Source organism: Danio aesculapii, chromosome 25, assembly GCF_903798145.1.
Source record: "Danio aesculapii chromosome 25, fDanAes4.1, whole genome shotgun sequence".
Lineage (NCBI taxonomy): Eukaryota > Metazoa > Chordata > Actinopteri > Cypriniformes > Danionidae > Danio > Danio aesculapii.
In genome coordinates, this window is record NC_079459.1 from 17,155,808 (window position 1) to 17,299,986 (window position 144,179).

At 35.8% G+C, this 144,179-nt stretch overlaps 5 protein-coding genes across 17 annotated transcripts in view; 2 read left to right on the top strand and 3 right to left on the bottom strand.

Moving 5' to 3' along the window:
* Positions 1-6,410, top strand: part of ppip5k1b (diphosphoinositol pentakisphosphate kinase 1b) — an 87,257-nt gene extending 80,847 nt beyond the window's left edge. For all 11 annotated transcript variants that reach the window (XM_056452205.1, XM_056452211.1, XM_056452214.1 and 8 more), the window contains 2 exons: positions 1,619-1,729; positions 5,640-6,410. In XM_056452205.1, the coding sequence (XP_056308180.1) occupies positions 1,619-1,729; positions 5,640-5,728 (200 nt within the window). In that variant the 3' untranslated portion in view covers positions 5,729-6,410. The remainder of the gene's footprint in view (positions 1-1,618; positions 1,730-5,639) is intronic.
* Positions 6,411-10,528: 4,118 nt separating this feature from the next.
* map1ab (microtubule-associated protein 1Ab) lies at positions 10,529-89,796 on the bottom strand. Of its 2 annotated transcripts, XM_056451347.1 has the most exons (7): positions 89,693-89,796; positions 79,864-79,965; positions 27,811-27,893; positions 27,500-27,637; positions 17,134-27,415; positions 16,570-16,799; positions 10,529-14,954 (listed from the first exon to the last, which is right to left on the bottom strand). In XM_056451347.1, the coding sequence occupies exons 1-7, from the start codon at positions 89,760-89,762 to the stop codon at positions 14,799-14,801; spliced, it is 11,061 nt and encodes a 3,686-aa protein (XP_056307322.1). In that variant the 5' UTR covers positions 89,763-89,796; the 3' UTR covers positions 10,529-14,798. The 2 variants fall into 2 exon arrangements, with proteins under 2 accessions (XP_056307322.1, XP_056307323.1); XM_056451348.1 differs by lacking the exons at positions 79,864-79,965; positions 89,693-89,796 and adding an exon at positions 52,697-52,845.
* Positions 89,797-98,989: 9,193 nt separating this feature from the next.
* On the bottom strand, positions 98,990-100,307 carry cart2 (cocaine- and amphetamine-regulated transcript 2). Its single transcript, XM_056452008.1, is given in 5 exon segments — positions 98,990-99,265; positions 99,267-99,329; positions 99,850-99,924; positions 100,054-100,166; positions 100,169-100,307. Coding segments are annotated over 5 exon segments (351 nt in total). The 5' UTR covers positions 100,224-100,307; the 3' UTR covers positions 98,990-99,220.
* Positions 100,308-126,151: 25,844 nt separating this feature from the next.
* Positions 126,152-129,153, bottom strand: c25h15orf40 (chromosome 25 C15orf40 homolog). Of its 2 annotated transcripts, XM_056451602.1 has the most exons (5): positions 128,940-129,153; positions 128,630-128,747; positions 128,406-128,533; positions 128,199-128,298; positions 126,152-128,031 (listed from the first exon to the last, which is right to left on the bottom strand). In XM_056451602.1, exons 1-4 carry the CDS (start codon positions 129,090-129,092, stop codon positions 128,206-128,208), a joined length of 492 nt encoding a protein of 163 aa, XP_056307577.1. In that variant the 5' UTR covers positions 129,093-129,153; the 3' UTR covers positions 126,152-128,031; positions 128,199-128,205. The 2 variants fall into 2 exon arrangements, with proteins under 2 accessions (XP_056307577.1, XP_056307576.1); XM_056451601.1 differs by having other exon boundaries at positions 126,152-128,298.
* A 2,287-nt stretch (positions 129,154-131,440) lies between these two features.
* glsl (glutaminase like) overlaps positions 131,441-144,179 on the top strand; it is a 32,198-nt gene continuing 19,459 nt past the window's right edge. Inside the window, 10 exon segments of the mRNA XM_056451603.1 lie at positions 131,441-131,695; positions 132,231-132,331; positions 139,188-139,222; positions 142,260-142,365; positions 143,738-143,835; positions 143,837-143,862; positions 143,935-144,001; positions 144,072-144,137; positions 144,139-144,159; positions 144,161-144,179. The exon segment at positions 144,161-144,179 is cut by the window's right edge and continues 7 nt beyond it. Coding sequence (XP_056307578.1) covers positions 131,649-131,695; positions 132,231-132,331; positions 139,188-139,222; positions 142,260-142,365; positions 143,738-143,835; positions 143,837-143,862; positions 143,935-144,001; positions 144,072-144,137; positions 144,139-144,159; positions 144,161-144,179 — 586 coding nt within the window. The 5' untranslated portion in view covers positions 131,441-131,648.

Genomic DNA, 144,179 nt, shown 5'->3' on the forward strand with positions numbered 1-144,179 from the left:
CGAGTTCATTATCTCCAAAGGAGATGCGCAGCATGAATAAAATAAATAAATAAAAATCTCCATAAATAAAAGTTGTATTAGAGTGACAGCAATAATTTGTCAGCTTGTTACTCTGAGAAAATGGTTGTCAAAACGCCCCAGTCAATTTACACTGTTTCTAAAGTTTTAAATGCAGATATTTTTTATTACTTTCACATTGCTACAGCGAGTGACACGGTGGCTCAGTGGTTAGCACTGTCACCCCACAGCAAGAAGGTCGCCGGTTCGAGTCCCAGCTGTGTCAGTTGGCATTTCTGTATGGAGTTTGCATGTTCTCCCCGTGTTGGCATGGGTTTCCTCAGGGTGCTCCGGTTTCCCCCACAATCCAATGACATGCGGTATCGGTGAATTGGATGAACTAAATTGGCCTTAGTGTATGTGTGTGAATGAGAGTGTATGGATGTTTCCCAGTACTGGGTTGCAGCCAAAAGGGCATCCGCTGTGTAAAAACATATGCTGGAATAGTTGGTGGTTCATTTCACTGTGGTGACCCCAGATGAATAAAGGGAAATGAATGAATGAATGAATGAATGAATGAATGAATGAATTTGCTGTAGTAGATGTTTATTTACCCAGAGTCAAGTGAGACGCTTTTTATTATGGATAGATGTGCGTTATCGCACTTGTTTTGACCTGTTGAAGAGAAATCCCCTACATCTTGCCATTATAGAGCTTGAAAGACCCCTGAGATTTTTTTTTAAATAAAGCCAATTAAATTTGATATATACACCTAGAATGTGTTGAGTGTAAGTAAACCATGGGTTAATTTTTAAACGTTTAGGTAAACGAACCCTTAAAAAATCAACTTTTGTATTTTGATTCTTCATTGCCAACTTTAGTTCGAAGAACCTAAAGAATTTTTAAAAAGATAGTATTAGTTTGACTATTGTGTTTGTTTCCATGTGTCCAAAGAGCTTAGAAGGACCAAGAGGCGACACTCAATAGAATGTTCCATTGCAACAGCAGCGCCCAGCAACAGTCCTGTATTCCGCCATTTTGGAGTGAAAGCGGTCGGCTGTCCATTAGATCTTATTGCTGTCGCGATGGCAAGCAGCTGCTTTGTTTTTTATATATTAATTTAAAAAGCGCATTAAAGTTGAGATACAACCTGAAATACGACAATACAACACTTACTATCTCAATCATCAGCACTTTTAATAGATTATTTTACAGACTTATAATATGCTGTTGTTCTATTGGAATTTTCCTTCCAAAATGGCCACCGCGCCATCTAGTGGCTGTTTCCCAAATCGCACTTGAGTGTCGCCTCTTGGTGATTCTATGCTCTTTGACGTGTCTGCAGAATATCTTGCTTGACATGTTTATCTAGACCATATGCTTCTTTTGCTCCACTGCCTTGTGTCTGGGGGTTTTAATTGCAAAAACTTATATTAGCAACTTGCATACACATTTTTACACCACTCCAAGTGGGATTCAAACCAGTCTCTAACATTATGGCGTTAAAACAAAGATGCAAAAGTTGCATGTTTAGTCATGCTATGTCTAAAAACCAAAATATACTTTAGGCTTACGAGTGTACAGTATATAATAACATGTAAACTTTTTCTTTTCTCTTTAGCTCTGTCTGCCATGTTTGAGTCGCACTCCCAGCCATCCATAGATGTTGATAGTATGGAGACCCCAGTGACCACCCCGGTCCAGAGCCAGCCAACTGCACAGTCTTTATGGTGTGAGTATACTTCACTTTACCATGGTATATATTAACATATCATGCTGTTGTCTTTTTAAAACCATCACAATACGGCCACAGTACTTTTTAGTAGGGTAAAATGAGACATTAAACCTCATATTGAGTGCAAAAAAGTAGTAAAGTTATTGGGTTCATTCTAGCTTTTAGCTCTGCCATTTAGATAATTTCTGTTGGCTTTTAATGTTGCATTATTTCCCCTGAGAGTTTGGTGATTTATGTTCAGTCTGGCCTTCAGCAGCAGCTTTCACTAAAAATCTAGGTTGCGTTTGTCTCTGCTTTGTCTGCCTCTTGTAACCCATTTACTATAATATCATTGTTTGTGAAAGCAGGGCCAGGAACATGCTGGAAGACAAAAGTATCTCTCAGATTAATAGTGTAATTGTTCGGTTTTTGTGTTATGTAACATTAGGCCCACAAGGCTCTGTATGTAGGACAATACAGAAGGATATTGGTTATATAAATAAAACTCTTTTCATCTGTAGTGAAAAATCATTCGAGAAATTGATTCTGAGATTTTCAAAATGCATTCCTTTTCTGTCATGAATCAATTCTGAGCTCAGTTTTGAACAGCAGATGGCGCTCCAGGCTAGTTTTTAACCATACACTCAAATGCTCATGAGGAAGAGCGCTCATGTGTTTATGTTAATCTGCGTTTATGTCATAAGATTAATGTAACAGCGCACTATAAACACTCTTGTTATTCATTTAAACTTTCCAAACTTTATTAATGATTATAAAGGCATTTTTACACAAGCAAAATACTGCTGTTTGCAAAGCATGTAGCACCATCTGCTGTTAAAAATGAAAGGATCAGAGAGAAGGCAAATTTATACTTCTGCATCGAGTGCACACAGTAAGTTGCATATCCTTCGTTGTACCCTGATGCAGACCCTGAAGTGCACATCTCTAAGGCCCTGTTTACACTTATGAGTTTTAGTTTTAAAACGGCATTTTAGAATGAAAACGATCCGCGTCCACACTGATGTTCCGTCACACACTACACCTCTGAAAACCCACATCATGTGACCACACACACTGGCATGCACTGCAGCAATGAGAGCTGTTCACGTCAGACTGTTCATCAAGGATCTACTGCTGGATCTAATCACATCACATTTGTTAAACGTGATATTTAATTCATCTGGTTGTCTATATGTAACGACATATTCCCCGAAGGTCTTTTGAATCTAGTACTTGTCTCAGTTTACGTGTTTTGGCTGAGCGTAAAGAAAAGTTAATATAGTCTATTAATTTATATAATCACGTACACTGATTCTGCACATTTGACTAATAGCTTGCATTTATTTCCTATACTGTATAAACTTATTGTACGTTATACTTTTATAATGGCCATTATTAATTATTAAAACTGATATTTAGCAAAGAGAGGGTATGTTTTGTATTTTCAATGGAAATGAAAGGAGGCAGTAATGTTATAGGCTCCGTTTTGTTATAAATTTGCATACAGTAAAGATGGCGGTCATATAAATATGTAGCTACACGACGCTTCAACATTTCTGGTGTCTGTTAAGTTGTTAATATCAAAATGTAAATATGCAGTTCCTTATGTCATGTTTTCATTTTCATTTGTTAAGAAAGTGAAACAACCTAGCCAGGGTGATGTGAATGAGGTTATAAAGTACACTGTTCCCTTTGAAGATTTACTCATTGTGTCCTCGGGAGTTTGTTTTCCATATTGAACTTGTAAAGTCTGAACTTACAAGGAGAGGATGCAAGACTGGACTGTGTGTAGGTTACTTAATATTGAGGAAAAAGCCCCAATCAGATAGGCGAATGTCTGCAGCCCTGCCTGTTTTCAGATGTCTCCGTTTTCCCCCATCCACACTGACACAGAGCAGCACCGTTTTCAAATGAAAACGGCCTCTTCAGCGTTTCCAAAAAGCTCAGTTTTCGGCGCTTGAAAACTCCGGCATAGTGTGGACGGAGGGCATAACCGTAGCAAAACTTACGCATTTTAAAACTAAAATGTCTTAGTGTAAACGGGGCAAAACCATGCTGGTGGTGTTTACTAAACAAATCTTTTTTCGAGTCATTTCGTTCAATTTGCCAAAATATTATTATATTTACAACCAACAAGCTGCTTCCAAACTCATTTACAACTCTCCCAAACATTGGTCACACTACAAACAAGTAATAACTTGAATGCTGTAAGAAAGAAAATAATCATTCCTCGTTTACCTGGATCTTTTGTCTGTGAATAACTCCTCTTCTGATATATCTTCAAACTTGAGTAATTCGTTCACATGACACAGTCAGTCCCATATAAGCTTAACTAATGCACACAGTCTGAGCCGAAAGGAGCCATGATTAGTTCATCTTTTGAGTCTTTGGGTTTTTGAGTCATTCGCTCATCACATAACAGCATGTAAATGACTCAAAACGGATGAACGGATCAATTTTTTTTTCTGGCTCTGACTACAAATGATTGGCTTCTGTCTTTCACGTAATGAACGAATGACTCAAACCCAATAGAAGACTCGAAAAAGGAACTAATCTTCTCCTTCAGCTGCACAAATGTGTGGATGCGTGAGTGAATAAATCGCTCCCTGGGTTCTCGAGTCAAATAAGACGGTGGTCCTCAACCACTGGGCCACAGACCGGTACCGGTCCGTGCATCAATTGGTACTGGGCCACACAAGAAATCATGAATTATTTCTGTTTTATTTATTGTCGAAGTCTATTTTGAAAAGTCTTTTATTTTTTCACGTTTTTTTTTTAGAGTTTGCACAAGTTAGTTGTTTCCCGTGGAGGTTTGTGGCGTGACGCACATGCTCCTTCCAGATGCTCCCAGTGAATGAATCCCGTGAGCGCACCATGAGCTACGTGACAAGAATTGACCGATCAGCTTCAGCATGTTTGAAATATACACATTTCGTTAGACCAATATCTCAGACAAGCACAGAACATCCAAAAACTTCAGTGTTTTGTAATTTTCTCCATAAATAAAAGCTTGTATCAGAGTGACAGCAATGTTTTGTCAGCTTGTCATCCTCTGAGAAAACGGTTGATGGTCGCCTTTAACAATGTCAAATTTACTTTCTCGTCAATAGACTAGCATTAGAAACACATTGCATAAACGGTAATTAATTTGTTTTTTGTAATTTGATGCAAAGATGATATAATTCAAAGCGTAACTTTATAAATGGACATAAATTTAAAAGAAAATCTAGATATTGAAGGTTCCATGAATTTAAAATAAAGATTTTTATATGTTAGTATCAGTATTGTTAGTTTTTAGGATATCTGTAAGCTAGTGCACACCAAAACAATGATAATATTCATGTTTATGCGATATAAAATGTAAAGCCTGTAGTTTGCACTTCCACATAAATGGATAAACGGACCAATCAAATGCTCTCTTGTATCTGACAAGCCCCGCCCTCTTCAAGACGCTTCACATTTGATGCTTGAGCTCACCACTTTGTGCACTGGTGGAACAAAATGCTATTGGCTGTTTTAAAAAAGGGGAGGTACTCCACCCTCTCTTTATGTTTCGGTTAAGATTACATCAAACATCGAATAAAAATGCACATTTCAAAGCACTTCACAGGACCTTTAAAAACTGTCAATTAATTAAGCTGATGATCGTTAAACACGTCATCACCGTTTTGTGAAAAGGGTCTATTCTTTTTACTAGGAAGTAGCTTTTGAAGTGCAATACATCCCATTTGGAATGCACTATTTGTGTACACATGAATTGTGTCTCTTTATGAAGTCGCCATCTACTGGCATGGATTGCATAATACAGCATTTTTATTTTCACAAATTGGTGTGAATCAGCGTTGTTTTTGAAACAAAAACCCTAAATAGTGTATGTGTGTGTGTGTGTGTGTGTGTGTGTGTGTGTGTGTGTGTGCTGTGTGTGCAGACACCGGTGGTCCTCCCAGTACCAGCTCCGGACCCTCGTCTCCTTCTGTAGCAGATCCCTCATCCAACTTCGCATTCAGCAGCGAATGAATGTCTTGCAAGTATTTTTTTGATCAGTATCTGTTTAAAGGTTGAGGTTAAGATCGATATGATCCTATTTGTAAGCTGCTAATATTGTGCTATCTACACTCGTGCCTGAACAAAACAGAACCGCTTAGGCAGAGATTCAGCTGATTGGATCTGTCAGCAAATACAGCTCTGAAACAAGTAATTAGCTCTTCCGGTGGAGTCAGGTAGTAATTATGATCTCCGAGTCAGTGGCAGAAAGATAGAGCCAATAGAGACAATAGTAGTTGTGTTCGTGTGTGTGTGTTTTTTTTGTCATCCCACACCAATGCAACTCGAATAAATAGCCAAAGGAGCACACAGACCAATTAAGAATAAGGATTTTGAATATTTAATCATTCAGATCTAGCTTTACAGAGTCAGTTTAATTTTACCACTGTTGTTTGGTTTATGTATATAAGATGTTTTTTTGTGATTTTTGTTTGTTTTAGATGTTTTTGATTATGATTTAGATGAGATTAAAATGAAAATTGCTGTATTTTTATTATAAAATGCGAATGTATTGTTTGGGAATTATTAAATGTGTGTAATATGAGCATTTCAAGAACTGTTTGCAATCTCCAGTTGTGTTTACTCTGTGAAGTTTTTAAAAAAAGTATATTTAATTTTAGAGAAATATATTACTTAATAAACAGCTGTAAAAGTGTTTTTGTGTGTGGTATTATTTGGGGGGTATTTTTATTACTATTTATTGCTTTTCCCAAATTACTTTTTTATTATATTAATATTATAAAAAAATATATTAAGAATGATTTTAAATTCACAATAAAATTTGAAGAAACAGTTTCTAAAATACAGTGGTCCCTCGTTAATTACGGGAGTTACGTTCTAAGAATAGCCCGCAATAGGTGAAATCCGGAAAGTAGTCTGCTTTGTTTTTAACAGTAACAATTCTTATGCAAAAATTTGGAAAATAAAAATTAGCAAAATAATGTGCTCTTTCCTTATAGGATAAGATCACAGTGAAATGCCATTTGGTTTCTAGTGAAAACTAGATAATGTCATGTTTTTTAGACAAAAATGAGTAGTGGAGCAGTATTGAGGTGTGTGAAATTAAATAGAAACTAAAATAGGCTATGCAAAAGTTTGGGCACCTTCTCTTTTGTGTGGATTTCACTTAATGCTGGTTGGTTACAACACAACATTGATTTGAGTGAGTCAGTGAACCTTCAAAGAGCTTCAGGAAAATCTTGCTACTGTTTGTCATTGTAGATCATTCCACAGTTAAGCGCACTCTTCACAAAGAACAGCTCAATGGAAGGTGATGCAGAAGAAACTTTTTTTGCATTCTGCCAACAGGAAGAGTTGTTTGAGGTATGTAAAGGCTCATCTGGACAAGCCTGAATCATTTTGGACAAATATACTGTGGACAGAAGCCACAACCATAGACACTTTGCATGGCGGAACACAACATTTCAGGAGAAGAACATGTTCCCTACTGTAAAATATGGTGGGAGCTCCATCATTGTGTGTGGTGCATGACTGGATCGTGTAGTCCATGAAATGGTGGTTCTATGCAATACTGTGTGATAACCAGCAATCTGCACAGGCTGAATCGCTGGTGCTCGTGACACTCCAGAATGTGTCTAAAGAAAAAGCCAGCCACGCCCACTGTTTGCTCGGTTAATGAGGACTTTAAACATGTAAAACTCATTCTTGAGGTGCAGCTGATCACACAGAGTTGTGATCATTTAATCTCAAAAGATCATTTAATCTCAGTTGGGTTTTTTCTGCAAGTCCTCTCTTGTGGATATGATTATATGCGTTACTATGGAGACATGTTAATACATGGCTGTCAATCAATTCGGTGGGTGGGGGAAAACTGCACTCCCATGTCATGTTGCGATGAGCCTCAAAATTGCAGGCATTTGATCCTAAACATCAGGAAAAAAAAAAGGGACTTGTTGCATCACTCCAGTAAGACAGTAGTAGACACACTATACCTACACAGAGTTCTGTCCAGCTTACAAAAGATGATTTTCATCATAGTTGCCCTTTAATATCTCAAAAACTCATCAGAATGTAAGATATGAGCCATAGTCCTAACTTATAGTCTTATATATACAGGGCAATAAAACTTAGTTTTATAATGGTTCCAAACAAACTAAATATGTCAAACATTCTGGAGAAAATTAAACTGAACTGGTCCATGTCATAGGCTTCACAGCGGGCTTCAGACACCTCATCTTGAATGGAATTTTTCAACTAAATAAAGCTTGCGTTAAAATTGCTCATTTAAAATTAACAAATGATGTCAGCCTGAAGACATAATTTTCTGACAAAATGTATCCTGTTCCTAAAATATTTGAATGAAAAAAAAAAAGATTTTACATTTACTAAAATAGCCACTTGTAAAATTACGCCTGAAACATTTATTTGATTTTATGATTTTCTTTTGTCATATAAGAGCTGTAATTTATTGAGCTTGAGACATTTTTGTCAAATATAACACGGCAGTTTTTAGAACAAGAGGTCTGTGGAAGAGAAAGAATTAGATATTAAATGATGACAATAGTTACATCATTTTGTCATGCGTAACAGTGAAAGTGCAACGTCACATCAATACCCCATATTAATGAACCGCACGTGTTTTAACGTTGCACCAACTGTGACTTCTAACTGGCCTGATTTGTTGATGTTCTCTGCAGCTTTAATTGTGGTTTTGATATTCAGTCTATGGTGTGAGTCTCAAAGAGTGTGTGACGCGAACAATAATGATGACTCACGCTTCGCCCTCAGTGGTGCTGCTGTGTTGCTGTAGTGACGGATCCTCATCCGCTTATTGACTTCAGCTATGTGTGTGTGTGCGTGGCCCACGAATCATCACAGCCGACCTGCGAGCTCCACATAAACTCATACTGTGCTTTGTTAGCTCATTTTCATTCTTGTGAAGGGAAAATGCTTGTCGTCCAGTTGATATTTTTCCCCGCAGGGACGCGGTGTATTGAAAAAAAAGCTTCCAGAATCGGGTGTTTGAAGTGAATGATATCATTCTTATTCGCTTTAGCCTCGTTTGAATTGCGTATTAATTTACTTCACAATTTATGTGCGATTTAAATCCAGACAGGTTACCGAGGCCATTAATCAAATTGGATAGACAATCTCATCGCCTGGTGATGGTAATATAAAATATATCGTCATGGCAACAGCTCGAGTCCGGGTTATGGCAAGCCGATTTAACATTTATTCCAGAAATTAAAACTTCACACAAAATTGTCGTCTTTTACTCGCCCTTTTCTTGTTTCAAACCTTCATGAGGTTTTTGCATCTCTGTTAAACACAAAGAAGATATTTTGAAAATGCTGAAAACCTTTCCCATAGTATTTGTTTTTCTTATGGAAGTCAATGTTTTTAGTTTTGTACATATATATGTATGTATGTATGTATGTATGTATGTATGTATGTATGTATGTATGTATGTATGTATGTATGTATGTATGTATATATGTATATATATATATATATATATATATATATATATATATATATATATATATATATATATATATATATATATATATATATATATATATATATATATATATATGTATGTATGTATATATATATATATATATATATATATATATATATATATATATATATATATATGTATGTATATATATATATATATATATATATATATATATATATGTATATATATATATATATATATATATATATATATATATATATATATGTATGTATATATATATATATATATATATATATATATATATATATATATATATATGTATGTATATATATATATATATATATATATATATATATATATATGTATATATATATATATATGTATATATATATATATGTATATATATATATATATGTATATATATATATATATGTATATATATATATATATATATATATGTATATATATATATATATGTATATATATATATATATATGTATATATATATATATATGTATATATATATATATGTATATATATATATATGTATATATATATATATATGTATATATATATATATATATATGTATATATATATATATATATATATATATATATATATATATATATATATATATATATATATAACTTTGGATGAAAACAGCTACAAATATAATTTCCCTACTGAAAAAAACAGCTTAAACCAGCCTAGGCTGGTTGGCTGGTTTTAGCTGGTTGACCAGCCTGGTTTTAGAGGGGTTTTGGCCATTTCCAGGCTGGTCTTAGCTGGTCAGGCTGGAAAATGACCAGCTAAAACCAGCTTGACCACCTAGCCAGGCTGGGAGCCCAGCCAAAACCAACTATGTCCAGCTTAAACCAGGCTGGTCAAGCTGGTTTTAGCTGGATATTTTCCAGCCTGACCAGCTAAGACCAGGCTGGAAATGGCTGGAAACCAGCCTGGAAATGGCCAAAACCCCTCTAAAACCAGGCTGGTCAACCAGCTAAAACCAGCCAACCAGCCTAGGCTGGTTTAAGCTGGATTTTTCAGCAGGGTTGTGGTACATTAAAGTCCTTCTGGGAAGTCTAAGTCCAAATCAAATGTTGCTCTCGTCAGTGGATAAAATATTAATTTGCTGAAAACCAAAGTCTTTCAGAAAGTCACAATGAATTCACTATTTCTAATCAAGCTAGTTTGTAGAGCTTTTAATCAGCCAAGTAATTGTAATATATTTTTATGTATTTTGGCAGACGGTATGAAATATCAATAACAATTTAAGAACAACCAACTAAAATAATAAAATACAGCAATATAAAGAAGCACACTGAAAGACTTTTCCAAATTTTGATGTTTTTATTGATGATCACCAGGATGGTTCCCTTTTACAGTAAATCAGCAGAAATCTACTTTTGCATTGAGCTTTTAAAGACAGAATGTTGAATATTGCACTAAAGAAGAAGAGAACTAAGATTCATACAGCGCCAAAAAACAAGGAAATATCACAGCATCTTCTCGACAACATCTTAGGGCAAACAGAAGCCAAGCCCAATAATATATGCATATTTTAGTACCATAAGACAATTAGCTTCAAAGATATCTTCTTAAAATAGCATTATTATTATTTTTTGTCTGTTTTAATTCTGATTATTAAACGATTACATTCAGGAGTATAACTAATAAGGTCACATGCAAAGATGGATGAGTATGCATGACGAATGGCCAAATGAATCCATCACATGATGATTATGAGGATGATGCAATCTGAACTAATAGAGGTTCATAGAGGTACTTTGCAGTCTTTTTTTTTACCTTTAAGAAATTAGAATAACAATGTCCATAGAGCTCCCTTAAAAGAAAGCGTTTCACAGAAATGACCACGTCATCTATTTTGATTTATATGTACAGGTTACGCCATTTGTTTCGATCCATTTTGGCATTTCAAGTCATCGTATAAGAGGAAAGTCTGTAGTATATTGAGTTTTCAGTGTGGTAGTTGTGAAACAGCCCTCTGCAAGCCAACATGTTATTTTCTTAAGAGAGTTATGTGTACTAAAATCAGCAATATTTCGTCATGAGTCACTCACGGTTCTAGCCACTGCTCTCTCGGTGACCCATTGTCTGAGGTTCACTGTTCCATGTGCATATTTTGCTAGTTCTTTGTTTTGTTCAAGCAGCATCCAGCAAAGCAACTTTTACATTCAAAAGTATTATTTAAAGTTAGTGCATTCATCTTTAACACAAACCTCGTTTTGTGTAAAGAAATCACAGCTAATTAACAAGACCATATAGTACTTGTTACTAAGGCCAGGTATTTGAAATTAAAAGTTTTCAAATATGAAAATATATCCAGACCATATAACGTACAGTACATATTCAGCCCATTAAACATAATCCTTCAAGCAAAAAAGAAAGAAAAAAGGTCTCAGTGTGGGTTTTATTTTCAATATTTGTATCTATAATTAACCAATAAATAGTTTAATTGTCAAGGCTACTGCCTTTTTGAGGCCCTATAAGTCATTTCTTTGATCTTGGTAACCTGTGCTTTCTAGTAAACGTACACAAAGACCCTGTCACGTTGAGAGAACTTAATAAGCTATTTTCAAACAACACAATATGAAGTATTCTGCAATAATAATACTGACTATTACAATAAAACACAAGTCAAGATTAGATTTAGGGATGGAGTGTTTCAAGACTCATTTTGGAATAGGACAGATGATAACACTGTTGTCTTGAAAGCAAGGACAAGACAATTGTGCATTCACCAATGAGGCCTGTTGAAGATGCTGCTTATAGTGTACTCAAAGATCTCAAATTGAGTCTACTCCAGTTCTAAATGCAGGGCCCTATGAAACCCTTTTCCCCCATTTTTAGTCAATAAATAAAGGTAAGGCCCCAGGCCTACATGGTCTACCCCCAGAGTTATATTTGGTGATATAGGACTTGCTAAGACCACTCTTTCTAAATTCCTTAAAATTTGCAATTGATAAAGATTGTTTTCACAGAGAACAGAATACTGCCCTTATCTCCCTGATTTTAAAAAAGGGAGAGACCCCCTTAAATGCTCTAGTTATGGACCAATTTCATTAATCTGTACAGACACTAAGGTTTACGCAAAAGTTCTAGCCTGCCGTTTAGATAAAATTGCTTGTTTTCTATGACCAGAGAGGATTTCTTAAGGGTCTTATTCATTAAATTCTTTTTTTCAGTAAAGCAGTAAGCAACAAAAAATTATTTCAAAAAAGATTACATTCAGAAGTAAATTCTACTGTACAACAGTCATAGATTTCTTTTTATTTTCTTTCGGTGTTGTCATGAAGACCCATGAGTTTCTGTCTCCATGATTTTCTGTAGTTCTTCACAGAACGTTATACTAACCAACTTTGTGTTTTGATTAGGTGGACAGAACTTTGATGAATTCTAATTGCGTCTTTATGTCAGCTTTCTGTGATTCTGACCATGTTTTCCACATTGAGGAACTCATAGGGCCCTGCAAATGCACATTTTTTCTTTGCCAATGGCAAACTGCCATTATTCTTCTTGCATCAATGCAAACAAAAACACTAACTGTTAGCTTTTAGTGAATGGAATAACTTCAGATTTTTAATATATTAGTATTTTTAAAAATATATCTCTAAAAACATAAAATGCCATTTAGTGAATTGATATTAGCAACCGAATTTAAAGTCGATTTTAAAATGTTCATTTTAACATACTTTAAGAGTATTTCTTCTCAATAACTGACCTCAACAAGCATTAACATATATAACTAACTAAAGTACTTGAAATGTGTCGTTAGACCAAAATACAAGTGCATCTGACAGTCACTTACATTTTTATATTTGCTTTGTCATATAAATTAAAATATTACGTAATTATTTACATGATACATCTACTGTACCAAGCCGACTCCATTTCAGAAAAGTGCAATCATACTCGTGCAACATAATGTTACAAACACCTGCTGTTATTATAATACTCAAACTTGTCAGTCGGTTACAACTGTATTATCGTAAACCTAAAGAAGTAAGGCTATAAAGAATTTCTAAGTCCAGATAACTCAAAATGAATATGTTAATAGATGTGTTGTTGTATATTTGTATACAACACAATACATCTATGTAATGACTCAGCATTTTCTTTGTCAAACAACACGCAAAAGGCACATGAGGGTAACCCTCACTGTCTGCTCTCACAACAACCATGAAGCCTGTTCATTTCTTTTGATTTTGTCTCTCTAGAACAAATCTCTCGACTGCTACATTTTAATACTGTATATAGTGTAGATTCACCACCAGTTTCCTTTCAAACAAGTTAAACCTAAAGTGCTTGTGGGTCAGGAAATCTCATATTGGGAAGAAAAGTATCAAGTATATCAGCAAAACACAAACAAAACATTCAGGACATCGCAAGTCTGAATCCTTTGCATTAACTATAAAACTTTTAAAGTGAATATAGTTGCCACATTTAAATTCAGCCACACTTTGATAACATTATGGAAAACTGTCAAAATAACATTACTTAAGCAACATAGTGTAATTGGCAATGAAATACAATAGGAATGGTGGTACACTTTTGGGGTGGCCCAAAAAAAGTCTGCTTTTGAAAAACGTTGATCTTCACGGCAGATCATTTAATTAAAGTACCAATAAAAATTCAAATATCAAATTCACAACCATATTCTTTCTAAAAAACCTTTTGCCTTCATCATAGTCAACCACGACAGGTCATTTCTGTAAGCTAGTAGTTTGTAATTAACGCATTCTACTTTGCCTTACTCTTAAAAGCATGTGTATGCATGTACAATCTTCATTACTATCACATTATTGAGATAAAACTACGACTGGATTGCATGTTTGAGAATGATCCATCTCCTGCTACCTAAAGGACACAAATCTTGGATTATGGTTCGTTTTGTAAATCACCGTTTGACAGAATTGAGATTTGGCACAAATCCTCTTTGGATTAGCTATTTCTTTCTTCGCTCTTTCTGCTGGTATGTGATCTCATGAGGAGGCTGTCTAGCCTCACTGTAATAGTAGCTCACAAGACAGTGAACTTTCTGTTCTCAGAAAAGTTATTTGCTTCAAGGCCTTGCGACCTTACTTTTAGAGTATGTTTTCTCAGGCAACTGTGTTTATATGTGGTGTGATTAATGATAAAGGATGCGGAACGTAAATCAGATGATGTTTGAACCAATTTACAAAGGGTACTTTTTTTGTGCTTCCAATTCAAATTACAGGCAGGATAAAGTCTTGGTCTCTTTAAGTTATGATAAGGAATACGAGTAAACTCAGTTTGCACTGCAACTTCAGCCTACGTTAAACATTATGTCATTATTTCATAGAAGCTAGCTAGTGAACATTCATTTGTATGCCAAAGCCTTGCAGATGCAATCAGAAATGTACAATAGATTCAGGACCGAAGCTTATAATAATGTCGTTTGACAGCACTAGGATTTTGTTGCATTTCTGAGGATTAGAATTTAGAATACAAACTATAAATGGCAGCGGATGGAAGGCTGTGGGTGGACGAACTCATCTAAACCTAAAAGATTAGAAATGAATGAAGAATGAATGGCAAGCTCTAAATAGAAAACCAATTCAAAATTCTATTTTGCAGGCTGGGAAAGATTCATCCTGCATGACCACTGTGCTGCTGCTGGCCAAGACCATTATATTCAGGTCCTGCTGCTTCTCGTGGGTTTGCTGATACCAGTCCCGAGTTACCTCAGTGTCGTGTGTAGGGATTAAAGTGACCTAAATGAGAAGAAGATTGGCAGATTAACAATAAATTAACTTTTGCATGCAAAACCTTTCAGACGGGCTTTCAAACAATTGGATTTCAAGGACCCTCAAATATGAGACAAATCAACTATTAAAATATAAATGCACCATGTTTTTTCATCAATTAATGGAAAAAAAACTACACTAGGTACGTCCCAAATTGCATACTTATGCACTATTTGTTCTCATTTGTAGAATAGTGTAAGTAGTGAATTTACACCAAAAACACACTTTAAATACCTGGATGGAGTACTTACACAACTGATGCACTTCATGCACTCAGCAGTCTCCACTCAGAAATGGAGGAGTTATCTGACACTAAGGGCCCTATCGTACTCCCAGCGCAATAAGGTGCAAGACGTGTTTGGCACAATTTGTTGCTATTTTCAGACCAGCACAACCATAATTTTCACGTTTTGCACCACATTGTTTAAATGGCAAATCCATTTGCGCCACTTTGTGAACTCATGGGTGTGCCGGTCTATTGACCTTATTCTTCAATGTGAAAGTGTGCTCGTATTTGCAATGGTTTTAAAACTTCCGATTCAGATGCCTATGGAAGAAAAGACTAGGAATAATAAACGTCAGAATACTGATTAATGATCAAACGACTTGCACTATAAACAAGTGTGTTCATAACACTACAGACAAAGCAGAATAATTTAATAGGAAAATATTAGTTTGTAACATCAAGCAGCATAACAAACTGTTTTTAACATCAAAAAATGAATGGAAGTGAATTAAACGAGTCTCGAGCCAAAAAGATTCAAATGGCTGCATCTGCTCATAAGTGAAGAATAAGGTCAATAAAGGAGGTGTGTAAAGCCAATTTGAGGGCTTTTTGCAATTTTGAGAAACCATACAGTACTGTGCCATTGAATAAGTAAAACCTGAAGTCTAAATTCCAGTGCAGAGCACGTTAGTTTTCCACCTATGCAGGTTCAAACACTTAATACACGCAGGATGTACATGAATATCTTTACATATAAAAAATAAAGGATTAAAGTGTTACAAAAAATTATTATTTCCTTCATAAATCTAAAAACCACTGCCTCCATGCCTTCTTCATCTGCATTGGGGGCTTTTTCAGTTCATTCATGAAAATTTGCATTTGTATGTTATTAGCAGTATTGTTTTTTTTGTCATTTTTTTGCATTTTACTTTGCATCATATTGTGTTCCCAAACCCAATTGCTTTATGGGATTATTCCCATTGACATGGGGTGTGTCTCAATCGGCTGATCAGGGTCATTTTTAAGGGGTGTCTTAATAGTAAAATTCTTCTAGTGCACAGAAATGCTTGCTGCCTGAAAAGTCCCACCATGCACTGTAAATGTCAGTGAGCATTTATGCACTCTATGTTTCCTTAACCGATATTCTAAATACTACTGATACTTTACAGCAATGACATTCTCATGTCACCATACATTTCCCAAAGTGTAGTCAGTCAGGGTCCTTTTTTTACTGCCCTGACCAGTGCGCAAACTCATGTACATGACATACTGATTCATGAACTTGGGAACTAGCTTGATAATTGAGATGCACTCATGAACTCTGATATTCGGTTTCAGTATGAAGTAAAGTGGTACCTGTAGATTAGTTCCCCATTGTGCTTTCCCTTCTAGGAGTGCATCTAGAACTGCACGGCTGGGTTCACCACTCCCTGGATCATTTCCACTGACAACGTAGTATGCTGCTCGCACTCGCTTGAAGAACTCTTGATCAACATTTTTAGCACTGCAGTGGTTGGGAATGTAAGCTAGGTCGACATAGATGGGTGGTCCTGGTGGAGTCCCAGCATTGGATTTCAGGTTGGAAGCTAAAATAATAACATTGGTTAATTAACATTGGTTAATATCAACAGTGTGATCTAGTGCAAGGCCAATGCTGTACAGTGAGATATTATTATTCTGATATGTATGTTTGTTATTGTTATTCACAGTTAAAAGAACAAAATTGCAGTGGTAAATAACTTAGTTAAAAAGAACCTAAAATCAGCACTACAAGTAAAATTAGGAATTATGAAAATGTACAGTATGAATTAAAATAAAACGGGTTCTTTGACAGGAAAGGCAAGTGACATGCACAATTAAATATGCATAATAAGTCTATAAACACTATATTATCTGATAACTTATCCCTAATATTTGTACCTGCATTACTCTTAACGCCATTGACCAGCCCTCTTCCTGAGTCTCCCCTGGATCCTTCTGTCTCTGACATTTTTGTCATACGAAATGTCTTCTCTGAATCTTTTCTTTTAAGAGTATGAGGTGAGGAGTCTTTGGATGTCTGTTTCACAGGGGTAGTAGATCTCCTAGTTTTTGCATCTCCTTTACGTGCTGGGGAAGCAGATTTTCCTAGTGTCTTCCTCAAACCTCTGTTTGTTTTAAGGTCTTTCTTGACTGGTCTTTCTGTGTGTATCTGACCATTAAGAAGTGCTTCTGGGTCAATCATGCACACATCAGGGTGTGGAGGATGTGGAAGAGGGTCTTTCATTGGGATGGGAGGGGGATCGTGACTCCTCGGGGATGAGGAATGATGGCTTCCTCCACTACCGCCAGCTGCAGACATTTTGTCCACTGGAAGATGTTCTGCATCTTCATCAGAGTCAAGGTTTCCTTCTGCTGTAATTGATGGACATTCCTCAGTCTCTGGAGGAACATCTGAATCAGATTGAGATGGAAGCGACTCGCTCAATGATGTAGGAGGAGTTTCCTCTCCTGCTAACATAATGCCGTGCCCAGTTGATGTAACACCCATTATGCTGTGCGATCCCTCTTTGCCTTCCTCGTGATGACTTTGCTGATGATGATGCTGTTGCTTGTGGGATCTCCTTTTGACAGAGTGCTGCTCACGCTCATCACCATCATCATCCCTTGAATGATCACTTCTGCCATCTTCGTCACCCTCCTCACTTGACAGGTCATGTGGGCTTGGATTAATAAAGGATGGAGAAATATCTCCTTTACGATGTTTGAAAAGTGAAGGTGAATGAGAGGACGTGGCCTCCATACTGAGGTCAGTAGGTCGAGTAAATCCCTCATCTGCTTTCTTGGAAACTTCAGCGTAACAAGCCTGCGCTCCTGATGGTGGACTTGATGGAAGTTCTTTAGAATCATACTTCACTTCCTTCTCTTCATCCGATTCTTCCCTGTCTATATGTTCATAAACATCTTCCCCATAGCCAGGTGGAGCCTTTAGACATACAATATCTTCATGTTCTATTGTGGAAGAAATTGCAATATGCTGGCTAGACTCAGGTACATCTGTTTTTTTGCTATATTTTTCCGTTATCATTTCTTCCATTTGCTTTTTACTCTCTTTGTCTTTTTCTTTGCTTTCCTTTTCTACAAAGATTTTGGTTTGTTTTACCTCCTCTTTTTCTTCTGACTCTTTGGGTTTCCCTTCACTTTCACTCTTGTTCTCTGATTTCTTGCCATCTAGGATCTCTCCCATCTTTTCTGACCTCACTTCACATTTCTTTTCAGGTTTTATCTGTTCTTCCTCTATTTCATTTTGTTTTACTACTATTTCACATTTAGCCTGGCTCAACTTTTCTTCTTTCATGTCAAATTTCTCTTCTACTTTCTCAGGAAAGTCTTTAATTTGTTCAGACTTTTCTTCCCATTCTTGCGTCATGATTTGTTCACTTAGTGTGCTTGTACTTACAGTCTCACATGCCATGACTGGCAACTTTTGAGAACTTGCCATTTCTGTTGGTACAGAGCTGCATTTCAGCTCAAATGAATACAATGTTTTGGTTGAGAGTACATTTACATCAGTGTGATGCTCAGATGAAGATGATCTGTCACACTCAATTCTACATGGCAGTGTTCCTTCCTCAAAATTGCTTTTGTTATTCTCAGCCTCATCATCAGAGGATTTTTCTTGTGAGTGTTTGTCCTTAGAGTCAGCTTTCTCCAAAGGTGCAATCTCAAACTTGATAGATGTTGTAGATGCCACCTCAGTTGTTTGAGCTGCATGCTTACAACTTTCCGATTCTGGCATTTTTGAAGACTGTGGTTCTACATGCTTAGGATCAGAGACATGATCTCTGTCGGATTTAATGCTTGACATATCTTCCTCTGACTTTTCCTCTGCTGATGATGTTTGATCTTGAAGAAATGATTTGGATTCCTCCAGAGGACTAAGAGGAGAAAACCTAGCAAGACTGGATATTGATTCAGCTGTTGTCGTAGCATGTGTCATTCGATCTGAGACTTCCATGTATTCGTCCTTTTTTAAACATGGTAAATCCATAGTGGGTGACTCTTCCTCTTTTAGGGAAGAGTACTCATATGATACAGTGTCCCCATCTGACCTTAGTTGAAAACTAGGAACATTAATATGTGGTTCTAGCCCATCTCCTATATGTTGGCCAGTTGAATATGATGCAGATGTTGAAGAAGAGTAACTAATAGATGAAGATGATGAGTAAGTTCCATCAGACATGGGCGCTTGAGTGGCAGTTAGGGATTCAGACACTTCAGGCTTTTTCTCAGTTTTCTGTGGTTCATGTTTGTCATCGCTGGGTTTGGATGTCTCAGATTGGACTGAACTAGTACCTCCTTTCTTGGACTTTTCAACCTCCTTGTCAATAACTTCATAGTGCTCTCCTTGTATTGAATACAGCTTTGTTGTGAGGGACTCTGTTTTTTCTGTGGATGAGCCAACAATTTCCCCTGTCTGTAGAACTTCTGCTGTTCCTCCATAGGCTAAGGAACCAACTGAGTCTTTTTTTCTTTCAGGTGATTTTGATGTACTTGTGGTATCAAATACTGCTTTAGACTCTTTCTCAGACAACTCCCTAGCACCCTTTTCAATATCCAAGTCACTTGCATCTTCCTCTTCTTCATCCTCAAAATCATCCTCTTCTTCTGCTAATATTTTTTGACTTCTGACCAAGCATTCCTCCCCCTCTGTGCTCACAACAGAAGGCTTGCTGGAAACTGAATCTGTTTTGACAGTACACTTAAATGCAAGAACATTGTCATCAACTTTTACAGATTGCCCTGAAGAACCCGGAGTGGCTGTGCAGGGATCTTCAGGTGATACCCTGGCAGGAAGCAAGTCCTTTTCAGGTGGTGAGTACCGACCAGAAGAAAATGGGTCATCTTTGCTATCATCAGAACCCAGATTGTTTTTATCTTTACCTTCACCTGAGATTGTACTTCCTGTTTGGTTTTCATCATAGGCAGATGCTGATGAAGTTGTGAGACTTTGAACACTTTGATCTTGGGATGATGTGAGAAGCCCTTGGGGAGGGGAAGCTTGCGTCAAAGGGGTTTTGGTTTTGTCCAAGTCTTCTAAATGAGGTGTTGCCAGTGTTTCTTCTACTTTATGATCTCTGTCTTGCATATCAGGTTTTGAAAGGCTGGAAGCAGATGTACATGGTTCTATATCTGACAGTTTAACATGACTTCCATCAAGTTTTGATAGAGGTGGAGAATGTGTGTCCTCTTTCTCCTTCTCTTTCTCTTCTCTTTCCAATTTCTCTGATTTGTCTTGAGTATCACTAGAGGCACATAAGCTTGAACCTGCTGCTAAAGTATCTTTGCTGTCATATGTAGAACTGCTGCTGTCAACAAAAGTATCTGGTCTCACTTCTCTAACTAACTCTTCCTCTTGGTATAGGTCCTTGTTGTCTTGTTCTGAGTAGGCACTTTGGCTGCTGTAAATACTTGGTGAAGTCTGGTAATCAACCTTGCTAAAAGACACAGGCTCATCGTCACTTTGTTCCTCTACTGAACAAGTAGCTCCAAGCTCCATTGCCTGACTTGTTTTTCGAATGTAATTTAAATCTCTATCCATACCTGGGTACTGGTCTTCTTCCTTTCTTTCTTTGTCACTGTCTTTTAAAATTGGTTTTTCATAAGGCTCATATTTAGAAGCCTCATAGCTTTCTTTTTCCACTTCATAAGTAACCTTGTCATCAGATTTCATTCTCTCACTATCAGCCTTCTCTGCACATTTCTCATCAGCACTGTCAGACTTTTGAAAATCAGAATGTGACTCTAACCCTGGAGAGGCAACCTCTCTTTCTCCCTCCCTTTCCCTCTCAGCCTCCTTCTCAGGTTTTGCAGCTCCTTTTGAACCTAACGTTTCATGTTGGCCATCCTCACCACTTGCCTGACTGTCAGAGCAGGGCAGTGTAATACTTGTTGGTTTAGTCTCAGTTAGAATCTCTGAGACAGCTTTACTACTTGTATCTTCAGTAGAAGGTGCATTTGATGTGGCATCAACCTTACACTTCTCTGGTTCAGTTGATTTTTCACTGCAATCTTTAGTCAACTCTTCTGAATGGGCAATAATTTCTTCCTTTTGTATACTGATGGTTGGTTCTGATGGTTGTGCAGAAATGTTTTCCTTTGGTTCTTCTAACTTCCAAGGTTCCACTGATAATGGTCTTGAACCAGCCCCTCCCATACAAACAGCATCTCCTTCATCCTCCTCAGTACTTTCATCTTCATCTGAAAATTTGGTGGGAAATGTAGTTTCAAAGGTTGACTTGCCGTCTTTAGTTTTGCCTACAGTTGAGGGGGTTTCTTCAATGAATTTTTCTTTATAATCTAAATTTAATTTGAATCCAATATCTGATGATTGGAAAGTATCTGTTTCTTGTGATGATGTGTCAATATTAATGTCTTCTTTATGTTCTTTTTCTTTACAGCCTAGATCTGAGGTCTCACTCATTTGTTCGGAATATTCTACAAGGGATTTCTCTTTAGCTCCCAAGTCCATTTTGGTGTCTGGTTCATCTAACATTAATTTTGATGCATCTTCTGTTAATATTTTTTCTTCGGTCTCTTTGCTAACTTTTGATTCAGTTGTTTTACCTTCTACAGTGGTAAGTTCACCTTTCATCTCTACCTCTAGAGTATCATGTTCTGCTTTTGAATCCACAGTTTTTGATTCTGATAAAATCAGTTCTGTCTTTTTGTCTTCCACAGATGTGGCCTCAAATTCTTGTTTCGTGTCAGGTGGTACATCTGTCTCCATACTTGACTGAGGTGCTTTTGTTACAGTCTCTTCAGTTTGTTTTTCTTCATACAGTTTGTCCTTCTTAGCAGCTGTAATTGAACTCTCAGGAACTGATTGATCTTTAGATACCTGAAGTTGAGTTTCTTCCACACATTTATATTTAGATTCATATGGTTTTGAGGATATTTCTTCAAACTCTGCTGATTGTTCAGATTTGACAAATGTGGCTTTGGGACTTACATCTTCTTTAGTATGCAAACCTTCTTTGTCTGATGTTAATGGCAAGAGTTCACTTTGTACTTCAGATTCAAAAACAGATTTTGAGATACTAAGCTCATCCTTCTTTTCATAAATCTGACATTCTATACATTCTTCATCCGGTTTGCTAGGTATTTTCACAGCCTCTTTGCATTCTTGATCTCCCTCAGCAGATAAATTAAATTTTTCAGATTCAAGCAGTGAGACTTGATCTTGGCTCAATTCTGCTTTTTCTGCTTTAGATTCTTGGTCTACTGTTGGTGGGAAGTCTAATTTTTCTGAAATGGATATTTCTGTTTTGCATTTAATGTCTTCTACACTTTTCTCTATATCTTGGCTAGCTTGGTGTCTATCGTCTGTGTCCTCTACGACTGCAGAATGTGACATTTGAGGCTCTGCTTTGGATGATATGTCTGCTTTTTGTAATTGTTGTGTATTTTGGGTTTCTTCCATTAGCTTCTGCTCCAAGACCTCATCCTTTTCACTAGTCATTTTAGTCTCAGCAATTTCCCCTAATATATGTGCTTCCATCTCTTGTGTTGACTTCAATTTAAATTCTTCATCATCCTTAGAGGAGATGTCTTTCTCTATAATGGACATATCTACATGCATCTCTGTAGATTGAACATCTGTTTTTAAAGGGGAAAATTGCTCTTGTGTCAAAGATTTTACTTCCTCCACATTTTTATTCCAAGATTCATCATGTTTTTTGGCAGCTGTAGTGATATTCTCATATGTGAGGCCAGTCACACTTTTACTTTCCGCCTTTTCTTCTTTCAAGGTAACATCTGTTTTTTCACTTAGTTGTTGTGTTTGAAATTTCAGGCCATCTGTGTCTTCTGTAAACTGGGCTATACTAACAGAAGAAGCGGTTTCCGTCAAAGCCACCTGTTCAGTCGTAGTATCAATTGACTTGGATTTCTGCTCTGAAGTTTTCTCAGGTTTAGTTTTTATGTCTGTCTCTATAGTGCCATGCGTCTCTGTATCTATTTTTGTTGATTCAGGAGATGTTGATGTTTCTGCTTTGATGTCTGGGCTTTCTAAGGACTGACAAGATGCAACAGTCACATCTTTTTCCTTGAATTCCTTGTCTAATTTAGAAGATATTTCAGGTTTCTCTGGCTGAATTTCTTCTACTTGTTTCACCTGTTTCTCTATCTCCAGTCCTTCCAATACTGCCGGATGACTTTTATCTTGAAATTCTTCATTTGCGTTTTTCTTATCAAAATCCTCTTTAGAGGGCTGTGTAGCTTTCTCCAGTTCTGATTTCCCATCACCTTTATCTGTAACCTCTGCATATTTTAAGAACTGGTCTTTGTCATTATACTTCTCTTCAGCATCACCCTCGCCCTCCTTTTCCCCCCCTTGCTCCTTTTTCTCTTTCTCTGTAGACAGTTTTAAATCACAAGTTTCTGTAACGTCATAATCATCTGATAACTTGCTATCTTTATCCTCTGCCTCTTTAAAGTCTTCTTCAACTTCAACCTTCTTTTCAACACTTGGATCAGGCATTACCTTTGTATCACTTACATCTTTTGGTGGTGGAACTGACTCACTTTCCTTTTTAGCCAAGAAGTCATCAACAAGTGGGGATGGTGCAGTGACTGCTTTCTGAATAATCTTTTTTTCTTCTTTCTCTGCTTGAAGTTTTTCCTTCTCATCTAAAATGTCAGATTTTTGTTTTTCACTTTCCTTTTCAAATTTAAATTCAGTAGGACTAAATGTCAATCCTTGTTCTTGATGAGAGTCTTTAAGGAGCACTTTATCCTTTCCTTCCACCGGTGACATTCTTAGGGGTGAGTGAGAAGCACTAGGTGGTCCAGAATGTGTAGGAGATGCCATTTTTACAGTGCTGTCATCAGGGCTAATGCACCGGTCTTCTACCTCTGGATAAACACTAGCTTCAGAAACAGGAAGCTTAGAAACACTGTGAGATGGGGAAGAGAGAATTGTTTGTTCTCTGAAAGACATATCCTCCTTAGGGGATGTTACCGATGCCTTCTCTGTCTCAGGAGTTGAGGATTTTTCAAAAGTTGACATATCAGGAACTAAAGGCACAGGACTTTTGGGTTTATCAATTTCTTTGTCCTTGTGTTCAAGTTTATCTGGTGAGGCATATCCTTCTTGTAACTTTTCAAGTGAAATGTCAACATTTGGCGTTTGATCATATTCGTCCTCCTCTTCATCATCGTAATGGGCAGCCATCTCAATTCCCTCAGTTTTGCCTTCTAAGGGAAGTGGAGGTGATTCATCAGAGGGAGAGGACTTGAAGCACTTGTCTTCCTCTAAGGAGGATGTTGGTGAGATGGTTCCAGCTGAATGTAAGTAGTCTTTTCCTTGGGTTGCCTCAGTCTGTGTAATTGGTTGAACAGTGTCCAAGACCAGGGAGCTTTTTCCTGTGTCTTCAGTCTGAGGTGCTGTAACTGATGCCACTGACTGATCTTCTGCAATGGAAGTGGGTAGAGAAGACAGTTTGTCATACTCTGTTATGGATGTCGCAGAAGAAACATGTTCTTCTTCAGCTAATGGAGCTGCAAGAATGCTGGTGTAGATAGAAATCGCTGGTTCCTGTGCACCCATCAATACTTTGCTGGATCCATTGCCCATTGCAGCAGCTTGCATTTCTCTCATTCCATGCATAGCATCAAATGAGCCTGGTTGGTCTGGGACAGAGACATCATAGCTTCCAACCTCATACTGAAGGTGTGGTATCCTGTCCTCTGCTTCTTCATGGATCTCCTCATCTGAGATGGTCTGCTCAGTCTCAGAGTAACCTGGGATGGTTTCATCCTGGATGTATGATAAGTTTTCTGCTGCAGCAGCTCCTTGCGCTGTAGAGGTAATGCCAGCTGTGACACCTCCAACATTTGACAAGTATGCATCCTCTTCGTCTTTGACTTTCTCAGGAGAGAGCTCTTTAATTTCTTCATCTGCAATGGCATCTAAATCTTCAGCCTCCTCTAGCTCAGCTTTTTCGATCACGTCCTCTTCTTCAAACTGCTCGTCTTCAGTTTCAGTCCTTCTTTCCTCTACTTTTTTTTGCTTCTCCATTTCCTCAACTTCATGTTTTCTGTCCACTCCCTCCAAGTCTTTCGTTTCTTTTGCTGGCCCTTCATCTTCTTCATCTCCAATTCCCATATCTTCCTCCTCCTCATCGTCAGTCTTTTTCTTAACAGGCTGTATATCAATCTCCTCCTCATCTTCATCTTCAATTGCAGCACCCTCATCCTCAAATTTCTCTATTTCTGAAGTTTGGGGTTCATCTTGTTCTTTCACATCAGCTGATGACACTTCTTGAATTTCTGCTGATGTAGCTACTTCTTCCGCTTTAGTTTTCTGTTCCTCTATATCGGTATCTACAACTATGTCCTCTGCAGAGTTTGAGGGTTCAACATCTTTTTCAGCTGGTAATTCAGAGACAGTAAGGTCACTTTTGGGGGATTCTGAGTGATATGTCACTTCAGTGGGTTTAATTTTATTAAAGTCTTTTGTTAAATCTTCCGGAGCAGATATGGCTTCTACAGTCCCATTCACCTGCTTCTCAAGTTCAGTCTTTTCTGCCACAGGTTCTGCTGTAATCTCTGCACTCTCTGCCTTGGCAGTTGTAGGTTTTTTCTTTATTGATTTGGGTTTCCCTTGGGTTTTGGCCTTATGGAGGGTCTTCCTGACCTCTGGAGTGAAAGGTTTCAGTTCAGGTTTAGTTATTTTCCTCAATTCAGGTTTAGAACTGTCCTTGGCTTTAATTTTTTTATCATCTTTTTTCACTGTATCATCTTTTTTAATTTCACGTTTTTCTTTCTTGATTTCCCTTTTTTCTTTGTCTTTCTTTTCATCCATTTTAGACAATCTTTCCTTCGGGTGTTTTTTTAATGGTTTTTCCTTCAATAACTTTTTCTTTTCTGTGACTTCTGATTTTGGTTTCAATGACTTGGTGTGTTTCTTTTCTTCTTTTTTCTCAACCTTGTTCTCTTTGACAGAGTCACTCTTTGTTTCGACTACAGATACATCCTCATGCTCGTCTGTTTCTTTCTTAGAAGGCTTGGCTGGTGTGTGAGTCTTGGGAGATGACTTTAGACTTTCTTTGCTGTCAGTCCTTTGCTTTAGTTTTGTTTGTTTTACTGCTGAAGGTGAAACACCAGAATTTATGTCTTTTTGTGTGGCTACTGGATACCGTAAGAAATCAAGGTGCTTTAACTTTTCAAGCCCTTCAAGTATTTTGTTTTGTGGTGCATTTCCAGGAAATAAAACCCTTACGATTTTCTCTGTGGGACTGGCAGGGAGCCATACAACGAGAGCAGTAATAGACGTCAAATATGGTACAGATATTTCTCCTTCTTTTCCATTGGGAAGAATTATTCCTGTCTTGGCCTTGCTGTTACCTGCCCACTTTTGCATGAGGAACTGCATTTCCTTACTGTCCTTCACAGGGTTCAGGACAAACATGTCTAACCTTCCCACACCCATCTTGTGGAAAAGAGTGATGGGCTCGATGGTATTACTAACCACTCGAAAAAGAGGCTCAGGTTTTATTCCCAACTTGTTGAGGTATTGCAAAGTTAGAGATGCTTCCTCAATACTTCGCTTGACTTTTAAATTTGATTCTGATGTCCGAAGCTTTTCAGGTACATTGAAGAACACTACTCCAAGCTCTGGTGATATCAGATTTTTCATCCAATCACTGTAGGTAGTTGAGCCTTGAGACTGCTCCTCCTCCTGCTCTGCAACCTTCCTTTGAAGAAGTCCATTGATCCCAGGAAGATTATCAGCACCAATATGGGTAAGAAGGACAGAATCAATACGATCTAAATGTCTGACAAGCTTCCAGAAGCATGACCTTCTGTCAGAGCCACCATCAATCAAAATGTTGAAACCATTGACAGCAAAAAGCGCAGAATCCCCCCGTCCACCGGGAAAGATGTAGCAGCAAGGCTTTGAGAGCTTCAGGAATCCTCCAGAGGTTGGAGGCTCAAGAAGGTCAAATGGGGATGGTACATCCACAGTCTCAGATATGTATTCAGTAAACTCAGTAACCCCCTCCATCTTAGGGAGTATGGGCTCTGGATTTAGCGTATAATTCAGCAACTCCCTAATGCGTTGCTGTTGCCCCAGAGAGCTCCAGCCTGCGTCACTACGGCAAGACACAGTCAGTGATGCCCGCTGTCCAGAGCTGGCTTTACCCAGCAAATGGCTGACCTATATGATGAAAACAAGTCTAAAATTAGTCAATATATATTGCTTTTTTTATCAGTTTGAATAGTTATATATATCCAAACTCACCCCAGGTTCAGCAAACACGCGTAAGAAGGTCTGATGACTGAACACTCCAGTTTGGAGAACCAGGTCACCTTGGTCAGAGCTCTGCCCACTCAGGACCAACAGCTTGTTCACAGCTGGGTCGGATACAAGACAATGGATCTAGGACACAACAAAAGACATAGAGGGTATTTAAAACACATTAGTCAAATAGATTAAGTTTGTTTGTTGGAAGGTTAGGCTTCAGCAAGGTTATTCAGTGTACCATTAAACCTATCATTAATCTTTATTACAAACATATGGCACCCAAAAGAGATTTGCTTTAAATAACTTACCTCAGAGATAACAGTATCTTCTGAGGGGTTCACTAATACAACCGTCTCAAGAACATCACTTTTGTGTTGTAGAGTTCTTTGTCCTGAAAGAAACACATGGTTTTTTTTTACTGATAATGAGTAACAAATATCTATTTTAACGAGACCCTGAAACCTATCTAAAACACATGCAGCATAGACAAGTACACTAGTTAAAAGTAATTCTGATGTTTAAGCATTGCAAATGTTGCACATGCTACAAATCCCTTATGATCAATAATCCTGATTCCTGTTGGCTTGAGTGTTTAAGTACTAGTTACTCATATTTGCTACTCTTTTTTTTCAAAGTATTTGGCTAAACTACAAATTAATAATACATTATAACACCAAATAGAGTGCAATCAGATTTATCTTTTGCATCAAAACAAATTTAATTATTAGAGTAAGATTATGTCCTTGGTATATAACTGAATGGAAAGCATAGTGAAAAAGTGAACACAACTTTCAAAAAAGTGTGACTCCTTTACATTAGTTACTCTCCAAACTGCGAAGACAATATTTTGAAGAAGGTTAAAGCTCATCTAAATTATATAGGAAAGATTTTTCATTAAAATGGCTAAACACTAAATTGAAACCCACCAAAATTACCAACACAGCAGCCAGAGGGTAATCCACCAACACTTGTCTCTTAACAACAGCACATTGATTTTGTTCACTTGAATGTCAATAGCAGGCATATGATTGATTAATGTTAATCAAAAAGAATGTCCCTGCAGGCATAGCTATCAATCAAATCAATCTTCATTCATTTAGAAAATGACTCAAAGATACAGTATACAGCTAAAAGACAACCTTAGTTCAATGCATTTCAAGGACAGTCCAGCAAGAGTCCTCTTAATGAGCCATCATGGATGTTTGGATTACAGTCAGAAGTAAGGGGTTTAGAGTTTTAAGTGTAAATTACGATAAGAGGATATCCATGTAAAGCTAATAGGAAGAAATCACATGACACAAATGCAACATAAGCCCTTACACAGTCTCAAAAGTCCAGTCCAAACACATTCATCCTGCGTTTTCAGTTGTAGAAAGAGTGTTATAAGACCGGGGTGTATGGAGGAATTAGTGAGATAATCAAAGAGCTGCTGATCGCAGCACGACTGGGGTTTGGACCAAGCTGGCCTAAGCCCAGTATTGCTTCTGTGAGCCAGATGGTGTGAGATGGAAGTACAGAAGTGAAAGTACAACATATGTGAAGACTGGTGAAGCGATTTCACCAGGATAGTGAATGCTAATAATGCAGACTGCTACAGAAACGACAGACTCATATCTCTGGCATGCTACCTTCTGCAGAGTGATACAATATAAAAAAAGGGAGGTACGAAAGTCTCAGGCACTGCAGTGCCTCGCCTTAGGCTCAATGCCCAGAGCAATATGTGCCCTCTTTGTTGTTTGATAAAAATCTTATGAAGAGGCAAAACATAAAAATGTAGGTAAAAAATAATGCTATTGACTGTCTAGACCAGGGGATCCCAAACTTTTCAGCCCACGACCCCCAAAATAACAATGTTAGTGACTCGCGACTGCCAAATTCCTCAGAGGTGGTTATAAATATACATACATTGCGCACACAACAAAAGGCCTATATAAAAACAAGCATATTGACAACACGAAAAACAGTCTAACAACCATATAATTTTATAGTCATTTATTCATTTGTTGTTCTCTTCGTGTTCGCATGGGTTTCCTCCAGGTGCTCTGGTTTCCCTCACAGTCCAAGACAAGTGCTATAGGTGAAATGAATAAGCTAAATTGGCTGTAGTATATGTGTGTGACTTAGTGTGTATGGGTGTTTCCCTGTGTTGCAGCTGGAAGGGCATCCGCTACGTAAAACATGCTGGATAAGTTTGTGGTTCATTCCCCTGTGGCGACCCCAGATGAATAAAGGGACATGAATGAATGAATGAATGCATATTAATTTGTTTAATTTAATATGAACCTCACCTAAAGAGACTGGTGAGCACAATAATTTCAGCACAAGTCTATTCTTGGTTTAATCTTGCAGACCGCCAATCAGAAAGCATTCTCAATGTTCAGTTGTGGCCTGTATATATTTGTAATGTATTTGATCACCATAAAGGCGTCAGAAAGTTTAACTTGGTGCTATAAATCCAATCTGCTGCAGCTGATGCTATTGAGGTGTTGTTGTTAACTTAAACACACAGATCTTATGAAAAAAATAATTGAAAGGATGATGGCCTTTTATTTGCATGTTGTTGTTTTTTTATGTAACTATTAACTACTATTTTATCTTCTCTGAGTTATGGATAAAATATGGCAATTCTAATAGTTTAATAAAATTTATTTGACTTTTGGAAATCACTAAGCGACCCCCTGTCATTGTCCAGGGCAATGAACAAACAAACAAACCAAAAACTATATTAGAAGTAAAAAGGGTATATTATATTATATACCATATGCTCAGCATATTGAGCACAGTTTCATTCCTGCATTGACAGTTTCTATTTAAAGGTGCAGTAGGTGATTGTCTTCAGAAACGTGTTGTTGTGCTGGTTGAAAGCCTCTTCACATTCCAATAGTAATGATTAAAGTAAATGATCTAAATGTATTTATATGTATTTTTATATTCTGGGCAGAAGGCAGAAGATGAAAAAATGTTCATCCAATTAAATATTGTCAGGCCGATAATTCTGATAAGTAGCCCAAACTGTCTGTCAGCCAATGCAGATTTGTACATCTGCAGCCGTTCACGCAGATCTGCCGTTAGAGCGTGCACGTGCGCTGAGACCGTCACAGCGGTAAAACAAATGCTAAATCAAAACTTTTTTAAAATCCTGAATTAATACTGGAGTCAATTTTGCATGCTGGAGGAAAGATGATACCATGGCTGAAGTATTTCTTTTAGACAGGTAATGTTATGTTTTAAAACTCTTTTAGTCACGCAAAGCTGGAAACGTGCTAGATATAATACAGTTATTCATTCAATATTGTAGTATTATAAAGTACTGTAAAAATTTTCTAACTGGCGAAGGACTTGATCTAGTGGGTTGTCTGCTGTCATCTTTAAGGTGCACACGTTTGTGTTTCAGGAGGCGTGGCTTCAGACGGCAGTGGCGGACTGTGCTTCAAAGATATTATGCTAGCCGGTCAGCATTTTTGGCAGATCACCTACTGCACCTTTAATAATAAAAAAAGAGACTGTAAATAGGTTTTCATTATGTCACAGCTGTGAATATTGATTTGCAGATCAGGAATGGCTTTGGGGAGGGACATTCTCATTCAAGTGATTGATTAGACAGCAAAAACTGCAGTGCAGGATGAGTCATCATTGCTTTTATTCCTAATTTTTGTTGTTTGTTTATCCATATATCTACTGAACTCAAACAAAACTGAACTCAAACAAAACCTTTTAGAAATGCATTAACGATCTCAAATGTTCTTAAAAGCCATGAAACTCCTTTCCATTTCAAATAACCAGATGGCTTTGCAGAGCTGTGTGTTCAGCCAGCTTCCCGTTTCCACTACTCCCTTTTGGCTTTTGTCCACAGTCACTAAAGAATAGGAGAGAATACAGCATTGTACCAAAAGTCCAAGACTAAGTTAAAGTATCCAGTGAATTTGAACAAGCATCTTCAAAGCTGCTGATTCTTAATTAATGCCTTAAATTTGATTGCATGAACATCTTAAGTCACATTAGGATCATAAAACAGTCAATCATTTTTTTAAGGAGGTCTCTGCAGTCCTACCTCACCTGACCCGCTTGATAAAAATATCTGCTCATGAACTCTAAAAATGAGAGCACTCCATTAAAATAAGCTCAAACAGTGCTGTGATAGAAGACAGACCAAGCATCCGCGCTGCTCCAGATATTTTGCTCTAGATATGATCACCCAAGAGATTGAGGCCTGTGGAAGTTTGGGAACAGAATCGCCTCATCCGAGCATCTAAAACAGTCGCTCATGTCACTGTCTTGCATGCATTTGGGAGCAAATAACCTTGTGAACAGAGCATCATACTGTGGTGTACTGTATTAGCAATGCTAAATCTGTTAGCCCCAATGGAACAAGCTATGTAATTCCCATTTCACGCACAGATGACGGAGATTGTGCAATCTTATCTCATTTATTTTCATTGAGAATGTGACATTAGTAAAGCACAAAGCGCCACAGGTGTTTGTTTTCATCTAACCAGCTAACTAGCTTTTCAGCATGGAGAGAATTAATGAGGGGCTTATGGTAATCTCATAAATGAGTCATCAATCCAGTCTTAGTCCGCACCACTGGTTGAAAGATGTACGATGGGAAAAAGACCAAGGTTTAGTTTAGCAAAATATTACAATTCTTTCAACATTACTCTAACAAAATGTTCATTATAAAGCAGATTTTTGCTCCCGTGTGAAAGTTATAGGAACCAGACAGTTAATTGTTCATGTAAATGACTCTTTTATTGTCGAAACATGACAAACACATCAACCGGATGAACACTTCGCAAATTTGAGGTACAAGATTTATAATGACTGTTATTAAAAATACAACATTTTAATAATAGTAACTTTTATTGGGTAAACTTAAGTCTTTCAGCCTTTTTCCTTAGCAAAACATCCTTTGAGGACACTGTGTAAATGTAAAATCTGTAAAAATAGTTTTGAAATATGTAATATTTTACATTTAATTCAAATTAAACATCATCCATAATATCATGGGTAAAACCACTTGGTTTCCATGATAGTTATATGAAAAACAAGGACTGAATATATGAAGTATACATCCATACTGTAATGCCTTCTTTGAAATTTTAATTATTTAAAAAATATGTTGTTGTTTAACAGAGAAAGGACTTTTTTCAACAGATTTCCAAACTATTTTTATTTTTTAATTCCTTAACTTCTAATAACCAATTTCCTTGCCATAATGACAGTGCATAATATTTTTCTACATATTTTACAACATACTAATATTCAGCTTAAAGTGCAATTTAAAGAATATGTTAACTAAGTTGTAAGATAATTAGGCAAGGTTTTGGATAACAGTGGTTTGTTCTGTAGCAAATAAAAAACTAAATATTTAATAAAGGAAACTAATAATATTAACCTTAAAATTATTTTTTAAAAATTGCTTTTTTTTTTACAGCCATAAGGCTTTTTCCAAAGGGAAAAAAGATTATATAGGAAATACTGTGAAAATGTCCTTGCTCTGATAGATAGAGTCCTTGCTCTGTTACAGTGCATCCGGAAAGTATTCATAGCGCTTCACTTTTTCCACATTTTTTTTTGTTACAGCCTTATTCCAAAATGGATTAAATTAATTTATTTCCTCAAAATTTTACACACAATAGCCCATAATGACAAATCGTTGCAAATTTATAAAAAAAAAAAAAACCCTGAAAAATCACATGCACATAAGTATTCACAGCCTTTGCTCAATACTTTGTTGATGCACCTTTGGCAGCAATTACAGCGTCAAGTCTTTTTTAATATGATGCTACAAGCTCGGCACACTTGGCACATTTTTGCCCATTCCTCTTTGCAGTACCTCTCAAGCTCTATCAGGTTGAATGGGAAGTGGTGGTGTACAGCCATTTTCAGATCTCTCCCGAGATGTTCAATAGGATTTAGTCGGGGCTCTGGCTGGTCTACTCAAGAACATTCACCAAATTGTTTTGAAGCCACTCCATTGATATTTTAGCTGTGTGCTTTGGGTCATTGTCCTGCTGGAAGATGAACTGTCGCCACAGTCTGAGGTCAAGAGCACTCTGAAGCAGGTTTTCATTCAGGATGTCTCTGTACATTGCTGCATTCATCTTTCCCTCTATCCTGACTAGTCTTCCAGTTCCTGCTGCTAAAAAAACCCCACAGCATGATGCTGCCACCACCATGCTTTACTGTAGGGATGGTTTTAGCCTGGTGATGAGCGGTGCCTGGTTTTCTCCAAACGTAACACCTGACATTCACTCCAAAGAATTCTATTTTAGTCTCATCAGACCAGAGAATTTTGTTTCTTATGGTCTGAGAGTCCTTCAGATGCCTTTTGGCAAATTCCAGGCAGGCAGTGGCTTCCGTCTGGCCACTCTACCATACAGGCCTGATTAGGGGATTGCTGCACAGATGGTTGTCCTTCTGTAAGGTTCTCCTCTCTCCACACAAGAACGCTGGAGCTCAGACAGAGTGACCATTGGGGTATTGATCACCTCCCTGACTAAGGCCCTTCTCCCCCGATCACTCAGCTTAGATGGCCGGCCAGCACTAGGAAGAGTCCTGGTGGTTACAAACATCTTCCACTTACAGATGATAGAGGCCACTGTGCTCATCGAACTTTCAGAGCATCAGACATTTTTCTGTAACCTTCCCCAGTCTCGTGCCTCGAGACAATCCTGTCTCTGAGGTCTACAGACAATTCCTTCATGCTTGGTTTGTGCTTTGACATGCACTGTCAATCCTAGGACCTTATATAAACAGGTGTATGCCTTTTCAAATCATGTCCAATCAACTGAATTTACTACAGGTGAACTCCAACTAAGCTGCTGAAACATCTCAAGAATGATCAGTGGAAACAGAATGTGCCTGAGCTCAATTTAGAGCTTCACGGCAAAGGCTGTAAATACTTATGTACATGTGATTTTTCAGGTTTTTTATTTTAAATAAATTTGCAACAATTAAAAAAATCTTTTTCCACATTGTCATTATGGGGTATTTTGTGTAGAATTTTGAGGAAATAAATTAATATAATCCATGTTGGAATAAGGCTGAAACATAAAGAAATGTGGAAAAAGTGAAGCGCTATGAATACCTTCCGGATGCACTGTATATTTGAAAATATTTGAAAAAGAATGCACACATTCTATATCTTAATAACAAAGATTGCCATAATTCTTTTACATTACTTCTTTAAGAAAGGTACACTAATAATACAACACAGTTCACATCCTGTTATATGATGCAGTTTCTGCTACAACAGTACTACAATGTTTGAAATTGCAAGGTTTTTGTTCATTCAAAAAACTGTCTTTAGGAGCTTTGGTTTGCATAGTAAGTTCCAGACTTATCTGCATTTAAACAAACAATTCATTTTTTTTCTCGATCTTTTCCCTAATACATTGTTACGTACTTGCATATTTTCCCATACATTTACACTTGTGCACCATTACTAAATAATGGTCCGTTCACACAAAAGCACAAAATATATTAACTGTATTTGTGTCCACACCAGCAAATGATAATGATCTGCTTATTTTTAGATTATGCATTGCCATTGTGATTTAACCATTTGTAACCAGCAGTGTGCTACATTTCTAGTGCACCAGTGAATCCAGCTCGAGTAATCTATCTGATCAAACAGGAAATTTAGCAGTCACAGTCAGTGTGGTGTAATAAAAACCACACAAATTATATTTTTCTCCATCATTCCCCAGCCCAAACTATACTGGATACCCCAGGTGCTTTTATTTATATACTTTAATTTTGTTAGCCTAGCTTCCATGTACATTTTTATAATTCCCTCCTTTGTTACAACCAATTGTTTTCAAGACAGATATTTTCTTTAAATAATCTTTGAAAAAATGGCAACTTCTCCACAATGCCATCTGTAGCTTTAAACTGTCCGAGCCCTATATATATCAGTGGATTCTGACTCGCTGTCAGTGTTTTATCCTTTATAAGCTGGGGGAAAAATCATTCTGAAAGTGATGATATCATTTCTATACATCTTTATCGTTATACTGTAGCTGAATTCTGCTGTTGTTTTACGTTCAGAACTATTTTTAGAACGATGCCTTTATTACTATCTTTATTTATCATGCTTGGCGTGAACAGCTCTTAATCCAAGTCTTAAATCATTCCTCGTTATATAATCAGTCCTGAAAGTGCTGCAATCTTCAGAGATAGGGAAGACGGAAATTGTGAGCCATTGCATTTGAAATTCACAAATAGATGTAAATTATATTGCTATCCACCATATCAATTATGCAGGTGAGCAGTTTCTGCAACTGTATGTCATGTAAGTGCTCTATACACACAAAAAGCACTAAAACAACATTAAAACAAGCTGGCCAATATTTCTCTGGACTTTGATGCTCCCTTTTGCGACTACACAAGAAGCCAATGGCCTAGTTTCTTCTGGTAATCCTAGTCCTGTGATTTGGCAATGCCCAATGATTCTGCTGTTAAGCATATTAAAGCCTCTTTTATCACGGATGTGTCACTGAATCTCAGACAGCCACCTGGGTATAAGGTGTGGCAATGGCACAGCGAGCCAGCATTTCTGCATTTCATTCATACTGCATTTCTGAAATTTTTATTATACTGGCAAAATACAAAGTTCTGTGCTTGACCAGAACATATTTACATTAGTAACTTATGAACATTAGGAATGCACAGTCGAAGTAGCACAATAATCTTTTTATGTATATATATATATATATATATATATATATATATATATATATATATATATATATATATATATATATATATATATATATAAATATCTAATAAATAATGCTCATCGGCAAATGGAAATACAGTGTGGAAAACCACATCCGAAATATGTATTTATTATAATATTACTTAACCTATTCAATTTCTCTTCATTATTTAAAGTATGTTTAAATACATCTGTCATGAACATTTGTACACGTTATTGTGTATTACAATTTAAATTCAGTCAGATTATACAGTTAGTTCTATTAGTAGCATTCGTGATACATTTTTTCAGGATTCTTCTAAATATAAAGTTCAGAATCACAGCATTTATTTAAAATACATTTACTGTTGCTTTTGTTTAATATCATGCATCTTTGCTGTGAAAAAATAGGAGGAAAGGGGTTAGCTCACCCAAAAATGAATATTGTAATCATTTACTGTCTTCACTTGTTCTGAACCTGTTTGACTTTCTTTCTTCCTTTGAATGATTGATAGCCATTGACTTCCACAGTTTTTGTTTCTTGTACTGTTGGTTGTCAATAGCTATTAATCATTCAAATGAAGAAAGTCAAACAGGTTTCCACAAAAAACCTTCACAAGGCAAACAAATTATTAAAACGTGCTGCATTGTCTCACAACACAAACGATTTACAAAAACGTGCTGCATTTTCTCACAACACTTCAAACGTGAAGTTGTAGGTGATCTTTGCATGGGTGAGTTTTTTTGGTTGTTTATTTTAACATCCTGATTCCCTTGTCTTTTGTATGGTATTAGCCTAAATAACCATAACCTAAATAGCTGGGTCTGTCACGTTTTAGGGTCCTCTTTTCAATTCAATTCAATTCACCTTTATTTGTATAGCGCTTATGCAATGTAGATTGTGTCAAAGCAGCTTCACATAAAAGGTCACAGTAAATAGGAACAGTGTAGTTCAGTTTGTAGTGTTTAAGTTCAGTTCAGTTTAGCTTGAAACATTTCCGTTGTGTTCCATGCTATTTGAAAGTGTGAGAAACGCAGCACGTTTTTTAAAAATGTGTTTGCGTTGTAAGGATTCGCAGCACGTGTGCTGTCAGACAGATGAAGATCTTTATTTAATTTGCTGGCATTTTTTCGTAATTGTGCGTTTTCTTAAATTGCAGCACGTTAAGCTCTCTCTCTTCCAGCCTTCTTCAAAATATCTTGTTTTGTGTTCAAAAGAGAAAAGAAACTCTGAAATATTTGGAACCACTTGAGTGTGAGTAAATGGTTAATAAGTTTTCCTTTTTGGGTGAACTATCCCTTTTGGCTAAATTATTATCCCTTTAATGTATTTTCTTTATTCACTGAACAACAGTGAAGGTTATAATTAATCTGATTTCCCAAAAATATTTTTTTGAGAAAGAAAATTCTAAATTAATAAAATAAATGACTAAATTGCTTAAACTAAATAACTAAATAAAACAGTTTTTACTTTTTTTCAGAATGTCCTCATGTTTCCACCTGAAAATGTTTTAATCTTCATTATTTTAAATCATCTTGAGACTTCTACAGTTAGACTAACTAAAGACACCTCTAGATAATTAAACCATAACCAACAAATGTACAAAAATAGTTTAAAAGCATGAAGAACCAACAAGAAACAACATTTAAAATTGTCATTAAATAAATTTTCTTTAAAAATCAAACTATTTAATGTTTACGTTTTTAAAAGTAATTCAGTGATGTCTCACGTGTACTTAGTCTACAGGCATGTGAGAGTACCTAAACTAAGCAACAATAGTGGACTACAGTTTTTACTTTTTTCAGAATGTCCTTATGTTTCCAGCTGAAAACGTGTTTAATCTTCATCATTTTGAACAGCACACAATACTTTAGACATTTAAGTATGCATAAAGCAGAAACATTTGTGAAAACAGCACAAAAGGCAAAAGATGCGGGCTACTGAGGAAGCAAGTTCAAAGAAAGAAAAGGGTACGGGGAGATTTTTGGTGCTCTCCCATTGTTTCCTGGGGGGCCAGAAAACTCCAGCCTAAACCTGAGCCAACGATGAGATCATGCCACCACACAGGCCTTTCATTAGCATCTGAACACACGCCTTTGTGCTTAAGAAAAAGGGCTAGATGTTTCTCCAACACTGACGAAACTCCACAACTCTCTAACCGCAACATCCGTATGCCACATTCTAGACTTTTTAGCAATAAATACATAATATGGGCACAGAAAATCGATATGATAGAACATTTTTCTGACTGTTGCAGACTAAAATAGCTGATTTTGCAGTAAGTTTTTCCAAAATGTGTGACAAAATTGTATTCGTTCTTGTATTCTTTCATAAGAAATTGTACACCAAGAACAAGCTTAAATTTTTTATTTATTTATTTAATTTTTTTAACATCAAGCATCAGTGGACTCTATTAAAACTGAGAGAAACTGAGACTTTTATTACCTCTTTACCATATATTTTATGAAGGACACAAAATGATGAAAATAAAAATAAAGATATTGCTTTTACAAGAGCAAAATCATTAACATTACAAAAAAAAAAAAACATGTAATATGGATTAAATATGATGTATTTGTTCAGTCCATCAGTATTGTAGGTCTACTCCATTAATTGCCCAACACAATAACAATTATCAATCATCAAAAAACAAAGCTTACCAATGACAGTTTATATTTACAACAATAATTTAATTTGATTTGCATTTTGTGCAAATAGTCTACTTTATTATTGTGAGTTTTATTCATTTACATTTGTGACCATATAAATAACAAGTGCACCAAATTGCTATTTTTAATAAATTTGTTTTTTTTTCTTGTATTTTCACTATCATTAAATCCACATCAAAGGGATAGTTTACCCAAAAAAGTATAAGAAAGTCACACTATACCATACCTGCCAACATTTGTGGGGGGCGGGGGGGTGTCTGAATAACACAGCTGAGAACCGGATAAGTAACATTACTATGCATCAGGCTTGGTATCGGATACTATACCAAAGTCAGCGACTCAGGGGTGTTACAGACTGTACCAAAAAGCTGGGGACCAGGGAAATAACAAAACGGGAGGGTGGCGGGAGATGGGTCTGAAATACAGGAAGCTCCCGAGAAAAACGGGAGTGTTGGCAGGTATGCACTATATTGATACTGAAGAGTAGAAACAGTTGAATGAAGTCGTTATTTTTGTTTGTTTTGTATTTTTTATTCTTCCATTTAAATACGGATTTCCATATTTTTCAAGCTCAATAGGGTGACCCCTGTAATTTAGCTTTTTTTTTTTTTTGAGGTGGGGGTGTGGTCTCAGTGTGGTTCATCGTCATCAAATCAGACGACCTGATGGTTTGCGCCTTCACTGTTCATCTTTGTGCTCAAGAAAGAGCAGTAACTGCTTTATTCCGGATGTCATTCAGGAATGTAATTGTAGTTAGGCTACTGTATATATAATATAATGATAATGTGTAGTCCTATTATGTGAGCTTATGACGAAGACGCTTACAGTATGCAAGATTATAAAATCGCTTTCAGTGCATGCGCGGCTGTGCACTAGTTCCACTTTTACATTTGCATGTCACGACCACGTGCACTCATGTACATTTTAAATAAAGCCAGGATGCATATTTGTTATTATCCTCTGTAAGTCATCTGTCCTTATGTCTTTATTTATACAACCTAGCACCTGAAATGTAAAACCTGAAAGTTTCATAGGTTTAGATGATATTACAAATGTATAAAAATATATTTTATAATTAATTAAAACTATTAAAAAGCAGGGACTAAGCCGGAGGAAAAGGAAAGTGACAGCAATAAACTCTTTTTAGCGATATATGATATTTTTTTCACGGTGGAATGTTAAAGTATATCAGGCTGCTCAATTCAACTGGATGCAATGTTTTTACAGTTCGAATTGTTGATTGACTAGTAGTTTATCTATCACATTGGAATAAAGAGTACTAAATTGCAGGAAAAATTATATTCTGTGGACACAAGAGCACTAAACAGAGTTAATAGCGTCGACTATTACTTAAATATTACTTAGGTGTCATATATACATATATATGTGTGTGTACAAAAAAGGACGAGGTCAAAAAAAATTAAATAATAAATAAATAAATAAATAAATATATATATATATATATATATATATATATATATATATATATATATGTATATATATATATATAATTATTATTATTATTATTATTATTATTATTTGTCCTCGGCTGATCACATGCCTTAACAGTATTCTTGTAGCTTCACTGATTGAACTACTGAAGACATATAGTCTGTTTTTATTTTTTATTTTTTATTATAGCCTATTGCTGTCTATGGAGGATGAGGTAGCTATCAAGTGCCATCTAATCCTAATTTGGTCTCAGGGGGTTGGAGCGACATGGGGGTGAGTAATTGAAATAATACTTTACATTTTTGGCTGAACTAACTCTTTAAAGGCTTGATGTATTTACTTTAATAATAAATAAATAATCAGAACACACTACTATGACTGGTTTTTGTCCAAATTAAGTAAAAGAAAGACTGCCAAAAATTGCAAGCTCCTCTGAATTTTCACATTAGCTTGATTTTGCATTCAATTCCATGATTGCAAAATCCTGATCAGACTGATTACTGTAAATCTGCAATTGTGTAAAGATAATTTATACCCTGCACAAAGGTGGGTAGGCAGTTCAAATAAAGAGAAATGTCGAGTATACAACGAGTGCTGGAAAAATACCCATGCTGAGATGTTAATAACAGGTTTTAAGTGCAGCTTAAGAAAGCAAGTAGAAAGTAGTATAAATAGCGAACACCTTCTGATCTCAGAGGACATTGGTCTGTTTTATTAGTCAGCGTTTCCTAAAATGTCAATGTCATGTCTTTATCCTCTGAACCAGATGATTTACAGACAGCAAATTAGCAACTGATTAACTGAAGTTTCAACCTTCTGATTATTTATGCTCAATTGAAATTGTTTTTTTTTAAATGCTACTGTATACATATAACTGTAACATTTGATAGCGAGTAAATAGATCTGGAGTGTCAGGTCATCTTTAAAAGGTCATTTTGAATGGAAATAATGCACCTTATACATAATTCATTTTAAATTAAAATATTTAACTGTCCATTAACACTGGTGAAAAGTCTTTAGACGTTACATGAGCAGAGCTAGATATGCTCCATTAAGCCCATCTTAAATCATTGTGTTTTAAATACTGTTCAGCCTTTCAAAGAGATACTATTACAAATAAGTAGATAAATGTTTCAATGGTAGATGTAATATTGTGTATGTACAGTAGCTGTACCATTGACTGCAAATCAAATGAACAATTCCCCATTGAAACTCAGCTAGATAAACTGGAAGCTGCTAAATGATCTTCTTATGTGATTCTCTGGAATAGTATCGCATCGAGGGCTAATGTATTTTTAAATAATGACCGCTAAACTATATATTTGTATTTTGCACACTGTCCATCTCTTGTATTTTTACATATTTTAAAACATCTTGAGACTTCTACAGATGACCTGACTAAATAAACCTGTAGATATTTACAGTAAACCATAACCAAGAACTGTACAAAAATAGCTTAAAAGAATAAAGAACCAACAAAAAAGAATATTTACAATCAAGAAAATGTTAGGTTGTCATTAAATGAAAAGTCTAAAAAAAACAGAATCCAGCTTTTTAAAGTTTATGTTTTTGAGAACAATTCCATTGTCATTTCATTGTAATTTACAAAAACACAAATTTGTGTAAACAGTGATGTCTTGTGCATGTGTATTTTGTGTTTAGTCTATAGTCATGTGAGAGTACCTAAACCAGGGGTGTCCAAACTCCGGGCCAGTGTCCTGCAGAACAATAGTGGACTACAGGACCTCATTCGCACACCACCATAGTGTTCATTACAAAGTAATATCGCCATCTACTGGCATGCATAGTACAGAGTTTTTAGTCATTTTCATGGATCTATGTAAACAGGAATCATATATCATATATTTGCTCTTTTAGACATCACCCAGGAAATATTTGAAAAAGATTTACAATTTCAATCATTTGAGAAGGGTATAAACGGAGGTCGGAGCCAGCTCCAAGTGGGCTGTGCAAACCTTATGAAATTTTTATTGATTTATTTTTTGTCTTGTACATGACATGGAGTCCAACCTATTGTGTTTTAATGTCCACACCTAACCTAAACCTTACCTCACAATAACCTGTTGTGTTTTATTAACATCTAGACCATCTAAACCATACCTGTCAGCCCTCACGTTTTTCCCGGGATTTTCCTGTATTTTACAAATTTTTTTCCCACTATTATCCCAGAAAGATATTTCCTGTATTTCTCCCATATTTTCAATCTTTCTACGAAGGGTGACAAAAAACATCAAAGAGCCAATCCTCCCTATATGTAAATCATACCACCGAACCACCAGGGGACGTCCCTTGCTCTTAAGTGTGAATCTGTTTGTGCTTTCATTTTATTTAGGCATGAAAACACTTTGAAATGAATATAAAAATGGCATGATTCCCTTCCGCGCTGCCCACCCAACCCCAGTATCAGGTATCGGGTCAATACTTGGTTAAAATACTCGTACTTGTATCGGACATGAAAGACCGTTACCACGCACCAATACCACTCAACACTAATTCACTGCATGGATGTGATTTGTTGTCCTACCTGTCTTCAATGCCTTAATGTATGAATTAGTCTAATGTATTATATATTAATAGCTTAGTCCTTATAAACAATCCGTTTATAAAATACATTATTAACGAATCTTTAGGCTACTGAAGAATAAACAGAATATGAAATATGATCCTTGTATAATGATCACAGCTAAACAAGCTAGCACTCATTTTATATATAAACTATAAATAAAAAAAATGAAAGAAATTTTAAGTAATGGAACATTATGTAAAAAATCTAAAGACTACAGACTAAATAAAAGCTCATCAGAGCTGAACATCACTGCGATCACCGCGCGCGTGTCAGTTTTCAGCTTCTGTAAAGATCAGACAGCCTATACAGTTCACACAATCTCAATAAACACCATGTAAATGTATAAATCTTCGATAAGTATTGTTAATGGAATATTTATAATGATATGATCTTGCTTTTGGTGCGCGCGCTTTCTCTCTCTCTCACCCAGGGGCAATTGACACGCGCTGATACACACTACACAGCACTCGCAAGATGACAAGTGCTGAAGTCCACGAGACAAGTTTTACTTGTTGCGATTTGCGTGTTGTTCCTTTTTTAAAATGCCTTTTATTTTTAAAATCTCAAGTTAATATTGGCTATCGGGTAACATAATCCCTCTCAGAGATATTGGAGTTCAATAACTGGTGCGCAATATGACTATTGACCCGTGTTTTAAATGACAGCGAGACATGCTACATTTTGTTTTCATTGTAAAATATACATTATAACCCAGTACACAGTAAAATATTATTTTTTGAATGGCTTGCCTATAACCGTTACGCGTAAATAGGCTGAACATATTTTTATTAATATTCAAACACATTAATACAAACTAGCTACCCTGTGATTTTTTTTTTTTACGTTTCCGTATATTTTTTTATCAAACAAAAAAATGCAATAAATAGTTTATTTTGGTTTTCATTTTATTAGATTTAATATATTTATTAGGTGACACAACTTCTGCATAACATTGGCTCTGCGTTTATACAGATATCCTACAGACAGACTGTCTTTTTGGCTCAAAGACATTTATGCCTGTTCATTTCAGTGCTGTATTTTGATAGATTTTGCAAAGGCTTCAGCTATTCTGCCAGCTGGTACCAGCCTCCGTTTTGTGACTTGACTTGTGTGGCGTCTGTATAAGTGTCTGGGTGACAGCGAGAGCGAGATGAGATCAGATCTAAATTACCTTTTCATTTGATTGAAATCCGAAATATTGCCAGACAGGCGAAGCAACTTTCGGTTTTGGAAGAGAGCGGCTTCAGTGATAAAAGACGCGCACACACACACACACACACAGGTTCTTGTATGGCTATTCATTATTACTTTTTTAACATTAAACGCATAATAATCAAGTGCAAAAAAGAACAGCTGAACTTGGCATAGAGTGATTACTGCGGTTGCCGCGGTGGTTGCTTTGTTTCTCTGCAGTTGGCTTGTCAATGGCGTGGCATTGCTAAATCACTTCTGTTTTAATAAAAATAAGCATTAATAAACATTGTGGGATGATGGTCGCGTGATTTTTAAAATGAGAGTAAGTAGCCTATGCGTTGCGTAGGCTATTTATGGCTATTGATCTTATCTACCCGCGACCCACCCACAGTTAAACATCAAGTATAGGTACTAATCAAGTATACGTACTAATGCTCAGCTTCTTAGACTTTACACACCTGAAACTTGTCTATAGCACTTGTTCACTGCTGCTCTTATAGTTGTGTAAATTGCTTCCTTGTCCTCATTTGTAAGTCGCTTTGGATAAAAGCGTCTGCTAAATGACTAAATGTAAATGTAAGGTATGGCTGGTATAGCCGACTTTTTGATTACCTAACCTGCGGATCAAAGGCAGGACTCGTGAATATGAAAGAATTGCACATAACAGGGTTTTATGCGTCCCTAATATGCAATGAGGGTGACTCCATAAGGTAACGTCCACTGCACACACTTTGTGTAATGTGTGAAGTCGTGGACGCATGTAAGCGCAAGGATAACTCATCATTTAAATGTCCATGCTTAATCGTTAACAGATAAGGTCTGCGGATTTGCAGGGTTATCAACAACATGTGTTTATTTTTTGCTTGGAAAAAATTACCCCCCCCCCCCCCCCCCCCCAAAAAATGAACAAATAAACCAAATCTATGAAGTATCGGTATCGGTACTCGGTATCGGCGAGTACACAAATTAAAATACTCATACTCGTATCGGTTTGGAAAAAAGTGGCATCGGTGCATCCCTACACATAATAATAATCATAATAACATCTAAACATGTCTATCTTGGTAGGTTTTCTTTTAAACACAACTAATTTTGTCTTATGGCCTGTTTCCACTGAGTGGTACGGTACGGTATGCTTTTATGGCCGTTTCCACTGTCAAAAGGCGTATCGAACCGTACCACTTTTTGCCACCCTTTCGAAAGGGTACCAAACACGAGAAACGATACCAAAAGGTGGAGCTACATGTGCAGCTGAACACTGATTGGTTACAGAGATACATCACGATCTCGTGTAGCTAGTCAGAATGAAAACAAAGGAATCGCCATGTTTTTAATACACAGGCGAGACATTACATCGAAATACTTTATGCATATAATAACGAGCCATGGACGACCCGAGCTCAAACAAACCTTGTCGTTGTCTTGATGTACAGCCACAAAGCCAAGAAGAACAAAATCTGGCATGTCCCGTTGTTGCTTTACGAGGCCGTCTAAAAGTGCGAGCGGATTTCGCTTTCTCCAAGGAGCTCGCGATCGCGTCTATATTTGATATGACAAACTTCTTGAGCTGATGATAATAACGTGTGTGTGATTATTGAAGTGTCTTCACCATCTGATCCTTTCAGAAAAGAAAAGGACAAACGCGAGAGTGAAGCGCGAAAAACAAACTGCCATGTTCATTGCCTTTTTGACTATTATGAACTCGGAATGACAGAATTACTCTCTAACAGAGGTTACATGTGCTGGTGTTAAATAAGCATAAAAATTAGGAAAGCAATTGAATGCTTTCATTATCGATCTGTGCTTTTTTAAAGTGACACCTCTGTTATTTAATGTAATCAAACGTATGCCCTAAATCCAACCTGCAATTTTGTCTTTAAATTTATAATTGAGTTCAAGCTTGATTTTAACTCACATATAACACACGTTCAATAGTTCAACATTCCTAATATCCTCTCCTGCAACATCACACAAAGAACTGTTCCATTCAACACAGAAAATCTCCTAAGGCAAACTGTACGATTAACAAATAAAGAGGTAAAGGATTTTAAACCAGAGCAAGCAACAATTATAGGCCAATTTAGAGCCCAGTGATTCAGTAGCGGTGGATGTATTCTCACTGCAGTAGTACAAAGGAAAGAGAGGGTGATCCTCCCACACTGAATCTGCAGAGATGATGGCGGACTGCGCACTCACTCACCCACACACCCACCAACACAAGCCACCTATAAAAGCCAGAAATATTTCACCCAAAGGTGCGTTTGGAAAGAGCCTTACATCATTCAGTGGGAAATGGGAAAAGCATTACATCATTTCACCTCGGGAACACTTGATGGTGTGGGTCTGTCACATCAAATCTCTTTTTTGCACATTTGAGCTTTCTTGCATGCTGTGTCAGATAGGTTTAGGTATTGTTTGGGTTTTTATGCTGGCAAATTGACACTTTTTAAAATGTAAAAATTCAATAACTAATCATTTTCATAACAAATGAACACGATAAAGCCTAAGCCTAACACTAATGACAGTTATGGTACCAACAACTGAAAAGTCATTATTCTAACAGGCCCCAAAAATTTATTTATTTGCCTAATTACATGTTATAAGCTTGCAAATATTTCCCTGTGCTGGGTTGGAGCTGGAAGGGCATCCGCTGTATAAAACATGTTGGATGAGTTGGCGGTTTACTCTGCTGTTGCAACATCTGATGAATAACGGAATAGGTTGAAGAAAAATGAATGAATGAAAATCTTGTAAATATTTTGATTATTGATGTTGGCAAAAATGTCGGTTTTCAGTCATTTTCATAGTGGTGTATCCCAGGTATTTGCCATTAAATCATTGTTTCAAGAGTTTAATTGAAATCACTGATTATTCAAGCAATTATGACAAATTAAAACAAAACAAAGTAAAATTACAATTTGCCAGAGTAGTTGGCAGTTCACTCCGCTGTGGTGACCCCTGATAAATCAGGGAATAAACTGAAGGAAAATGAATGAATGACCTACAAATTCAGTGAAGGTTGCAAAAACAACCTTGCACAAACTATTATGACTTTCACCATTAATGTGAAACAGGAAAATGAAAGAGTATTGTCTATCTGTGGCATTATATCTGTGCACACTAATTTTGTTTTCTTATTTGTTAAAGTAGTTGGTTAAATTTAAGTATTTGAATTTTAAATTGGCAGTTCATTCCAATGTGGCGACCTCTAAAATAGAGACTAAGCCGAAGGAAAATGAATGAATGAATGAATGAATGTTAAATTAAATTCCATAATTTACTTTGAAAAACAGTAGGTGAGCTGAGTAAAATACAGTTTATACCTATATGTATATTCAAAGTAGGGCTGGGCGATAAAATCGTTATCGGTATTTATTGACCGAACACCATTGTAAATATCGATAAAAAAAAAATGTTGGTATGAAGTTTCAGCATGAAGCGCTATAGTTTTATTAAAATGTGGCTGCTAGGCGCATGATTTGCATGACACCCATATGAGAGCATCATGTATATGTTGTGCAAGCAGCGCACATGTAACGTGGGTGCATTTTCCAGCTGCAACTAGTTAAAAATGTCTCAACTTTTACGAATGCCGCAAAAACACCGTGATTCATGTAAGTAGAACTAACCAATCTGCCTCACACTTTGTATGAAATAAAGGCATTTTGGTTACAACGGCAGACTAATTACCTCAGACAAACACAGCACATCCAAACACTGCAGTGCTTTTTACTTTTCTCCATAAACTTGTATCGGAGCTTCAACAATGGTTTGTCATCCTCTGAGAAATCGGCTAATGGTCACCTAGTTACAGAAAGACGGCAAGGGAGCACGAGCGCCAAAAAACAGGTCAAAATAACAAACGCGAGAAAATGAGTGCGGTGGCTAGCAGCAGTGAGGAGATAAAGAGGATGTCGCCAGAGTGGCTTTTTGGTTTCTTTTCTTGTGCATCCCACTTTGTAACATTTTATTTATCATGTTTAAAAGTCTCTTTAACACTTATGTTTATTTTATTCTAAAGAGATGAGATGTTTTGTTGAAATATTTTTGACTATTAAAACTATATATGTCTTAGTAATGTTGGTAAATTAAATTGGTTAAAAAAAATCCTAATATTGTCACGCCTGGGCTCTCTCAGAAAGGCAAAGGATGGCAGGGGTTATCAAACATGTAGATTTATTTACAAAACACTCACTTGGAAGACATAGGAAAGACAGGAGACTCAGGAACCACATGGGGTGTAGACAAGCATAACCAAGAGAATACCAGACAAGGGACTAAACCAAATTTAGGGGTATAAATACACAAGGACATGATGGCTCAGATGACAAACAGGGGTGAGACACAGGTGGAACTAATGAACATTACGGTTCATTAAGGTGGGAAACAGAACAAATGGGCACATGGGGAAGGTCACATGACATAAACACAGGGGTCTGACAAATATACCCAAATGTATTGTTAAAACATATTCAATAATTATCGATGCCGAATATTTTTTAGCAATATTGCCCAGCCCTAATTCAAAATATTTAAAAACAGTAGGCAAGGGGTACCTTTTACCCCTTTTGTTAACAATTTTCTGTAGAATCTACAGTAACTTACCGTAAATCAATTACAGCAAAAATACTGTTTACATTTACAGCACCATTTATTTGTGTATGCATTTACAGAGTTCTATGTATATCTTTACTGTAAAATATACAGTAACTTCCCAATGCAATTTTAATATACAGTATCATATTGCATAACTGTTTTACAGTAAAGTACAGTTTATATTACAGTTAAATACTGTGTAATTTATATGTAATTTATATACAGTTAAATACTAACAGTGCACTACTGGTGAGAATCTGAATGTATCTAATAGACACTTTACTACCCCATGAGGCCATGCGAGAGAATTTATGAATGGGTGTGAAGTGATCCAACTGATGTGGATGGGTCATGGTACAATGACGACATAGCGGATGTAGTACATTCGAATTCTGTCCGTGCATTCATACTGTATAGATTGTACTCACTACAGCCGTGAAGTCAATTTAAATGTAGTACCTACATTAGTAGTAGTTTAAATGCAGTCTTAGTATGGTAATTATAAAATTGTAATTATAATTTAGTTAGTATGGTAATTATAATTGTAATTATAAAAACTGGCCTTTTGAAAGTTAACAAAACCGCTTAAGACTTTCACATTTACCCTATTGAAAGCTGGTTTAATATAAACTTAATGACCCATTGCTTAATAATCCGCTGGTCCACATTTAAATCGGCTAATGAACTCAATATAAACTGAGTGTAAATTAGAATTTAACGGTTTATTTTGACCACAGCAGTGCAATCGTTATTGCTACATGTCCTCTGGAATAGCTATGGGAAAAAAACTGTACGCCTGTCTAAAAGAGATTGATTGTAATTAAAAGTGCTGCAGTTCACCTGCCACTTATGTCGTGTCTCTTTCCTCCGAGTAATCCACCAATGAGAGAGGCTGTTTGTCTCAACTGACCGTTCCTAAATCCGGAAAGATTATCCAGTAAGTCCAAAGTTGAGTTGCTGATATTTTCTAGGTTGGACCATTCATGTGGGTTGTCCATGGAAACTGTAATCAGTAGGTCTAAAATGGTCTTCCTTTCTCAGCATTTTCCAATGTCAAACAGAACAAAGAGCGAGTCACTTTGGTAACCACCCAATCGCCCTTGTCTTCAATAGTCCATTTTTACTCTATGGCAGATGGACGGTGCCCTTCAGTGTCCTAACATTGAGTCTAGCATCAATGATATCATAAAAGCTTAATGATGGATCTCTCTAAGGCTAATAACACACTGCCACAAAAACAAGATCCATTAAATATGATTATATGAAAGAAATTGCCAAAGCAGGTCCACTAAACATTGTACCTCCACTAATTTGGTACAGATTTAGGCTGCTGCTGGTACCAATGGGACAGTGACTCAGCAGCTAATGCTGCTTGACTCCCACTGATGTCAGTGGGTGTTTCTCTATGTAAAAATCCCACCAAGACAGTTGCACCAAAAAAAAAGAGAACAAGGAACGTCTGAATCATGTCAGTCCTGTGAGATGACAAACAAATGTGCTCAAAATAGTCTCCAGTGTCTCCTCAGAAGTCTAGGATATAGACTTTAGGTCAGATTTGATTCATTGATGTTTTTCATACTGTTATGATAAACTCAGAACAGTTGAATATATAACTACTGTAGATTCAAAATGTCAGCTGTGCCGACTGATGCAAGAAGTCATTTTGTGGGTTCAATTGGCCTCCACAATGATATTCAAAAACAGAGAGAGTCATCAGTTTAGTCATTATTATTTATGAATGGTCCTAAAGCATTTAGATTCATATGTAGTGCAAACAGAAAGAGGGAAACAGAGGAAAAAGAAAAACAGCAACGCTGAGTCACTGGGCGGCAAACAAATGAGTGGCTGTGTCTCAAAGCCTTCTGACAGCATGGACAGCATTTCTGAGCATCACAATGATGGATGTTTAATTGCGAATCAAGTAAAAACTGTTTATACAAAGATTGGTGCAAGGTAACCGGGTTTAAATTGCATCATAAATGTGGAAAATCCTACTGAGCTGCTTAACCTAGACAACAATTTTGGTCATTATACGAAGCAAGAAATACTTTCTAGGAAGGCAGCTTACTTGATTTTGAGAGAGAGCCAATGTGTTACTTATTTTTGGTTTAATTTTACTTGTTGAACAAATAAATCTTTTGAGTTTGCTGGGTTTTTTTGTGAATCAAAAACTAGCAGAACTGATTCCATATCAAAGTTGTTTCTTTTAGTGAATCAAAAATATACACAACTATAATATAGTTAGTCCTTTTAATCACTCGAAACACACACCAGCAATTCTTGAACATGATTCTTTCATGCAAGTTTGTTCTAGTAAATCAAAACAAATTTTGCAATTTAGTCTAAATTGAAAACACACCGCCTGTCTAATGTTATCCAGTTTCTGAGCAATTAACTTCTCAGTGAGTTCATTATCGTTAATCAAAATATACTATGTAAACAACTAGCTTGAGTTCAGACTGAACAGTGTAGTCCGATTCTCATCCACTGACTAACTTTTATGAGTCAAAAAATAGTTATAATATAATAGTTAAATATAGTTATTCAGAATTAGAAAATCTTGAGCTTTTTCAGTTAACTAAAACATACAACATGAACAATTATTATCATACAAAAGACTAAGGATTGTAATGAATCCACATATATGGTAGTTCGTTCTCATGAACTGGTTATTTAAAGTAAATCAAAAACCATGGAACTCATTGGTTTGTAAAAAGATGTGACTATTCTGACTCATTATTGTATGTTTGGTTAATATTTTGTCATCGAATTAATAACACTGTTACTGTGTGAAATAGGGTGAATGAGAGCGAGTTCGTGTTTTACTGCAATCTGAGATATTTTAGAATAAATTTAAATATCATTTGGATTTTTTATTTAATACATAGACTCCATTTAAAACGTCTAGACAATGTCAATAAAAGTTTCTCTAAATATATTTCGCATATATACTGTTAAAATTATATGATCAATTAGTCATGACAACATGTTTTAGTTCATTGTAACTTATTAAACTAAGTTAATTATGTTCTAACCTAATTGTATAAGTTGCCAAGCTGTTTTAAGTCAGTTTAACATATTATAAATTCAATAGACTCATAAGGTTAATTTGATTCAGCTTAAAAATTTAAGGCAACCAGTATTTTGTAAGTGTATGTTTCAAACGGTCTCATTTGGCAATCGCTGCATACATTCCTTGATGTTTCTTTAAAAGTATACTAAAAGAGTCTTTAATGAACCAGAATAATGCAAATAATTCCACCAACTCTAACATTAATAATTAAGAAGAGCCCTCACAACTTTTAAGCATAATACATTCTTCCAGACAAAGACACGTTAAGCATTTTAACACAGCCTACACTTAAAATATCTCAATGCAGAAGTGCGTCATGCTCCAAATCAGCATTTATGTTAGTCATTTTGCACAAACAAAACGTTAAAAAAAATCTAAACAAATTCGCAACAGCATCAATTAAACATACAAATATTTTCACAAACTGTCGACAGAGAAAAAATGTATTCAACGGTACATAAAGTTAGTCTATCCTCACGAGCTCTCCGTCCATCACCTCAAATTAATCCAGTTAGTTTGGATGAGGCACTGTAAGGTGTTGATCGTACACACTGTCCCCAGACGTGTGTCGCAATTACAGGTAGATTTAAACGACTGTCTGGACCTTTAATTACCCAATTCCTCCGTCGTCACGCATTGAGGCAAAAGACGGATCATAATTACGCGTTTGACGCGCGGGTTCTGTTCCCTGATCAAAGTCATAAATAATGTCAAGAAGAATACCAATATGTGGTCAAATAAGGATACTTGACGTCATGAAGCACAATTGTCAGACTGTTTTATAGCAGCGCGCATTGCCAGACTCTTTGTCCGGACCACTGCGACACTGCGTAAAAGTCACGCCAGCCTCCGCATCGCATGCCAAAAACCGCGCGCTCTCCGTGAAGTCTGCGTGACTGAAAGCGATACATATATACATACCGTGTGCCGATGCGGGACACCTGAACAGCGCGTCGTGTGTCTGGCGACTGACGGGTGTTCGGGAGCGCAGTGCCTCTGCTGTGGGTGTATGTGGGAGGGGCCCGGCCGGAGCGCGTGTGGGTTGGCAGATTTGGGTTCTCGGACAGAGCGGGATGGTTGCAGCAACTCGGGCTGCTGCCACCCGCCAATTAAACTACAGATGCGGCTACTGTCTGAAGAAGAGGGGCAGGCAGGAGGAGGAGGAGGGGGATTGATACTTTCAATGCACCACGAGTAACCCTTTCATGTCTAATGTTATATTACATCATAGGTCTGCCACGTATTATAACTGAGCATTATAAACTGCTGCTATTACATTATCCCTGCTGAAATAACATAATGAAAACGGTTTGAAAAAATCTAATGGCTTCTACTACATGCCAAATTAAAAGCATTATATTTTAGCCATTACAAACAGGACATTTTATGAATCTAGTGTGTTTTGGCACATATTGCATTAGGATTTATTTTGTTTTAACTTGCCACTAATAGAAAGAGCATTATAGTTTCTATTAAAATATAATAGTTTCCATTATAACCTTTAATACCATTACAAATTCTATGGTGGTTTCTATTGTAGTATTTTTTCAGCAAATATAATCAAAGGAAATCATACTAATAAGTAACTAATAAACATACACAGGTGATTTTAAGTTTGATTAGCCATCTATTTACCATGATGATACAGCAGTGGATGCTTTAATTATGCAGGTAATCAATCAGATTTATTTATTGATGCTTTGTGTTGCTGCTGCATCCCATCAACCTCATGTGAGCTCCACTGTATATAAAGCCTAAAATTGTTTTTTAGAATAAACTTTGTCAGTTGAACTAAACACCCAATCATGTGATGGCTATATATATTTTTTCCTTACTATTGTGAAATATACCCAAGCAAAACGGCTTCAGAAATAAGGTAACATTTACACAACACTGTGTTCAACGGGATAGTTCTACAATTATCATTTTTTACTCACTATCACACTTTCAAGTGGTTCCAAACCGTAATGAGTTTGTTTTTTTCTCTTGAACAAAATTTTTTGAAGAATGATGGAAACCTGTAACCATTGCCATCCATAGGAAAAACAAATACTACAGTAGTCAACGGCTATCAGTTTAAGTATCTTCCTTTATGCTCTACAGAAGAGAGAAACTCATACAGCTTTGTGACAAGTGAAGAGTAAAATAATAAGGAGACACCAATATGCAAATTTTGCTATATGCGATACTGATAAACCATAGCCAATAACTAATGTATAATGTGATAAGTAAATCTAGAGCCTTTTTTCTGAGTCTGCGCACAAATACAAAACACAAACAAATGTAATGTAAAAAAATGTCTGAGAAAGCCTGTATAGTAATTGTTATGTTAAGATGCTTTTCCACTGCATGGCACATCATCCTTTGGTATGGATCTCTTTTGGATTATCATTATGAAAATGTGATGTATACATGCTGCCAGAGAGCACCACTAGCCGGTATGGGCCCTACGACAACATTTCATGGGTGTCGCGAAAATGAAGAGCGTGGTGGTTCTGGTGGGCCCTTAATAGTATCTCTGGGGGCCCCAAAATGGCGTGGGCCCTTAGAATAGTCCTAAATTCCCCATTTTTGCATGGGAAATCCAAAGGATGCAACATTTGCACAAAATTAGGATTGGCTTTCATGACACATGAAAAGCATAAAGCTCATCTGCTAATTGTTAGGTCACAAAAATCACCAATTATTTTGCAGTAAATTATTTTCAGTCAACAACAAATCAAAAATGAGCTTCACTTCCCTCAAGTGCATTTCAGTGTAGAGAGACTGTTTTGACATTAATGTCAGTTCCCGATGGGTTGACTCAAGTTCCATAAAATCTGTCTCTATTTCACCCGGAAATGTCACAATACCATTTTTTAAAACAGTTTGCTATAGTACAGCTGTACTGAAGAGTTCTTGACCTGAATACATTTGCTGCAGACAGCTTTATGGCATGACAAACTGAATTTGCTGCAGCCTTTTTTGTTTTGTTTTGTTTTTTTTGCTGTGCCCATTCATCCAGACTGGCCGCATCTTCAATTTCCTCTCTGTGGAAACAATCGCTGATATACTTTGATTTTTCCAGGCTCAGTTCACCGCCAGATCACCACAGATAATCACAAAGGACTCAATTTATGAAGATTCGGTCTCTTAATTGAGATAGTGATTGCGAAATGAATGAAAAATAAATCTTCTCTACAATTTATTCATTGTTGAAAATAATTAACAAATCACATCCTTTCCCCCTTTGAAATTCCCTGGGAATCTTGCTGCCATAACCAGTGCATCAATCTAATGATTTATCCAAAACATCCTATAGACAAAGTAATACTTATAATCAGTGGCAGGTCATTTCTTCTGCTATGGTTTAGTGCTCTGAGTCAAACAGAATCTGCAGTGTTATCAATTTCCCAAATCATAAATTATTGAGCAGCCTCAATTATGCATGACTGACCTCCCTTTGCTGTTCAGGATGTCAGCACAAATTGAGTGAATGAATGGCTCTAAAACACGATAATATTACGTCTTTTTAAGAAAAAAAAAAGCATAGTTGGAAGTTTACAGATTCAATAATAATCAATATTTTATTGTATTTACAGTGCATCCAGAAAGTATCCAGAGCTTCACTTATCCCACATTTTTTTCACATGTTTCAGCGTTATTCCAAAATGGATTAAATTCATTTATTTCCTCAAAATTCAGAATGTACCAGAGCTCAATTTAGAGCTTCACGGCAAAGGCTGTGAATACTTATATATGTGTGATTTTTTCAGGTTTTTTATTTTTAATAAATTTGTAACAATTTCAAAAAATCTTTTTTCACATTGTTGTTATGGGCTATTGTGAATGAATTTAATCCATTTTGGAATAAGGCTGTAACTACTGTAACTACTGTAAATACTTTCCAGATGCACTGTATGTCTCTTCTGCTCACCAAGTCTGTATTTATTTGCTAATACAGTGAAAACAGTATTAATATTACATTTAACAATAAAAATTCAGCTTTTTTAAAGCAGGAATAAATAAAACTTTCATAGAAACAGGTTTCTATGAAAGTTTTATTTATTCCTGCTTTATTTATTCCTGCTTTTAATTTTAAAGTTCATTATGACATGCTATATTAGAAATACTTTTAACATGTTGATTTGCTGCAACAACTACAAAAAATGTTTCTTTTTATTACGAACATTGCCAAATCATGACAGTATTTTTATTTTAGAAGCTTTAATATAATTTCCCAGTTTAAAAAATAAGTAACACTTCTTACATCATTCTGTCAACATTTAAGTGATGTAATATTTGATTTCTATAAGCTTGAATAGATTGTAATTTTTTTATTTTTACCAGCACAGAGTAGGGTTTTAACCAGAGTTTGCAACAAAGTTGAGTCACACTTTATTTTGATGGTCCATTTGAGTATTAGTAGACTGTCTGCTTAATATCTGTTGATACTGCTCCTTCAACAGACATTTAACTGACTATAAGAAACTTTGCAAGTACATGTGAACTTACACTAACCCTAACCCCAACCCTAACAGTCTACTTATAATCTAATGAGAATTAGTTGGCATGTAGGACCATCAAAATAAAGTGTGACCCAAAGTTCCTCCTATCTCTGTAACAGTGTTGTTGTTATCTGCATTGGTGTTAATACTTCACTCTTTTAGTGTTAATATTTGAACACAATGTTGGTGTTAAAAAAGCCAACACTTGAATTAACACTTTGTGGGGTGGTTCACATATATACACTTTTAAAGTGTTGAAATTAATATATTGGTGTTAACTTCCGGATTTCAAATTTTCTGTGGATGCGCTGCTTAAAAATATGCATCATCTTCGCGGACAAATGTCTCCTGAAATGTAACCTTTTTTATAAGTAATGCTTATAATACTAATAGTAACTAATAGACATGAATACTACTTTTTTATTAGATTTTTTGTATTTTAAAGAAATGATATGGTACTAAGCTAAAACATACTTTGTGTAATAATTGCTATTCCTTTTATCCAAAGATTTTAGGTAAGAATTAATCTAACACGATCATTTGCTTCTCAAAAAACTTAATATTAATGCTTAATATTTTATTAGAAATTTGATTCGTTTTTGGTAAATAGATTAAAATAGAAATAGTTTGAAACAAGAGATAGATCCGTTCTGTTCCTTCAAGTTAATGCATCCTTATCCTAAATAAGAATATTAATATCCAAAAATCTAACTGACATCAAAACTTGTAGCATTAAGACCCAAATATACTCCAAACAATATCAAAAATGATACATAATCCCAATCAGAGACTTCCACTGTTGTATATTAACCAGAACAAGTATCAGTTTCCAAACTAAAGGTTAGTTAAAAAGCAGAAATTCTGTTGACATCGCCCAGCTCTTGGGAGTTGCCTTCACTGTACAGTAGCTGCTCACTTCATTTACTGTTTGCAGTTCATTCATAATGTATGACAGGCTTCTCTAAGGCCAGCTCATGGTAAACATTTCCACAAGAAACCCCATGATAAAAAAAAACATTACTATAAACTCCATAGTAAAACAGTTTCCAAAAGAAAATGAAGTCTAATCAGCTTTGAGTGTTTGTTTTGTTCCTCAGCTCAGTGTCTGTGTAAATCCACAAATGTCTTCAGTGGCCTTTTGTATCAGTGGAAAACAAAAGCCGACTGAAGACTCAAACAACGACTGTCTTTGTTCTAGTGCTTACAAATATTTTACAACCCAGAACTGGATAAATTGTTTTTCGAAGATGATTATTTGGTGAATGTTATGGTCACACTTAGTTTAAAGGTACAATACTCATTGTTAGCAAACTATTAGATATCAATTTTAGCTGAATAAACTCCTAATTTGCTGCTTATTAATAGTTATTATGGTAGTAGTTGTGTTTAGGTATTGTGTAGGATTAGGGATGTAGAATAATATCATGTAGATTATACTTTATAAGTACACTGTAAAAAATTATATAATCAAATTAGTCCTGACAGCATATGCTTTTAGTTTATTGTTACTTATTCATCTAAGGGAATCAGGTTCCAACTTAATTTTATAAGTCACACAAGCTGTTTTAAGTCTGTTTAACATAATAAAAGTACAATGGACTCATAAGATTAATTTGATTCAGCTTAAAAATTTAAGGCAACCAGGATTTTTTACAGTGTACTAAACAGCCTATACTTTATAAGTAGGTAATAAGGAACTATTTAATAGTGAGAATTGGTCCCTATACTAAAGTGTTACCATTATTGTTTCTTCTGTTCACCAAAGCTGCAGCTGTTTGATCAAAAATGAAATAAAACAGAAATGTTTGGAAATAATATTGTGTGGAGTTTGCATGTTCTCCTTGTGTTTTTGTGGGTTTCCTCCATGTGCTCGGGTTTCCCCCAAAGTGCAAAAACATGCTGAATTGAATAAACTAAATTGCCCATATGTGTGTGAATGAGTGTGTATGGATGGTTCCCAGTACTGGGTTGAAGCTGGAAGGGCAACCGCTGTATAAAACATATGCTGGATGAGTTGGCGGTAGAGTCCGCTGTGGCAATCCCTGATGAATTAAGGGACTAAAGAAAATGAATGAATGAATGAATGAATTTCTCAATATTAAAATTCGTAGTTGTGTTGCTTCGTAGTTTGTGGAAAGTAATGCATTGTAAAGAAATTCTTACTGTAATTTCAAGAGTTCACACTTAGCTGATGATCCATAAAAAACTTGTTTGGCATTCTGTCCAGGGAGAGAGCCCTGAGCTCAAGGGATCCTCGAGCCCGGGGCTTCCTCCCGTTCGCAGAGCGAGAGGGGAGCTTAAGCTCGGTGGATCTCTGAACTCCCCGGCTGCAGTAGCTAAGGGAACACGTGAGAAAAAAGGGGGCTAGACAAATGCTTGATTGTTATGAATGATGTATATCTTTGGATGGTGGGAGGAAACCGGAGAACCCGGGGAAAACCCACGCGGACACGGGGAGAATATACAAACTCCTCACAGAAACACCTACCGGCCTGGCAGGACCAGGGCTGGCAGTGTTCTTGCTGTGGGGCTAACAGTAACCACTGGGCCGCCGTGCAACCCAATCTATGGTAAATGGGGAGGATATTTCTTCCAAACGAAGATAAAGTGACTGTGGTTATTTATAGTAGCTTATGGCTCATATGATTGGATGATAATGATTAGCTTAATACGAGACCAGCTGTGATAAATCATAAGCACGTGATCCTCTCGAAATTAGTTTATAAATAAACTTCACATAAATGACCATTCTATGCACTAAAATTACTGTTAGACTACTTTTACTTTTTAAAAAAAGACATCACGTTAACGACGCAATTTATTTTATTTCAACTGTCATTTTGAAAATATAAAAATATGTAATATCCATGACTGACATAATGTTAATGGACAAAACTCACCTGAAATATAACCCTTTTTAGAAGTAAAATCAATGTGTATTTTTTCTTTAATATTTAGTTTTATTTAGTTAACATGGTACGAAACTAAAAACATTTTCTTTATAATAATTATGATTCATTTTCTTCTATTGAAAGTATATACTGTCCATTTTTTTCTAATTCATAAAGGCTGAAAAAAGGTGTGCTGCTTATTAATGAACTCTATTCATCAAAGAATCCCAAAACGTAAAATCCATCATGCTTTCCACAAAAATATGAAGCAGAAAATAATTTGCAACATGGATAATACTATAAGAACTTATATTAAAGACTAAACATCAATAATATTAGATCATATTAGATTAGAAATATTAGAGCAGTAAATCATATTATAATGACATCTGAAGGCTTGTGAAGACTGCAGTAATGATGCTGAAAGTTTAGATTTGATCACAGAAGTAAATAGCATTTTAATACATACATAAAAACATTTTAAATTGTAAAAATATCTTTTTTTTATTATTGTTTTACAGTATTTTTGATCAAATAAATGCAGTCTTTCAAAAACAATGAAAAGTCTTACAAATCGCAAACTTCTCAACAACTGTTTATATCCAAAATCGTCCGATATATATATAAAGTTTTGGCTTTAATTATCAGTCTGTCTGAAGTCATGTGATCATTCACTTCCCCCTCAGCATCAGTGAAATTCATAATTATGGCTCAGTGCTTGTATTATAAATAGGTCCTGCTTAAGGCTTCGGCTCTAGACTAGCAATTTTCTTTGTGTGTATCCTAAAGAGAAAAGGAAAGACTCAAATGGGTGCCATAAACTTGTACATTGAGGACTCTCCATACACTCAATGTGACACAATTAAAGAAAACGACTCCCTTTTTTCGCCTTTAAACCATTAAAGCCAATATTTTGTCTCTTCATGCAAAATTTACAACAGCAACTTGAGCAATAATAACACTTTAAATGTGGTGTTGTGAAGAATTGCTTTTGGGAGTCTTTTACTCGCAGGAGACATTTAAACTAGTTAAAGATATCGCTGATTATAAATCAAACACCTCCTGTGTGTCTATAATCACACACTGTAAGAAAAGGTACAACATTTGAACTTTAAATTACTCTGCAACCATTTAAAATGTAAGTTCTATTTAGTATAAAGACTAGTTTTTGAGTACTATTTATATGTTTTTAACGTTATACATTCTGACTATACACTTTAGGTGGTGCTTTTCCAAACATATTACTATTTTAGTAGCTATTGTATGCATTCAGATTCTGCTCTTGTCTTGCTTCTTGTAGAATATTTGTCAATCATACTGCCTTTTCCTTCACTGAACTGTTTTTTGTTTGCAGTTTTTTTTATATTAGCATTCAAACTTCTCTTGGCATCAGGGTTGCCAGGTCCCAGTATATTTTCCAGCCCAATCGTACCTCAAAACCTGCTCAAAAGGAATGAAAAGTAGCTTTTATTTATTCAATCTTTACGGATTTCCGTAGACTTTCTGGATTTTCACAAAGGCAAAAGTTTACAATATCTTCTCTGAAATTTTGCAATACACATATTTGTAGATATAGTATACATATTAAAGTTCTGACTGACTTTCCGCAGATCAGACAACACTTGTACAAGTACTTTTCTCTGATGTGGACATAACTGACTGTTTCATTCATATGTGACGTGCCACCAGATGGTTTTGCTATAACTCACTCGCAACGGGTTTTGGGTTGCCACACTGGAAAAAATTATATAATCAATTAGTCCTGACACCATATGTTTTTAGTTCATTGTAACTTATTAAACTAAGTTAATCATGTTCTAACTTAATTTTATAAGTTATGCAAGCTGTTTTAAGTCAGTTTAACATAATATAAGTTCAATGAACTCATAAGGTTAATATGATTCAGCTTAAAAATTTAAGGCAACCAGGATTTTGTTTTTACAGTGCAGGTATACTAGAATGGATGTCCATTAAGAAATGATTCAGTTTTCATTTTGTATTCATGAAAAATAAACACTTTGGCAGCAGCAACATGTTATGAGAATAGACTAACAATGCAACCCGTGACTCCATATTTGAGTCCAATTTTGCAGGATAACCTTCACTCTGGCAACACGGCTTGTCAATTTTTTTTCTTCAATACTGAGCATTCATACAGCTCTTTCGACATACAGTTTTTCTCCTACTGTTTTTTTTTTTACTGATTTACCATTATTGTTTTTGTATACTTTTTTAAACACTGCAGTATGCATCGTTTTACTACTTTTGCATACATTCTTTGAACACTATGCATTTGACACTGTTTTGGTGAACTGTTTTTCACATTCTGTTTTCAGGTACTGTGCATTCGGATATCCTTCTCTTTTTGTACTTTTTTTTTTCTAAGTAGTATTTGTTCTGACTAAGGGGTCATCTCACAGTAAGAAGGTTGCTTGTTTGAGTCACGGCTGGCCAGGTGGCATTTCTGTGTGGAGTTTGCATGTTTTCCTCATGTTCGCATGCTCTGATTTCAAGACATGCAGTATTGGTGAATTGGATCAACTAAATTAGCCATAGAGTGAATTGGGGTGGATGGGATTTTTCCAGTTCTGGGTTGCAGCTGAAAGGGCATCCGCCATGTAAGACATACAGCAGAGTAATTGGCAGTTCATTTCACTGTGGTGACCCCTGATAAATCAGGGACTAAGTCGAAGGATAGTGAGTATTCTGTTTTTTAAAATACTGTGTGTTCTGAAAACTACCCTTGGTGGACTGGGGTCCGACTGTTTATTTTTTTCTTACAGATTTTTTTTAAATACTATGAATTCTGTTTATTAAATATTGTGAAATCTGACTATTTTTATCATACTTTTTTATTTTAGACATTCTGACTACTCAGCTTTCCATACTGCTTTCCGTCTACTGTTTCTTTAAAATCGTGTAAATTCTGACTACTACTCCACATACTGTTTTTCGAATGGTATGCATTTGAAACATACAACATACCGATCTTTTGGGTTTACTTTTGTGCATGTACAGTTTTTAAATTAGAAATCTGACATACTAATATTTTGGTGTAATGCCTTTGAATACTGTTCAATCAGACACTTACTTTTTTCGCCTACACACTCAGAAATAAAGGTCCAAATCTGTCACTGTGGTGGTATCTTTTCAAAAGGTAGACTTTTGTAGTACCATACAGGTGGAAATTAGTAACTTTAGGGTACACTTTTGTACCTTTAGAGTACTATGAGGTCAGGGGTGTAAAGTAACAAATTACAAATACTCAAATTACTGTAATCGAGTAGTTTTTCTCAGGAATTGTAATTTACTAGGTAGTTTTAAAATTGTGCACTTTTACTTTCCCTAGAGTACATTTATAGTGCTGTATCTGTACTTTTACTCTTTTCACTATTTTCCTTCAACCTGCAGTCACTACTTTATTATTTTTATTGTCTATAAGGACTGACTAGTAGAGAAGAAGTAGAGATAGTACTAGAAATAGAATAATCAGTTCTGATCTTGCCATCCAATCAAATCGCACAGAGAAAATCGCATTATACAGAACAACCTCAGGACACAAAATCATTACACGCAATAACCGAGAGACTGTCTAGACTTTATGTCACTGATGAGAAGATTGTGGATGTCTACTGCATAATGACTGAAATCACCAAATGACCCTAAACAATCACTAAATGCACTACAGAATGTTACGTTTTCACACACACATGCACTGAAAAAAATTATTCAAAGATGATTCCTTGGATTTACTCAATTTTTTTACGTTAAGTGGTTGTAAACAATTTATTTGGGCTGAATTTAAACAAACAAATTAAGTTAAATATTGCTCAATTTAATTTGTTTGTTTAAATTCAACACAATACTCACTACTCAGTACTTTTGAAAGGTCTACTTTTTACTCATTTGAGTAATATTTACAACAGATATTTTACTCTGCTTATACTATACTTTGGGGTAAGTAATGGTACTTTTACTTGAGTAAAATGTTTCAGTGCTCTTTCCACCACTCTATGAGGATGTTAGATTAGATTTTATTAGATTTTGTTAGATTTTTTACCTTTATTTCTGAGAGCATATGCCATTTCTAAGCGCTAAGTTTTACTACTCTTTTGGCATACAATAGAAAAGTAGTTTTGTAAGCAGAGCATGAGAGGGAATCTCCTAGTCAGATTCTGGTTAGTCTCAGCTAGGTGTGTTTAACTAAAAGAATTCACAAAAGTCAAGGTAAAGGGACCAGGCATTGGCTGGTTATTTGCGTATGATCAGACACCAGAAAGGCAAGACTAACAGACAGTTTTCCCCAAGTATTATGGATTTATGAGTGAGTCTGGGGGGAACACGTGAATCAGGCGAGACTAGAAATATCAGAAAATTTCTCTCCAGACCATTACTTTCCTGCCTGCAGACACTCTGTCTTTCTAACTGTTGACTCACTGACCATAACGGTGGTTGAAACGTCTCATTTGGTCTCTCTAATAGGATATTTGAAGAGATGAAGCCTGTCAGCAGCTAATGCAATGGTGGTCACATGCAGTTTAATAACAACAATCAAACCAGAATCTGATGTTGTTGAAGTAAAAACAATTAATTTTATTGGAAGCTATATTATGGCCACAGGCACCTCTCAAAATACATTAAGTCAAGGCACTACAGGTGAATAGGGTTAAAAAATAAATGAATAAATTAATAGTTCACCACACATCTCAGTTGACAGATGGCGAAGATTGTTTGTATGGACCCATATCGGACTTTGGAGTTTCTCAGAAGTGGAAGATAATTGGGTAAACTTAGAGAGCAGTGAATGGGAGAATACCACAAATATTTATTATTATTATTATGTTTTGCATTACAGTTTGATCTAATAACAAAAGAAAAAACTCCACAATAGTGTTTTCACAGCTTTCAAAATAGGACCATAATAGTGTGAGACTGATAATGGCAGCCAGAAAAAAAGGAACAAATTTACTCACACATTTGCTGTCCCACCATAGACACTGGATTACAAACACATTATATAAGCAGTAATTAGTTTTTTGTAAATTGATGCAGGGATGATATAATATAAAGTATAGCTTTATAAATGTGCTTACATTCTATTTATTACATTCACAATTACATTGTTTTGTAGCGTAGGCTCATTCTGAAAGCGTAGCCCTATATATATTTCTGGAGATAGCGAATTATGTAGCCAGAGGTACGTATGGCTGGATTTCATCTTTAAAATTAACGATACGGGGTGGTATGATGCCATTTCTTTTCGCGCTTACCAGCTGACCGCTTATGAATGGCTTTCCCACTGTTACCAGTTTGTCCAGTCAGCTCGCAATGTATGTTGGCGGACTTGAGACTCAGAGAGGAGTTGACCACGATGACGTGGTTTCAGTCCGGTGAAGAACAGTTCCAGAAAGTGGGTAAGACAAAAACAGAAGCCAAAAAAATTTAATAAACAAATAGGGTGATAATGTGGTAAAAATCTGAAAAAGTGGTAAAAATCAGGGGGCTTTTCTTTTTGTGGATTGCTTTTGAAAACTGTCGGTTGGGTATAGGGAAGTGGGTGGGTGGGTCAATCGATCAATCAGTCAGTCAGTCAAACAGTCAGTCGACAGCGGCCTCTGGTGGATTTATGTGAGAACAGCAGTCGCGAATGGCACGCACGAGAGAAATTTGAGATCTGAAAAAGCATACACAGCAGCCTCTGGTGGATTCGCAAAGACAAAAACTGCAAAAGAAACGTAGCTCCTTTGGCGCTCTCCAGAAATGTATATAGAGGTACGTTTTCAGAATGAGCCTGGGTTGTTCTTTTAATATAAATAGTAAAAACTTGACCTATAACATTTAAACTCCTCATTACCGTCTTGTGAAAAGGGTCAATTACAGGTTTTCTAAAATGTTATGTAAACCTGCGAATTATCCATTGTTTTATTAAATATACAGTAATTTGTATACATTACAATCAGACAAATCTGAAGTGATTGGATAAAGTCAGGTTCAAAATTCCTTTTTTTTTTTGCATAATGAAGACAAAGGATTTGACAAAGGAGGGTTGAATATTAGAAAATTCTTCAAACAGGCAAAAAATCTACTGTTTACTGCAAAAAAAAGTTTTCTATTTAAGCAGGCAGATTACCTTATGAAAATTTCCTCTGTAAAAACCTTCAAATTTGTATTGTAATTGAAATCAGACACAAGCTGATGAATTGTGACAAGTGTTTTCGGGATGTTTAAATAACATTAGACTGAAACCAAAAACAGTTGAAAGAGCAAAAGATCCAAATCTCGAAACTCCTTTTCCTGCCGTGTCTCGTCTTAAGATATTATAAATCCATCGTGAAAATTGGGGGAAAGGATTTTTTTATTTTATCGTCTTTCCTAAGAAAGTGCACCCATTAGCCAATCGCATCGGAGCTTACCTAGCTCATACCAAGAAGCAGGTCACCATGGAAACATAGTAGAAGAGAAGAGGAGGAGGAGGAGGAGGTTGAATGACTCAGTAAAAATCAAAACACTGATCATGCTGTTTCCCTGCCCTCATCCTCCCCAGTTTTAAGAAGAGAAAACTCAAAGACATCAAGGCTCTGTTTGATCCAGGTCATTTCTGCTGTGACACAGTGGCCTGAAGTTATATCTGCTTGATGTTTTTGATTTTATGTAATCTGAGAGATTGGTAATAGGTCTTTTTTTGTTTCTGCCAGACACTGGAGAGATCAGCACCTTTTGAACTCTATAATATTTAAAGAGCCCATATTATGCATTAGAAAAGTCATATTTTGGTTTTGGGGATCTCCAACAACAGTCTGATGTGCATGCAAGGTCGAAAAATACTTTCATTGTCTTATGATATGCATTTATTTTTACCTAATTATCCCAACAACTCCCATATGATTCGTTCAGTGATTTGTTCCCAAACCCCTCCTTAGGGCGATGCTAATCTGCGCTGATTGGTTTGATGACTCAGTCTGTTGCGTTTGGTCGACTGCATTCAGCGCGAGACAGAGAGAAATGCCCACCATGGCTTATCAACAATGTTGAAGTAGTCAGAGTGCAGAGTGTATGTGTGAGCCCAATGGAGGAGTGCATTAAAGCAATGCAGTTTAACACCAGCGTATTGCTCTTCTATTAACCATAAGTAAAAACAGTGTCACACATTCAGTATTAATTCACACAGCGGCAAAAGCTGAACTATTTTAAAACTTCTAAAACGCATGTGTAGGAACAGCTGATAGTGGCCATAGCAACAACAAAGGGCAGTGGCTCACGAGTTCACAGACGCATTTAAATCCGTAAACAAAGCAGCACTCGTCGTGTTTTCAACATGCCTTTAGACGTGATATGAGAATATAAAGCTAACCAGATACAGTACAAGCTGCGAGGAGCGGTTACAAGTAACAAAACACAATAAAATACATAATTTGCAAGCTAGAGAAAACAAGGAGGCAACCATTTTAATCACACTTAAGTTACTTACACTTGTGAAATGGAGGAAGGAATTGATCAATGAACTGTGTACTGTAAAGTTCCAGTCAATCTCTGACAAAGTCCCATACATCAATATTCTTTTCTGATCCTCCCAAACAGCCGACATTGTAAGAGTGTGGATTGCTAAAGCACTCATCAGAAAAATGATAGGAACAAAGGACAAGGCTGGATCTATAATGATGAGGTATTTTTGCAAAAATAAACTTCAGCCACTGACTCGTCACAGCCTTATCTTTGGGTAGGGAAAATAACACTAACTTTCTCTTACACTTCAGAGCACAGCTTCTATGCCGGGATCTGCTACAGTGTTTGTCTTCCTTTTTCTTTCTACAGTGTTTTCAATTTTCCCAGGTCTGCGCACGCAACAAATGGGCGGGCTTGAGTTCCATATCGACGTCATGCCGACATAAAGACCCATTAACACGGTGATTCATTCAAACCACTATAAGTCGACTCTTTTATAGATGAATCAGTAGTTTTAAACACGGCGCACTTTCAGATTTAAGCCTTAGCTGGATATTTCACTTCACTTAGAGCTGAGTTTTTTTTTTTTTTTTTTTTTTAATAATGTATTTATTAATTTTTTAAGCAATACAGATACAACAACAAACAAGTGAACAGAACGTGCGGGGGAAAGAAAAAAAATTTTAAATTAAATAAATAAAATAAAATAAAAATTAAATTAAAAAATAAAATAAAATAAATAATAATAATAATAATAATAAAATAAAATAAATAAATAAAAATAAAGAGGGGGGCATTAATAAAATTTGCGATATTGCGTATTCATGCACCACAAACCTTCATAAGATCTGACCTTGTTAAATCAACCCTCTGTGGATTATAGAGGTTATGTTTAAACCCATATGTAACAAAAATGGATCCCACCTCTCATGAAATAAAACATCTTTGCCATGTAAGACACAAGTTAAGTAGTCCAGTGGTACATATTCAAGTATTACTCTGTGCCATAAAGACTTTGTAGGAGTTTTGTCCGTTATCCAGTTCAGGAGAATACATTTTCTTGCACAAAATGTCAGGAACTTGCAAAGTGTTTTTTTATGTTTGTCCATATTAATCTCGTTGAATATCCCAAGCAGCATTTGCTTGGGGTTACCACCAATATCAATAGATAAAATACCATTAATTTCTTGTTCTATCATAGCCCAGAACTTTTGAATTTCCCTGCAAAGCCAGAAACAATGAACAAGGTCTCCTTCCTCTGTTTTACATTTCAGACACATTGGTGACAACTCCTTTTTAAACTTGTGCCTCCGTGAGGGAGAGATGTGAGCTCTATGTAGAATTTTCAGTTGCATTGCTTTTACTCTGTTACATACACTTAGGGACGTTGCATTTTTCCAAGCTTCCTCCCATTGATCATCTGTTATTTGTATATCAAGGGTCCTTTCCCAAGTCTCTTTCAAGGAGTCCGTATTTAAAGAGCCACAATCCTTAAGGACTTTGTAGAAACAGCTTGTTGAATTGTCCCTGTATGAAAAAAGTTGTCTTTCCACAACTGAAATGTCCTGGTTTACGAGTATTGTAGTGTCTTTTTTCACAAAGTCTCTTAATTGCAAGTAGCGAAAAAAATCTTGTCGCGGAATATAATATTTATTGGTCAGTTGGTCAAAAGACATTAAAATATTTCCATCAAACAAGTCATGTAATGTAGTGAGACCTTTCAGTGACCAGACTTTGAATTGTGGGTCTTCAGTTCCTGGCAGAAAATCTAAATTATCACAGATGGGGGTAAAAGTTGAGGTGAGTTGAGATCTTCCTTCCAAACGTTTTATAAATTGCCATGCTTTGATAGTACAAATCGTAATGGGATTATTGCAGGAAAGTTTCACTAATTTAAGCTTTTTTAAAAAAAGCAAATTTCTGAGAGGGATTTTACAGAGTGAACTTTCAATGTCAAACCAAACTGCACTGGGTCCTTTATGTATTTAATCAGAAATACAGTGCAAATGTACGCTTAATTGATATTTTCGAATATCTGGAAGGTCAAGTCCGCCTGCCGAAGATGAAAGCATTAAAGTTGAAATTTTGATACGTGCTCTTTTGTTTGCCCAAATAAAAGAACTGAACCAGCCATTCAGTTTCTTAATGGTTTTGTGTGTAAAATTTATCGGAATCATTTGAATAGGGTAGAGTAGTCGCGGTAGAATATTCATCTTTAAAAGGGAGATCCGACCCATCCAAGAAATAGGGAGAATGTTCCATCTTTCTAAGTCCATTCGAATGCGTTCAAAAAGTGGAATAAAATTGGCTTTATACATTTGTTCATAGGAGGGGGTGACATTGATGCCCAAATATGTTAAACCTTCTGGGGCCCACCCAAATGGAAATGATGGTAGTGTTTGGGGTATTTGTTGTAAACCTCCTATAGGCATTGCCACTGATTTATGGTAGTTGATTTTATAACCAGAAAAAACTGCAAACCTGTCAATCGTGTCTAAGAGATCTTGTGTGGTTTGTTTGCTACCATAAAACCATTAATTTTATTATTTTCCCGTATTGCTTCTGCTAACGGCTCAATTATTAAGGCAAACAGAAGCGGTGAGAGAGGGCAACCTTGCCTTGTTCCTTTCTCAATTTTGAACATAGAGGATCTACATCCATTTGTGAGTACGGCACTAAATGGCTCATTATACAATATTTGTACCCACTTAATAAATTGTTCACCAAGACCAAATTTATGTAACGTATGGAATAAAAAGGGCCATTCGATGCGGTCGAACGCCTTTTCCGCATCTAATGAGATTACAAGACCTTCTATGGATTGTTGTTTAGCAAGTTGAATAACATTCAAAAGACGTCGCATGTTATTTACAGAGTTACGGCCTACAATAAAGCCTGTTTGGTCATCCTTTACTAATATAGGAAGAAAGCCTTCCAGGCGGGTGGCCAAAATTTTTGAAAGGATTTTGAGATCTACATTTAGCAGAGATATAGGGCGATATGACGAACAGTACTCTGGTTGTTTTCCTTTTTTCAAAATTAGGGATATATTTGCCTCTCTCAATGACTGTGGTAGACGGCCTTTTCTAAAAGAGTCATTAAACATATTTAATAATGGATCCACTAATAAGTCCTTGAATTCCTTATAGAATTCACAACTAAGTCCATCTGGACCAGGTGCTTTCCCAGATTGTAAACTCTTTATTGCTGCTAGAACCTCATTTTTAGATATAGGGGCATTAAGGGGTGATGACTGATCTTCAGATAACGTGGGGAGATTAAGAGTCGAGAAGAAAAGCTCTGTGGTTTGTGTTGTGTCCCCTTTTAGTTCTGATTTGTAGAAATTCTCAAAATAATCTTTAAATGTATTATTAATGAATACACTGTCCATAGAGTGTTTACCGTTACTATCTATAATAGATTGTATGGATTGGGAGTCTGATCTTTTCTTTGTTAGGTGTGCTAAATATTTCCCAACTTTATCCCCATGTTCATACATTTTCTGCTTAGCAAAACGAATTTTAACTTCTGCCTGTTTTGTTAAAAGGGAGTCTAATGCAGACCTAAGCGCCGTGATTTCCTTTAGTTTAACAGGGCTTGGTTGATTAATGTATGTTCTCTCAGCATCCCGAAGCTTAGACTCTAAAATTTCTTTTTGTGCAGCTTGTTTACGCCTTTTACTATGTGTATACGCTATTATAATACCTCTAGAAAATGCTTTAGTTGTTTCCCATAGTAAGGATGAATCTTCAGTTGAGACCGAATTGATGGAAATAAAAGTGTTGAACTCCTCAGTAAAATATGAAATAAAGTTATGGTCAGCTAATACAAATGGATGAAATCTCCAACTACTGGCTTTATTATTTTGATTTCCAAAGGAAAATTCAGTGAAAACTGCCGCGTGGTCAGATATTATTATATCTCCAATTTTGCAAGATGTTATGTGTTCCAACATATTTTGGGGAGAGAATAGATAGTCTATTCTAGTGTGACAACTGTGAACTTTTGAAAAATAAGTGTACTCTCTCTCTGCAGGGTGGCAAGCCCTCCAGATATCTACATAATCAAAGTCTTCACACAGGGCCTTAAGTGTTTTAGCCTGTACTGACAGTAACAGTTTCCCAGCTGGGAATTTGTCAATAATAGGACATAAATGGCAATTGAAGTCACCCCCAATAAATAATGTTTTAACTCCCCAGTCTGCTAATTTGGCAAAGGCTTCAGTAAGAAAATTACTTGGGTGACCAGGAGGCCAGTAATTGTTCATAAACGCAATTTCTTTCCCATGTAAAAGCCCTTTCAGAAGCACATAGCGCCCTCTGGTGTCTGTAGTAACTTCCACCGATCGTAGTGGCACACCTTTTTTAATTAAAATAACTACACCCCTACTCCTTGAAGTAAAAGATGAAAAATGGGCGTGGCCATAACACCCCTGCGAAAGCTTAGTATGTTCTTGGTCATTTAAGTGGGTCTCTTGAAGTAATGCAACGTCCACCCCCTCCTTTTTTAGATAAGTCAGGACCTTTCTTTTCTTAATAGGTGTGTGAATTCCATTAACATTCCAAGTACAGACTTTCAAATTTACCATTTTAAGTATATGTTAAACATAAAGTAACCCCCATCTGTATAGATTAGGTTGCATGAATATCGTACAAAAAGAAGAAGAAAAAAAAGAAAAAATAAGGGAAAAAAATAAAGAAAAGGAAAAAAGAAATGAGAAGATAAAAAAAGGGGATTCATCCACGTATACAACAGACACAAAACTGGAACAATAGAACAACAGTCATTAAACATCAAAAATGTTCCACACTAACTCTCGTTATAAGAGTAACTGTGAAGAAGAGGCCCCTTAACAACAAAAGGAACTACTAAAGAGTACTCCAACCTAAATAGTAAGCGGTAGTGCCGCTATAAACATCAGCATGGTTTAAGAAACCGAACAGTGTGCCTTATTGGCCAATATTTCTCAAATACCCACAGTTAAATTCACAATGTCTACCTTCACATTAGTGTTTGAGTGTCTGAGAGACCTGTGGTGTGTTGGGCGACCATCAGGCAAGTGTTCTCCCAGCAGGTGATTCAGGTACTATCGGTAGACGTTGCATTCATCGAATCTAGAAATGCCACAACAGCAGCTGGGTCTTGAAACACCTTCACCGAGCCACGAAGGTTTACCCTGAGGAGGGCAGGGTAAATTTGCCTGTATTCCGCGCCTATGGACTTTAGGCGTTTCTTAACTTCGTCGAACATCCTGCGTTTACGGAGAACGGACGCGGAGAAATCTTGAAAGATCATCACGGCGTTGTTTCCGAATTTTAAAGAAGAACCGCTGGATCCCAGCTCCCGCGAAGCATTTAACACACGTTGTTTGTCTTGGAAATTGTGGAATCTTACCAAGATGGGACGCGGTCGTTGTGTGGCGGGGGGTTTCGGAGCGAGGGATCGGTGCGCTCTTTCTAACTTTATACGGCCCTCTTTTGTCGTGATGGCAAGTGTCTCAGGAAGCCATGACTCGAAGAATCGCGTTGGATTTTCACCTTCTATGCCCTCAGGTAATCCGACAATTCGGATATTCTTCCGTCTGCCCCTGTTCTCAAGGTCGTCCGCCCTCTCATTCAAGTCGTGCACAAGTTTCTCCAGACTTTGTAATTTAGTTTTGATCGGGGACAATTCATCCTCCATCTCCGAGATCCTGGTTTCTGCTTCTGCAATCCTTTTATTATGCTCGTCTAGCTCCGCGCGGTGCATTTGCAGTAGCTGTGAAATCGGGTCCATTTTATCATCTATGAGTTTAGAGATATTAGCTGTAATCTCCGCTACCGCATCCGACAGTGGGTTTGTGGATGAGCTCGTGTTGGCGCCGTCAGGATGTTCGTCAGCCTCCTCACGGCTGGTAAACTGCGTTTTTTTGCGTGGCATATTTTCCGATTGCCTCAGAAAGTAGTCATCTATGCTCATACTGTAGAGTACTGAGTCTGCGCGTGTAAAAATGTAACCTACTGAAAGTTTTTTAAATAAAATATGACAACGTGACACTACCGCTTAACTACACACAGCCTTCCTTCAAGCCGCCATCTTGGAACCTCTTCACTTAGAGCTGAGTTGTGTTACACACTGCATGGAAGGTCATTTTCAAAAATCTATAATAGGGGCTCTTTAAAATATGAATATGTTGATGTTAGAAAAATTGTAAGGGAATTTCTTTAAAAAAAAAAAAAAAAAAAAAGTTAAACAGTTTAACCCTTTAACTGTCCCTAATGTCGCTAGTTAGCATAGCAATTAAGAAACCATTTCTTTCAACACAGCATATATTTATAAAATATCAACCTCTACCAAATGGTAGATATCTTGATTTATGCTAAAAGTACCAGAATTAATACATATACAATGAAAAATCAGAAAATATGAAGTGTAAGACCAATTTATTTACTTTTGAATAATAAATCATCTTTATTTTTTAAAGTATGCCATAAAATAATTCAGATTCTCATTTAACATGCTTTGTTATTGTTGTTTTTTTTACAATAAAACCAAAATCTTCCCTGTAGTAGTGCAACAGGATTATATTAGTTTGATTATTTTGTAAAGCAACAATGCTGTGTAGTGTAAAGCATTATTTCAAACAGTCATACTTTAAATGACTTTAACAGTCATTATTTAAAACAGTCAAATTATGGACAACCATTTGATGTTGATGAGGCAGTCAAAGGGTTAAAGCGATAGTTCACCCAAAAAGGAAAGTTTACTCTTTATTTACCCTGAAATGGTTACAACTAAAATATCTGCTTTTGTGTTCAACAGAAGAAAGAAACTGAAACAGGTTAGGAAGAAATTCAGGATATAAAATATAATTATCCAAAGACATGAGATTTCTTCGCATGAAAGACTTGTGAATGGCAGATTATCCTGCTGTTGCTTCTCCAATAAGGTAGAAAATTAAATATGAAAGAAATGTGGATGATTGACAGGCTTTCCTTCACACATGATGCTTGGCTCTGAGGTTTAATAGGCCAGAGAATCTTGTTTCTCATTGTCTTCAGGTGCCTTTATGTACAATTCTAATTTTCACGAGTCTTTACTGAGAAGAGGCTGGAGTCTGGCCACTCATTAAACAATGATAGAATAGTCTTTTTTTTTGCTGAAAATTATCTGATTGAATGAGTTTTTCCCTCACATCAATCAACACTCCATAAACACAGAGCCAAAAAGCCAAGAAGATTCATGACAGCTTCAGCACATTTAAAAATCTGAAATAATTACATAAATGCATGCATAAGTATTCATACCCTTAACTAAGTACTTAACTGAAGCACCTTTGGCAGCGATACCAGCCTCAAATCTTTTTGTATATGATGCAAAATTTGCTTTTGGGAGTTTTCTGCCAATTGCTCTTGGGAATGGTTTTAGATTCGTTTTTTGATTGGGTCAAATTTCAAGCTCTGGAGGATGTGAGCATTGTCCTTGCATTGTGTTGGATGTGTCCTATTAGAAGGTGAAATTTTGAGTGATTTTGAGTACCCTTAGCCATGTTTTTGTCAAGGATGGTTTGCATTTTGCTGCATTCAGCTTTCCTGATTACTCCTCCAATGCCTGACAATGAAAACACTCCTATGTTGATCCACCACCGCTTCATCTTTGTCATGTGCTGCATTCCAATTCACATATTTATACTACGCCCTAAAAGTAAGTCATTTTTGTGAAGGAAAAGTATACACTTTTGAGTGTTTAACAAAAGAGTATGTCATCTTTGGGACAGACTTGTTAACAGATCATTATTTCGCTTAGTTACGTCCCCTGTCAATCCTCCACACATCATCCACATTTCTGTCATATTTAATTTCCTACCTTACTGAAGAAGTAGCAGCAGGATAATCTGCCATTCTCGAGTCTCATGCAGAGAAATCTCCTCAGGTCTTTGGATAATTATGCATTCAGATGTTAATGTCCGAACATGTCTTTATATAAGTTGAGTATTGTTGTTGCAGATTAAACATAACACAGAAAATGTGGTTTATAGTTTTAATAGTTTTTATAGATTAATAGTTTCCAGTGGGATAGATATTAATTAACAGTCATACAAACATCTTTACCAAAGTGTCTCTACTTGACGGTTGGCCTCACCATGTTTGTAGTTTATTTACACCTTTCACCCACGTTTTCAGACTTCTTCCGTTCAGCATTATTATGAAGGCCACATTCTATTGTGTGTTTGTTTTCCTTTTGCATTCATCCACAGATTGTATTTGCAGGCCATTTTTTATATACTGTATATTTTCTTCTGATATGGATTTTCAGCTGTTAGACATTATATAGTCAAGTGTTTCTTTCTAAATCACGTCCAGTCCAGCCAATTGAAATTTGCCACAACTCCAATCAAGGTATAATAAACCATTAAACCATTAGCCACTTTTCAACATTCTTCAAAATATCTGCGTTTGTGTTCAACAGAAGAAGGAAACTGAAACAGGTTAGGAAGAAATTCAGGGTATAAAATATAACTATCCAAAGACATGAGGAGATTTCTCTGCATGAAAGACTTGTGAATGGCAAATTATCCTGCTGTTGCTTCTCCAATAAGGTAGAAAATTAAATATGAAAGAAATGTTAATGATTGACTGGGCTTGATTACGATTTGGAACATACTAATACTTCAAATACTATTTAGGACAGATAGTCTGCGAATTGGGACGCAGCAATGGTTTCCTACATAAATGACACTTGAACCTGAGGTTAAATTAAGGCTCCAATTGCTCAGTTTGGCCTGCCAAAACAAATAAAATATGTTTTTCTTTTCTACTAATCAAATAATCCTGAAAAAAAGAGAGACAGCATAGTAATAATAACAGGGTGATAGTTATTAATTGCATTTTTAATAATGAAGCACTAATAATATTAATGGTGTCAATTTAGCATTTCTGAATGATATCTGAAGGATCATCTTGTAATAAACATTCTGCATTATTTGTAATATCCATTAGATGGCAGCAGCCCATCGTCTGATATTTATAATGGAGATAGGAAATCACATTAAAAATACAATATATATTTAATAGTAAAGACGACTAAACCACAAGCTTCTATCTGGCAGAAAAAAAGTGAAATACTTATCAGTTCTACATAAACCAATTATATTAGAAAACATTATTTGCCATATTTCCACCAGAGACACATTTATTTGTGCCCTAGGATGGCCACTGAATTCCCCTTAGCTTGAATGTCATTGATCCATGCTAAGGGACATGCTGAATATGATACGGCAGGATCGATACTGTGGTCCCATTTGCACCATCAGCCCGGCAGCCTCGTGTCTGAAAAGCCTTGAGCCACAGTGAGCACAATCTGAGACATCAGCCTTTAGTGGCTGTTAACCTTGATTCACCCCACAGACCAGTCATCACAATCTGATCTAAGCACACATCGTGCCCTTCAGCAGGGTCAGAGGCCGTCGCTCCACATCCACTGAGCTGTTTCATCAATTATTTTTGCCGTTGTGGTTTATTAGTGCTGCTCTTTTGCTCTAAACTTGGGAAGCAATAAACTCGCACATAATTCACACACTGTGCTACAGACACGATGCATCAAATAGGCTGGCTTATTGAGGAGAGGGGTGATATATTACCTTTCTGAGCTGCTTACACTATGATTTAGAGTAGGTTTGGAATAAAATGAACAAAAAAGCAGAACAGATTGATTCTCCAGAGGTAAAGCTTCATTTGGTTAAAACATTTGTTTTGTGGTTAGGTGATCATGTGAACATTATACATGTAGAGGGATCACAGCTTAAAGATTATAATAATGTAGTAAATCGATTTTGTTGTTTTAGAGGGACCTAATTCAGTTTTGGGGTCTTCTACAGCACCCGCTTCGAATATTATCTCTTGATTGAATGTGCATTATCAGTGATTATGAGCTGATAGATATGGGCTAGTAGGGGCCTTCTGCACCTAGTAGGCTCAGATGGCTGTTATCATCCATCCACGTGGTTAATCAGCCATACTAATAGAGAAGACTCCAGATCCAGATTTGTTTTTTCATTACTGTGACAGTTGGGTTTAGGGTTGGGGTAGGGGTAGACGTTAATAAAGTACAATTAATGATAAAATTTGATAAATAATCAAAATAATTCTCGTTAACTTTCGGCCACAGCCATATGTGATCTATAGCTGATTTACCATGTGGATGGATGATAAAAGCCTTCTAGTAGGTGCAGTAGGCGCCTACTGGCTCATATCTATCAGCTGATAGCCACTGATAACTGATAACGTCCATTCAATCGGGTGATAACATTCGAATCAGCTGTCTACAACAGGTTTTACATCCAAAGTATTTTTTTATAATACCCACTGCAGTATCAGCTCTTTTCCATTTTTGAATTTCAGCTACAGAGGCTTACTCAGCATAATTTGTATATGACTTCTCTGCACACTTTGGGTTCAGTCTTTCCCCTATTTGACATTTACATGTTTGAGATCTGCCTTGTTCAAAATGCTACATCTTTAGTATGTCAAACAGTTAGTTTCAGTTAGCGTTAGTTCACCTAAAAATGAAAATTCTGTTATAAATGACTCTCCCCACGTGGTTCCAAACCTTCAGAACACAAATAAAGTTATTTTAAATGAAATCAAAATGATTTTCTTTTTTGGCACACAAAAATGTTTGTATGATTTGTATAAGCTTCATGTGATAACAGTTGACCCACTGAAATAACACATTTTGACTCCTTTCTCGATGTCTCAGGACCATTGGTGTCTATAGAGAATGAGAGAGCTCCAGGATTTCATCTACACTACAATATCATAATTTGTGATCCAAAGATATGAACGTCTCAGGATATGAATGACAACAAGGTAAGTATTAACTAACTGAATCAAATTTTTTTGGTGAACCTTCCCTTTAACTATTTGCCTATTTGCATGCCTATTACTAAAATCTACGGACGTTTTTTGCTATTTCTGCTGAGAATTTTGTAAAAAAAAAGTCTGCGGATTTATGTGGAAGTATCATAACTGAAAAGTTAATGTATATACATAAAATATAATACCTTTTTAACTTTTATTGAATGTTTACAATAACATATGCAAATTCAATTAGATCCATTTCGTATCCATTTTGGTAAACAAAGCAAGTCTCTATATTACTGAAATTAATATAAAAACTGAATAAATATAAATTTACACACATTTACACAAGTAAATAAATAGATTCAATGATGGGCTAAAAATCTATCTAATACTAACATATTGGCTGTTTAATAGTACTTGTAAAGTACATATTCTACTTGATCATATTCCGCCTCCATACTAATAACTACTACCTTACCAACTATTGTTAATAAGCAGCGAGTATCTTGAGGCAAAAGTCAAATTAATCATATGCTAATAGTGGAATTGACTGGAAATCACTGCTCATGATCAGCACTTTTTTGATAAACATTAAAGTGGTTCACACACTGGACAAGAAGCATCATATCGTAATGTGACATGTCATGCCTTTAAAATATGAACACTATGGATGTGCTCAGAGATTCTGCATTTTTACATTATAAAAATACTTTTCTTCTGTATGATTTATGAGCTGTGTTCATCATTGGAACCAAAATAATGTCCTTACAAGGTCAGAAATGATTAGCATTACTATACTTGATAAGACATTTTAGACCAGGACCCCCTCAACCACAACCACAACCACACACACACACACACACACAGAGACTGCAGCAGTGAAGCTCTCTGTTTGATAAACACCGTACAGGAAGTGGAAGCAAACACACATGCTGAACTCCCAGAGGAGAAGCTCTCACTGCTGCAGTCCACAAATCCTGCATGTTATCTATCAGCAAAAACACTGCAGCGCTGCCTTCCCTGTAGGGCTGTGCAATATGGCAATACATATCGCATGGACAAAAAAAAAAGTCTAATGTTTCATATTTTGATCATTTATATCGTGGTGTTGCAAAATACACTGTTTACGGTAATATTTCATCATTCATATGCAATGTTACACACCGTTAAAGGCATGCAGAACGAAAAAAATAATCAACATTGTGAGAAAGTGATGGTGAAAGTACAGTGTTTACATTTAGCATTTTATATGCTGGCCCTGTAATCATTCATTTTTGAAAAGTGATTCACGTTTCATTCATATATTTTTATTTTGCTTTTCAAAAGTTAATGGTACAGAACAACATCGAAACCAAGCAGCAAACAAACTAAAGTAAAACATACACAGAAACAATATTCATTCATTCATTTTCCTTCAGCTTATTCTCTATTTCAGCGGTTTCAGAGGAACCGCCAACTATTCCGGCATATGTTTTATCCAGTGGATGCCATTCCAGCTGCAACCCAGTATTGGGAAACATCCATACACCCTCATTCACATACACACTCGTACACTACAGCCAATTTTAGTTAATCCAATTCACCTACAGCGCATGTCTTTGGACTGTGGGGAAGAAACCCACGCAAACACGAGGAGAACATGCAAACTCCACACAGAAATGCCAACTGGCCGAGCTGGAACTCGAACCAGCGACCTTCTTGCACACACACAATATATAACAACAAATAAATTAAATAATAATAAATAAATAAAAAGGGAGGAGTTATACAGTATAAACCAATAGGGAAAAACTATTTTGTCAAATCAAATGATGTGCCACTGGTTTATATCATTCAAAAATGGGTTCCAAATCCTTTTAATTTATTCACCCCGTCCTCTCAAAGAATATGTGATCTTCTCCAACGATATACAGTTGCAAACTTCTGAGATCTATAGTCTAATTGGTGCATCAAGGTTTGTTTTCCATTTTAAAGCGATAGATTTTTTAGCTATTGTCAATAACATTTTATATTTCGACATTCATAATGAAACATTTGCACTGAAGTTCTATATAAAGTGAGAAATATTATCATATGAATGAGTACATTTTTCAGTAAATAAATAGTAAATAAAAATAAATAGTCCTTTCCATTTGGTCAGTGTATATAATTTATTAATTGATTGAACTTACAAAAAAGATACTATATCGTGATATCTATCATTATTAGGATGTGAGATGACTTATGATATAAGATTGTCATATCACTCAGCCCTACTTCATTGTGTTTACAAACATTTCACTGAAAATATTGATCTATGTGTGGCATGGTGGAAAATAAATGAACAATGTGATTTTGCTTTAACTTGTTTTCCTCATGTAAATGTCTGATTTCCTTTAGGGTTTATTTGTAGGATAGGTGTCTGTTATCATCTCAACTGGACTGACCTCTGACCTCAGCAGAGAACTGGGCTGAATGTCTGGTTATGAACAGCTGCAGCTGTTGGTCCAGATCACATTCAGACACACTGATGTCCCAGGAACGGATACCTGCAGGTACAGAGAGACGTGTTACATGATCAGCACGAACAAAGTACTTCACCTTTACATGTGTAAGCAATGTTCATCCACACCTTTATTTCACATGAGGGGTTTTAGCCATATTTCTCCATATAAGATATATTTTTAGTGATATCTGAGACAAATGGGCATTTAAATGTATTTAAAAAATTAACAAATATAAGATATTGTATAATATGTAATTTAATACTTTTATATCAGCCGATTCGAATGTTATTACTCGATTGAATAGGCGTTATCAGTGGTTATGAGCTGATAGATATGGGTCAGTAGGGGCAGAAGGCTGTTATCATTCATCCACATGGTTAATTAGCTATAGATCACATATTGGCTAGTAAGCGCAGAAGGCTGTTATCATCCATCCACATGGTTAATCAGCCATAGATCACATATTGGTGCGTTAACGAGAATTATTTATATTATTTATCAAATTTCCCATTAATTGTATTTTATTAACGTCTACCCCTTCCCCAACCCTAAACCCAACCATCACAGTAATGAAAAAACTGATCTGGATCTGGAGTCTTCTCTATTAGTATAGCTGATGAACCGTGTGGATTGATAACAGCCTTCTGAGCCTACTAGTTGGCGCAGAAGGCCCCTACTGGCCCATATCTATCAGCTGATAACCATTGATAACGCTCATTCAATCAAGAGATAACATTCTAAGGGGGTTTTTATATTGCATAAGATTATATTACGTAGATTTTCTTGTCAGAACGTTAAAACAAGTGTTAACTTTTTTCATGCAAAAATACATTTTTGAAGAAATTGAAAAATTTGATCTTCAATGGTTCAATTATACTAAATGCAATACGTTTTATAATCTGAGTAAAAGTTGAGTTACAATGTTTAATGTTTTATCATTATTATTTTAATATTAATAATAATGTATGTCTAATATAGATCATTATGAAAGTATTTTAAAATGTTTAAAATATTTAAATTAATTAAAATAAAATATTTAAAATGATAGTTTATTTTATATGTTATTTTTGTAAATTTAGAGACAGTATAGTGCCAGACATCAGCCATATAATCCTCTTGATGAAATTTAGTCTGTTGTGCTCAGAATAAATAATTTTACAAATGCAATAAATTCCAATAATGTGCATTAAAATGTTGAGCTAAAATGTTTAATGTTTTATTTTTATTATTATTAATCTGTATATTATATTGATAATTGATAAAATATATACATTTTAAAAATACACAAAATAAAATATTTAAAATAAATGCATAACATTGTTTATTTTACTGACTTTTTAAGATATTTATATGTTTATAATATTTCTGTATACAGATGACATCAGAATTATTAAACCATCTTTAAAAAAAATTCTCTTTTAAATATTTCCCAAATGATGTTTAACAGAGCAAGGAAAATTTTTACAGGATGTCTGAAAATATTTTTTTCTTCTGGAGAAAGTCTTATTTGATTTATTTCAGCTCAAATAAAAGCATTTTATTTTTTAAAAACCATTTAAGGTCAAAATTATTAGCCCCTTTAAGCTATTTTTTTTTCGATAGTCTACAGAACAAAGCATCACAATAACTTGCCTAAGTACCCTAACCTGCCTAGTTAACCTAATTAACCTAATTAACCCTTTAAATGTCACTATAAGCTGTATAGAAGTGTCTTGAAAAATATCTAGTCAAATATTATTTACTGTCAAAGATAAAAGAAATCAGTTATTAGAGATGAGTTATTAAAACTATTATGTTTAGAAATGTGTTGAAAACATCTTCTCTCTGTTAATCAGAAATTGGGGAAAAAATGAACAGGGAGGCTAATAATTCAGGGGGGGCTTATAATTCTGACTTCAACTGTATATGTTTTTTTTTCAGTAGGCTTAAATTACATTTTTAATCCCCAATATAGTGCCAGACATTAGCCATATAGTCCTCCCGATGAGATTTAGCCTGTTGTGCTCAGAATAGATAATGTGCTACAAATGCAATAAATTCCAGTCAATTTTATATTATTATTATTATTAGTAGTAGCAGTAGTAGTAGTATTAGTAGTAGTAGTAGTAGTAGTAGTAGTAGTAGTATATATCTAATATTGTTAATTAAAAAAATATATAAAAATAAATAAATATATTCAAAATGATAAATAAATATATTTAAAATATTTAAAATGAATTCAATTCAATTCACCTTTATTTGTATAGCGCTTTTACAATGTAGATTGTGTCAAAGCAGCTTCACATAAAAGATCATAGTAAATTGGAACAGTGTAGTTCAGTTTAAGAGTTTAAGTTCAGTTCAGTTTAGCTCAGTTCAATGTGGTTTAAAAATCACTACTGAGAGTCCAAACACTGAAGAGCAAATCCAACCATGCGCAGCTCTACAGATCCTGAACCATGCAAGCCAGTGGCGACAGCGGAGAGGGAAAAAAACTTCACTAATTGGCGAAAGTGAAGAAAAAAAACCTTGAGAGAAACCAGACTCAGTTGAATTAATGCATAGCTTTGTTTTTTATTTAATCTTTATATTTATTAATTTACTTTTTTTTCTTTCAGTAGGCTTAAATTACATTTTTAATCCCCATTTATAGTGCCAGACATCCGCCATATAGTCCTCCTGTTGGGCGCAGAATACATAATGTGCTACAAATGCAATAAATTCCAGTAATATTATTATTATTATTATTATTATTATTATTATTATTCATCTATATCTAATATTGATAATTTAAGAAAATATATAAATAAAAAAAAATTATAAATAAAATATTTTAAATTAACGTATAGCATTGTTTTCTTATTTATTCTTTATCTTTATTATTTAACTTTTTTTTCTTTCCGTAGGCATAAATTACATTTTTAATCCCCAATATAGTGCCAGACATCAGCCATTTAGTCCTCCTGATGACATTTAGCCTGTTGTGCTCAGAATATTCACCCTGAATATTTCATAAGATCCCCAACAAAATTCAGACATCTCTTAAGCTGCTCCCTCTCTGAACTTCAAAGTCCAGACTGGGGAATTAGGCAATGAAATGAAATCTCTACGCTTCTTAACTCTCCCCATCCTTTTCCGTCCTCCACTCTTTTTATACAGATTTCCTCAGATTCTCTTTAAAGTGTGAACCTTGCAAACACAGCAGCGTTTGCCCTTAGAAATGCTGTGTCATTGGGATCTACAACAGGTAATGACTGCGGAGATGAACCAATACTTCACTTTTCTCCGAATGAGACATACAGAAACACAACACATTCCTTACAGCATTGATTTGGCTCTCATCGATTATGCTGATTAAAGTCTGTCAGGAGGAACGAGACCAAACGCTTGATCAGACGCCTAAAGTGATTATCAAATGGTGCTGATATACGTTTGTGATGGTGTAATGATTATATCCATGCCTAGTATCAAACGGTCAGACAGTGGTTTATCTTTTAAAAATGGTTCAAATGTTGATATTTGTGATGCAGCAAGTAAAAGATGTGCTTTATTGTGTTCTGTGTTGGGGAAAGTTACTTTAGAAAGTAATGCATTACAATATTGCGTTACACCCTCAAAAAAGTAACTAATTGTGTTATATTACTTTTGAGTTACTTTTTGCGTTACTTTTCCTTACCTGGCTGAGGTTTCAAATCTCTTTCAGAACTTGCAGGTGTTTTTTCACCTTTTTTATAGAGAAGCTCTACATTTAACAACCACCTTATAACCTACACCTTCATTTTCCTTAAAAAATGTAGGATAAATTATATTTAGAGAACTTTCTGAGCACAGAGCTATATATGCTGTATATACAGATTAATGGAAGCATGTAAACAAATGTGTTTGCTACTTTTGTACGTTTTTTGTGTTATTAGTTCACTGTCCATTGATGAGATAAAGATCGCAATAAAGCTTAAGAGTACTAACATGAAATAACTTATATTACGCAAAAACCTTTACAATTTTAAACCTTTAAAATGTTAAATAACAAAATGAACAGCAATATGATAAAAAAAATCCCCAAATCAAAATCAATCTTTGAGCGTTATACATTTAATAAACGGCTTCACATGGCCTTAACAAATGTGTAAATTGTTTTCCAAAAGAGATCACGTTACAAAACGTGATCGCTTCTCCAGTAGACAGAGGTTGCATCTCCTCAACAATAAATGCAATAACCATTTTTTTAGTTAAGTCGAATTAATTGTTTTACCTGGAGAACATGAACTGATGTCAATTATTTGTTGTTTGACTGGAGGTGGGATGCAGGTGTAGTGCCGATGTCGCGTTTCTTGCAGTTGTCAAGAGTTTTAGTTACACATAATCTACACTTAACGACAATCCACTTCTTTTCTTCGATGAGTTAAGAATATCAATAATCCATTGCAAAAATGTAAGTCTCCGGCCTGCCATTGTTTCTGTATCTGACTGTCTCTGGTGATAATGGCCGATTAGCGAATGAATCGTATGTTTTTACCGGATCTTAAGTGAACCGGTCAAACCAGTTCATAAAATTTAACGAGTTGTCATGAAACGGTTTGTATCTTCAGTAAGTACTTTTTAACATACCGGATACCACCTCTCACTCTAAATATACCAATATCCTGAGTTATTCAGTTACTAGAACAGTACACTGACTCATCTGCTGTGAAAAAGAGACCTGAGGATGACTGCGAGCTGACTGTCTGTTCCCTCTCTCATTGAGTGTGTGATTAAACCTGACTAAGGTCATTTTTTCCGCAATCTTTTTTATAAAAGCCAATTGAGCAAGGTAAAAAGTAACTCAACTTTTCATTTTTTCTAAAATAAGTCAAATAATATTACTTATTTTTAAAAGTAATGTGCTACTTTACTCGTTACTTTGGAAAAGTAAAATTATTAAGTAATGTGCGTTACTTATAAAACGTCACCCCCTATACTGATTATGTTCAATATACATACAAAAATCACTACTTAATAATTCCCTTTAAAAAATGTTGGGTTCCACACAATCGATTTGTGTTGGGACAGCATGAAGGATTTAACTTAACTTATTAGTCTTTACAAATTTAAATGGATTGAGCATAAAATAATTAAGTTGTTCCAAAAAAATCAAGAATTTAAATAACAAGTTTGAACAAACAGCAAATGTCATTGTTTTAAGGGTTGAATAGATGTCCAAACATGAAAATGCTCCAGAGTGAGGTTGTCCAGACTGGGAATGTATTGAACGTGAGCTGCATAATAATAAGTCTATAAGGAACTGCCGACCTCAGTGTTATTTTACTTTTCTCTGGGTTTTTTTTTTTACTGTTGGCAGCTTAGATTTGTTGTGTTATATACACACAAAAATAACAATTGCTGTTTGTTCAAACTACTTATTTAAAATGTACATGAGTCTGCTGTGTCTATGTGTTGTGTTCATGTAGTTGTCGTGTCATATGATGTCCCATGTGCTTCTGTTCATGTCATGTGAGTCCTTTGTTCTGTTTTTCCGCCGTGTTAATGTTTATTAGTTCCACCTGTGTCACACCCCTATATTTATTCAATTCAATCATGTCCTGTGTATTTATACCACTGAGTTAGTTTAGTTCTTTGTCTGGGCCCATTTCAGAAAGGAGGTTAAGTGAAAACTCAGAGTATGAAATGAGAGAAACTCTGGGTTTTCTGTTTCAAAATGGCAGGTTTGTCATACTCAAAAAAGCAGGGTAAGTCAAGCCTGTTTCTGAAAGAGAGGTAGCTTTTACTCAGAGTCAGTTACCGTGCCTTTTTATAGTTGTGGTGTGCGCGCCTAACTCTGAGTTGGTCTATTCAAAGTTGATTGACCTAACTCCGATCAGCAGTTCTGAAACTGAAAACTCTGAGTTTTTAATCTCTCGGTAAGTCAACTCAGAGTTCAAGTTATGCTTCATTTAAGATTTTTGCAACCGATACAGAGTACCGATTCCTTGTCATGATGATCAGCCGATACAGAGAACTGATTCTGATGCTTCAAGCTTTATAATGCATAAAGCACATTTTTCCTATAAGTATGATACTTAAGTGGAGCTCTTTCCTTACCTAAGAGAATAAATTAAGGATGTTGCATATAATGTCTTAAACACGTCTCATAACCATTCAGGTGTGAACATGTCATGGCCAGAAGCAGCTTTACAGAACAAAATAAATAGCACAAACAAAAAAAAATGGTAATGACAATGCAATTTGGAACCATGTCTAAATCAAGAAAGTTTGGAACACATGTTTGATGCATAAGAAGTTAAAATGCAAACCTATAAATCCATTACTACTTTACTAAAAGGAAATAGGCCTATATTACTGTTGATTGCAATAAGTAACGTGAACCTGCAATATTGTCAAAACACGGAACTGTCAGGTCTTATATGTAAAAAGGCCTAAATACATGCAAGGTCATTCAAATATTTTGCTCATCTCCAGCTAACACAAACACTTGTGATCGGTTCATGAGATCGGCCAGATCAATGAGTATCGATCAATCATTAAATGGGATTATCGTCCGATACTAAACTCTGGCTGATTGATCAGAGCATAATAGATACACAAAACATTTTTCAGAGTACATGGGAAATGATTAATGATAAAGAGTGCTTTACTTTTCATTTCTATATAAATATACAGGTTCATGTGCAAATTATTTCAAATAGTTGCCAAGGCAGTATTTATAAATGTTATATTATTTTATGTGGTTGATCTTATCCTTTGTTGTCTCATTTTAACTTGTTATAAAACTAAAACCATTTTTGTTTGGTAATTTGTAAAAATATCTAAAATGAAAAAAAAGGCGTTTTATATCTCTATCCTTTTATGAAAACAATGTTAAACAATAAACAGATAATCGTTAGATTTTTAGAGTAATAGAGGATTTTATTTAATTGCTGAATGACACTGTAAGCAAAAAGCTGTATTGCATGCTTCATGTTCATCAGAAGATGATCCTTCAAATTGAGTTGAACTCTGAAAATCATAAAATCAATAAGAAATGATGAATGTTAAAGCTAAAAACCTGAAAGGCTGACATTTGAACAATTGTGAGAAATTGAGTTGTTAATTAAAAATGTGTTATTTTTAATCTATTTCTTTGGCAAACAATAAAAAAAATGCCTAAAGACATTTTATGTAGTTTTAGTATTATTGAGGCATTGTTGTATTTTTTTAATTAATAGTTGAAATCATTTTTTATAATTTAATATTTTCATTTTATTTTAATTACTTAAATATTGATCAAATAATATTATATATTATTTGTCTATTTTATGTTCTGTTTATCAGTATATCAAGTTAAACTAGTTGGAAATGAGGTATAAATATTTTTTGATATATATAAATATTGAGGTATAATGAGGTATAAATATTTTCTTTTAGATATTTAAGTTTCTGTTCACGTTATATTTTAAGTAACAAACACGGTTGTACTTCTTATAAATAGTTTGAATTAGTTTTGTATATTTTCCAGTTTTCTGCCTTTTGTTCATTATTTGTTCCTTATTTTTAATATATAGATCTGACAAAAAAGAGAAAACTTTTCCTCGTAACTAGGTGAACTATATGTTATGGAAAAAGTAAAGAGACCCATAAAAAAAGTTCAGTTTCTCCTCTGGATTTACAGTTTATGGTTATGCATTTGAGATTTGATTTATTGCATAAACTGATATTTCATCCTATGTCAAAAAAATAAGTCAGGTTTGGATCATCAGAATAGTTACTAAATCAATGTTAGCTGGAATAACTCTGTTATTACCCACAACAAATAAAAACATTTGTTATTCTGACCGACTGTCATTTTCTGTAAAGGCACCTATTATGGCCCTTTTTACAATATGAAAAATTAGTCTCTGATGTCCCTAGATTGTGTATGTGAGGTGTCAGCTCAAAATACTCCACATTTTTTAAAAACTCTTTGATCCTGCCCCTTTTAGGCTAAACTTAACCAAATCGTGCCATTTTGGGGACTGTCGCTTTAAATTCAAATGAAATAGGAGCTACAAATGCCAACGTGTCAGCATAGTGGCAGATTCAAAACAGGACAAATGTTATGTTTGTGAAAAACTGAAAATGTCAGAAGAAGCGGCTCAGAAGATGGAAGTCTATGGAGACTTAAGTGTTTGTGACTGCTTCTCACTCAGGGCTGTTTATGTTAGTGACAGAGAGATTGTCACTAATGGGCGGGGCTTTCCCCCTCTGATGACATGTACAAAATGAGAATATCAATCAAAGTGTTTCTGCAGGCTGTTTTTATGCAGTGTAGTTATAAATATATAGGTCTAATTAATTAAATTTTCATGGCAACACGGTGGCTCAGTGGTTAGCACAATCACCTCACAGCAAGAAGGTCGCTAGTTCGAGCCTCGGCTGGGTCTGTTGGCATTTCTCTGTGGAGTTTGCATGTTCTCCCCGTGTTTGCGGGTTTTCCCCCACAGTCCAGACATGCAGTAGAGGTGAACTGAATAAACTAAATTGGCCATATGTGTGTGTGTGGGTGTTTCCCAGTGATGGGTTGCAGCTGGAAGGGCATTCACTGTGTAAAACATATGGCGAATTAGTTGGCGATTCATTCCGCTGTGGCGACCCCTGATGAATAAAGGGTCTAAGCCGAAGGAAAATGAATGAGCAAATAATTTGTAGATTAGTTGCTGGTTACACTGTTAGTTACACTGTTGCCACACAACTGCGCTTTTTTGCATAATAGGTGCCCTTTTAAAGAAAATAAAACACTAAATCACAATATTTAATAGATATAATCAAACCTTAATAGAATTAAGCAAATATAACAATTAAATTCAAACCCATAACTAATAAATCCAGTATATTCAGAGAATCAGATTATTTTAACAAAGGAAAAATAAGGAATTTTAAGGAATATGGCAATATAATAATACTTTTATGATGTACAGATTAAACATTTTTGTTTGATTTCAGTAAACGGTAAAGTACATGGCTGTAGTTTTATGGTTTTACATTTAGACAGCAACAATAAAGTACATGAAAAGCAGGCCGTGCACCTTAACATTGACTTTTACCCTTGAAAAAATGAAGAAAATTATTAATAACCTCATTCATGCTGCCATAATTAATCACATAAAATATAGTAACTACAAGCACCTGCCCCCTAAATGTTAGTACTAAATAAACAACGCATTGAACAATATGACGAGTTCCCTAAACCCACAGGGCCTAAAAACTGCAGCTTCATCATCTTCCTCATCAGTGAGTGTAGCGTAAAAGCGCAGGATCGCTGGCGCAGTGCTCAGTGCAGTCACGCGGGGTCGCCGCAGTCTGCAGATGCTGAAGTTCAAACTCTCTCCAGTCCACACAGCATGCGGGGACTCAAAACAAGAGCAGGGGACAGCTCGAAATCACTCCGTTTGGACTCAGTGACGATTTTGGAAATCATTCAAAACTTGATATTTGCACTGCGACGTTTGGACTGGAGCACGTGCTTAACAAAGTGAACACGCCCACAGCAGCACAGATGCTCAAAGTAGGCAGATCTAAAGTTGCATTAATCAAATACGCAACATTTCAATTTTAATTAACAATTGTTAATGATTTATTTACGTAATGACGACTTGTAAATATGAGTAACGAATAAGTATAATTAATACAAATCATACAAATACTTCACTCATATGTCTTAATTCCCTACAACATACTAAAGCTCATTAAGACGTGTTTTAATTGTTTATAAACACTGAACCAAACAGATAACGTTAGTTGAGGGTGTGCAGATGTGTTTAGAGTCAGAGAGGCTCACCTCGCTCTATGTGCAGTCTGGCGGTGTGCAGCTGCTGTTCTGTGGCGATCTCTCCGATCACGATGAGCATGTAGAAGTCTCCGGATCGGGCTGTCTGTCCAGGCTGCGGCTGCTCGCGGTGCTCGTCCTCCTCCGCCGCCGCCGCCAGTGCGCCCCTGGGCGGGCTGTCCGCGGGCACTGCCCCTCGCACAGACGCCGGGCCCGCGCTCATCTCCATGACAACTGCTGCCAGCTGCCCCGTCCGCACAGTTAAGGCGAGCAGCGCGGAGGAAACACGCTGTTTACCTGCGTCTGATTGGCCGAACAGCACGCAGCTTTGTGATCTCACGACGCAAACATCTATCTATCTATCTATCTATCTATCTATCTATCTATCTATCTATCTATCTATCTATCTATCTATCTGTCTATCTGTCTATCTGTCTGTCTGTCTGTCTGTCTATTTCCACATATACAATATTCTATTGTTTCTAAATTACACCATTTTCATTACAGTTGTTATTATTATTTAATAACAATAAGTTATAATAGTTAAATATATTTTATATTACATATTTAATATTTTATTAGTAGCAGTAATAAGTTATAATAGGCAATAATAACACGTTATATTTTATTGTTACAGTTTTTCTCAGTCGCTTTGGTGCATTTTTCACAACAATTAGTACAAACTGCAAAACCTAGTTGATAACCTGCAGAAGCGTGTCACTTGCTCAAAATGGACATCTCATTCCTCAAAAGCAAGTATTGATGTCAATGAAAGTGTCAGTGTCATAAAGATGAAAAGTCTTGACATCATTGTTTATGAACAAGATAGTCAAATGGCTTTGTCATGTTTTCATTATGACAGTTTACTCTGTACATTATTTCCAATGCAAAAAAAGTCAGATTTTGGTCACACTTCCTGAAAATGTTCAAGACAGCACTATATACTATTTGCACAGTCCTTTGAAAACTACAGTAAAGTTAGACATCACCGCATTTAGTGAGGTATCTGAGTACAAGACACTGAATATGTATGTTTCACATTTTTACTGCATTTGCTCTTTACAATTCTAATTTATTCACAGCATTGTGCTAAAGAATAAATACACCCTTATTTACAACAAACAAACTTCTTTTGGATAGAGCTGGACACAACTGTAAGCAATATTGCAGTACATATTGGAACTGAACCTACAACATACACACGTAGGTCTGTAAATCATTCATGAAATTGTTCAATTTAGAAGACATTTTCAGGAAGAAAAAAAAAATATTATTTTTTTTTTTATAAAATTAGCTTGACAGACAACTACTTCAACATTTTTGTATGTAATGACCCAAGTAATGAAATGAGGACTATTAGTTTTATATGGAATGACTATTCAGCATTCACATCTTTAGTTAATTTTGACTGACATGACTTAAGCAAATGATAATGTTATAAAACAGCAGAGAGTTGTATGAAAGCAGTTGATGCATGTCTAATAGCATTTGCAATTTGTTGTAAGGAATGGGAAACTGCTACTATGATGTGCACAAATGACTAATTGTTTTGAGAAATGCATGAACTGTTGTGCAAATGTAAATAGTGTTGTGAAAAATACACCAAAGCGACTGAGAAAAACTGTAATATAGCCTAATAATAGCCTAATAATAATGATAATAATAATAACAATAATAATAATAATAATAATAATATGGCATTTATATGATAATCATTATCATATTATTATTATCATCATAATATTTAAGGCAGTGTTTTTGTTATTTCATATTGACATTATGATTATGATTATTATTATTATTATTATTATTATTATTATTATTATTATTATTATTGTTGTTGTTGTTGTTGTTGTTGTTGTTGTTGTTATTATTATTATTATTGTTGTTGTTATTAACATTTGTAGGCCAACAATGTGTAAAGTAACCAATATAAAAACGACTGACTGCATCCAATCTAATAATCCTTTGAGCTTTTTATAAATAAATAAACAAAGAAAAGACAAATAAACAGACAGACAAAGAGACAAATGAATAAGCAGCCCAAGCGAAGCAGTGCCCTCATCTATTCCAATGAATATCACTTAAATGGAAAAGATTTAAAGCAGAGAGAAAAGGGAGACAAGGGAAGATTGAAATAAATAAATAAGAGTTTGGGGTTTCCTCTGCAGGTGAGTTAACATGCAGAAGCAGCTGTCTGTCTGTACAGGTCTGCATTTTGCAGTGAGTCAGCAGGGCTTTAATTTAATAGAAACAAACCCACACCACCCTCTACTGGACAATAGCAGGACTCTCTTTTCTGAAAATACCTTGTAAATAACAATAGGCTTTTTTTGCAACAGTATTTATTGTTTGCCATTTATTCAATTCATCTTTATTTCAATAGCGCTTTTACAATGTAGATTGTGTCACAGCAGCTTAACATAGAAGTTCTAGTAGATTGAAATGGAAACTGTGTCAGTCCAGTTTTCAGAGTTGAAGTTCAGTTCAGTGTGGTTTAATTTTCACTGATGAACATCTAAACAGTGAAGAGCAAATCCATCGATGCACAATTCTACAAGTGCCAAAACAAGCCAGTGGCAAGGAACAAACTTTACCAACTGACGAAAGTGAAGAAAAAAGGTATAGTTCACCACAAAATAAAAAGTCTATATTTACTTTCCCCAAACCTGCTAGAGTTTCTTTCTTCTGTTCAACACAAAATAAAACATCTTCTTCTTTTGTGTTCAACAGAACACAAAATGTTTTCTAAATGTTGGAAACTGGTAACCGTCGACCATAGTATTTGTTTTTCCTGCTATAGATGTCAACGGTTAACGATTTTCAACGTTCGTCAGTATATCTCCTCTTGTACTTATGGAAGAAAGAAACTCATAAAGTTTTGTAACTACATAAGGGTAAGGCTTACATGATACTGGATGTCTGATATTGAGTTATTTTTTTCTGTGATAAATATTGCGATATGAATACAGTTTCCAAGATGGTTTGAATAGCTGTATTTGACAGTTTTCTGGGGAGTCTTACAGTCTACATTACAGATATGCTCACTGAATACAAACCTAACAGATCACTCAGATATTTAGGATCAAATAAACTAGAAACATACCTGGCAATAAAAACATACCTGGCAATAAAGCTCTTTCTGATTTCTGATTCTGAAATTTCAAAAGCAAAGAGTTCAAGAGAGTTCATTCAAAGCAGGGTGAATCGGCCTTCAGCTATTTTATTATGAGTAAGATTATGAGTTTTTCCTTAAAACAAGCAAATTGATCTGCCATTAGGATTAATAAAATAATCTTGTTTTCGATTATAAAGTATGCATATCTTGCGATGTGACTACTGTGGATGTGCACATTGCGATATCGATGCTGTAACGTTCAGCCCTACTTGAGGGTGAGTAAATAGAGTAAATTTTTATTTTGGGGTGAACTGTCCTTTTAACAGGGATCTTATAAAAAGGGCAGTCTACTTAAACAGCATATCAATTACAATACGCATATAAATGCTTTCGACAAAGACGTGAGTCAACAATTTTGCAACTCCATGTGACTGTTATAGGAATCTTCATCTCGTCAGCACTGCTGGGACTTCAGTCGAGTCAAAAAAAATGTGTATATGACAATTTTGAGATTTAGCTTTTTTTATAATTAGTTTTTTCTATCTAACATACATTTTAATAGTATCGCTGTCACACTTCATGCATAGATGTCAATCAAATTGCATTTTTTTAAAGATGCTTTCTTAAAATTAGCTTTTTTTTCTGTGAGCCACACATCTCCAAACTTCAGTTTCATTCATGTCTGCATTCTGTAGTCTTGTTTTTCATTTACAGAGGAATGTGTTCATACATAATAATACTTATTACATGTTTTATCCTGTTGTCATTTGTAACTTTACTGTTTCTGTATGTGTGATGTTGTGTTTTTTTATTTTAGGTTGCCTTTTAAAATCTGGCAGGGGGCAACAGATGAAAATTAGCCCCCGTGGCTAACTCTGGCCTATTTACAGTCTCACTGTTTATTAATGAGCATTGTCCCTGTTAAATTAATAAATTACAAGAAAATAACTTACTAGATTTTATACATTTTATTATATTCTTTAAAAATCTGTCTTTTCAAATTGATACATTTAGAAAAGACAGAATTTCCTATCTGTAAAAAGCAAGGGAAATCTGTCTTTTTTTTTACTCTACCATGCCAAAACACCCCATTTGAACCTGTTTGAACACTCTCCCTGCCAGATAAATAAGATCTAGCCCTGGACGGCAGATTCTTTTAGAAAATGTCTGGGTATCTAGACAACAAGCCAGCGGAGCTGCCCAATACCAATGTTAACCAGTATTCAACTGAACTAAAAATCTCTATCAATATAGGAGTTGACTGAGAAAACTAAAGAGGAGCAGAGGCAGGAAAATAAGTATTGATGATGAAGAAAGAGCAGAGTTTATTGAATAATCTTTGTTGTGTACAATTTAATACACCATAAATCCAACAAGTGTTATTATACCACAAGCAACAGCAATGGAAAATTACTTTTCACATCTCTTACTAAAACAAGTGTCACTTGAATCCACTCAGTCATAAGATTATAACAACATGGAAAAATTTAATACTAATAAAGCAATAATTATAGGAAAATAATATAAAACAATCAAATGACAAATAATAATCAAATCATTAGGTAATGATCAATATTATGATATAATGATAATTATATAAATGACTAATCATCATATGATTAAATGAAATAATGCATGAAGAATAAATGAATATAAACAAATGAAAATAAATGGTTGCTTTCTTGAAACAGCACACACATAAATTTGCTACAAGAATTCTCAGACCCTTAGTTAGATTCTTCAAACCTGACTTCATCCAATGTTCAGATTTCTGTGCTATAAATCATTTGCAAATAAAAAAAACCCTCATTTGCATATTTCAACAGAATTTAAAATATTTGTAACAAAATTCTTAATCTATTGTCAACTGGAGACGTACGGTGAGAATTATTTGTTATTAATTTTCATCCTCTTCACCTGCAGTGTCTTTTTGACTGATGAGTCCAGCATGTTGCTGTCTGAGCTGCTGAGCCGAGGAGCTGAAATGGATCTGGTGTTTTTTTTTCTTCTTCCCATAAGCTGGAGAGCAAATACCTCTGAAATCCAGACGGCAGGTAGGATGACACTGCAGCACTGCTGTCTGATCCATCAGCTGATGCAGGTATTTTTAGCCACTTGAAAAGCTCATCCAGAATGTAAGGAAATTAGCAAAGTAAGTCATCTTAAAGTGGTGCTTAAATCTCAAACTTGAATCTCTACATCAGTGAAATGAAAAATTGCAAACCTTGCTCTAAATTAATTAAATTATACAGCTGAATCATTGTTATTTATTTTTGTTTTGTTTTAATTAACTAGTTTTTATTTAATAAATTAATTTCTTTTTTCTTAAATAATATTTTTAACCTTAAATAATAAAAATGTTCAATTCATAGCTAATACTCAGCCTATATTTATATATAAATATGTCAGAATTTAGTTTTTAGTATTTTTAGCATTTCTTGCCTTTCAAATATATTTAATATTATATGCATAATGTTTTAAATAAACATGTTAAATTAATATATGATTATATATTTTAGTATATAAAGATTTAATACCTTTTATTATATTCAACGTCATGTGTTTATATTTTATTGTATTACATAAAAATTTTCAATTATTAACTATGAACTCAACCTATACACATTTCTTAATTGATTGTTTAGTGTTTTGTCATAGTGTTTTAAAATATTTATTATATTTTTTCTTCAATTTTATTTTCAGATAAAAAATATTTAAAAAAAACATAGTTTTTAAATAAACATTACATTAATCCATCATTTAAAAATCTAGCTACAACCCCAAATCAGAAAAAGTTGGAAGAGTATGGAAAACACAAAATAAAAAAAGGAAGTAGTGATTTCTAAATTTACTTTGACCTGTACTTCATTGCAGACAATACAAAAACATTTTTAATGTGTTCCTCGTGATTTTTATTGGGTTTGTTTTTAATAAACACAAATTCCAATTTTGGTTGTTGCGAAACATTTTTTAAAAAAGCTGGAATGGTAAAGCATTTATCAATTTGTAATGTTGCCATTCCTTTTCACAACACTTAAAAGATGTTTAGGGACTGAAGACACCAAGTGATGAAGTGTTACAGGTGGTAATTTTGCCCCATTCTTCCTGCAAACAAATCCTAAGGTGGGCAACAGTACAGGGTCTTCATTGTTGCACTTTGCACTTCAAAATGTGCCACACCTACTCTCTTGGAGACAGGTCGGGACTGCAGACAGGCCAGTCAAGTACCAATATCCTTTTCCTCCGCTGCCAGGACTTTGTAATGTGTGCAGAATGTAGTTTTGCATTGTCATGTTGAAATAAGCATGGGTGTCCCTGGTAAAGATATTTTCAGCATATTGTGCTCCAAAATCACATTTTTTTGCATTCATGGGGGCCATCACAGAAGTGAAAGTTACCTTTGCCAAAAGCAGTAACACAACCCCATACCATGACAGAACCTTGCTTTTGGACTTGTTGCTCGTAACAGTCTGAATGATCCTGTTCTTCTTTGGTCCGGAGCACACAGTAGTTTAGGTATTTTGGGAAGAAATGGACACTGATTCATCTGACCACAATATACAATTACACTGTGTGATTGTCCAACACAGATGGCTCTGAGCCCAGAGAAGTATATGGCGATTCTGGACACTGTTAACATAGGGATTTCTTTTGGCACACCACTCGTATTGTAGTACTTGACAAATGTTTGTTAAAGTAGTCCTGAGCCCATGTGGTGATATCACTTATAGATGAATGACAATTCTTGATGTAGTGTCGCCTGAGGGATCGTAGATCATGGTTGTTCAGCTTAGGCTTGCGCCCTTGTCCTTTATGCACTGAAATACCTCCAGATTCCCTGAATGTTTTAATTATGTTATGCACTGTTGAAGTTGAAATATCCAAATGTCTTCCTATCGTTCTTAAACATTTCAATAATTTTCTCATGTATTTTTGGGCAAATTGGTGATCCTCTGCCCATTATTTGCTCCTAAAGGACTAGACCTTTCTTGGATGCTGCTTTCGTAACAAATCATAATTACAATCACCTGTTGACATCACCTGTTTCAAATCACATCATTATTTAACCAATTTACCTGATTACTAGCCCTAAATTGCTCCTGTCCCAACTTCATTTTAGAATGTGTTGCAGGTCTGAATGACAGGAAAGGATGTAGTTATATTTACAGATGAAATGAAGTTGACCAGACAAAACATGAAATATTAAGTGTTCATATTGTCTACAATGAAATACAAGTCAAAGTAACTTTGGAAATCCCTACTTTCTTTTTTTGTATTTGTGTTTTCCTTACTGTAACTTTTTCTGATTTGAGGTTGTACTTTAAAATATTAACATTTAACATATAATATCTTATATAACATCATATTTCATTATTTCTTAAATGAATAATGAATACTTTAATATACAATATAAGTTCTTAGTGTATTAACAGACAAAACCTAGTACGGTGTTACAGATGCTCAAATATTGAACTCTGTCAGCATCAGTTTCATACATAATGCATCATTTTCATCTCCTACCATTTACCGTCCTGATTAAGTGTCCATTCAATCAACCTCACAGTCTCTAGTGATTACAGGAATGGCCGTTTTCAATCCTCCACATTCAGCGCTGCTGGCCTTCAGTTCAACACGTCCACAAAAAGCCTGGCCTTACTTTTCTGTTATGTCTCTAGGGGGCAACATCACACTCTTTTCCCCCCTTCCAAAATGATGAAATATTGATTGGCAAAAGGGCTTTTGGAGGCAGCATACGGATGTGGCATCAGTGGCAAAGCCGAGCAATAAGTCTAAAGGCACACATAAGCACCTTAAACAAGGTGAGGACGGAAATTGCCTGTGTTTGACATAAAATAACTTAACAAATAACCATCAAAACCAAAATATCTGTCTAAAATGCTTCCTGACAGGAAAGACGCTTCAAAAACGTCATAACTTCATTCGTGTTATGCTAATCATTGTATGATTTGTTACATCATTTGACAAAGTCTAAAGGAATGCCTCATTAAAAGCTCAAATGTTCTTATTTTGCTTCGGAATACATCGTGGATTCACTTTGATAGGACTTGAATGACTAAGATCTCCCTAGCAAAGACGGCTAACTTATGGTATGAATAATAAAGTGACGTCTCAACATACGCCACTTGTCAGAAACTAGTTAACTTTGGCTTGGAGCAAGAAGCAAATTGATTCCAAAAGGAGAAAGAGGAGATCGATACAGCACTTACAGGCCAGGGAAAGATAAGTATTTTCAGGGCTTTGCAGATTGAATGACAGTGATGTAGCCTATGGTTATTAGGCTAGACATTTTTGTTGTTGTTCTAAATAACATAATTTATGTTCTTGTGGGCGTATGGTAACATTTTGTGCCCCTTAATAATGTTAGTGGTAATATAGAGGTGAAATATAGGCTAAATCTCTGCACACTGTGATTTACAGTTATTGACTGATTTCAAGGTTTTTGACTGACATGAATAAACGGTCTATTGTTTTATGGTTTTCTGAATACAGACACAAAGTTTTAAAATAAGCAAATTTTTTATTAATTTGATTTATCTTAACGAGTTTTAAATGTTTTAATAATTCATATTTTATAAAATAGTATATTAAATAAAAATACAAAAATGTGTGTAACTATCATCCAAAAGTATCTTAATAACAATTTCTTTACAAAATTGCCCTTTATTAAAAATGTCTTCTTTTTATTAAAAACTCTTTATTATAAAAAAATCAGTAATAATAACAATAATAGTAAATTATAGTTTATATATAATAATTCCAGCAACAAGAGGAAATAAGTAGATTTTTAATCTTATTTTGAATGTTGTCTGAAATATTTTAAATATTTTATCTTTAATAGTTTAAATATTAAAATAGGTTGCATTTACATTTTAAATATAGTTTATATTTCCCATGTGTACATTTTAAATACAAAAAAAACCTTTGAATTATATATATTAGAAACATTTAAAAAATGAGGATTATATTTATTGCATTTAACTACATATTTTGAATTAAAAAATAATGATTTCATGGCGTTTTTATTTTATGGCTTTACTTTTAAACTTTCTTAATCGTTTGATATTCATAGCAAGAAAGTCTTTATATGGTCTTCAAATAATTTTATTGTCTTTTATCAAAAACATAATATGCAAATATAAAAGTAACTGATACACAGACAACTTTACAAAACAAGTTATATTGCACTTTAATGCACAAAACAGATAAACATGAAATAAGACAATATCACATTTTACATCACATACATCTTGAAGAACAATTTCATTACAACTTTGCTTCAGTATCTTCAGTCTCTTCACTTAAAAAAATATTAATATAAGTAAAACTGTAGTCATTTTTGATATATAATGCATATGGATTTCCTCAATCCCGTTACAATCCACTCCGAATTCGTGTTTCCATCACAAACACTTTAACAAGAAAAAGTTGCAGAGAGCCCCGCGCGGGACAGTCGCACATCTTGCCGATTCGAGAGCCTTTTCTGATCGCGCACTGCTCGCCTAAATCACACTGGCGAGAGAAAACAGCAGAGATCGAGTTACTGACAATCTATCTATCTGAAAATCTATGAACATTCAACAATGAAAAGTATTTAGCAATTATTAAAGATCGTGTAACCATTTGCGTTAGCGCGTAAAGCGCACTTGTTTATTTGGCATATACGTAAATAATCTAATAATCGTAAAAACAATAGGGAGTTGCATCCAACAAATATGATTTACTATTAATGAGATGTCAACTACCACACACGCATTGCCAATATCCAAAACACATTGCAAATACATGTAAAAATGTGGAAATCTCGCCTTAAAGAGTCATTTCTCCCTGATTTAAGTAATAAAAAGTTTTATTGGTATAAATGAATAATTTTAGGTTGGTTAAAACTTGTTAATTTAGATTGTACCGTCCTTAATGTACACACAAAAGCGCAGTGCCCGTGTTGCGCAATGGCCATGTAGCCAAAACAATCTACAAGCAATTATTACGAATATATGTTATATTAATATGTTATAAATATACCATGGGAAACTTGACCAAACTTCTTCTCCCAAGGTGGAATTCGTTTCGTCTGCAGCTTTTCCAGAACTTCTTGCAGAGCCCCGAGCTGGTTTAACAAAACAGTTCAATGATTCCTTTTAATCTCTTTATAACATACCACATTTCACAGAAAAGAACAAAAACTTCTGGCACTTTACATACATGCACTACTGCGCAATTAAGATGCAGCACTCACAAGCTGTTTTTCGCTGGTCAGGTTTGGGTCTTTGGGGTAGAAGTCTCTGATGGCTCTTGTGTCCAGTTCCACCTCAATCTCCGGCTCGGATTCGTTCGCTCTCGCTCCGGTCACAAGCAGAGCAGCAGCGCGCACACAGCCATGCGGGTCCTCAGACTGGAGCTCTCCATGGTCCTGAATGCAGGGGGCTTTGGCACCTGAGCGCGCAACGCCGTTATACGTCTCTAATAAAGTTTTGGCGCAAATAAGCATCTCGACAGTCTTGCACGCTTTATGTGCTCCACGGTGCATGCATTTATGGAATCTGTTTGTCGCCCCGCCTTTAACATTGATTTGGTTGCGCACGTAAGCGCGATCATTCATTGCGTAAATGCGCTGGAGACAAGTCATCAAATGCGTTAATGTTGCCCCCGGAATGTTTTATTTCCAACTTGACTAAGGACACATCCGTCTGTGTGTTTGGATCAGTGGAGAAGAAGATGAAAACACTGCAGGCGCTGCTGATTGTATAAGAGCTGCTTTTCAACACTTTGGAGTACTTTGGAAACATGCACGGCTGTTTCAATCTGATTGCGTAACACTGCATAGCGAAGTAACAAATTATATTTGAATAGACATTTATGTGATATAATATAATATAATATAATATAATATAATATAATATAATATAATATATCGATGAATTATTAATATGGTGTTGCCTGTGCCATAAACAATTGCATTCTATACATCTGTAGATAGTTGCTCCACATACAAAATCATAAATAATATATATTGTTTATTAATAAATACATATATTTAGAGACATCTCTCAGAGACCTCACTATTGCTGGATTTCACTAGTCTCTCACAGACGTCACAAGTCTCTCACTGCACATCACTTCTCCTTCATTGGACATCAGACATCACTAGTCTCTCACTGGACATCACTAGTCTTTCATTGGACATCACAGACATCTCTAGTCTCACTGGATATCAGTCTTTCATTGGACATCACAGACATCTCTAGTCTCTCACTGGACATCAGTCTTTCATTGAACATCACAGACATCACTAGTCTCAGTCTTTCATTGGACATCACAGACATCACTAGTCTCTCACTGGACATCACTAGTCCTTTATTGGACATCAGTCTCTCACAGGCGTCACTAGTCTCTCACAGACATCTCTAGTCCTCTCGCTGGACATCAGTAGTCTCTCTCTCGCTCTCTGGTCTGCTTTGATCTTGATCTGCTCTTCTTCATTTACTGTAGAGTTACTGTAGTGTTTTAGCCAGAACGTTGTCACCAAGAGTTTTTCAATCAGGTTGTCATCAGGACTCTGGGCTGCCATTTCACAGATTTTTTTTTTCAATTTTTTTAGCATCAAGGGACAGGAGAATGTTATATTGAACTTTTACAGAGCAGATCAGTACTGTGTCATGATCTAAAACCAGACTGGAATTTCTCAAAGATGTGATGTCTTTCAAGAAAGGAGTGCAGCTGTATAAAAACAACTTTTTCTAAAACATTGGATAAAAAGGGTACAGGTGGGACACTGGTCTAAAATTGGCAAAACTGCTGGATCAAGATTGAGTTTTTTGAGAAGAGGCCTGACCACAGCATGCTTAAAAACAGCTGGTACACTAGTATTACTACTTACTAGTATTACTTTTACTTTTGTTACCATAATTATTATTACTGTTAGGACTTTTCCTTTTGTTATCTTCTCATAATCATTATTACAAGTATTTCTACCACTGTCATCATTCAGATTGCTGTAGTTGTAGTAATAGTAGTAGTAGTAGTAGTCATTGTAGTTGTAGCGATTGTAGTTTGGGTTGTTGTAGTAGTTTTTGTAGTAGTAGATGTCGTTGGTATAGTGGTATCAGAAGTAGTAGAGGTGTTGTTGTTGTAGTAGTAGTAGTCATTGTCGGTGTAGTAGTATCAGAAGTAGTAAATGTTGTCGATGTAGATGTTGTAGTAGCAGTCTGTAGGAGTATCAGTAATAGTAGTAGTAGTAGTAGTAGATGTTGTAGTAGTATCAGTTGTAGTAGATGCTATAGTAGGATCAGTAGTAGTAGTCATTGTTGTAGTAGTATCAGTAGACATTGTAGTAGTAGTAGTCGTGATTGTAGCTGTAGTAGCAGCAGTAGTAGTTGTAATATTAGTAATTTTCTGTAGTAGTTGTTGGTGTAGTACTTGTGATTTATTATTGTTGTTGTCAGTTATTATTACTGTTGTCCTTTCTTGTTACTGTCATCAATACTATCATAAATTTCTAGCATTGTTGTCACTCCTTACCACTGACTGGTTTCTTTCTATCTGTTTTATGATACTTGCTTCATTTATTGACTGTTATTGTCCTTTATTTACACACACACACACACACACACACACACACACACACACACACACACACACACACACACACACACACACACACACGCACCTTCCAGTACCTGACTGTATTGTTGTTGTTTTTGTTTTTTGTAGTTTTTTGTTGGTTTCATTTTCTTTGTATTTGTATGATCCCAATTTGTATACTTTTTGCATAAATAATAATAAAAAAAATTTAAAAAAACAGTTGGACAGTCCCCAAATTAAGGCAGCTATTGATGAATGACAAGAGACAAGGTCCTACCGTGCTAAAAACCTGTTTTAGCACCCTAGATGGAATAAAGACCAGACAGTTTGCTCCACAAACACTGATGCTCCAGAAAAGCTTTGTCTAGTCATTTGATTCTTTCTGCTGATAAAGGTTTAGACATTGCAGATCCTTTACCCTGCTCAGTGCCGAATTGCGATACCAATTGCCCATTGAGATTCTCCCCATTATCCTGTCAGCGTATGCATTTGTATTTCATCGACAATCATCTTTTTAGGGGATGGATTTGAATGAGGCAGTAACATTTGTAAAAATGCAATAGAAATCAAATCTAGAATGACCAACTTCTTTTTCTGTGGCTGAAATACTTTTCACTTTTGGCCTTCATGTGAAAAACCTGCTCTCAGAACATTTTAGTCACTTTAGAGTGCTCACCATCTGGAAAGTTAGGCTGATAGTAAAATAGGGTTAACTACAATCAGCTGCCATGATAAATATAATAACTGGGAGGATCTGAAGGTGCTTCTATTAATGATGGTTTTCTCATTTAAGTTTTTATATTGTGCTTCAGAATAAATGTAAAATATATCAAATAAAATATTTAAAATACATAAAATATATTTAAAATCTGTTATTGAACTTCTGTCTGTCGATCTAACAATCATCCATCTACCCACCTGACCATCTCTCTGTCTGTCTATTTCTAATCTGTCTGTATGTCTGTTTAATTCTACTTTGTGTGTTATATACAGTGTTAATGAATCATTTTTGCACATTATAATATAAATACAGATGCTTCCCCATGCGGGGACGTAATAGAAAGGGGCTCCTGATGTTACAGTAATTATACCAGATGTATCTTTACTCTACGTTTAATTTGAAACGCATTCATAAAAGTTAATGGAAATGATCTGGTTGCGTAATTAAATGCGTAGTAATTGATTCATTCAGCTGTAAAATACCTAAACTTTTCAGGAAACTTCAGATGAGGGCTCAAGAGGAAGTTGCTTATTAAAGGTTTTAAGAAAAAAACATAATAATTTTCTCATTTATGTTTAATTGCTAGGGGCCAGGAGCCATCTGCACTCTGAAAGTGTAGACACCCAGCTTCTTAAGCATGTCTAGACTCATCTATAAGCCTTGCTGGAAAATGAATAGGGATTTTTATTTCATAAAAAAAGAAACAAGTTTTCCAATGGAAGGCGTTCTTGGATAGATGTAATAGGTTAATATTTTTGCCCATCTGTGACGTCACGTGTAGAGGACATTATTATGAGGCTGAATTTGATAGGCTATTTGTGTACCAGCAGATCAAATAATTTCTGCCCAACAACATTCGCATTATCCGTGAATTTGAGGAACACATATTTAGGGGGTTAGATTCATTTGTGGATATAAGGTGCATTTCCTGTATGCTATATGCGTGGGATTAACTGGCAAAAGAGTTCTATCTGAAGGTGATGCTTTTTAATTTCCCAACAGGACTCTTTATCAACGGGTGTGAGGCATATGACTCACTCTCTTTAGTCTACATTTATATCAAAACCTAACCGATCAATGGCAAACACACTAAGAGTTCTTTATTATTATTCAGTCAATATTCTAGTTCTGTTTTAAAATAGCTGACAGCTATTTAAAAACACCTTGTAATTCACTTTTGTATTTTATTCTGATGGAAAATTCCCTACCTTCTAAATGAGAATGTATATGGCACAAAATAATGTGTTGTGGGAATAAACTAACTGGAAAGACTTGGCCCATAACCCCTGTCGATGAGTTTATAAATCAAACAATGTGGTGAGCAAACTTGTTCTTCTTGAATGGATCGGAAATAGAGGTTATGGGTGAATGAAAACCATTTTCATGTGTGCAACATGTTTCCGTACCCCTATTAAAAATATATACACCAGATAAACTTAAGATTTACATGCACATGAGATCACAAACGATCACACTCAACATGACTCTCTTTTTTGATTTTTGGAACTTTATTAAATACAATCACTCTCTTGTCTAGTCTAGCAAGCTGTGTTTAAAGAGGTGGTCCACAGTGTATTTTTAAAGCTTGGTTGTGTTTATAAGATGCAAAGCAATGTGAGCTCATGCTTCATTTGTAGAAAATCACGTTATTTTTTCATATATCTTTCTTTGATTATATACAGCTACTCAGCTAACATGAAAACAACTGTCATATTTCCTAGTTCCTCTGAAAGGCCCACCCTCAGGAGGCTCTGATTGGTCAGCTAACATAATGTGCTGTGATTCGCGGATTGGCTCCACGTCATCAGGAAAAGCATCACGTGCTTTCAAACAAGCGCTTTTGCGCTGTGTAAACAGCCAGTCAGAGAGAGTAGCTGTTAGATGTATCAGTTTGAGCTTCAGTCAGACAGAAAATGAAGAGCACACAGCTGAACCTCATGCCTGCTCTCTAAAATGAAATCTCAAATTAAGTCTTATATTTAACCCGAAGTACATATATTCCGATTATAAGCATGTGTAAGTAATATGAAACGTTCTCATATCTTTTGCGAGTTCGTTATTTGAGATGTAGAACGCTGGGAAAGTGGCTGCATAGAGAGACACTGCAGCGCCGCTGAAGAATGTGGCTGTTTACAATGGTTTGACTAATAAATATTAATTTGTAACTAAATTGTTAGCGGTGCCAAACAGCATTTCCCATTGTTTACATCCTTGTTTACATCCTCACTATAACATACCATTAACACTAGAAACTGTGCATGTAATTGATCAATTTTAACAAATAAATATAGTTACAGGTTGTGGCTCACAATCCACATCTTCATCGGTTGGAGAAGTTTCCAGCCGAATCCTGCACTGAACTGAGAGAGATTCTGGAAGCTGTCCTTTGTTAAATGCTAGCTATATATATATATATATATATATATATATATATATATATATATATATATATATATATATATATATATATATATATATTTATCATTCTCTGGAACATAATTAAAATCTAACTGTAAGCACTTCTCTCTTTGTGTCATGTTTTTTAAGCCCAAATACAGAAACAGAACAAGCTCTGTGGGAATAGCAGCATTTGGACGACATTTGAACTTTCTCTGCTACATTACAGCACTACAGCACCTCTGGTGATGCACCTTTGCTGCGTGGGGTGTATGCGCATAACCTGAATCACTTGTAATCTCACTAGCCTGGATGTATGTTTTTGTAGTCCCCAAACTTTATTTGGTGTAGGCTTTGCTAAGCTAACTAACCCAATGTCTCCCTTTGCATTGAACATATTAAATTCAGAGATGTTGTTTGTGTTCACACAGCTACCTTACACATGAACTAAAGTTTAAAATATGATATCATAGTGGACCACCCCTTTAACTACAAGTAGCAACTGTTTAGAGAGCTGAATATTTACCAGTACTTATCAAAAGGATGGTCGTCATCCATGAGCTAGCAATAAAATCACACAAATCTGCCAGAGACATTTGCCTAGGGCATTGGAAACAGGGTGTTTTCACCGCAAGTGCAACGAACAAACCATCAGCTATTTTTGGCACTGGAGTGAGTGTTGAGTTAAGGGGTTTAAAATCTTACCCTTGTTCCACTGCCATATTCACTCTTCGCTATGGGGCATGATTTGATTCCCATTTGTCTCCTTGGGATCCGCTTATGTCTGCCCACGTCTGCTTGTCTTCCAAAAAACCCCAAGTCCCTCCTCAACCTCCCAAACTTCATCCCCTAGTCCCATAACCCCTGCAGTTTTTGACATACCGAGCTTTCCCCCATGATTAACCCATCAATCTTTCTGCACTTCGTACATTGAGAAAAGTACGAAGACATCTAAATCCACGGTTACAGTCTATTAGCGACAAATAAGCCATGCTCAACAGGTTAAATGTGACGCACAATGTGATTAGGAATGTGAAAGACTCTAAACTTCACCAGTGCCCTCTCAAATTAGAGAGAAATGATTGGGCTGAAGGCCACATTTACATTTGCTAGGAATGTCCTGTAATTTAAAAGGCTACACAATTGCAGAGATTTGCATTTCTGCAGAACAATATGAGGTCACACTTTATTTCTATGGTCTGTTTGTTGAATTTAAGTTACATTACAGCTACATGCCAACTAATTCTCATTAGATTATAAGTAGACTGTTAGGGTTGAGGTTAGGGTTATGGTTAGGTTAAGTTGACATGTACTTGCAAAGTTTCTTATAGTCAGTTAAATGTCCGTTGAAGGAGTAGTATCAACAGATATTACGCAGACAGTCTACTAATACTCAAATGGACCATCAAAATAAACAAAAGGGGCTTTTATAGTTCCTAGAACTATTGGGAGAATTACATTTTTTTTTTGTTGTGTTCACACCAAAGGAACTGGGTGATTTCATTAAAGGAAAGCTTATTTGAGGGAGCTAAATTAGTTCCTAGCTCCTAGAGTTCCTAGAGTTTGTTCTAACCCAGGGGTGTCAAACTCAGTTCCTGGGGGGCCGCAGCTCTGCATAGTTTACTTGCAACCCTGCTTCAACACACTCACCTGTAGGTTTCAAACCAGACTGAAGGACTCAATTAGTTTGATCAGGTGTGTTTAATTAGTGTTGGAACTAAACTGTGCAGAGCTGCGGCCCTCCAGGAACTGGGTTTGACACATGTGGTTTAACCCATAACAAAAAGAACTTCTGGTTACACATTGGTTGTCCACTAGGGTCGGTTGATTGTGCAGACCCCATATGAAACATCAGCATAGTATTTTAAAGTGTTACAATACATATATAAAGTCAGTTAAAAGCATGTACTTGTTGATTTGTTTGTGACATTGTATTCTTTTCTTAGCATTAATGCATATATGATGTTGCATAACTAACGTACCAACATTTGTCACGTTGTTAAATGCAAAGCTCTATGTCACAATCTGACAGTTTATATCACTTCATAGTTCCTAGTGACCATGTGAATGCATCATTAAAAATGGCCTGAGGAGGAAATTTAGATCTTTGAGTATGTGTCATGATCACCAGCGATCTAACCCTCATAGATCACTGGAGAACATTCACTTTCACTTTGACTACAATTCTGCCCCTTTAATAAACGACAAATGCCATCATACACTTCACTCACACACCTGGTCTAGATCCCCCATGATTGCAATCAGTCTGCATCAGAAACCGGTGTGTGTGTGTGGTGCATTCTGAAAGTTGTAGTTCATATTTGGTGCAGATTTGTAGCTCTCCAGCGATCTGCAGTAGTTAGATTGCTGGTGACTGTAACTGAATGAGCTTGGTGGCTAGTTTCTATAACTAAAGCTCACAGCTCACAGTCAACCAACGAACATTTAATGTTAACGTCAAAATAATAATAAATTATAAATGAACAATACAAATAAAAACAGCACCCCTCACAGACGACTGCTACACAAACAGGAACAAAACAACAACATTGTCCCAGACCTACTTTTATCTCATTTTTTACTGTCATCAATACTTTTTTATATTTCCTCTGGACTATTTTCACTGGACTCAGGTCCAGTGTGTCACAGAGATGTCAATAACACTTGTTTCACTGGCCTCGCTCCACTCTCACTGCCCTCAGAACTACCTGACTCACACTGATGTGATGAACATATCACACATCCCATTAAAAATGAGTTCAGCTATTGAGAACTGTTTAAACTCTTTAAATGTGGACTAGAGACAGGCTCTCTAAGCTGCAGTCTTCAGGGTATTTGTTAAATAAATGGCTCTTTTACCATGTGGGAATCACTGGTTTCTGTCCTGTTTGGTGCAGCTTGAGTATAACCATAGAGGTTATGATGGTGCCGTGACCCGGATGGGATTGTTGTCAAGGGGGGTGAGTGTAATCAAAGACTATAGAATACACAAGATGTGTATAGTTTTTAATAGGGAAAAGTGTAACTGTCAACATGTCGAATGAAACCCCGCCTACTTGTACAGGAGATACTCAGCAATCGCTATAGAATCTCCAGGGCAGGAGCTCGGACCAGCCTCGAGTTTCTGCAGATTTTGTGTGATTCGAATGTTTAGAAGGGAAACTAAAGAGACAGTTGTTGTTTAATTCTTTGGTGATTCCTAATATGAAATGACATCGAAAACTGGGCAAGCAATTTTGGAGAATTAATGTTCACCATTCAGACAGAATGCCCAAGCATACTGCCCAAGAGGCATTTCAAAGATGGCTGCCGAGTGAAATGACCTGCCTTAAAGGGACTTTGGTGTAATGGAGGCCAGCTTGTGAGAACTGTCTAAATCTTGCTCTACAGATATTTAAGGATATTTTCTTACAGGTCTTTGTTAGTGCACCCACCTCCCATGCTGAAACTGTCCAGTTGAATCCCGCACCCCAGCGCATGGTGTTTTGAGTAGACCAGAGGGGTTATATAACACAAGCCCACATCATTTGGTGTAGTTTTCCTGCTATAAGAGCAGAAACTACAGAGCAGAGCTGCTGCTCTCTGTAACATTTTCCATTGTGTCATTTTGTATTCAAATGAAAATCTGAAAGATAATAAAAAGCCCATACATGCTGTAAACCCACCTATAGACCATTCCCTCAAAGAAATCAGGAAGGTTCACACATTCATTAAACGTTTAGATAAAAATATTAAAGCAGCCTCTTTATCACTATTACTGCTTTTTTGTTGTTGTTATTTTTCTCTATCCTCAAAGACTGGATGAAAAAAAACTGCACAAAAGGCCACATGATTGGTAGCTCATTGCTAAACAACTGACTGTTACTAATTACTTTCATAAATTATGGTAACAGGTTTGTTTTGAATCAGCCCAGTGATGAAGTTCAGTGAAGCAAGTTAAATTATTAATGCACCATATCCACTGTTGCAGAAGAGGAAATCAAGGTTATTTCTTAATAGTGCATTTAACATGTAGAATTATCATAGAGTGGCAGGCACTGAATGGCACAAACTGTTTATTGTGTCCACTTTAACCACAGACTTCAGGCATTCCACTTGCTTTCGTTTATCAAAGTGACAGTCAAAATTAAGCCTTGTGGAAAAAAATCAGCCCATTGATTTGCCCATTGATCAGGAGGCAACAACACTAAACAACTTGCCTCAGAAATGAGCGAGACGAGGGACTTATCAGGTGGCGCACACCCTGATAGTGTTAAACATTAATTACATCCTGCTTAAAAGAATCAAATTAACCTCTCCGAGGTCACCGACCACACATGTGTCTTTTCCAAATTTGTACTTCCTGTTAGGATGACATTTCATAACAGTCAAACTTTAGGGTAAAAGACATTGGTGTCTCACTTTAGCATTGTAAAGGACTTGTAAGTGAGTAATGATATAACTTTTAGAAAATACACTCGCACATCATTTTAATTAGGTGCACATGTTCCAATGCTATCAGTCAACCACAGAACAGCAAATAAATGATTTTAGGCATGTAGGCATGGTCAAGAAAATCTGCTGCTGAAGTTCAAACAAAGCATTTTTTAAATGACGGACTTTAAACATGGCATGGTTATTGGTGAATTCTGCAAAAAAGCCAGAACCTTAAAGCAGATTAGCTACAGCAGCAGAAAGGACACAGGTGGCACTTCTTTCAGCAAATTGAGGGAACAATTCACGTAGGCTTATCAAAAATTTGACAATGTCAGATTGAAAATAGGTTCCATGGTCTAATGTGTCTCAATGTCTGATGTGACATTTGAACAGTAGGGTCCGAATTTGTTGTTAACAGCATGAACGCATGAGTGCTGCATCCTAGTTCATGCTGCTTTGGTGGTGTACTGGTGTGGGAAATATTTTCCTGGCACACTTGAAGCACCTTAGTGGCAAATAAGCATTGTTTTACCATCAGTCTATCCAAGTATTGTTGCTGACAATGTCCATCCCTTTATGACCAGTGTACTCAGCTCAAATGATCTCAAACTGGTTCACTGAACATGACAGTGAGTTCACTGTACTCAAATGGCCTTCCCAGCCAACAGATCTCGATCCAATAAAGCAGGTTTGGGATGTGCTGGAACCAAATGCTCACATCATGTATGTGCAGCTGACAAATCTGCTGAAATTGAGTGATGCTATCAAATCAGTTTAAATCAAAACCCTTGAAGAATGTTTCTAGCACTTCTGAAGTTCTGAAAGCAAAAGCAAGGTCTACCTTTTAAAGTGGTCAGTGAGTGGCCTGCCTTTATTAATATTATAAAAACTATAACAGATTTTCAGTTGTGGTGTCCAAATTTTCAATAATTTAAATTGTGCATATTATCTAATCTAGTATGGCCAATCATGTTAGCAATGTGGTAAAATGGTAACAATGTAATAAAGCTTGTTTAAAAACAGATGCACTAAAACATCAGTATTTTAAAATATGGTAGCAACATGTCAATCCACTTCAGAATATACAGAAATGTGCTACAGCACTAAAACTTTGACGCTAACGTGTGTTACCAATTTGTTATAATTCTAGCAACATCTTAGAAGCATGCTATTAGAGAATCTAAACATGTTTAAAACATGCTAATTAATTGTAGTCATGTTCCAAACATGGTAAAAGCATGGTAAACAAGCTATATGCATGGTAATACTCACATGGTAATTTATGCTTGTGCAATATATTATATTTTGATCATGCTCTTGGCAGAATGCCATGAAACAAAAGTGAATCAAAGTGCAACATTCTGTAAAAAAAGGTTATGTTAATGCTACAAACTTGTTAAACTTGTTAGCAACATGGTTAACATGCAAGGAACATGAACACCTTGTAAATGTAACATGTTAACACCATGCTACCTGCTTCCTAAATCCATGCAGTATCCTAAATATAAGATTCTTGTAATGTGCTATAGTTATATCATTGAAAATGTTATTAGTCTGCAAAAACATGCTAAGAACCACATTCATGTAACCTGTTAGAAACTTGTTAGCAATGTCCTAAAACAAGCAAGTCATGCTAACTTCAGCCTACAACATGCAATAAACATGCTAGAAATGTGATTTTAAAAAAGCTAGCAGTGTTCTAATATATATTAATAAGATGCTAGTATGGTTATGCTTGTTATGTCATGCTAATAACATGTAAGCTACATGTTAAAACCTGTTAACTATGTGCTAGCAAACTAGAAATTCCACGGGTTCAGTTAAAGCAGGGTGAATCGGCTCTCAGCTACTATGCCCCCCACTGCTGGAATCAGCTGACAGAAATGCTCCAACAATAGGCACATTCAAATCAAGACTTAAAACACATCTGTTTAGCTGTGCCTTCACTGAATGAGCACAGTGCTATGTTATGTCGTTCTTTACTTTTTCACTTCTTTTATTTCTTTTTATGTAAAGCACATTGAATTGCCACTGTGTATAAAATATACTATATAAATAAACTTGCCTTGCCATGTCAGAAAAGTTTTAAAACATGCTGAGAAATTCCAAACATGACTAAATCATGCTATAATAATGTGCTAAAACAAGCTAGCATGTCCCAAGTCAACCTAAAACATGTTTTTTTTTACTTTATAAAACTATTTTCTTTAATAGTTTCAGGTTTTTTTTCCAAAGTTTGCCATTAAACTTTTTTATAAACTTTGTTATTAGCATTCTATTCCTTAAGTTGGCGGTTCATTCCGCTGTGGCGACCCCTGATTAATAAAGGCACTATAAGCCAAAAAGAAAATTAATGAATGACTGAAGTTACATGTTCAAACTCATTGCCACACATGTCCAGACATTGCTAGATTGCAGTTACCAGACATGACAAATGACACAAGGCAACACTCATAAGGTTTGTGAATTCCCTCACTAGCTAGCAGCGCTTGAGTGTATTTAGTGGCCAAGGCAGAGCTGTTTTTCATGTCTTGGGCCGGGGGAGACAGACAGGACGCGGGCGCTCACAAGCCCCTGAATTTAAAGGCCATGTCACTTACAGCTGTCTTCCACATCTGCCCAATTCCTCATTCTGACAGGCAGATCAGCCGCAATACAAGCAGCCACTAGCAAATTCGATTTTATCGGAGCCTCAGGAGTTAACCTGTCATCTCATTTTGCGTTACTTTCCATGTCAGTAGAATGTTGCAGGCCGCCTGAGCAGAAGTTTTCCTTATAAGCGGCTTTGTCAAGACACTAATAAATGGTGCTCATTTACTTTGGCAGGAATTTGTGGTTTGGAGGATTGCCATGATTAAAGAGGCGAATAACGAGAAATAACGCTTACGAGATCATAGGGGGACTCTTCAAAGGACATGTTTTAATGATCTCTGAGTTCCTTTGCTGGTCATACTTCTGCAAAGCTGGCAGAATCAAACTGTATAGAACTGCCATTCATTTTCCTAATTTGAATCATCAGTTTTTGGAGTGAAATGTGTGCTCCAAATCTGTTTGTTCTTTCTGTTTAACCATAGTGTGACCGTTTACAGAAGTATTACATAGGTCCATAGAGGCAAAAAACGAACTGACATCTATTTCTTTGCCAACATTAGTTCTGATGATAACTACAAAAAATAAATGTAATAAATGTAGACATTTTAAGGCATTTAAATTACATTTGTTTTCATAATGCTGCTGGTGATTAAAAAAATTTAATAGTAATAATAAATAAATAAATAAATAAATAAATAAATAAATAATTTTTTTTTTTTTATTTATAAATTTTTTTTAAACCAGTCTGAGATGATTTGCGCTTTGTGACAGTGCGTTTTCCTGCTGGAAGTAGCCATCAGATGATGGGTACACTGCGGTCATAAAAGGATGGACATGGTCAGCAACAATACTCAGATAGGCTGTGGCATTGATACGATGCTCAATTGGTACTAATGGGCCCAAAATGTGCCAAGAAAATATCTGCCACACCATTACACCACCACCACCACCAGCAGCCTGAACCATTGATACAAGGCAGGATGGATCCATGCTTTCATGTTGTTGATGCCAAATTCTGACCCTACCATCCGAATGTTACAGCAGAAATGGAGACTCATCGAACCAGGCAACGTTTTCCAAATCTTCTATTGTCCAGTTTTGGTGAGCCTGTGTGAATTGTAGCCTCAGTTTCCTGTTCTTAGCTGACAGGAGCGGCACCCGGTGTGGCCTTCTGCTGCTGTAGCCCATCCGCCTCAAGGTTCAAAGTATTGTGCGTTCAAAGATCCTCTTCTGCATACCTCGGTTGTAACGAGTGGTTATTTGAGTTACTGTTGCCTTTCTATCAACTTGAACCAGTCTGGCCATTCTCCTCTGACCTCTGGCATCAACAAGGCATTTGCACCAACAGAACTGCCGCTCACTGGATATTTTCTCTTTTTTGGACCATTCTTTGTAAGCCTTAGAGATGGTTGTGCGTGAAAATCCCAGTAGATCAACATTTTCTGAAATACTCGGATCAGTCCGTCTGGCACCAACAATCATGCCACGTTCAAAGTCACTCAAATCACCTTTTTTCCCCATTCTGGTACTCGGTTTGAACTTCAGTAGATCGGCTTGACCATGTCTACATGCCTAAATGCATTGAGTTGCTGCCATGTGATTGGCTGATTAGAAATATGCGTTAACAAGCAGTAGGACAGGTGTACCTAATAAAGTGGCTGGTAAGTGTATTATGTAACGTCATCATGGAAAAGACTAAATAAATCAGTTATTAGAAAATAGTTATTAAAACGATTATGTTTAGAAATGTTTTGAAAACATGTTGCCTCTGTTAAATTACAATTTGGGAAGAAATATAAAAGAATTAAAATGTAAGAGGAGGGTCAACAATTCTGACTTCAACTGTGCATATAAAAAGACGTTTCTTTTTATAGGTGTTTATAAAATCGTTGTGTCTGTACTAAAACCTCCACATAATTATAATTACATAATTTTTATTCTTTTGACCTGCAGTGCTCAAATGCAGAAAACAGAAAAAGGTGATAATTTGCTCCACATGTTAAACAAAAAATGTACCAAATTATTATTATTATCTATTGTTGCCGTTTCAATGGGAACATTTTTGTCCTTAATGTAATCTGTTTTTTGTGCGAAACAGATTTATGAAGGACACAAGGGTCAAATATTAAAAATATCTGTTTTTATTGAATAATATTTTTGTGCTAAAGTTCGAGCTATTTGTATTAAAACAGACACTGTGGGTAAAGAACTAATTAACTAATATTTATCACCATTCTTAGTTGGTTGATTTTTTTTCTCATTACAAATGTCAAAATGATAGCACACCCAAAAAGACTTGGCGTTTACAGTCCAGTAATTATCCACAGTGATTGAACAAGTGCATAGCTTTAAGTACCTTGAAGTGGTCATTGACCATAAATTGACTTGGAAAGCCCACATTGACTGTCTGCTCAAAGTTCCAACACAGACTATATTTTTTAAGGAGACTCAGACTGACCGGAGTAAGTAAAAATCTCATGTTGCTGTTTTATCAAGCAGTTTTGGGAAGTTTACTATGGTATAAAAGCTTGGTATGGCAGTCTTTCAGTTCAATCAAAAACACATCTTGCACGTATTGTCAAAAATGCCATGAAAGTGATGGGTGTAAGAGAGTATACATCACTTCAATCAAGCTATGAGTTGTTGGTATGAGGAATGCAAGTAATAGCAAACGATCCAATTCATGTTTTATTTCTAATGTATGAAGTACTGCAATGGGGTATATGCATACAGACTTTTATTTTTCAGACAGTCAGCTTCAGGTGAACTGTCTTTCCATTACAAAATTGCCATGTTTAAGATCTGATTTCTTTTATAATAAGTGATCTTCACTGCCTGATAGATATACAATATTAAGTAGGTCTCAGACCAGACTAGAAGCACTGCGTTAAATTCCATTTTTCCCTGCCATCTCTTTAAAATATAAAAATGTATTTTACCCCAGTATTCTCAATGGGGTTTCTGTACTAGCCTGCTGTCACTGACGTCTATCATCTCGCTTTATGCTTGAACATCTAAATTAATACTCAATTTTATTTAACTGGTTGTATTTTGTTTACATTACGATGTTGATGCTGTAAAAGAAACTTTCATAACAGAAACGTTTCACCGGAAGTTTACCGTTGGCTAAAATACACTAGCTGTGTGTATAGCTCATTGGTGAACAATACAGATTTCCTTCATATAAAAGTAACCGCTACAAGAAGTCATTTATACCAGCGTCCAATAGCGTTTTAAATGGTAAACTACCCCTTAATGGGATTTTTAAATGTCACTCTTGTTGGTAAATGTTACATGTTGCCTTTTTTATGTGTATTGAGTCCAAGACAAATGTACGGTGGCAAATTTCCTAAAAAAAAAAAGGACAATAAAGTATAACTCAACTCAACTCAAAAATGCTGTCTAAAAATGCAAATCAGACATTCTTTCATAAAATACTCACTAATTTGCATACATTTCTAGCATAAATATCTAAACAAGATCAGGTTCAATTACTATTATTATTAGTCTATTTTATTTATTTATTTTTTGTTGTTTTTTTTATTACAAATTCCCAAAGCTTTTTGGAAAATGTCTTTTTTTATCCCTCTATAATTTTGAAAATATGCTGAGCAGCCAGAAAAGGTCAGAAAAAAAAGTTGTATATAAATTAGACAAATAAAAACGTCCTTTTGCAGATATAAATAAAACTGGACATGTTTGGTATTAGTGATGCTGTGGTGGCGATATACACTACCTGACAAAAGTCTTGTTGCCTATCCAAGTTGGATACTAATGTCTGGTAACTGGACTGGCCAATCCTGGAGCACCTTGACCTTCTTTGTTTTAGGAACTTTGATGTGGAGGTATGAGAAGCAGCGCTATCCTGCTGAAGAATTTGCCCTCTCCTGTGGTTTCTAATTTACAGTATGAGCGGCACAAATGTCTTGATGCCTCAGGCTGTTGATGTTGGCATCCACTCTGCAGATCTCTCGCACGCCCCCATACTGAATGTAACCCCAAACCATGATTTTTCCTTCAACAAACTTGACTGATTTCTATAAGAATCTTGCGACCATGTGGGTTCCAATAGGTCTTCTGCAGTATTTGTGATGATTGAGATGCAGTTCAACAGATGATTCATCTGAAAAATCAACCTTCTGCCACTGTTCTAAATGATCAACTAGAAGTCAAGTTATTATTTGTTGCTCGTACAACTGGGACGACAAGACTTTTGTCAGTAGTGTATAGCTCAGTACAGGAAAAAAAAATATTTTCAAATAGCTTATAATTAAAATCAGACAAAAGAAACACTTAAAACTGTAGACTGGACATTTTCTTTACATTAAACTGAATAAAAACAAGCCCAAAATCTCAAATCTGACATCTCAGTTGAATACATGCGCGTGTGTTTAATTGCGGACCCTCTGTGAGGATGTGAGCCAGTGTGTGTGTGAAACTCACTCTTTGAAGATGAATCCCTGTAGAGGTCTCTGTTTCTCTGTGTGGGAGAGGCCAGGCCTCATTATCTCCTCTTGATTCATCCTCTAGTCCCTCTTCAGCACTGAAGACAGTCACGTGCTCTGGACGTACATGTTCAGATGGGCCGATTACAGCTGCTGCTGGGTATATTCTGTGTGGGAGTGTGGAAAAAAGAGAAAGAACAATACTCAATTAAAACGCTGATGGCATCGGAAGGGAGGGGAATCTGCTGTAATACAGGACAAAAGGGCAGTGATAGACAACAGCATAATTAAGCTTGAAATTGGAGAATATTTCCTGCACTTTGCTGCTGCTTACAAAAACAAAGATGTTTCTGTGTTTATATAATGTAAAGTGCAATACTGTGTTTTCAATCACCGATCCTAGTTTTTATTCATACATCTTCATTGCGCATCTAGACCTTATTTTGCTGTCTCAAGTCATTGCGTTAGCCTAATTTATTTTAGAAATGATCAGTATTTTGTCTTATGGTGATTCTAAGTGTCAGTTATTAAGTGATGCTGCATAATATCCCAGAAATATAAATACATTCACAATATAACCATATCCAATAAAAGAAGGTAGTGGTTCAAATCCTCTTGGGTAATTAAAAGCGAATTATTCAATATTAAACTAATCTTTTAGATCTACATCAATCTGATCATAAGGCCAGCAGGGGTTTTAAAGTGCTACTGGCTGATCTGAGACGCGGTATAAATAAGACGTCACCAGTTTTGAAATTTGCAAAGAAAGATGAAAGTAATACTCTTGGTAAACACTGACACTTTGATTTATATGTAAATCTTATTCATAGATTTTAAGGAATGCAGTCGCTGCTAGCAAAACGCTGTTTGTTTAGCTAAGGTGTTTATTCACAAGCCGCATATTTGAATATATTTCTTGTACTTCCAGCAGAGGGCTGCGCATGAAGTCTGTCGCATCATGAGCAATAAAGTGGGCATATGATGAACCTTTTTTCCTGTTTAAGTGCTCTAAGATAACAATGTAAGCTTCTCCAAAGGCTACTATCTGAACCACTGTGTTGGGGTAATAGATTACGCAACCTAGGCTCATTCTGATTACGTATCCCTAGTTACATTTCTGGAGAGCGCCAAATGTCCCAGAAGCTATGATTTTTTGAATTTTTTGGTTTTCACAAATCCACCAGAGGCTGCTGTGTTTGTTTTTTGAGATGTCTCAAAATGTCTTTTCTTGCGTATATCCACCAGAGGCCGCTGTCGATGGACTGATTGACTGACTGATTGACTGACTGACCAACCGACTGATAACCCTACCAACCACCCCCTTCCCTAAACCCAACCAAAAGGGTTTTAAAAAGCATCGATTGACCAGTGCCCACCCCTTTCCCTAAACCCAACTGATAGTGTTTTAAAAAGCATCGATTGACCAGCGCACACCCCCTTCCCTAAACCCAACTGATAGTGTTTTAAAAAGCATCGATTGACCAGCGCCCACCCCCTTCCCTAAACCCAACTGATAGTGTTTTAAAAAGCATCGATTGACCAGCGCCTACCAACTTCCCTAAACCCAATCGACAGTGTTTTGAAAATCAATCCAGAAAAATAAAAGCCCTTGCGGCAGTCTGATTTTTACCACGTTTTCAAATTTTACCACATTCTCACCCTGTTGTTTATTTATTATTTACTTGTTTGCTTAATTTTTTGGCTTTTGTTTTTTGTCTTACCTGCTTTCTAGAACCGTTCTTCGCCTGATGGTCAACTCAGCTTTGTGTCTCAAATCTTCTGACGTAAAAGACGAGCCACTGGACAAACTGGTAACTGCGGAAAAGCTGTCCACATGGTAAGCGATCAACTGATAAGTGAGAAAAAGAACAGTGTCACCATACCTGTCGACATTTGTCACAGGGGATGTGGTGTTCGGGGGTGAGGTGTCTGAATAACACTGTTGAGAACTGGGTTAGTAACTGTACTGTGGTGTTAGTAACTGTACTACGTAGTGGATTTCGGGCGGTCCCCGAATGTTTTTTATATATAGTGTTTGTATAGCAGCAACATTTCAACCATTTTTCTAAAGTTCAACCAGCTAGATTGTCCCTAACCTATCCAGTTAATAATAAATAACAGATTCTTTCTAGAAAAGCATTTCTCGTTTGTCATTACTTTTGGTGATTTGGGTCACATGATTTATATTTTGCACTTCCAAACCTCCGTATCAATGTGCCCTGTTTTTTATGCTGCATTGTGGTACTTTTTAGGGCGCAAACGTTTCAGTGCACGAACCAAATTTTGCGATTGAGACAGCACCTAAAATGGCTGGCGACCTGACCAGTGCACTGACTACTGAACAAAGGTGCTGATTGAGACCCACCCTGTATTTGTTATGTTTCTGTTGGGATATTGGATATTGTTTAGTTTCACTTCCTGCCGCACATCAAGGATTTTTATTGAACACCTCCAACATTTTTCAGAGCAGATTAAGTCACTCTTAACACACCACAAGAAAATCTGATAAGATAATCTTAAGAACCACCAAGATAATTGGGACATTACCTGAGATTGTTGGAAGGGGAGAAACAAGCTCAAAGTCATCCCAATTATCTTGTGAGCCTAATTGATTGTGGTATTGAATACCTCTGACTCTCCATCATTGTGTGACTCATGTTTAAGCTTAAAATCACTGCTTATTTATTGCCTTGTTTTATTGTTTTTGTAAGAATAGCATTTAAAGCTTCCATGCTCTTCAGGAAACAGCAGCTCATTTGCATTTAAAGGGACACACATGCACTGAAAACGGCATATTTTGGCTCACACCCAAATATACACATATATGACAAGCTATAATAAATGATTTGTGGTGTATTTTGATTTGAAACTTCACACACACATTCTGGTGACAGCAGAGATTTACTTTTTCACCTCATAAGAAGAGGCATAATATGTCTCCTTTAAACAAGTGCGACATAAATTTCCATGACTCACCCAGACTTCAATGAAAAAGCCAGAGCTAATAGCTGAGGGCAGCTGTTAAATGAAGTAATCCTGCAATTAACATATGTCACAATGACTTTAATAGATACTCAGCCCATTAAGAGCACAGTGTTTATATCCTGGCATATTGTGTGGCTCTGAAATATGAGCGCAGTGCAGAAAGGGCCAGCATGTCTTCTCCTCCCACCCGTCTTCATTTAGCTCCAAAAAAGAGACGTTTCTCCTCAATTACTGGAGGATTTCACCATCCACGGGGCATAAATCATTCGCGCAGGCTCGTAATAACTAGATATGTCTTCATGACTGCTCTAATGACAGCATCAATTGCTTTAATTGGACAAGTATGAGGAAATCCTTGAGTCCCTTGTAGGAGTAAATCGAAAAATTAAAACAACCTGTGGAGTCTTTCTGTTTTACAGGTTACATTAATGTAAATGATGTTGAGATCATTGCTTTTTACTCATTCATACAGTAGGATCTATGTTTTTTTTTTGTGTGTATGTGTAGATCAAGAGAGGAGAGATGTAGTTAGTGCTGATATGAATGTTTTTTTATATTTTAATAAATTAATTCATTTAAATAACTAGAACAAGGTCAACATTTGGAATTATTCAAAACTTTTCATAAACGTCCTAAATGCAAAATGTGTATTAAGGAATACGAATATTTTTAATATTAATAATATTTTTAATAATTGTGATTATATACAGTGCACCTGGAAAGTATTCATAGCGCTTCACTTTCTCCACATTTTTTTATGTTTCATATTAATTTATTTCCACAACATTTTACACACAATACCCCATAATGACAGTGTGAAACAATATAGTTTTTTAATTGTTGCAAATTTATTAAAAATAAAAAACCTGAGAAATCACATGTACATAAGTATTCACAGCCTTTGCCGTGAAGCTCTAAATTGAGCTAAATTGAGTTTCCAACGACCATTCTTGAGATGTTTCAGCAGCTTAATTTACCTGTGGTAAATTCACCTGTGGTAAATTCAGTTAATTGGACATGATTTAAAAAGGCATACACCTGTCTACATAAGGTCCCAGGGTTGACAGTGCATGTCAAAGCACAAACCAAGCATGAAGACAAAGGAATTGCCTGTAGACCTCCGAGACAGGATTGTCTCAAGGTACAAGGCTGGGGAAGGTTACAGAAAAATGTCTGCTGCCCTGAAAGTTCCAATGTGCACAGTGGCCTCCATCATCCATAAGTGGAAGATGTTTGGAGCCACCAGGACTGTTCCTAGACCTGGCCGGCCATCTAAGCTGAGTGATCGGGGGAGAAAGGCCTTAGTCAGGGAGGTGATCAATAACTTGATGGTCACTCTGTGTGAGCTATAGCATTCTTCTGTGGAGAGAGGAGAGCCTTACAGAGGGACAACTGTGCTAACCTGTGCAGCAATCCACCAATCAGGCCTGTATGGTAGAGTGGCCAGACGGAAGCCACACCTTAGTAAAGGGCACATAGCAGTCTGTCTGGAATTGCCAAAAGGCATCTGAAACAAATTTCTCTGGTCTGATGAGACTAAAATTGAACTCTTTAGAGTGAATACCAGGCGTTACGTTTGGAGAACACCAGGCACCGCTCATCACCAGGCTTATACCATCCCTACAGTGAAGTTTGGTGGTGGCAGCATCATGCTGTGGGGATGTTTTTCAGCAGCATGAACTGGAAGACTAGTTAGGATAGAGCGAAATATGAATGCAGCAATGTACAGAGACATCCTGAATGAAAACCTGCTTCAGAGTGCTCTTGACCTTAGACTGGGGCGAGGGTTCATCTTCCAGCAGGACAATGACCCAAAGTACACCGCCAAAATATCAATGGAGTGGCTACACAAACACTCGGTTAATGTCCTTGAGTGGCTCAGCCAGAGCCCAGACCTAAATCTTATTTAACATCTCTGGAGAGATCTGAAAATGGCTGTACACCGTCACTTCCCATCCAACCTGATAGAGCTTGAGAGGTACTGCAAAGAGGAATGGGTAAAAATTCCCAAAGACAGGTGTGCCAAGCTTGTGGCATCATTTTCAAAAAGACTTATGTACTGTGATTTTTCAAGTTTTTTATTTTTAATAAATTTGCAACTATTTCAAAAAATCTTTATCACATTGTAATTATGGGGTATGTGTGTAGAGTTATGAGGAAATAAATACATTTTATCCATTTGGAATAAGACTATACATAAAACAGTGGGAAAAGTGAAGCGCTATGAATACTTTCAAGGTGCACCGTATACACTATGAATATTTATAATTGTATTATTTTAATTATTATATACAAGAACAATATGTAAAACATGTAAAAGTGCTATAGAAATAAAGATGAATTTTAATTTAATATTTTTTAAGCTCTAAACTGTTGACTACTGTATAATGATAATCAATGACATTATTTTATGCAATTAGCTACTTGATACTAAAAAAGCATAGATTTGTAGCAGTACACGTGCTGGAAGTATAGCTGATGACTTGATTATTCAGGATCTTTCTGTTATTTACAAAATAAAATGTAAAAAATTATTAAATATGATCAACCTATACATGTGTTTTATTGTACAAGTGTCAGGTTTTGTACAACAAGATATCTCAGACAACTCATTTTTTTAATTGAACAAGTCAGACAGCATTATTTAGATGAAAATTAATTTGTTTTCATTTCATAAGGCCTATGCAATTTCAAGTTTATTACAGAACGAGCTCTGGGAACAGGCAAATAACCGAAGATTTCCATTTATGGAGAGGTTATATTGCAGGAATAATGAATGTAGGAGGATGTAGAGCTGCATCTGCGCCCTTCAATGTAAACATGTTCGGTTCTCATGACTCCTCATTCCTCCAAATGTCACTTGGTATTATAAAAAGTAATCAAACTCAAATAACTCATTTCTAATTTACATTTTGATGTACATTTTTTCAGGCATGGTGTAAAGCTCAAAGCTAAGCAGAGATATAGAAGAGGTTGATTTGGGCTAACATGTCTGTGCTTGATTTTAAAGTGTTTGTATAAATTATTTATTCTGTCTATAATGACTATGAATGCATTCTTGCAAGCACATGTTAAGACTGGATTGAAAAATTAAGATTTTAGAAATTGCAAAAAAAAAAAAAACTCAGGAATGGAGACTGGGAATCTTTATTGTCGTTGATGGACTTTATTGCTAATTTAGTCTGATCTGCATACTCATTAGATTCTCTTTAATGAGCACATTTGTCTCTGGTGAACAACTGCAGGCACTGGTGTGCTCTTTATATAAGGCAAAAAAGCCTTTGCAGTGTGGGGAACTTAAAAAACTTCTTATAGACTATGACATTTTGGTCAAATAAATGTATACTTTCATGGTGTATGATGAGATTTTAGCAAGGTAACATTTGAAATATATTGCATCGGTGTGCATAAAGTATTTTTATTTATTACTTATTGTGTAAAATAAAGAATTTTTTCCCAGATTAAAAAAAAAAACTTTGTTAAAGTGTTACGTTACATGAACCAAACCAATCTACAACAAGTTAAATCACAACACGGCAGATTCTGATTTGAAGCAAAGTTAAAATCAAACAAAAAACAGCTTTTGAACTATTTAAAACGTTAATTTAAAGTTGTTGGTTGTATCTATAGAAACCTTTTTGAGATCAAATAAATATACAGTTGAAGTCAGAATTATTAGCCCACCCCCCTCCCATTAATTTTTTCCCCAATTCCCCCACAGAGAGAATATCTTTTTTCAACCTATTTCTTAATTCATATAGTTTTAATTAACTCATTTCTAATAACTGATTTATTTTAATGCTTTGCCATGATGACAGTAAATAACATTTGACTAGATATTTTTTCAGGACACTTTTAAATGCTAACGAGGTTAACTAGGCAGATTAGGGTAATTAGGCAAGTTATTGTATAACGATGGTTGTTCTGTAGACTATCAAAAAATATACAGCTTAAAGGGGCTAATAATTTTGACCTTAAAATGTTTTTTAAAAAATTGAAAACTGCTTTTATTCTAGCCAAAATAAAACAAATAAGACTTTCTCCAGAAGAAAAATATATCAGACATACTGTGAAAATTTCCTTGCTCTGTTAAACAGCATTTGGGAAATGTTTAAAAAGAAAAGAAAAAAATCAAAGGGGGCTAATAATCTGACTTCAACTATAATTTATATACAACAGTTCTTTCTGGTTCTCAAATCTGTTTGGCTGATAGCAATGAGGTAATTCTGCAATATTATTACTTGTACAGCCTCTTCACCCTTCTGTATACTAAGCCCACGACAAGCAGAGGAATAAGCTCACTATATTTTGACAAATATTGCAGCTGTTGGACAACATAATGTACTTTGAGGGTTTTTTTTATGCGAGGATTATTTAGATTGCAACTATGCAGTTAATTTATAAGGATAGTGCCTATTTTTAAATATTCATAATTTGAGAGATTCAGCACGTTGGCGGCCGTCAGCAGAGCAAACAAATTGATGGTTGACGTTCCGCCACAAGATGGCAACAGAGACCGCATAATAAGTGCTTAAGGAGAAAAAACTGAGCATAAATTTAAACTATTCAATTCATGTTATTTCTATAGCGCTTTTACAATGTAGATTGTGTCAAAGCAGCTTAACAAATAGAAGATTGAAACTGTGTCAGTCCAGTTTTCAGAGTTAAAGTTCAGTTTAGTTTAGGGTGGTTTAATTTTGAACGTCCATCGATGCGCAGATCTAAGTCCCAACCAAGCCAGCCAGTGGCAAGGAACAAACTTCACCAATTGACAAAAGTGAAGGAAAAAACTCCAGAAACCAGGCTCAGTTGGGCATGACCATTTCTCCTCTGGCCAAACTTCTAGTGCAGATCTGCAGTCGAGGCACCGGAACAAACATCAGCTGAACAAATCATCATAGAAAAGGTTAAGTGATATTCTAAGTCAATCTCTCTCTCTTGTTATTTTGTAGTGCTGTATTTCTACCATAGTAGTCTGGTAGTGTTTGCTTTGCTTTGGTTTTTTTGAGGGGGTTAATTTTTGTGATTGCAACAGATAAATACTGGAAAATCTTTGTAAACTGATGCATTTCATGCCGTTCAGCCTATAATCTTAAAATGTGAGCAAAATCACCCATTTTGTTATCATTAGACTTGTCATTAGACTAGCTGTATGGTGACGCTGGTGAAGCAGCAACGGTTTCTGCTGTTCGGATGTCAGCTGCAGATGTGAATTAATGGCAAAAAAAAAAGTAGTTCCTCAAACAAAAGGGTTTTTGAGACTCTCAAAATATTTTAAGAGCACAGGGACACTGTTACACAGCATTATAGACTATGTAGTTTATTCACATATTCCCCTATTAAACATGATTGTTTTAATTAAAGTCTGCATGAAATAAGAATTTACAATGCTTATTTTTGCTACAAAAAAACCTGTACGAAAATAAAGCTCTGCCACTCTACTCCGTATTCTGTTTCAGCAGGAAATGTGTCATCATACTAAAATAAAAGTCTGTAGCACACATACTTTAATAGAAAATGTTCAACAAAAGTGTACACATTCAAGCTCACAACTGTTTTCAAGAAAATTTCAAGAAAATTTGTGGTTTTAACAAATAAAAAAACCTAACCTTAACTTAACCCTATAGCCCTAATTGTTGCAATGGTAAAATTTTTGAGCCTTAATGTTGTGTACAATACTAATAAAGATCAAAAATGTTAGCTAAAACCCAAGATTGGTGCTGCAAACTAACTGAACCTAGATAGCTATTCCAGCTTCATGGTACAGGCCCCAGGTTAAGTGGTTTAAAAACAGTTGATGTTCTTTATTAATTCAGGGTTAAACCCAGAATTTGTGATGAATTCTGGAGCGCGTGCAGCTGAAAGTGTGACACGAGCAGCAAACAGCAAATCACACACTCACAGGAGTCAGTTTATATGAATTTAAATATGATTTTAAACACATTTACTGTACAAAGCATACATAAACATTGCTGACGCAGCAAAGGTTTGAGAAGGCAACTTAAAAAGAAAATATTATATCAATGTAAATCAATCAACTGATTTTAATAATGCAGGTTCACATACAGCACAAAAGATCCATTTTAAAGCTTTATATATTTAAGCACATTTAGATTTAAATGTTTAAATACAAATTTTAATAAATTATTTTTACATTTTAAACCGATTAATAATATTGACTAACAACTGAAAGCCATTTGGACATGTAGCATAATGTAGCCCATAAATAAAATTAAAAAATTTAATACAAATACATTTTTGAAATAAACTATTGTGACTCAGAATAGTTTTGAGGTTTAATTCTGATAGTAGATCTTATGGTAACTGGGAGTGACTTTTCGGATCAAATATGTCACTTTGCTCACAGCTGATTGATCAGGTTTGGGTTTGCGATGTATAACTCAGAATTAAACTTGCTCCACAACAGGTTAGCCATGAAGCGCAAGTTACCATGGTGAAGAAACCAGCTCAAAACCAACCCACATTATTGAGCCTGAAAACTTAACCTGGATAAAAGCCAAAACTGTCTTTGTGCAGCAGGCCTGTTTAGTGTAGCGGTTCACTTTTAATCCACACTAAATATACATATTTAAAAATACATAATATAACTATAAAATATCATAAACAAAAGATTGGGACTGCCCTACTTATGTATGATGAATTCACAGTATTCCTCACATTGGATAAAAAGCAATTCAATTCATTAATTCAATTCATTAATAGTGGAGTTTTCCTAAGCCGTACACCCCTTTTGACCATATGAACCCTTTTCACAAGACACATTTAACGGTCATCAGAATCTTAAATCCTTGAACGTTTTTAATATTTTGATTTAAAAAACAACATATGAACATATATACGTATTTATGTATGAATTATATCATCTTTGCATCAAATTACAAAAACATGAATTACCACTTGTGTGAGGCGTTTTAAATGCAGAGTAATGCAGACCGGACAGTAAATTTGACGTCCTCTCTTCTGTCTCAAACTATTTTTTTTTTCTGAAAGTCTTGATAACACCATTATGAAGTTTTTTTTTATTTTTTCAGTAAAATAGGATTGTAAAAAAAAAAAATGTTGCACTCTCCTACTCACTACACTCTAAGTTTAATTTAATTCAAGAGCTCACACTTAGCTGATAATTGATAATAAAGTATGTTTGGCATGCTGTTCAGAAGATCCTTAAGCCCGGGGTTCCCTTCCGTTTCATCGGGAGAGAAGGAAGTCTGAGCTTAAGTAGATCTCAAGAGCTCCCACGAATTCGTTCACTCAGCCTATTCCTTGATTATTAGGGGTTGCCACGGTGGAATGAACCACCAACTGTAGCAGCATATGGCTATGCAATGAATTCCCAGTACTAAAATACTTATTATTCACTTATACTGCATAGCTTAGGACTGTGGAAGGAAACTGGAGTACAGGGGAACACAGACGCCAACACAGGGAGAACCTTTTTGCTGTGAGGCAACAGTGCTAACCACTGAGCCGCAGTGCCATACTGTGCTGGATTAATCTAGGAAAGAGGGGGAGGAAGATGACCAGGGTAAGAAAATCTGGTTATTTATGTGCGTTTGGTTTCGTAAATCATATGATAGCTACTGCGGGACCAGCCATGGTCAATCATAAGCATGTGATCCTCTCGAAATTAGTTTATAAATAAACTTCACTTTAGTACATCTTTATTTCTATAGCGCTTTTACAGTGTAGACTGTGTCAAAGCAGCTTAACATAAATTAAGTTCTAGTAGATTGAGACTGTGTCAGTCCAGTTTTCAGAATTGAAGTTCAGTTTAGTTCAGTTCAGTTCAGTGTGGTTTAATTATCACTGCTGAATGTCCAAACACTGAAGAGCAAATCCATCGATGCCAGCTCCACCAGTCCCAAAACCAAGCAAGCCAGTGGCAACATTGTCGAGGAACAAAACTTCATCAATTGATGAGGCTGAAGGAAAAAAACTTGAGAGAAACCAGGCTCAGTTGGGCACGACCATTTCTCCTCTGACCAAACTTCCTGTACAAAGCAGCAGTCCACGTAGTGAGTTTCCCCAACTATGATGACTTCTGCTACTGAGAAACCTGGAAATGTGAAAAGGGTCCATGTGTACTGGTATTGTTTAGACCACAAAATACAAAAAAAAAAAACTTGGAACAGCAAAGACATTAAAAATAAATGTACATTTTATTTGACAAAAAAAATCTAATATGGTTGACTTGATGAAAATTTTTCCCACTTCCCAACCCACTTCAGCATCAAGCACTAGCCTCTGTCCTCAGTTTGTTTAGGATTTCCTCCTGGCTCACATCTGCAGTCACCCTAATCACCTTTTCTCTCGATTTGGAGCCCTGTTATGCAATTGAAATCACATTATTGATTAACAAGAGCATACAATTAAGCGTAGCGGCCAGAAAGCACTGAAATAACAGCATAGAGGGTGTTTATAGGAGCTGACCTTGTCTAAGGATACTTCGCTTTTCTTGAGCTGCAGGACTTTGGATAAATAGCGCAGGAGTTCAGCGTTTGCCTCTCCGTCTGTTGGCGGCGCAGCAATGGCGACCCCCACCGCCTCCTCAGACACATCTGTCAACAAAAAAAGAGAAACACGGCGGTTACTGTGAACCAACTCCAAACAGACAATAAGTATGTGTCTTCATCCAATTATTTGAGGTACTCAACCAGTAACTGCGTTTTGTTTGGCCCCGGGTTTAGCATGTATCGCTATTGTTATGGTCCCGTCTTTAAGTTTCATAACCGGGCAGGGAGGAATCTCCGGTACTTTTGGGCTGCATTTGCTCTAAAATGGTGAATAAAGGTTTAAAAGTGGTCACACTGTCAGTTCTCAATCAGAACATTATGGTATATGGAATTAACACACACACAAGTAAAATTCTGACTCGTATTAGGTAGCTTAATATGTCTTCTGCTGTCATTACTAAACTAATCATACATGACATTAATATTATTGAAGATATGTAATGAGCCCTACCGTCTTGTCTTTTTTAGGCATCGTGTTGTATTGTGAGTAAACGGAGTTGCAAAGTGTGGGTTTTCTCGTCAAAGGCGTCCGACTGTAATATGGTGAGGGTTTCACGGATGGAAATAGAAATATTCTTACACACTTGATAATTTGGGAATACATCAGTTTAAACACCTCACCATTCTTTTAGTGCAAAGAGTGAGCAGCGTGGGTCGCGCGCATGACAACAAACATCGAAATGCGTTTAGTGCGTCATTTGTGCGCGCTAAATGCGCAGCAGAGTGACAGATGGGGCAAAATACAACTCCAGATAACTTATTTGTCAGATTAATTTATTTGTCTGACAAACTGAAGGTGATGTTTGCGGCGATGTTAAAAATTTTATTTGCTGGTATATATAATATATTTTTAACTTTCAAGAAATAATAATAAATTATCAACTAAATGCTTTATTTTATTGCACATGTTATGATATGTTATGAGTTACATTAAATAAAACTATTATTAGTAGTTAAATAATAGTTTAAAAGTAGTTAATTACTTAACTGCTATTGTTTGCTGTATTTATGTGTGCTGCAATACTAATTTGATTGATATAAAAGTCTTATTAATTTGACAACTCGTTATAATTAGTAATAGTGTTTTAATAACAGTGGTTAGTTTTGTAATAATAATAAAACAACAACAAAATGAAATAATTACAAATTAATTATACATTTTTAATAAATTGCTATTAAATACGTTTTTTTTAGTTAAAGTATAAAGTTTAACATGTATTAAAGTTAATGTATTGTTAGCAGTAGTGTATATTATTTAAAAAGGTAAGTAAAGCTGTTAGTATTGTGGATGTTTTAATGTTTATTAATGTTATTTATAATAATAATAATAATAATAATAATAATAATAATATTAATAATAATAATAAAACAGGGATACCAAATAATTCAGTAATTTTTAAAGAACATAAAATTATTTTAACTTAGAAAACCTATAGTAGCAAAAAAGCTAATTTAGTACGGTAACACTATAATAACTATACACTTTGAATAATCTATTAAGCATTAACAAATAGTTAATTCATTATTTGTTAAATATTAACTCTACATTAATAGATTTTATAAATACAGCTACAAATGCTGTATTCTTGACTTAAAAACACATTTATAATGTGCTTAATTGTATTTTCATACTTTGTTTGATAATTGTTCATTACTAAATTCAGTATTGTGTTATTCACAAACTATTTGTATTTAAGAGTTGGGGTTTTTAAGATTATTCAGAATGAGAAATGATTAATAAATTATTCAAATCAACATTTATAAATTGTATTATTCAGGCGTATGGTAATGGTTACTTTGTATGTTAATAAATGCTTTAATAACTCAACTTTGTGCAATTTTGTGACCTAATCTAAAGTGAGGACTATTTATGCTTTGTAAATCCCCTATAAATGACAATTTAAGGCTCAGGATCAAATGAACAATAAATGTTTGCAATCCTATCTAAAAAAATATAATTATTGTAAACTTTAAACATTGCTGAATAACAGGAGTGTCAAGATATAACATAAAATTGGATAAAACAACAATATAAAAATTTGACAATATATTATGATACAACATTTCAATGCTATTTAGCGATGTTTAAACTGTGCAGTCATTTTATTTTAGATAAGATTGCAAAGACTTTTCATTTGATACACTTTCATTTGTGTATCTTCAAATGAATAGAAAAGAATAAAGTCATTTATTTTCTTTTTTCCTGTTTAGAATATAACTGAGCCTTTAATTGTCATTTATAAGGGATTCCTAAAGCATAAATAGTCCTCACTTTAGATTAGGTCACAAAACTGGATGAAGTTGAGTTAATAAAGCATTTATTAGCATGCAAATTAACTATTAGTATATGCCTGAATAATAAGATATATGAATGTTAATTTGAATAGTTTATTAATCATTTACTTACGCATTCTGAATGATCTTAAAATAGCACCAACTATTCTTAAATAACTCGTTTGTAAATAATGCAATCCTTAATTTAATAATGAAAGAATAATCAGTGACAAAGTATGAAAACACAATCATTAAGCACATTATACATGTGCTTATAAGTCAAGAATAGAGCATTTGCAACTGCTTACTAACGTCTATTATTGTAGAGTTAATGCTTAACAGATGATCAATTAACTATTTGCTAATGCTTAATAGATCATTCATAGTGTGTATTTATTATAAAGTGTTACCTTTAGTACTTTTAACAATACAAATAACACTAATAACAAAATTCACTATTTAATGTACTTTATCATTACTAATTTATGTGCAGTTTTGGTTGTAATAATTGTCAAAAGAAACAACAATAAACAATACATTTATCATATTATATTATATTATATTATATTATATTATATTATATTATATTATATTATATTATATTATATTATATTATATTATATTATTTTGTTTTCTAGTCTGTTTGCTTCTCCTGTTATTTAAAGTATACTTTTCCAGAACACAGATCCCTCCTCCAAGATGCAGTTAAGTTCCTCCTATTTTCATGCAGCCACAAACTGGCTCTTCACACAGAGACTGAGCTCAAACACAGCTGCCAAAGAGACCCATCTTCATCTACACATGCAGCACAAACACACCATCTGGATTTCCTAAATCTCCCAGTCAACAGTCTTCACCAGTGCAAAAAGTGAAGAACAGCTTTATCATGGAGAACAGCTTAAGCCAAGAAGCAGAGGAAAATCCCTACCTGTGGTAAGAACTCTTAAACACTTATTAAAAAAGCAGTGTTTGAAACGCACACATGTAAATCTGAACTATTTTTCTGTTCAATTCAGGGCTGGAAAACCAACACTGGGCTCTTAATAAATAATTAAAGTTAAATAAAATGCATTCTCTGATCTGAGCTGACGATTGATAGCTGTGTTTCTCTCAGCTCTTCAAGACTAGACTTGTCTTTACACACAAACACACTTTTGCTTTGATCCTGAGGTCTTGTTTCAGTGTATCTACAAAATCCACTGAATTACAATTTCATGCACATTGTTGGTGTTTAGTTTCCCTACAGGCAAGCTGCCAAGAAGACATTAGCTTTAGCAAATGCATAAGCATATATATATATATATATATATATATATATATATATATATATATATATATATATATATATATATATATATATATATATATATATATATATATATATATATATATATATATATATATATATATATATGGTATGCTTCCTAAAAAAACGATGTATGCTAATAATAATAAAAGGTTTTTGTAGTTTTCAGAGAACACCATCTCTCAGACGTAAATGGAGAAAACGCTATGGAGGCCTGGATGGAAATAAACTGCTGGAGCCGAATAAAGAGGACGACACAAGAGGTACAAAAATAAAACTCTACAATTTGGTGATTTCCACTCACAGTGACTTTGGTTTTGGCATCACAGTAGCTCTTGGAACGTGTTTGCATTTTGTTCGGATCATGGATCATCTCCGCCTCACATTCCACACGTCACCACCACTGATCAGACACCAGTTCTGTAGGAAAACTGTGAGACGAGGGATAAATGAATGGGACAGTTCGGTAGACGCTTTCATTTAACCGGGCTTGTGGTCAACATCTGGGCCATAAAAATGTGTAAAGGCAGTGGGTGTGTTCTGGAGAGAAGTGATGTGGCATGTGTTGGGTTCACCGTAGCTGAAAAACACACTCCAAACTCTAAAAACTTCAAGTACGCTGATTTTATAGGGGGGTGAAACAGTTATACACTTAAAAATACTGAGTAAGTTTAAGATTTCTATGAAAATAAGGAAATATAGTTTTTGTACTGAAAAAAAAATATGATGAAAAAGAAGAAATAAGGAAATTTCAGACATTTAATAATCAAAAACGAAGATAGTACGATATTAAATAAAATCACAAAATATATATAACAGATTAGTAACTAAATAGCTTAAAAAAACAACAGAAATCACTGAACTCCAGACTGAAGCGATGTTTAGGTGTTTTTTACAAAAATGTACCAAAAATTTTGTGTCTTTGTATTTTTAGAAAGTTTCAGTCATATGCGACAACATTGTTAAAACAATTACTGATAACAACGATTCACAGAAAAGACTAAAATTCTGTACTATGCATGCCAGACCAGTAGGTGGTGATGTCACTATTTGTCTACACACATACGGGCCTGTGATTCACCAATGATTTGGATGTCAAGTACACACTCATTTCTAAAAACTGAAGACATAATATAGGCTACATGCACATTTTGACATTATTTTCTCACATTCATGTTTTTGTTGCTAAAATCTCACGTACACTGGGACGATTATCAGCATTTTTCGAAATATTGTTCGGCATTCATAACCAAGTGATTTTCACTGTCCATGAAGGCTGATTTAAAATTCTATGTCGAGTGATTGGCGTGACACACGACGCCTGCCTTGCGCGTAGTTGTGCATTCATAGTTTTGCGTGCTGTTTGTGTTGCTCTGCAATAACACTTCCAAAGCACTAGCTGGCAGTAGATTTTTATGTTCCTTTGTGTTGAGTTTCTTTGTGGGTATTTTGTTTTTTCTGAATGTCACAATTAGCTAAAACTCACTCATACAGAGTCTGGAGAATCCGGAGCTCCTTCACACAACTCGACACTTGTAAACACTTGCTCCATCATGCTCGTGGCTCATCACTGGTACCAAGCTGACCATGACAGAGCTTGCGCTATGCGTCGTTGAAACGTGTAGTTACATTTTTTGAGAGGTGCGGATCAGCCACGGTAAGGGCTATGCGATCGCGCAAAGGCTGCACCGATGCATTCGCAGGCGCTTGATGCAGAAGTATAAATCAGCCTTAAGACGAGTGAACATGCAAAATTAATCTCTGTCGCTAGATGGCGCTTCTGAATTGAAAATCTAAAACAGAAGGTGATGCTGTGCAAATTAAAAAAAAATTTTAAACCCGCTTGTTACAAAGAAAAAGTGGTCCTACGCTTTCTGTAAGGTTTGTCACTCCTGTTTAACTTTCTGCAATACTGCACACAAACACCTAGGGCCCCATGTACAAAGACTTGCATTGGACTAATACTAAAACATTGTGGACAAAGCTGTAAATGTGTGTCCGCAGTAAAAAAATTCAGATGTATGAAACACTGCGTACGCGGAATCCCACACATATTCTCTTTGTACATCCGAATTATAGTGAAACTGAGCGCATGTGCACGAGCGCAAAACCCCTTCCTGCCTCCTCCCTTGTATAAATATGGTAATGACTCCACTTTGGCAATACCAAGTGAAAAAGCAAGGGCAATGGTATTAGGACTGCTTTATATAGTAAAAGTAGATATTGCTCGACTGATCTTGGAAAGCTGATGATTTATTATGAAATAATAGATTTTTAATTGCACTCAAAGTCAGTTTGTTTAGTACTAAAATCACAAAAGCCATTAATAGACCTTAGTCAGGGTAGCAGCATATTTCATTTTTGACATGAATGATATTAAGACTGTGAGGAACAGAAGAACAGTGGGATCAAGACATTATACTGATGTTTAATAATATACCAACATATAAGCTTTCTGAAAGAAAAAGTCAGTAGACAAAAATTATGTAATACAGTTTTGAAAGTTGTGATAATACAGATAGGAGTTGTGAAAATATGTTGTTAATTATAAAGCGGATTTCTACTAGCTTTCTTTTCATCTATGTCAAATTTAATAAGCACTGTAATACCTTTATGTTCTCCCAACACAAATCGATTCAGTTAACTTAATTGTTTCATGAACAATCCATTTAAATTTGTAAAAAACAATTAAGTTGCCTAAAAAAATCAAGAATTGTGTTGATTCAGCTCATTTTAAATAAGTAGTTTGAGTGTGGCAGTTAACCTGATTTACATGTAAAAATCATTTATATCAATTTCAAATTTCATTTTCACAATACATACTGGCCTTTATTCCCCATACATACTTTAATTCCCCTTGAGACTTTTGTGGCAAGTAGAAAAGCTCTTCAGACTGTAATATAGACCACATGCTTTGTTTTATAAACCATATTTATGTTTTGTGGGTTTCCAATTAAGTTACTTTTCAACCGGAGGGGTGGAAACACCGTCTGCATAACTTCGTCTGGCATATACCACCCAAACTGGGCACAAAATCAGCTTCCTGACTCAAGAAACTCTTAGAGCTCGTGTGCAAAATGATGTGGTGCAGAATATTTTAGCACTATTTTAGAAAAATGCAGCAGGCATCTTGTATATTTGGACTTATAATAGGCACAATTCAGTCAAAAATGTTAAATCGTCTATCTATTTTATAGTGTTTTTCTCAATATAATGGAAAAAATCAACACAACACTAAATCAAACTGACTTTCATTTAACTTTTTATTGACTAAATAAACAATGTTACCACATAACATTTTTAAATTAATAATAAAATTTTAAAATATACACATCTACACATTTTTTATTAATCTCTACTGGGTCAAAACAGACCCAAATGCATTATGAGGATCAAGTGTGACTTACATTACCTGACTAAAGTCTGGTCGCCTATCCAAGTTTTAAGAACAACAAATAAATAACTTGACTTCTAGTTGGTCATTTGGTATCAGAAGTGGCTGATATGAAAGGCAAAAGCCTCTAGATTATGCTTATTTTACCAAAATAAAATATGATCATGCCTTGATTTTTAATTATTTAATTAGGACAGTAAGGTCTGGCTTTGCTTAGACAAAAGTCCTGTCAGTTAACAGAAATAATGTACAGTATAGAATATAAAGCCATGGTGCAGTGGAAAAAGAATTCCTATTGTGTTTGACTCCCATGAGCTTGGAGGACTGCATCCATACATCTCTACAATGACTCAAATAAAGTCATCTGGAATGGCAAAGAAAGCATTCTTGCAGGACTCCCAGAGTTCATCAAGATTCTTTGGATTCATCTTCAATGCCTCCTCCTTCGTCTTACCCCAGACATGCTCAATAATGTTTATGTCTGGTGACTGTGATGGCCAATCCTGGAGCACCTTGACTTTCTTTGCTTTCAGGAACTATCAGAAGGAGCGCTATCCTGCTGAAGAATTTATCCTCTCCTGTGGTTTGTAATTTAATGGGCAGCACAAATGTCTTGATACCTCAGGCTGTTCATGTTGTTCAACTCTGCAGATTTCTCGCATGCCCCCATACTGAATGTAACCCCAAACCATGATTTTTCCTTCACCAAACTTGACTGATTTCTATGAGAATCTTGGGTTCATGCGGAATTGGTGATGATTAAGATGCAGGTCAACAGATAATTCATCTGAAAAATCTACCTTCTGCTGCTTTTCCAAATGATCAACTAGCAGTCAAGTTAGTATATGTTGCTCTTACAACTGGGATTGATGACAGTAGTGTATATATTTATAAGAAATTTTATAATTACTTATATTTCCTTTGAAACATGGTTACAGTGAGCTGCTGAGTGCAGAATATACTGGCGAGCATTCTTGGTAAAAAAACATATATTTACACTAATTTATACTTAAAGAGACATTAATTAATTCATTCATTTTCTTTTCGGCTCAGTCCCTTTATTAATCCGGGGTCGCCACAGCGGAATGAACCGCCAACTCATCCAGCATATGTTTTTATGCATCAGATGCCCTTCCAGCTGCAACCCATCACTGGGAAACATCCATACACACTCATTCACACACATATACTACGGACAATTTAGCCTACCCAATTTACCTGTACCACATGTCTTTAGACTTGTGGGGGAAACCGATGCCAACACGGGGAGAACATGCAAAATTCACACAGAAATGCCAACTGACCCAGCCGAGGCTCAAACCAGTGACCTTCTTGCTGTGAGGCGATCGTGCTACCCACTGCGCCACCATGCAGCCCTCTTAAAGAGACAGTTCACCCAAAAATAAAAATGTTCACTATTTAGTCATGCTCAAACGGTTCCAAACCCCTCCATAATAGAAAAAAATGTATACTATGGAAGTCAATGGGTACTGGTTGACAAAATATCTTCTTTTGTGTTTCAATCAAATCAAACAATCAAACAGGTTTGTGACAATGGGGTCTGAATGATGACAGAATGTATCACTGTAAACTTGTATGTCATCATTTAATTTCAGCTCTAATAAGACATTTGTATTATATAACTAGAAAAGTAAAGTTCGTGGACAAACTTGATGGTGGTGTGAGAAAGCCTCGTCTGGAAGTTTGAAGTAGTTTAAAAGTTTAAATCATTGAAGTAGTTTTCAGGAAGTTTGAAACAATCGGCATAGATAGACAACTACATATATGTTAGCATGTTTCTTGTATGGATCGGCATGTTTCTTGCTAGGTGGTTGATAGGGGGTTGAGAGTGGTTGTTCGAGTGTTCTGAATGGCTGCTAAGGTGTTGCTAGGGTGTTGCTAGGCTGTTCTGAACGGTTGCTAGGTGGTTGCTAAGGTGTTCTAGGTTGTTGCTAAGTGGATGATAAGGTGTTCTTGGTCATTGATAAGCTGTTGCTAGGTGGTTGTTTAGGTGTTCGGAGTGGTTGCTAGGTGTTTGCTAGGGTGTTCTGAGTGGTTGCTAAGGCGTTGCTAGGTGGTTGCTCTGGAGTTGCTAGACAGTTGGTAAGATGTTCTAGGCCATTGCTAAGGTGTTGCTAGGTGGTTGCTATGGTGTTCTGAGTGGTTGTCAGGTGGTTGCTAGGGCATTGCTAGGTGTTTGTTAAGGTGTTGTTGCTAGGCAGTTGTTAATGTGTTCTAGGTCATTGCTAAGGTGTTGCTAGGTGCTTTCTAGGGTGTTCTGAGTGGTTGCTAAGGCCTTGCTAGGTGGTTGCTAGGGTGTTCTAAGTTGTTGCTAGGCAATTGCTAACATAAATTAGCATGGTTCTAGTATGAATTAGCATGATGCTAGAATGTTTCTAGCATAAATTAGCATGTTGTTAGCATGAATTTAGTATGAAGTAGTATGTTTCTAGTATGAATTGGTATGTCGTTTGTATGTTTCTATATGGATTAGTGCATTTTTAGTATGGATTGGTAGGGGCGCCGCTGGGGGTGGGTGGCTTGGTGGGATGGGGGATGTTAGGACTATTCTAAGTGCCCCCCCCCCCCCCCCCCCCGTCCAAGGATGTTATTAGGGGCCCACGACACCACTAACCCACCCTGCCCCACCAACCACAACCCCCCCCCCCCTCTCACTTTCGTCTATGACAAAACCCCACCCCTCCACTCTTCACTTTCATCCACGACACAACCCCCAATTCTATAGCATAAAAGGTAGTCATAGGGCATGTGGCGGCCAGTGGCACCCCTGTGAATTGGTATGTTGTCCAATGTAAAGTGAATGGCAGTTTTTTTACAATGGAAGTCTATGGGAATGTTGCTAGGGTGCTGTAAGTGGTTGCTAGGGTGTGGCTAGTAAGTTGAAAGGTCATAAGTGATTGGCAGATTGGTAGTCTGAGTCAAATGAGCCCAACCTTAAGTCTGTATGAGGTCAAACTGAAGTTATGAGGTCACAAAGTTTGGTCCAATGTTAAGTAAATGGGACTTCTCCGAACTCTTTTGGGAAAACTGGAAGTCAGATCAGTTTGAAAAAATATAGCAACTTAATTCAGTATAATTTGGAGGTTTGGAGTTCGTATGAACGGTCTAGGAGGAGATGCGTTCTTAAAATAGTCTAAGAAGAAGAAGAAGAAGAAAAAGAAGTTTATGTAGTATAACAGTATGTTGTCTTTCTCAAGCCACCATAATGGGCTGAATTTTACAGACAAAAAGTTTGTCTTTTTACTTTCCACAGAAGACAGACAGGAGTTCAAAATGACAATTGTGCAAGTAAATGAAAACAGAGGTTTTATTGTTTTGGCGACTGTCCCTTTAAGGTTTATTGTTGATTTGAATGGAAGATTTAGAGTAAAAAAAGACAAACTGCACCCGTCCACTCTATCCACAGCTAAACCGTTTCATATGTTTTAGCCTTCAGTGTTATTGTGTGGAATTCGCTGAGGTTTGGACCCAAAAGAACAACACAAACAATGTCTTAAACTCGCAAAAACTTGGTGTCCTAGATTTCCAAAATAGCCTTATATACATTCTCTGCTGAGGCGATGCTTAGTGCGTTTCAACTTTCAAAATCCCTCTTAAATCTCACACTCACAAATAAGCACTAATCTTAATCTTTAAACCTCTGTCGAAAATCAGCGAGGAGGATTTTTCTCATGCTGTGTTTTTTTTTTCATTTTGTCCTTCAGAGATTGGAGAGCTGACGGAGCCGCTGAAGTTGAAGGTACATGCTGAGTCCTGCAGAAAGCATAAAACAAAAAGCTGGAGGCGGCTTATTAAAACACACACTTCACTACACCTGTGCTCATGTGCTGCTGCTGCTGCTGCTTTACTGCTTTCTAAAGTCAGCCAATCTGCTGACTTTTCACAAGAGAAGTTTGGATATTTACGATTTAAACAGTTCACCCAAAAAAATTAATCTGACATTTGCAAAGCTTTATGAGTTTCTTTCTTCTGTTGAAGGCAAATATAATATTTCAAACAATGCTGAAAAACAGTAGCCATTGTCTTCAATTGTATTTGTTTTTTTACTTCTATGGAAGTCAATGGGAAATCAACATTTTTCAAAACATCTTCTTTTTTGTTTAGCAGAAAAAAAAATTTGGTTTGGAATTATTTGATGGTAAATGAGTACATTTTAATTTCTGGGTGAAATATCCCTTCAAGATCCTAGTCTAAATGTGAAGCTCATCATTTTATTAATGCTTGTGTATTGAAAATGTTTGTTTCAATCAATATTGCAAACTATTTTTGGCAATAAAAATTAATATTGCGAGAAAAGTCTTTAAAAGAATGTTTTTAAAAGAGCTTTAGTAGTATGGAAAATACATTTACACATATGTTTGTGGACACTTCATTGGATTGTTAGTTGCAGTTAATCGAAAATGCATTAGCATTACATTTATTATTACTATTATTTTACATTTATTATACATTTACATTCATTCATACATTTTCCTTCAGCTTTACAGTGCATTATTTATCAGGGTTCACCACAGCGGAATGAACTGCCAACTATTCCGGCATATGTTTTACACAGGGGATGCCCTTCCAGCCACAACCCAGTACTAGGAAACACCCATACACACTCATTCAGACGCACACACATACTCTACAGCCAATTTAGTTAATTCAATTCACCTATACCGCATGTCTTTGGACTGGGGGAAAACGGAGCACCCGGAGGAAACCCATGCAAACACAGGGAGAACAGACAAAACTCCACACAGAAATGCCAACTGGCCTATCCAGGACTCGAACCAGTGACCTTTTTGCTGTGAGACGACAGTGCTAACCACTGAGCCACCCTGTCGCCCTCTACATTTACATTACATTTATTATAATACTGTTTTCATGAATCCAGTTATAAAATAGACTGATAGTACACCTTTAAACACTTTGTAATTTCATCATTTGGCTGATTTGGAGTATGAGTCAAGTTTAATCTGAACACTACAGTTGAAATTATAATTAATTATTAAATAATACTTTGAAGCACAACAAAATATTGGTTAACAATTATTCATTATTGTTAAGATTAGTAATAGACCCTTTTCACATTTCTGGGTTTTCTCAGTAGCGGAAGTTGTTATAGTTGGGAAATTTAGAGCACAGTGAATGAGAGAATACAACAACAACAAAAAAAACTTTTTCCAATCTTATTTGCTCAAATAATAAAAGAAAAAACTGCACTATGAGGTTATAAAGGCTTTCAGAATAAGGAAAAAAAAAAGTGTGAGACTGATGACGGCAAAAGATAAAAGAAAATCGGCACACTGCCACTTTAGCTTTCAAAACATGGTCTTCATCAGGTAAAACAATACAAATTGGAGTACTAGAGAAATAGTGATACAACTCTACACATCACACCTGCACACCGGCTTGTTGGCTAACAACCCAAATGGATGCTGAAGTCTATTTAACTGAATGTATGTAATTACATTACAACATGGATGTTGTAAAAGGAACCTTATGAAATTGAAATTAGTCACATTAAGCTTTCATCAGACGTTCATCATTGCCTGAAAACACTAGCTGTGCATATAGCCCATTGCTACATTAGTCTTACTTCACTTCAACAGCTTTCAGCCTTAAGCTGCGGTCACACTGGGCTTTGGTGTGTGTGAAATTCTGTCGTTCGGCGCTGCGAAAAGGGGCAGGATTAAACAAGATGATTAGACATTAAAAAAGAGAGCGATTGCGCCATGTTTTAAATTTCTGTCCAGAGAGGTCATGTTTTGATCCTCGATTGGTCTCACGCAGTCAAGTGATACGATTTCAGAGTTCACCAAGCTTGAACTTTGCACCGCAGCAACCTGCGAAACTTGACGCATGACCTTGCGTTTCCGGTCTGATGCATTTGCGTGCGTATGAATGTAAGTCTATGGGAGGAAAGCCAAGTGTGACCGCAGCTTTACTCTGCTTAATTGTACCATGATAGTACTATGATTTCACACAATTCCTTCATGTTGTTCCAACACAAATCGATTTAGTTAACTTAATCATTTTTAAAACAATTAAGTTGTCCCAAAAACCTTACCAAACTACGTTGTTTCTATTAATTTTAAATAATTTGGTTTAAACAAGCAGCAAATATAATTTTTTCAGTGTAGGATGTTATACTAGGATGTAATGGATGACAAATGTCATGATGTCACACTCAGTCACCATTTCATTAAAATATGCCTTTGTTTGTTGTGAATACACACCCTCTAGAGGTGAAAATTACATACTGTGGCTTTAATATGCACTATTCCACGAATACCTTTGATAACTGTTTAAATCCAGAATATTCCCTTCATCACAGTGTGCTGGACATTGCAGACACTTTTATGTGCTGCTCAGCATAGTACATCTGCAAACACAGACAAGTTCTTCACTTCACCTGTAATAAAAACCCAGCCCCACAGACGTTGTTTCTGCCGGAGGCTAACAGTTGTTAGCTAGCATGCTGACAAGACAGAGTAATGTGTCTCAATATGTTTCCCCACAGTCCTAAACACCTGCAATTAGTTAGACTTCAAAGGCGAGTCTGGCTCCAGTATTATGTTCATCGTTGTATTTCATCAGCCTTCAAAAAGTGTAGATGAACTAATTTAAGCACAGCACACCTAGCATTTCTGCCTACATTAAAGCATTCATCCAAAAAATATTGCAATGTTTGCTTGCTGCTACATATGTTTTATACATAATAATAGTCTATATATAGCTAGTTGTGCTCATTCAAGCTCTCAATACATGTTTTTTTTTTATGTTACTAGGAAACTAAATCCGCAGGGAACATTCCTCAACATGTGCCAAGAAATACCTTTCCACAGCAGAGGCCAGTCAATTACGTCTCTCCAGGCTCAACAGGTGAAACAATGCGCACATTTATCTCCAGTGGCACATGTTTCTCCTCCTGTTAATTCCCTTTCACTTTATGTATGCCTTTGTACTCTTTGCTTTTCTTTTGTTTAAATGATTTCAGCTCTCAGGAGGCAGCAGTGTTTTAATATTTCTCCAACATTCTGCTCAGTGTTTGTCTGCACCTCTACCTTAAGTGCCGAACGCCTGCAATTAATTGCTTGGCATATGAGCAGCATTCTAGCCTTGCTTTGTAGATAATACAGCGTTGTTCTAATGTGACTTTATTAATATTTAGGTTATTTTTCCTGATTTGCCTTACATACCCTTGAGATCATAATGCAGACAATTAAATTTTTTCAGTAATATAAAGTTTATCATACAGTATTTTTTCTAGTTAATTTGGTTGTGGTTATACCATACGATTAGAACACTGTTAACAAAATAACCAACCACTTTAGAAAAAAAAAAACAATATTTTGTTAAGAATAATATAATTGTTGAACATTTCTGAAGGTTAGAGTAGCAAAAAATGAGTAAGAAGTGAACAGGGCCTTACTTTGAATGTCTTCAGCACATCAATTCAAGTCAATTCTGTTCAATTCATGTTTACTTTATATAGCGCTTTTACAATGTAGATTTTGTCAAGCAGCTTAACATAGAAGTTCTAGTTAAGTCCAGATTTACCACCATAGGCCATTATTTCCTCACAGCACATCACAGTGCACAATGTAAAGTCCATAACACTGGGTGAGTGAGTTTGTGTGGAGGAACTTGACTGCCTGCACAAAAGTCCTGACCTCAACCCGATTGAAATCCTTTTGGATAAATTAGAGCTTGTGAGCCAGACCTCAGAAATGTGCTTTAGAAGAATAGTCGAAAATCCACATAAACAGACTCCTAAACCTTGTGGAAAGCCTTCACAGAAGAATTAAAACTGAAATAGCTGCAAATTGTGGGCCAATTCCATTATAAACCTGACAGATTAAGATGCCATTAAAGTTAACGTTGGGCAATATAGTGTATAGAAGACAATGTAAGCATATAGCATGCGAAAAGTTTGGTGTCAGTGAAAATATTTTTTAATACATCTAAATTATTACATGTTTCAGTATCAAGCGTTTTGTCCGTAGCCAAGAATGCTTTTCAGTTGTTTTCTCTGATGCCAGCAGCATGACGAGGCGCTGAGTGTTTTGTTCACACAGAGCATTGTGTGCCTAGAGATTTTTTTTTAAATGTGCCAAAAGTTGGAGACAAGTGACTTCAAAAGCTGACCTCAAACTTTTCAACAGTAGTATTTAGTTGCCAGGCAAGAACTGTTTTTCCTTCAGGAAGTACTAATGTATTTTTCATTTGTGCTCTGATAAAATCCCTGTTGTTTTCCCTCAGCGTGCATCTTTTATAAGCAATGGGGGCACAAAACGGACTGTACCGGAGCACGACAAACTTCATGCCAGCCACGCGTGCCAACACTTGGGCCGACCAGACACCCCATCAAGGACATTTTAAGAAAAAAGTGTAAGTCTCAGATTTACTAAGCAGCATTTTCTTCACATATTTTACAAGCTGCTAACCTGTTGTTCTCCAAAGGGCTGCTGATGTGTTGTTTGATAGTTTCGCCTCTGGAGGAAGAGTCAACTGCAATCAGTTTTTTGAGGTACTGAGCGGTATTAATATTTGTTAAATTAAATAGTGTAGAAATGTCATATCTTTGTTTGCTTCAACAGGCCCTGTGGAGCTCAGGGATCATACGAACAGATCCACGGATTAAAGACTGCTACAGCCTGATGAGGCAAACTACAAGAAGCAGATGGAAAGTGTTGACAGGAGCACCT

Coding starts and splice junctions, on each gene's coding strand:
- map1ab (XM_056451347.1), bottom strand. CDS start 89,762: ATGCTCATCGTGATCGGAGAGATCGCCACAGAACAGCAGCTGCACACC. Junction 27,416..27,499: donor GCGTGTTTGCTGAACCTGGG/GTGAGTTTGGAT, acceptor TTCATCATATAG/GTCAGCCATTTGCTGGGTAA. Junction 14,955..16,569: donor AATGGGGAACTAATCTACAG/GTACCACTTTAC, acceptor CTTCTCATTTAG/GTCACTTTAATCCCTACACA.
- c25h15orf40 (XM_056451602.1), bottom strand. CDS start 129,092: ATGTATTCCCAAATTATCAAGTGTGTAAGAATATTTCTATTTCCATCC. Junction 128,534..128,629: donor CAAACAAAACGCAGTTACTG/GTTGAGTACCTC, acceptor TTTTGTTGACAG/ATGTGTCTGAGGAGGCGGTG. Junction 128,299..128,405: donor GCGAAGTATCCTTAGACAAG/GTCAGCTCCTAT, acceptor ATTGCATAACAG/GGCTCCAAATCGAGAGAAAA.